Source organism: Myotis yumanensis, unplaced genomic scaffold, assembly GCF_028538775.1.
Source record: "Myotis yumanensis isolate MYYU_CA2020_CCGP unplaced genomic scaffold, mMyoYum1.0.hap1 SCAF_5, whole genome shotgun sequence".
Taxonomy (NCBI): Eukaryota; Metazoa; Chordata; class Mammalia; order Chiroptera; family Vespertilionidae; genus Myotis; species Myotis yumanensis.
This window is the reverse complement of record NW_027223756.1, coordinates 71303037-71447215: the sequence shown is the minus strand read 5'-3', so window position 1 is coordinate 71447215 and position 144179 is coordinate 71303037. Positions and strand designations below refer to the sequence as shown.

At 38.1% G+C, this 144179-nt stretch overlaps 2 protein-coding genes and 2 non-coding genes across 9 annotated transcripts; 3 read left to right on the top strand and 1 right to left on the bottom strand.

Moving 5' to 3' along the window:
- Positions 1-34846: 34846 nt before the first annotated feature.
- Positions 34847-61560, bottom strand: CEP44 (centrosomal protein 44). Of its 6 annotated transcripts, none has more exons than XM_070415477.1 (11): positions 61284-61560; positions 53541-53679; positions 48484-48631; positions 47220-47366; positions 46720-46842; positions 45491-45661; positions 42914-43120; positions 42094-42169; positions 38995-39116; positions 38698-38735; positions 34847-37972 (listed from the first exon to the last, which is right to left on the bottom strand). In XM_070415477.1, exons 2-11 carry the CDS (start codon positions 53627-53629, stop codon positions 37924-37926), a joined length of 1170 nt encoding a protein of 389 aa, XP_070271578.1. In that variant the 5' UTR covers positions 53630-53679; positions 61284-61560; the 3' UTR covers positions 34847-37923. The 6 variants fall into 6 exon arrangements, with proteins under 6 accessions (XP_070271578.1, XP_070271580.1, XP_070271581.1 ...); XM_070415479.1 differs by having other exon boundaries at positions 45491-45658; XM_070415480.1 differs by having other exon boundaries at positions 42914-43084; positions 61284-61559.
- Positions 61561-61850: 290 nt separating this feature from the next.
- On the top strand, positions 61851-109609 carry FBXO8 (F-box protein 8). Its single transcript, XM_070415476.1, has 6 exons — positions 61851-62095; positions 81349-81685; positions 84793-84919; positions 100188-100306; positions 103441-103637; positions 104941-109609. The coding sequence occupies exons 2-6, from the start codon at positions 81357-81359 to the stop codon at positions 105126-105128; spliced, it is 960 nt and encodes a 319-aa protein (XP_070271577.1). The 5' UTR covers positions 61851-62095; positions 81349-81356; the 3' UTR covers positions 105129-109609.
- A 7335-nt stretch (positions 109610-116944) lies between these two features.
- Positions 116945-117048, top strand: LOC139011850 (U6 spliceosomal RNA). The gene has a single exon (XR_011471677.1). It is a non-coding gene; the product is annotated as a U6 spliceosomal RNA (small nuclear RNA).
- Positions 117049-135812: 18764 nt separating this feature from the next.
- On the top strand, positions 135813-135938 carry LOC139011949 (U4atac minor spliceosomal RNA). Its single transcript, XR_011471751.1, has one exon. It is a non-coding gene; the product is annotated as a U4atac minor spliceosomal RNA (small nuclear RNA).
- Positions 135939-144179: the final 8241 nt, after the last annotated feature.

The following is a 144179-nucleotide window of genomic DNA, read 5'->3' as shown; positions in this document are numbered from 1 at the left end:
AAAATCTGTCTTTTTTAAAAAAAAATATATTCTATTGACCTTTTACAGAGAGGAAGGGAGAGAGATAGAGAGTCAGAAACATCGATGAGAGAGAAACATCGACCAGCTGCCTCCTGCACATCTCCTACTGGATATGTGCCCGCAACCCAGGTACATGCCCTTGACCGGAATCGAACCTGGGACCTCTCAGTCCGCAGGCCGACGCTCTATCCACTGAGCCAAACCGGTTTCGGCCCAAAATCTATCTTTTAAGGTAAAATACATTTATCCTAAATCTTGAGCAAGTTCCCTATTCTGTGTCATTCTTACTGTAAAGTAAGATTGCTGTGAGGGACAAATGAGCTAAAGTCTTAGGGACAGTGCTCAGTTACATAGTAAATATTCCTTTAATAAATAATACTTTTCTGAAATTTAAAATACTATTTATCATATTTTACCATTATCAACAATAGCAAATGTTTCAGGAGCCCTAAAGTATATATAAAGTATTGTGTTAGCTATCAGGGTTAAAACGCAATTAAGGCAGTCCTTAAGCCAGATTGGATCTTAGAGTCTACAAGCAAAATTAGGCCATTCAAAACAGAAAAGGAGGGAAGCTATTGCTCGCAGAGGCTTTCAACACCCACCATTCTGTTGACCCAGTTTTTAAAGACGGGGACAACATTGAGCAACGCATGAAAAGTAGGTTTTGTCTGATATTCTACGAGAAAAAAAAATCACAGATTAAGGAAATCTTTTGCTACAGAACAGCAGAGTTTGATCAACTTAATTATCATACAGAAGCACTGATTGTTGACAAAAAATCAGTCATGTGGTGCATGAAGGCACTGTGGCTACTTGTCTCTTATGAAGATAATGATCAAATCTATAACATCATTTGTTTAATACATCATTATTTTGAAAGAAAAGTAGAACAGATTGCTTGTCTACAAAGTTCCCGAAGTCTCTCTTAACAACCCAGGGTGAGCCAAGTCACTGGCCCCCACACCACTGCTCCTCTTGACAACTCGCCAATTTTCAGCGTACAAGTAATCACCTTGCTGATTCAGCCCTTTTCACCGACAGTAAATATCTCCCTTGTCCAGAGAAGCAAGATGACTCAGAGGAGCCAAGTGAACCCATTACAAGCAAAGCCAAAGGCCGCACAAGGAAGTCGTCACTGGAGCAAAACCATAAGTGGCTTAGAAGGCGTAAGATTTTTTTTTAAAGTGCTGTTCATATTTGTGCAATTAGTAAATAGATTCAACTTGAAAATCCAAGTCTCCTCTCAACTTCATGATATCACTCTCTCCATTCTATTCTATTAATCTTTTTAAAATAATAACAATAGTGTACTCATTTTTCTATGGATTACTTTGCTGTCTAGTTAATATTTTGATAACAATAAATCTTAGAATTATGAGATTTATTTATTTATTTATTTATTTATTTATTTATTTATTTATTTTTAGGAGCATGTCCCTGTTTTTTTCAAAAGAGAGAGTCCTAATAACATAGCCAAGACCTGAATGGCTCAGTGAAGCTGAAACATTCCTGGCATGGGAGCAGGTAAGGGAATTTCCTCACTGCACAGTGCAAACCCTGACCCCTTCTGAAACTTTCTGGGAATGACCTAAAATGCCTGTGCATCTGAGTGTTTCTCTTTTTTCCTTCACACCTAAATATAGTCAACCGTTAGCAAATGTGATCGTAACCAATTTGAAGGAAAGAAGGATGTAGGAACTGGGCCCAAGATTGCTGTTACCCTGTAGAAATGAAGGGGTATTGTTCATTCTTGGTATTTTGAAAAAAAAAAAGCTCACAAAAGCGTCCGTGCAAAGCTTTACAGTGAACAAAGTATTCGCATGTACAGTATTTACGTTAACTCTCACAACCTAAAAACGAAGGACAAAAACATATGCACCAGAAAATTAGATAGATATATATACTACAACTTTTGGTTTTGTTTTGTTTTCTAGAAAGCTCTGGGTAATCTTTGAATTGTCATTTTCTCAAGTAATACATGAAATGATTTTATGCATGCAAGAAACAAAAAAAAGGGGAGAATTATATCAAAGTTAATTGAACAGATCCACTCAAGCAAATAGCAACCTGCAGAACAAAGTAAAGTTTGTTCTACAATCTTATAACTCACAGTTAGCATTGAAATGTTAGGCAAACAATATAGAAATCTATATTCTTGATCTGCTAGAATGAATAGTTCTACCTTCCTGAAAGTGATTACAGTCCCTGAAGAACTTAGCTATAATTCATAACTCTTTCCTGTAGGCATAGAATAAAATCACCATATCTCTGTGATAAAATATAGTAATAAATGGTGTCAAGTCAAAGGGAAATAGAGTATTAGATATCTTAAGAAGAGAAAGAGCAAGGAGGTTTGGTAATGTCAGGAAGATTCAAGAGAATATAGTACTTGAACTCTGTATTGAGAATGGGTATAATTTGGATAGTTCAACAGAGAGGAATAAGCAAGATGGTTCAAGTAAAGGAGAAAGCTAGTATGGCACACTGCTAGTAACCCAGGCATGTGCCTGGACCAGGAATCAAACTGTGACCTCTTGGTTCATAGGTTGACACTCAACCCCAGCCATGCTGGCCAGGCAAGGACTTTACATTTTATTCATCCTTTTGAAAATGGGAAATCATTGGTGGCTTTTAATAAGAAAGTGATGTAATTAAAGGTATAGTTTGGGAAAATTAACCTAATTCTGGTATACAGGCTAACTTAGGAAGGGGCTAAACTGGAGACAGAAAGACTATTTAAGACGCTATAGCAAGGAATCTCCCTTTCAGCCATGGGAGTGAAGGACAAATGTACCACACTGATCATGACTATCACCTCTTGAGCACTTTCAACATCCCGGCCACTGTACAATTCCTTCTCCCAAAGTAGCTTGAAAGAAAGACCAAGGAGAAAAGACATTTACCATATTTGTCCTGGCCTTGAAGCAAATTCCAGAGGAAACTTGCATTTCCTGGGAAACTATGCTGCTCATACTCCCTCTGTTGAGGCTGGTCCCTTCTCTGAATAACTCAAAGAAATGCTTCTTAGAAATTTTAAAAATAAAAATCATGGTGAGCATCTCACTGTAAATACATTGAGAGAAGAATGTCCACAGAAATTTCTAGGTGACCTTACATTTCAGTACTCAGACCATGGCTCTCAGATTATTCACACTCGATGTATACAGGCTTTTATGATTTGTCTCTGTTCCTAAGGAGAAAGTAAAGCCTCCGGACTGCAAGCAGCCTATCCCAGGTCAAGCTAGCAGGTGATAGCAATTTGAACAAAATTGTCATCTTGTCAATGTATGCGAGAGAGAGAGAGAGAGAGAGAGCACTTGCCTTTATAGTTAAAGTTGCCAAGAACAACATAAATGTAGATTATAACTTCAAAAATATCTGTGTGAGAAGCATGGTACAAAAATAGTTCTATGAGGTATCTTATACAGAATATAGTGTAATCATGATCTCTCGTAGAGTAACTTTATTTTTCTATTCTGAAGACCATGTAGGTGAGAGTAATAGATTCACAGGGATGTATTTGGTTTAGGAAAAGTCAAGGCTGAGTTAGCACAGGGGAGCAAAGAAGAGCTGGGATATTATTAGTTTGAACTGAGGGATTTAAACTGAAGAATTTCATTAGATGTTAAAAATAACTGCTCACTAATGGAGCCTACTTTAAAATATTTTGAACTCTCCCCGCTGGTGTGGCTCAGTGGTTGAGTGTCAATCTATGAACCAGGAGGTTACGGTTTGATTCCCAGGTCAAGGCACATGCCCAGGTTGTAGGCTCAATCCGAAGTAGGGGAGCATGCAGGAGGCAACCAATCAATTTTTCTTTCTCATCATTAATGTTTCTCTCTCTCTCTCTCCCTCTCCCTTCTTCTCTGAAATCAATAAAAATGTTTTTTAAAAAACATTGTGAACGCTTTTTTGGTGTCTTTACAAATTGGTGTAACTCATGTGCCATATGAGAGTTCATCTGACCCTTGGTGATCTACATAGACCTGGATTGAACCCCATATTTCCATTTGCTGCAGAAGTCCAAAGGTATTCCATGACTGTTGGCTAGTTTCTGCACAGTTTACTATCTCATGACTTCTTCTGCTTCTTGGGTTCTTATTCCGCACATGCTATTAGGTGCTGCCTCATGTTGATCTGGATATAAAACAGCTCCTTTAGCATGTTCCTCAAAATTTGAACTAAGTATTTATAGCATATGTGATTTAGCTGATGATTGGAGAGGTGAGGAGGCAAAATCACATCACTTATTATAGTGCCCTGTTCCCCAGGTTCATTTTTTACCACTCACCTCCGGAAATTTCTCTCTTGGCTCTTTCTCTGCAGCACCTGCTTTTCTGTTTTGCTGGCTTGTCTCTCCCCTTCTGCTCCCCCTATTTTACTCCACTCTTCTCCACCCAGTCCTTCTCAGTAGCAAACAACACATTCTTCTTCTCACCTCATGCATAGCATCTTCCCCTTCCTCTACAGTCACTAGCTGATACACTCCCAGCACTTATTAACCTGTTTTCTGAACAGAAATCGCTCACAGAGGAGAACTCTGGACCAAATGTTGGGATAATATTTTCTAACTCTGTTACATTATGTCTGTAGTTGAATGAGATAAATCTTGTGTGGTCATGTTGGAAACCATTAGGATGGAACAAATAACTTCTCACAAGTTTGCATCATGTAATCTTTAGCAAGTGCAAGGGAAGAAAAACTTTGCCCTCTTAGCCTCAGTGACCAGAAGCCTGTTAATTAAACAAATAAAAGACAGATTAAGAAAAAAGGCATACAATTTTTATTGACGTTAGTACTTTTACGTGCATGGGGAGCTTCACAGAGAAGTGAAAACCCCAAAGAAGCAGTTAGACTCAGGGGCTTATATGCCTTTTTTTAAATATTATTTTCATTGATTTCAGAGAGGGAGAGGGAGAGGGAGGGGGAGAGAGAGATTGAATCATCAATGATGAGAGAGAATCATTGATCAGCCACCTCCTGCATGATCGGGGGATGAGCCCGCAACCTGGGCATATGCCCTGACCATGAATTGAACCGTGACTTCCTGGTTCATAGGTTGATGCTCAACCACTGAGCCACACTGGCTGGGCTTATATACCATTTAACAGGGGCCAATCAATTGTGGAGAAGTGACTAGACAAAGAAAAGGAGGTTTGGGCTTCTAATGTTAATAAATTATGTGAAAGTGACTAGAAAAAAACATGGAGGAAACTAATGACAGATGAGGGTTACCTCAGTAAGGTGTGTTTATGTAAACTCATCTTGGTGCAAGCCCTCCATCTCTGGTGACAAGGGTTGCCCTCTTCACCCTGGAAAAGGAGAGGAGAAAATTGATGCCCTGCTTTTAGGTGGAAAGGGTAGGGCAAAGGACTCTTCTTGCACTTGCTCTTTCTCAATTGTCTTCAGCTCAAAATTATCAATATGCCAAACTGGCATTTTTGGGGTAGCATATCCTAATCCCTGTCACAAGCAAATGTGGTATCTTTATCCCCACTTTATAGAAGAGGGCTCTAAGGTAGTGAAATGTTAGGAAACTTCTCCATGGTGACTTTGGAAGTAAGGGGTGAAACCTGTAAAAATGCTCAGTTCTACAGACCCCCTACTCACACTTTTCACAGGCTTTCTATGGCAACCAAGGGTCAACACAATTTTCTGAACATCTATAATACATACATTTGAAATTTGACCATATACTATTTTGTATTAGTTCTTGTGAGTCTTTTCTCCCTAACAGGACAATAAGTGTTTCCAAGACCAACACTAATTAGTGAATTTCTTTTCTATCCCCAAGATTAACAAAAGTCACCATATTTATGTTTAATATACACTTCTGGGTTTAATTAATAATAAGTTTTTTTATGCTAACTTTATTTTTTAATATATTTTGATTAATTTCAGAGAGGAAGGGAGAGGGAAAGAGAGAGAAGCATCAGTGATGAGAGAGAATCATTCATTGACTGCCTCCTGCACATTCCCTACCAGGGATGGAGCCCACAACCCAACTGGGGTATGTGCCCTGACTGAAAAATCCAACCGTGACATCCTGGTTCATAGGTCGATGCTCAACCACTGAGCCACTCCAGCTGGGCTATGCTAACTTTACACTTCCATATATATAAAAGGCTAATCTGCTAAGTGTCCAACCAGTCACTATGATGCATACTGATCACCAGGGGGCAGATGCTCAATGCAGGAACTGCTGAGCTGCAGTGACTTGGCAGGGGCAGTTCTTGGGTGATACCTCCGAAACCAGAGAGGAGGGAGCCCAATTCCTTGTGGGGCCATGAGATTCCACCTTTGGCTGTCGGTTATGTTGTTGCTGGGGCACTGTCTGCCTTGAATCTGGTTTACTGCACACTTGCATTTGCCTTCCATACTTTGTAGGACAGCAACTTTGCAGAGTGCCCTCTCGCACTCCGGGATCCCTCAGAGATGTCAGAGAGCCAGTTTCAGCCTGATCCCCACAGGCCAGGCCGAGGGACCCCACCTGCCAGAGGGATCCCACTCACTCTACAGACGCTGGGGAGGTATCGCGGGAGGCATGTCCGGCCCTTCTCATCAAGTCCCCGCTGGCCATCTTCTAATTAATTTCCTTTCAATGTGCACAAATCCATGCACTGAATCACTAGTAGGTGAATAAGAGAATAAAACAACCTCATATAGATCTTAGAATAAAGGTGGCTTTGTTGATATCTTTAAACTGTCAGGAACCAAGATTAAAACAAGATAAATAAACATTTCAGCAAAAAATTTAGAAACATCATCACTCAGGATTAACTAGTAGTAAAATGCGATGAAATGCGGTTTCATACACAGAAATCAGAAAATCCAATATTCCTCTTAGTGTGGTTTGGGGATTTCCCAGGAGTTATTTTTGCCAAGGTCCTACTTTGATCCTTCTGTCTGGAGCCTAGAGGATATAAAAAAAAAGCCATTTAATTAAACAGGATTTTAAAAAGCAGTAGGGAAGAAAGAAAAAGAAAGAAAGAAAGAAAGAAAGAAAGAAAGAAAGAAAGAAAGAAAGAAAGAAAGAAAGAAAGAAAGAAAGAAAGAAAGGTGAAGGGAGAAAAGAAGGAAGAGAGAAAGAGAGAAAGGAAGAAGAAAGAGAAGGGAAGAAAACCAAGTTTAAGATAACAACTATAAATAACCACTCTTGGTGGTATCTAATGCTGGGGGGCTTGGAGATTGTGGGGCATTTTTGTTTTGTTTTTGTTCTAATATTTCTCTCTCTCTCTCTCTCTCTCTCTCTCTCTCTCTTTGTCTGAGTAAAGGAAAAGGAGGGGGTTGTGTTTAAAAGAGTGGTAAAAATGTTATATCACCAGTTAACTAGAACATTCTTTGGCTTTTATCATGCTTTTTGTCCCTATATAATCTTAAAACTTTCTATTTCAGAGTTTATATATTACCATATACTTATTGGTTTAGACATCTTCCTCTACTAGACTATAATCTCCTAGCACAATTAATTGGTTTTTTTAATTGTGGAATAATGAATGAATAAGTCTCAACCCTATTTTAATTGAAATTACTGAAAGCAGTTCCTCAGTTTTCCTTTATAATTTATTCTAATATTCAACCAAAGTAGCTGGTTAAAAAATCTGAATGAGGTGATATTGAATCATGGTTACTAGCATCTACTAGTATCTCCAAATGAAGGATGTCTGTCTGACAATCTTACCTTCATTGTGGGTGAAAAAAAGGGAGTTCCATGGACAGTAAGGTTACAGGATGATCTGATCATGAATTCCTAACTAGGCAGGTCATGGTGGGTAGTCGTGCCCCTGGCATATAATTGTTTAGTAAAAGGTTTATATTTGCCTTAAGCCAGTGGTTCTCAACCTTCTAATGCCACGACCCTTTAATACAGTTCCTCATATTGTGGTGACCCCTGATTTCATTGTTACAAGTTGAACATAATTAAAGCATAGTGATTAATCACAAAAACAATATGTAATTATATATGTGTTTTCCCATGGTCTTAGGCAACCCCTGTGAAAGGGTCGTTCAACCCCCAAAGGAATTGCGACCCACAGTTTGAGAACCACTGGCTTAAGCAAACTTTGTTCATTGTTTCTGTGTATCTAGGTTAACTCACCTTTGGGGTAACCCACCCTCAAGAGAGACCATAATCTTGTTAACTATCCTGTAACCCAATTCCTTCCCCTCTCTTCCATGCAATCTTCCTTGGCTTCCCTGCTTAACTTCAAATGCATAAAAGCAGCAGCAAAACTTATTCTCCAGAGCAGTTGAGATCTAGCTCCCTGACTTATGTTGCCAGTTTGGCTCAGATAAAGTCATAAAAGTTCTCTACAAGTTCGGATGTTTCTTTATGTTGACACATTAAGTTTTATCAACTTATCCCCAAAGAATGTGACTCTCATTATTTAGTAATAGCTTCTCTCTAATATTCTGGTATATGCTTTCATAGCCACAAAAATTGTCTGTGTTGGTTGGATCATTATTTTAATAATAATTCCTTAATATGTAGCCCACAGAAATGAAGTGAGTTGTCTAGTTCATCACTATGTTTATGAAAATAATGCTCAGGTTTTCTAGAAAGAATATCCCTGGTGCCAGCCAGGGTACCCAGAACATAGCTGATTACTCATAAAGATGTGTTGAATGAAGAAATTAAGAAAAGGGGGGAAAAAAGAATAAATGAACAAGTTAAAGCCACAACTGGTGTGAGTGCTAAAAATACACATACTTTTCATTCATTTAAGCCATCAGCCTTATCAGCTCTGAAACAGTGATAAGAATTAGTCAGAAGTTAGTCAGAATCAACCCCAAATCTTTGACCAGTTATGCAGGAGAGAAACAGGTACTTCTTTCCTAAAACAAAGGTCAAAACATGAAGACCTAATAGCTGGACCTTATTTTTCCCCACTTTAACCAATGTATCAGTTTTAAGTGCAGCCAGGTTCTTTAATTTTAACTCCAAGCTTCTTATCAGTGAACACTTGCCAATAAGTCTCCCTCATGGGAGAACTGCAGGTGTCAAGTCCCTTCAAAGGAGGAATGTACTTTCTCCATCATTCCGCAGGCCACCTAACAACACCTGGGCCGTTCAGATGCACCCTGGCATGTCTTGCAAACCAGATCACAAGGAGCTCTCTTATTCTCCACTAGTTTTCTGGGCTCAGTTACAAAGGGTTGCAGGGCAAGTGATGAAAACAGAAAGGCTGTTGAGTAGGACATTCACACACACACCTTCTTACAGCACAGGAGGCAGACGCACCCTCCAAATATCACCGCCTTTCTGAAAGGCTCAGCCATCACTCCCAGGAGATGCACCCTTCTGAGAGGACAATTGGGTAGAAACAAATGAGAGCAAGATTCTGTTGTTGATTTTGTGTGTCATTGGGTTTGATTAACTCTCTTCTCCTTTCCAGGGTGTCTCCAGCAGGAGACAAACTGTTACACTCTTTCCTTCCCACACAGTCAATTTTATTGTGAGCCAAATTCCTACCTCTATTTATTTATGTATTTATGTATGCATGCATATATGTATTTAAGAGATAGAGGACGGGAGCGAGAGGGGGAGGAGAGAAGGAAGGGTGGGGAGAGAAACATCAATTTGTTCAACTTCTTTATGCATTTATTGGTTGACTAGAGGCCTGTTGCACGAAGAGATTCGTGCAATAGGCTTTCCCTTCCCCTGGCTGCCGGCACCGGTTTTCCTCTGGCACCTGGGACCCAGGCCTTCGCTCCAGCCGGAGCCGCCTTCAGTCTTCACTCCACCTATGTATTCAAATTAACCACCATCTTTGTTGGGTTAATTTGCATACTCTCCTGTTTGGCTGGTTAGCGTAGTGAAGGTATGGTCAATTTACATGTTTGTCTATTATTCTGTAAGATTCCTGCACATTCCCTACCAGGGATCAAACCCACAACCCTGGCACACTGGGAGGACACTCCAACCAAATGAGCTACCTGGCCAAAGCCCCCTCCTCTATTTTGAAATACAGAATGAGGCTGATAATTCTCCTGCTTTAGAATAACCATAGCTATAGCGATATAAAAGGCAAACATTTGGATAGCTCAGAGAAGACAAATTTATGATATCTGGTTAACAACTTCTGGCCATTGGGAGAGGCTAGGGAGTTCAAGTGTTGCAGGATGAGGTTCTGGCTGCCTTTGACACAGAAGGGAAGAGGATTCTTCAAAGCCTGCAGAGAGAAAAGTGTTGTATTATATGACCTCAGTGGCCCATTACAGCAAATTGAGACATATGGGCAACACATCAGCACCTCAAGCAACTGGTCTCCAAATGTATCCTCTTCATAGATGCTGTGGCTCAAAATGCTTTAGTTTTATGTACTTCTTTAAGAATAGATCCATTGTTATTATCTTGAAATGAAACATCAGAAACACATCAATTTTATGCCTTTCACTTATCTAAAGTTCAAAGTATTTTAACAGTTCTGGTTCTTTTCCATAAGAAACTGCTACAGGTAGACCCTGAGTTTTCCCCACATGAAGTAAGTTGAACAGTTATGGGTCTTGGAGATTTAGCTCATGAACTAAATGTCCACATTAACCATTGTGTCAAGTTGGAATTACACGCTATTGGAAAGTAAACGGCTATAATATAGTTCTGAGCGAACACTGAGTTTTCTCAAAAATCTGTCATTTTCAATGACAATGAAAATTACATTTAAGAAGTCACTCTGCTTCTGGTTTTGCAGATGTGATTTTTACGTATAAAATAGATCTGTGGAAGTAATCAAGGGATATCAAATACTTGGTGATGAAGTAAAAAGGCCATCTAAAAATGATTAGTTGATTTTTTGTTAGGTATAAAAAGGTTTCAACCTGCTATATTGGTAATTAAAATGATCTATTTTGCCTTTATTCTTTATTTCACTTCCTTGAGAGAGAAAAGGCACATGGTTCTCTCTGTGAAAATACAATTACCAGTTGAAACTGTATTAAGCTTTTGAATCAAATTTGGTGCTTTGGTGCAGTTATTTACTAAACAGTTTAACCCTAAGCTACAGGAATGAGAAGACACCTGTAGTGAGTCATTAGTAACAACAAGGCTACCCCCAACTCATCTACAAATAGCAAACAACAGCTCCCATTTGGGGTAAACTTATATATGTACTTTCACATGGAGTAAGCTAAATCCAGGCTTCTTATTAGTGAACACTTGCTAATAAGTCCCCCTCATGCAGAGATTGTGGTTATTAACATATTAAGATTCTTGAGAGAAGAACCCACACCTTCTCCATCACTTTGCAGGCCACCTAACAACACCTCGGCCATCAGGTGACCATGGCATTTCTTGCGAACAAGATCACGAGAAGCTCTCTGGAGTAAAGTTGCGTCTTCTCCTTTTTTTTTCCTTTTTAATGTTCATCTTAATAATTCAAATCCAAGAAAGGGGAGAAGGTTATAGTTTAGTAAAATAGGCCATTAAAACAGAGTCCAAACCCTGAGGTGGTGACAATGGAGTCTCCTTTGCTCAGTTCCTTCCCTTCACCCACACAGTCTTCCTTCATCTGAGAATAGAAATCAGACTTGAGAGAGAGAAAGAATTGAAATATCTGCTCCTATAAAGCAATGGAATTTTTGAACAGTAGATAGAAATCACCTGGGAAATATATCCTTATTGTCAGAATCTTGGGGTCACATAGGAAGTTGTATAAGGGGGACTAGTGGGACACATAGATAAAGTATGAGCAGAAAAACATATGGTAAGAACTTGAGAGGAATAGGCCTCCCTCGCAAATAATTACTGTTATTTTATGGACACATGTGGACGAAAGAGCAATAAGAAACTGATCTACTATGTGATAAAACCTTGACAAAGTTGTCATGGATGCCAAGCTTTTTTATTACCGTTATGGTGCTGAGTAGAAATATTTATTTCAAAAATATTTTTCAACTGTTTTAAATCCTGTGTGTAGAGAGAGCAAAAAAAGAAAAGAAAAAAAAAAACAGAAATAGCAAACTAGGCCACTAGGGGGACATAGATTAACAAAACATGATTTATATACTTAGGCAATTCATAATCTTCAGAGGAAAATATACAGAGAGATAAACTAAAATGCAATGGGCTTTACCTGGTTTGGCTCAGTGGATAGAGTGTCAGCCTATGGACCGAAGGGTCCTGGGTTTGATTCTGGTCAAGGGCACAGACCTCAGTTGCAGGCTCCTCCCAGTCTGGGCCCTGGTCAGGGCTCATGCAGGAGGCAACCAATCGATGTGTTTCTCTCACATCAATATTTCTCTCTTTCTTTCCCTCTCTCTCTTCCACTCTCTCTAAAAAAATCAATGGAAAAATAACCTCAGGTAAGGAGTAAAAAAATAATAATAAATAAGTAAATAAAATATAAGATGGTAAAAGCTACTACAGAGATATGAACATAGTGCTGATGGAGGACAAGGCAAGTGTTTCTTGAGGCAGGTCAGAGTTCTCACAGCACTTAAGATGGATATTGAAGAAATAACAGCAATTTGCCAAAAAAGAAAGAAAAATGCAAATGTGGTATCCCACACCATGGGAAAGAACAGTCCAAAAGTCTGGCATTTATTTGCAGGAGGAGAAGCTCACTGAAAAAGGAGCATCAGAGTCATGAGGAATGCAAATGCAGGAGACACTGCAAGGCCTGGAAGCAGCCAGAACAAAAAGGTTCTTCTAGCCAGTGAGGAAGTGGTTCTCCAGCTTTAATATGAATCATAATTTAAACTGAACAAGTGCATTCGGCTCCTTGCAGGGATGAAAGCCAAACTTGTCAGATAGGTTCTGGTACAAAAGGAAAGAGGTCTATTCAGGTGCCAACCTGGGTGAATGGTGGACTCCCATCCCAAAGACCATTTCACCTTCCAGCACAAGCCCATAGTTCTTACAGATTTAGGGAAAGGAGGGCTTTCTATTCAATCACCCTGCTAACTTTGGGCATGTTCATGCCCTGTCCATTCATCTTTCTAGTCTTTGGCATGCTCAGTGTGAGAATCTCCTGCTGCATCATCTTGGCCAATAGGGGTGACTCCCCAGTGTTCCGTGGCTGTCTACGGTAACAGACTCACCTGGAGGAGGGCTTGTTGAAATCAAGATCACTGGACCAAAGAGTTGCTTTCAGTAGGTCTAGGATGGGGTCTAAGACTTTGCTTTGCCCCAAGTTCCAAGGAGTGCTAACCCTGCTGATGCAGGGATCACCCTGTGAGATACCCTGGTATAAGATGTTCTGATTTCATCTTGAGGGTACTAAGAGATCATAATGAGAGACAATAGAGAACTTTATGGGAGAGATATGCATATCATTGGCTTTGGTTTACAGTGTGAGATGTCACTAGAGCATAGACACTTAGTAACCACAGGAAAATCAATTACGGTTTATTAAATATTCTCATTGTGATAGAACTGAGAGCTTCCTATCCTAGTAGAAAGTGAAAGGAAGAGGAATGGCTAAGAAATATTTCTTAGGTATAAGCAGAAGAATTTGGCATCCTCTTGGATTTGAGAGTTGAGGAAAAAAAAAAACAAGTGAGAAATAAGAGAGTCTTAGCCCAGGAGAGTAGGAGCACAGGGCATTTACTAAATAGAAGATAAAATATTAAAGCAGATCTCAAGAAGGAGTATAGTATGGCTTCTATTTCCAGAAATATTGTTTATAGATAGTTTTAAAAACATCCTTGTACAATGTTGAATTAAAAAATAAATCCTTTTTAGGGCACTGCAAATACTCTGTGTGAATTATAATGATAGATATATGTCACTATACATTTGTCCAAACCATAGTATGTACAACACCAGGAGTGAACCCTCCGGTAAACTATGAACTTTGGGTGAGTGTGATGACAATGTAGATTTATGCTTGGTTTAAAAAGTAATACTGTTCTGGTGAGGATGTTGATAGCAAGGGAGGCTATGCTTGTGTGAGGGCAGTGGGCAATGGGAGCTCTCTGTACTTCCCTCTTAATTTCACTGGAAACCTAAAACTACTCCAAAATAAAATAAAATAAAGGCTTAACACAAATCTTTTATTTCAGAGTTCAGCTTTTTACTGAATGTGTTACAAAAGAGGTTTTGCTCAAAAAGGCCAAAGCCCATGTCATCATCAGATTCCTCAGATGGAAGCCATGGTGTGGGTCTGCCAGGTACAGTGCTCGTCACGGGATGAAGTCTTAAAACAAATGTTTTTGACAAAGGAGTGGCATATAGTGTCAAATGGTACTCAGAGGTTATAGAGGATGCAGAACAAAAAGTTGTTTGGATTTGGCCTACTTTTACCACTTACTCGGTGAAGAGAAAAAAAGCCCAACTGTAATCAATTGGACAGTGCATGGGAGTTAAGAAAGTGGGCACACCAAGTGTGACTACTCTTAAGAAATGTGATAATGAAGGAAAGGAATGGTATAGGACAGGGGTCCTCAAACTTTTTAAACAGGGGGCCAGTTCACTGTCCCTCAGAACGTTGGAGGGCCGGACTATAGTTTTTTAAAAAAAACTATGAACAAATTCCTATGCACACTGCACATATCTTATTTTGAAGTAAAAAAACAAAACGGGAACAAATACAATATTTGTATTTGCATGTGGCCCGCGGGCCATAGTTTGAGGACCCCTGGTATAGGAATTGGGTGGATGGTTGGGTCAAGATAAATTGGTGATGGTTTGTTGAGACAAGAAAGATTTTTAGCATGTTTGGAGGGATGCCAGTAGAAAGGAAATATCCAAAATTCTTGAAATTAGATATAACTAACTGACAAAGGAAGGCCCATAAGATGGCAGAAAGCCAAAGAATGCTCCCTTTTCCACTCTCTTGCATATCAATGGTAGCTAAATCGTTGTCATTAGGACACTTTTTGAATGTGTGGGATGTGATTCTTGGTTTATAAGTTCAGTGAACTTCTCTGCTTTATTTTATTTTATTTTATTTTATTTTGTAATCAATCTAATTTCAGTTTTTAAGCTCTATCCCACTGGGCCACTGTGAAACTTGTGAGTGTTGTGAAAGTCTGCCCCTGACCAACAGTTATGCTTTGATTCTGGGTCACATGAAATGACATCCAGGGCTTGTGGCATCTGTAACCACCCTTGCAATTACCAGAGTTATCCCTTGACCCTATGCATGGCTCCTTCAGATTTGGTGGATCTTTGGGGTGCTCACACCTCCTTAGGAATCTACTGTGACACCTCCTACGGTGCCCCTGCCGAGGATCTGCAGTGACTATCCCCTTGGGAGTCCCAGCTTTTCAGGCACTGCCCTAAGCATGCAAATACCTCTGTGCACAGGATCCGCCAATTCCTCCTCTCCCTCAGCTTTGGGGACCCTCTGTGTGCTCTGGGGGAGCATTTGTTCCTTTATGTTTTTCCAAGACACTCTATCTCTGTCTTCAAATTACAACCCCCCCGCCCCCCGTTCCTGCTTCCTTCAAAACCTAAAGCCTCCAAAGGTTTGAGGCTTTGAAGAAATAAAAGAAGGATTTTCAAGCCAGTTCCAGTTTCTGTTCTGTGTGGAGGGGGAATACTCAGACACACACAGGCATACAAATACATCATGTGTCAGCATGGATACCATAGTTTTTATATGTATTGGCTCATTTATTCCTCATATAACCACACAAGAGAGACAGTATTATCTCCTTTTTATAATAAAACAGAGGCTTAGGGATTCAACTGAAAAAATAACCTTATCAGCAAATCCATCCATCTGTGCCTAATCATAAGATTTCTAAAGGTAAAATAATAGGGACCTCTACCTAGATCTATTGATCAAGGAGTTCACAAAGGTCTGCCATGTATGTATAGTTATATGGATTTCAAAGACATGGTTTAGCCTTGTTTGCAATGGAAATATATAAAAATGAACTTTAACATGAATATAACATAAAATATTTATTTTAAAATTACTATATTAACGTTAGACTTTTTGAGGACAAGGTTAGTACTTCTGTCTTCCCCCAAAATGCCAACTACCTTTTCTATAAAGCGTAAATAATGAATGGAAATGTATATCCGTCCCCTATAAATAGATCAGGGCAGTCACTCCGAGAAGGCAGACCAAGTGTCCTGGGAAAGCAGGGTCCTTAAATCCTCACAGCTTATCTTGAAACGCTAGGACTTTCTTATTTTAGGAGCACTCTCAACTGTTACTGATCCATAGTCTAGTAGGGTAGGCAGTCTAGTATCTACCCCAAATAAAATCAGGGATAAAGTGGGAAAGCATAGAAGATTTCGATGACCCTTTAGAAAAGGAATTTGAAAATATGTATGAGATTTAAAAAAAAAAAAAATTTTTTTCTTTGACTCAATAAATTCCACTTCTGAAAATGTAACCCTGATGGTTTTTTGATGTGTCAATCTGGCTAAGCTACAGTTTCCAGCTACTCACAAGCACTTATTTAGGTGTTCCTGGGAAGGTATGTTTAGATGTGATTAAAGTCCATTATCAAGTGACTGTAAGTAAAGGAGATTTTCTTCGATGCTCTGAGTGGGCTTTCTTCAACCAGGCCTGAAGTGCAGCTAAGCCTTCCCAGAAGAAGAAACGCTGCTGGTGGAAGAGCAGCTTCAGCCTGTTCCAGAACGTTCCGGGCTGCTCTTCCTGGCCGCCTTCCCAACAGATTCCACACGTGCCCAGCTGGCCTCCAGAATCAGGTGAGTCAGTTCCTTGCAGGGAATCTCTTACTGTATATCTCCTACTAGTTCTGCTTCTCTGGCTGAACCCTGACTGATATTCTAAGACAAAGAAACAATCTGAAATGTGTGAAAATTTCATGTAGTGAGGTGTCCATGAGAGGCATTTTTATCACAGCAAACTTAAATGTGCAATAGTACGGCATTAACTAAAGTTATCACGGCACAGTCACTAGGATTTTTTTTTAAATATATTTTATTGAATTTTTTACAGAGAGGAAGGGAGAGGGATAGAGAGTTAGAAACATCGATGAGAGAGAAACATTGATCAGCTGCCTCCTGCACACCCTCTACTGGGGATGTGCCCACAACCAAGGTACATGCCCTTGACCGGAATCGAACCTCGGACCCTTGAGTCCACAGTCCGATGCTCTTTCCACTGAGCCAAACCAGTTAGGGCCACTTGGATTTTTAATTACATGCATGAAATGTTGGTAATATTATAGGAAAAACATATGTTGATTTTAAGTTCAAAATGCAGTATATAAACTATATAGCGTATGGTTACAGTTATGTCAAAATGCATTTTTAAAAGCCTAGAAGAGAACTTGTAGTAAAAGAAGTCATCTTTGAGAGGTAGAAGTATTTATTTTATTTTTTTTAGTGTTTACTATTGAGAGTATTACAGATGTCCCCTCATCGCCCCCCCCCCCCCTATTGCCTCCCTCCTCCCGGTTCCAGCCCCACCCCATTTCTTCACCACCCTAGTGTCTGTGTCCATAAATAAGATCTTTAGTTAATCTCTTCCCACCCTTTTTCCCCCTTCCCTCTGAGATTCATCAGTCTGTTCAATGCCTCTGATTCTGTTTTATTTGCCTGTTTGTTTTGTTCATTAGATATTTTGTTCATTTATTTTTATTTTTAGATCCAACGTTGATAGATAGGTATTTGTTGCCATTTTATTATTCATATTTTTTATTTATTTCTTCTTCTTCTTCTTCTTCTTCTTCTTCTTCTTCTTCTTCTTCTTCTTCTTCTATACCCTTCAACATTTCATATAATACTGGTTTTCTGGTAATGAACTCCTTTAGCTTTTTCTTGTTTGTGAAGCTCTTTATCTGACCCTCAATTCTAAATGAGAGCTTTCCTGGGTAGAGTAATCTTGGTTGTAGGCCCTTACTATTCATCACTTTGAATATTTCTTGCCACTCCTTTCTGGTCTGCAAAATTTCTGTTGAGAAATCAGTTGACAGTCATATGGGTGCTCCCTTGTAGGTAACTAACTGCTTTTCTCTTGCTGCTTTTAAGACTCTCTCTTTGTCTTTAACCCTTGGCATTTTAATTATGATGTGTGTTAGTCTCTTTGGATTCCTCTTGTTTGGGATCCTCTGTGTTTCCTAGACTTGTAAGTCTATTTCTTTCACCAGGTAGGTGAAGTTTTCTGTCATTTTCCTTCAAATAGGTTTTCGATTTCTTGCTCTCTCTCATCTCCTTCTGGCACTCCCATAATGCAAATGTTGGTATGCTTGAAGTTGTCCCAGAGGCTCCTTACACTTCACACAATTTGACTTTTTTCTTTTTGCTCTTCTGATTAGATGTTTTTCTCCTTCCTCATATTCTAAATCATTGACTGGGTTCTTGGAATCCTCTACCCTACTGCTGAATCCCTGTAAATTGTACTTTATTTCAGTTAGTATATGATTAGTTTCTGACTGGTTCTTTTTCATGTCATTGAAATTCTCACTAAGATCCTTGAAAAGCTCATTAAGTGCCTTGAAGCTCTCATGAAAATCCTTGAGTAACTTTATAACCATGGTTTTGAACTCTGTATCCAGTAGTTTTCTTGCTTTCATTTCTTTCATTTGTGACATGTTTCTTTGTCTCCACATTTTGGCTGCTTCCCTGTGTTTATTCCTATATATTAGATAGAGCTACTATGTCTCCTGGAATTGGTAGAGTAGTCTTGTGTAGTAGATGTCCTGGAGGGCCCAGTGGCTCAACCTCCCTAGTCACCTGAGCTGGGCACTCTAGGTGCACCCCTTTGTGGGCTGTGTACACAGTCTTATAGCTGAGCCTTGATTGCTGTTGTCATCTCTAGGAGGAGTTGACCTCCAGGCCAATTGGCTGTAAGGACCAGGTGCAACTACAATGAGATAGCTGCTGCACAGAAGGGGAGGTCCCACTGTGAAGCAAGGCAGTGCCTGGTCTTGGGCCTTTTATTGATAGGTTTGGGCATGCTGTCACCAGCTGCAGCTTGTTTGAGAAATTTTAGCAATGTCTGAAGCCTGAGCCAGGACAGGCCATTCATATGGAAAAGCTGCTGCAAACATCTTGGGAGGGGCTGCCAATTGGATGGGACAGGGTCTCAGGGAATCCCCAGAGTGAAGCTAACAGTGTGCTCCAGGTTGATTGAGACTCAGCTATGGCTGGCAGTCAGTCCTGTGACAGGGGAGGTCCTGGCACAGGAACAATGACCCGTATAAGCACCCCTGTCTGGGAGAAAGTCACCCCTGGGTTTCTGCCCCAATGCCAGACAATCCAGTCCCTCCCTGTATGTGTCTGGTTCCCCAGAGTCACCTGAAACTCAGAGGTATTGAGTCCGAGTGTTTTTGTGTGCCGGCCCTTTAAAAGGAACAGCTGGATCTCCAGCAGCCTCCTTGTCTCTTAGCTACAATTCCCGCTGGTTTTTATAGCCTGTAGTTATGGGGACTTCTCTTCCAAGATCTGAAACCCAGGGCAGGGGTCTGGTGTGGGGCTTGGACCCCTTGTTCCTCACAGACGGCCTCCACAGAGACGATCTCCCTCCCGATTATAGAAGTGACACATGTGGATGCCAGTCCAGCTCGTTCAGCACCTCTGCCCCTCCTACCAATCTTAATGTAATTTCTTCTTTACTTTTCTAGTTGTAAGACTTCTATTCAGCTAGCTTTCAGGTGGTTCTGGATGATGGTTGTTCAGTATTTTAGCTGTAATTTTAATGTGGTTGTGGGAAGAAGTGTTTACCTACTCCACTTTCTTAGTTCCTCATATTATATTTTAAACTAAAACAAATAAGTACATTTTAATCTTTTTTAAAAATCTAGCTATTTATGTTAATGCTGCACATTCCTTCAGAATGAAGAACATTTTCAAAGAGACATCATTTAAAAACTACTACTTTCAAATTCATTGGTGATTTTTCAAAGAAATCTTGTGCTTTCATATTTTGTGCAATCATTCCTACATAATACAAACACTTGAATAACTATTTTGCAAAACTAGTGAGCTATTTGACTCTAGAACCAAAGGCACAAATGCCGTGGAGTCAGACATCATTGTAAAAGAACAAATGAGCACTCAGCATTTCCAAATTCTTTTGGTACTAAACCCTACCAACTTGCCTTTATTCCAGTCACATGTTTGATACTTACATAGAGCACTAGCAAATGTTTCCTGTAACTACCACAATCAATCAGAAAAATAAGGACATAAAAAGCACAGATAATTGTTGTGATTCAGTTTGGTGAACTGTTGCCTGAAATTAGATTTTGAGATTGACATTTTTCTATCAAAATGACCTGTAATTGTAGTAGTTGTGGTAATAAGCATATATTTTAACATATTATTTGCTTCTATGCAAATAATAATAAACTGATGGTTCTCACAGCCCCATGCCTCTTTCACTATCACCACTCACAATCCTGCATCTGTGTGTGTTCTGGAAGCGCTATGCATAGGTATCTGAACACATCTTCCCACTCTTAAGTTGTCTTTGAAAATCAATAGTTTTTATCAGAAAAGGAGTAGATGGAATCAGGGCTGTAAACCCATAAGATTATTTAAGTAGTTAAATCAATCTCATGTGTGTGTAGAAGCAAGGTATGAAATGAATTTTGTCTTCTGGGGTTTTCCCAATAAGTATAAAAAGTCAGTCCTCGCTGCCACATTTACCATCTAACCTGCTATCATTTTTAAAAATTTTTTTTAATTTTGGTAAAATACAAATAACACAAAACATACCATTTTAAGTATACAGTTCAATGGCATTAAGCTCATTCACATTGTTGTGCTACCATCACCATATTATCACTTCTTAAACATATTTTATACAGACATTTAAACAGACATTAAATTGAAAGCAAATACTCTGAGCAGAAAGCATTGCTTTATATTATTTTATGTTGTATGAGAATCCATATTTCCTCATATATCATGAATACCTTTATTGTGCAAGTATGTACATGCATCCATGGTAATATTGGTATTTCAATAGGTCAATTTAAAAAATATGTATCTTAAAGGCACAAGAATGCAGAGACCAAATACAGGGTCAGTGGGTATCCTTTTCTGCTTGCCTTGGATCATGGAGAGACTCCAGATTTTCAGACTTGAAAGGAGTCAAACTTTGGAAGATTCTGAACTCATACAGCAGGGGTTAGGCTAGTAATGTCCTCAAATGCATGTGTGCCTCCCTCCCCCAGCACTCCTGGGGGTACCAGCTCCTTTGAAAAAACATCCTGGGGAGGCGTGCTTTTTAGTCAGTAATCCTGAACTCTATGAGATCATAATCATAATTTCATACAGAAATTTTGGAAGAAGGCAATAAACTTTGGCAATGTGCTGTGGGCATATGAGCTTGTTAGAGAAAACATGTAGTGATCGTGAAGAGTTGATGACAATTCTGGATCCTCTTCTTTGAGGCATCTGTTTTCATTTATATTCAGTTGTTCATCTGCTATTCATTCTGGAAAGGTTTATTAGTAGCCTAGACATATTTAAGCAGTTGAATAGTTGAATCTACATTAAAAGTTAATATAGTCAATGGTAAGGAAAGATTAAGGCAGACTTCATTGTATATATATATATATATATATCAATAGCAATCTCCCCTTTAATTGTAGCCTTATAACTTTTATTTATATTGAAACTCATTGTGAATAACAATGTTAGTTTCTGAGGCAAGAGGCCATTCAGTTCTATGATTCTCAACCTAGAGTTCTTATGTCCTGTGCCACGGAATAAACGTGGGCTCTTACCTTGGAGCATCAGATAAACTTGCTCATGTGTAAAGCATTATTTTTTTATGTTAAGGCAAGTTTAAGCTTATTTTATCAAATGGAATGCAAAATTTGTTTTTAAATAAAATACTTGCACCACTTCAGGCTGCTAGGCTGCTGGAGCTACCCTTTGACTCTTCTCAACCATTCCGCTCATTCCGTCTTAAACAGAACACCAAAGGCACAAGACATGAAAGAAAATATTTGGTAAATTGGACTTCATTTAAATGAAAAACGTTTGTTCTTTAAAAAAAAAAACACCATCAAGAAAATGGAAATGCAAGCCAAGAACTGTGAGAAAATCTGCACAACACATATGTCAGACGAAAAACTTGTCTCCAGAATATACAAAGAACTCTTAAAATTTAATAATGAGAAGACAAACAACTCCAAAAATGCCAAACTGTTTCCCAAGGTGGCTGTACAATTCCTACCAGCCGCACATGAGCGTCTACTTGTTAACTGTGTGATATCTGGCAACTCAGAATATCGCTTTTTGATTCAGAAAAAAAAAGTAGAATGCAAAAATAGTCACAATGAAAGTCTTTCTAAGAAGCAATCTCCCTACCCTTTGAAAACCGACAGACCTTGTGACCTTCTAGACCAACAGAACGCACTGGAAACGAGGTGGTTGTGCTCGTTCCAAGCCTGGGCCTCAAGCAGTCTTGTGGGCTCCACTCAGGAGCTTTTGAAACTCGAGACGAACAAGCCTTGCTGGTGGGCTAGAGGACGAGACACTTTGTGCAGAGGCCCTGTTGTCCCAGCTATGGCCTTTACAGACCCAGTAAGGCTCCAGCTGACTCACCAGCTCATCGCAAGTTGGTAGAACTCAGCCATGTCACCTAAACCTGGTCAAGACTAACAACTAGGCAAATGAGGCCTCTCCTCCGGGTCACTATCCACAGAATCATGAGTTCAATTCAGGGTTGATATTTTAAGCTACTAATTTTAGAGGTAGTTTATTAATCATAATAGATCATTGATATAGAAATCTCATTAGTAACATGAGATAATACAATATCTATCTAATGGGATTGTTAGATTTAAATGAGATAATATATGTATTCCACTCTCTGCCCAGTTAGAGTTAGTACTCAAATATGTTAGCAATGATTATTATTGTTGTTATTATTGTTAAAGATTGCCTTGGGAGGGGGGGAGGAAGTGTTTCAAATGCCTGGCACTTCATGTGGCTAATGTATTATCTCATGGCCTATAAAACTTCCCACTTTGAAAAAATGTTGACATCACCAGCTACACGGCTACATCCCTACTACATGGGCCAAAAAAGCACTGCTCCTGACAAGAAAGGTGGAGGCGCTTCTCCAGATGCTGGGTGTTAAATGTAAATGTGTTACTGATAACGAGAGGAAGAAGCTTTATTGTTCTTCTCCCTAGTCATTGATCAGCTCATATTTTTTATCAAATTAAGTAAGTTTTTGTCTTGTGTGGTACCAAGTTGGACCAAATAGATGGGAGGGATGTCGGGGAGGAGGAGAGTGTGGAAATAATATTTAGGAGACAGAGGTTCTAATAGGACCACATAAAGCAAGCTTGAGCAAAATACCTTCTTGACTATTGTTTTTGACATTAGCTGGGTCTCAATTACCTTCAATTAAATGCTACTACAGGCAGTGATGCTCATTTTAATATGGTATTTCAAATTTTATTCCAATACATCTTCTCTTCATGTTCCTGCAACCCAAAATATAAAATATATATTTCTAAAAATATTGTAAAAATATATATTCCTAAACCTATAAAGGCTGATCAAATGCTAGTTTTTTTACTCTTCCCTTTAATTTTTTTTGCATAATTTTCAATTTTTTTTACCAAGTTTTTCTCAGCAGTGTATTCACTGTTACACTAATAAGTGTTAATGTAGTTCCTGTCTTTCCCCAAAAGAACTATAAAACTGCAAGGCTTTTAGGATTTAAGGCATGGATATAAATATTCAACCCAGGTGTTTCTAAATCACCTTCCGCAATTTCAAACAAAGCTACACTTGAATAGCTCTGGCAAAATGTCTTAGAGTGTCGACTGTATTTGTATCGAGTTATGTTACATCCAGAATAAATGCATAAAATAAAGCAAAGCCTGCTGACATATTTATTTTCAGGATAGTTCTGTCATATGAACTTTATAATCATATTTGAAAATCCAGCTGTGGAAAGGTATGCATACTAGATAAATGGCTATTGGGCATTTGCCAGACCACAAAATTGAACCGTATATAAAGAAAAATTCGAAGCCAATATTAGAGCGATTCATTATTTTAAGTTAAAATAATCAATTAAGCATCTAATCTCTGTCAATATCAATACAACAATCCTTTTTATGCCTAATAAAAATGAAAAAATACATATTTTCCTGAAATCACCCCAAAAGTGATTATTTTTCCTGGCTTTTAAAAGTCTCATCTTGCTAAAGAAGTGTTTCTGTAAATATAAATGTCCTCTGTGCCGATGTAATCAATTTTCAATTTTCCGTAAATTCCAAAGAACTCCACCCTCCCAAGAAGGATTCAACATCCTAGTGAATTGTTTCTATTAGTAAATGCATTTGTTAGTGGGGAATCTCTCCATGTGTGTTAGACTTCAATTTCAGGAAGGCAGCAGGTTCCATTCTAAGCATTGTTTTCCTCCAGTTAGGAACAAAATTGTGTTTATTACTCTAAAAATACATTGCTTGAGCCACAATGTGTGGATATGCTCAACTGGGCTTCTATATTTTCTTTAGGCCCCATATACTTGAGCAAACATCTGAACCAGAACAGTAAGTGGCCCTGATGAATGCATACATCGCCTGAGATCTCTGGCAGTTCACATGTGAAGCACATAAAATCTCTGCCACTTGGAGACCCAGACCATTTGGGGAGATAGTTTCCATTTTAAAGATGCTCATAAAAATTAAAGTGAATTTTATGAAAATGATGTGAAAAAAATTCTATGTTAGCAATTTGAGGAGTCAATAAATGCAGTGAATGAAGCCAACGCCTAGTACATATGGCCTATGGAAATGTGTTCATAAGATGTGGTTGATGCAATTAATAGAATGAATCTAGCGTGTTGCCAATGTCGCATGTTCAAAGACTAAGCAAATACTATCTCGTTATTTTCCATTTTTTTTCGTTGTCACTGCTTTCCCCTACTCCACTGAAATGAATGACATGGTTTGGCAGAGAATCTATAATCAACACAGGAATAGGGATCTTAGATACAAGAGACTTTATTTTCTCCTTATTGACCCAGCTTCTAAGAAAACTATCTTATTTGCCCTGCCTACCTCTTTCCCTGCTGATTTCATGGTTGAACTATGTCATAATTCCCACCTCTCGTTGCCAATGTTTGTCCCTTTCATTATGCTGGTTATGCAACACTTCCTCTGTGTTTGGACTTAATGGACAGTGAGAAAAAAAGGCAAGCATGGGCAACTTTGGTACTTCTGTAACACTTGAATTTTCCTCTAGTGATTTTGACTAACTGTATTCTTTTTTCTAAAGTCAATAAAAAGCTTTTATGCCCACTCCCCCTGCCTCCCAGAGCATCGTTTGGGCTGCCCTATGCTCACTCTGAGCTCCCAGCTCCTGCTAAGCCAGCTCGGGATCATCTCCTCCACCTGCTGTCATGATCATCTACCAAGACCTCCTCAGCCATGTCTGTGTCTGGAGTTAGAGGGGAAAAAGTAACATTCATGACTTGCTTATTGGTGGAAATGCCTATCCTAGAGGTGCTACTCATGGGATGAGGTCCTCATTCCCCCTGTTGCTAGTGGGAGTGAAATTCTGGCAACATCCCCCAAAAAATAATTTTCTGAGACTCACTTGGGAGAATGAGTGGTTTTTATTTGCATGGAATTAAATCCCTGACTTTCCAAGGTCCCATTTTCCCAAGGAAGAAGTAGCTGGGCTTTCATAGGGCTAAAGTCACAGTGTCCAGAGTTAGTGTTCCCTACTGGAGTAGTCTCCAATCCCACATCAGGCTAGTTTAGTTTGTGTTCCCAGCTGCAGTCCATCAGTCCATTAAGTGTGGGGTCCTCATGGCCATGGGCTATTCAGCTATGGAGCGAACTTGGGTGGGTGCAAAGCCAAGGAACTAAAGTGCCAAGAGGGAGTCAAAGCCAAAAGATAAAATTCCTTAGCTTACGGGATTATATATTCCCAAATGTTCATGGGCTTGCAGTGGCTACGCCCATTCTGGCCAATGAGCTCTGTTCCCAGGTATGACTGACAGGCACCCTCTCTGCATCACCTTGAATTTGCTGCTCATGCACCCATCTCCCTTTTGTTGGACCCCTTGCCCCAGCGATCTGCAGGAAATGGGCCGGTGCTTTCCTGGGGAGTATGAAATTGCAGGTTCCTGGTGAAGCTGCACAAATGGCATGCTTACAATGTCTGCCTTTCCTTCGCTCCTTTTTTGTTATCAATAACTAGCACTTGGAGTGCGGGAAACGAGTTAAGTCGGCTCGCGTGAATTGCGCATACTCCGCGGGAGCCGTCTTTAACTCGGTTCATATAGATTTTCGGTGGAGTGCGGGAAACGTGTAAACTCGGGCCGATTGTAACTGCGTATTACCAAATATTTGTTTGTAATCCACCCTTTTGGTGGACAGAACAAAACCAAAAGACAGAGCCATCTTATATTTTGGCGGGAAATTCACCCGCACTCCAAGTGCTAGCTAATTACAATGGTATCAAAGGCCCCGAGGAGGAAGGTACTAAAAGCACAGTAATCATTGCTATTGATATTGTCACGAATCATTTGTAGGAAACCAGCTTCACAAAAGGAGCCTACAGGAAGTATATCAAAGATCACATGGAATCGATGAGAGGGAAACTTGGAGAACAGCGGCCAGAAAAAGTAAAATATTTTAAGACAGGGGCTTCAGAACAAATCAAGCACATCCTTTCTCATTTCAAAAACTGCCAGTTCTTTATGGGTGGAAACATGAGTCCAGATGGCATGGTTGCTCTGTTGGCCTACGACAAGGATGATGTGACCCCATATGTGATTCTCTTTAAGGATGGTGTAGAAATGGGAAAATGTTAACAAATTTGGCATTTTGGTTTTATCACCTGACATCCTAAATGCCTGCTGCTTTTCATCCACACACCAAGACTAGGATAAATAGGACTGACGTTATCTCTTGAGCTCTCTTTATTTATTTTGACTTAATTTATTTGAAGCACATTGTTTTTAAGAAGAACATGCCATGTAGGTTGTCTAAAAATAAAACACATTTAAACTCATTTGAGAGAATGCCTCTTAGTTTAAAACTTATTTAAACTCATCCTGTATAGTGTCCCTGCAAAGCTAGAGCCTGCTTGTAGACCACTATGATACATATAAGACTGTTTTTAGATAACGTCTACAGTGAAAACTACTTCTGGGACTGGACTATAAAAAAAAAGAAAAAGAATCAAAAGTCTTAATTCTGAGTTGAAGTAAAGGGAAATACCATGCTCACAGCAGAGCCAACATTTGAACTGGATTCCTTAGATATTTCATCACCTACAAACGGAAGTAGTTAACTGGAAGAGATTACTAAAAGAACAAAAAGAGACTCATACAGTTGGGGTTGGGGGGGTCAATAAAAATATTTAAGTAATAAAGCAGGCTTTCAATTTCAAGAAAGCATGTATTTTCTCACCTTCATAGCTTCCATTTATCATGACAATAAAGGCATATGAAAGCTTTAAACCCACATGAAAAGTATGAATCAGGGGCTCTCATCGAGGTTTTAACAAATTTTTCAAATACAGAAATCAGATCAACAAGTGTTGCCTAAGCACCAGGAAGGAAAAAGCCACAGGTTAGGATATATCCATTGAAAGAGCTGGAGCAGAGGAGGCAACTAGCTTTCTGGACAGAATGCTAAAGAGCCTCTGGACTAAGTGAATAAGCGCCATTAAAACATCAGAGTAGAGCAAGAAAAGGAAGACAAGATATCCAAGGAATAAATATTAAACACAGGAGAGAAGCCCAGGAAAATTCCATGATAAATGATATGGAGTAGACCTAGAGAGCAGCCAGCTCAGGTTGGAACAAGAAGATGGAGTCCTCCATGTGGGAGATTCTAGAAAGAAAACACAAATGACAGACTCAAATGTGTATAAACATCTTGGTAGGGCCCAGCAGGCATGTCTCAGTGGTTGAGTGCTGGCCTATCACCCAAGAGGGGTAGGATAGTAGATAGGAATTAGCATGATATTTCTTCCTCTAATAGGTAGTCCAAAAATAATCCCCAAAATGGACAAACAAACAAAAACTATAACCACATTATTTAGGACGAGATAGACTAAGGAACAGTTAAAATAATCAGATTTTTTCCTCTGGGGAGTGAGGCTCAGGTAAAGAGCTATGGGGATCAGAAACCTCTGCTATGGTTTTACTTTAATTTAAAAAAATTAGGAATAAATATAATGATGAAATAATATAATTTATATACTAATAAACAGAGATTTTAAAAATAAAAATATCCACTTGCAGAGAGTATGTATTTAAACAAAGGCTCCTGTAGAAGAGTATAAGTTTTATGGACATAAAGTCATAAATAGATATCAACTACCTTAATCACTGCATACCCTAGACACATATCCTAAGGAAATAGTAATAACATTATCAAAGATTTACATGTAAAAACATTTATCATGGCACTTTTTATATTTTGGAACTTTATAAATACACACTAGAGAAATTATTTGAAAGAATAATAATTGTTATGTGTGCCTGACACACTGAAAGTTAAGTGTTTATTAAACTTCTAAACGAGAATATTTTGTAGCTACTGAAATCCAGATTTTGCATTTAAAAACTATTTAATGACATGGAAAATGCTCATGAATTCCATAAAAAAAGTAAAAAATTATACCTAAAATAGAATCTCTATTTTTATTTTTTAAATATATTTTTATTGATTTCAGAGAGGAAGGGAGAGGGAGAGAGAAATAGAAACATCAATAATGAGAGAGAATCATTGATTGTCTCCTGCACACCCCCTACTGGGAATTGAGCCCACAACCAGGGCATGTGCCCTTGATCGGAATCAAACCCAGGACCTTTCAGTCCACAGGCTGACACTCTACCCAAACCGGCTAGGGCTAGAATCTTCATTTTTAAATAACCCCCACAATCCATATGAATACACACATTTAAAAAGTAAAAAATTAGATACACCAAAATATTAACAAAAGTTATTTCTGGGTGCAATTTGCTCTTACTTCTAAAAAACTTCAAAATGAAAATAAAATGAACATGTGTTATGTTCAGAATAAAAACAAGATTATATATACTTACATAGCTATTTTAATAGGAAGTATAAAAGCTGAAACTATAATAAGTATTCTTATCTAAAATATGTGAGTTTACATATTCCTTTTGACCTAAGGGTAGAGGATGTTATTTGTAACTCATGTTTAAAGTTTTAACAAGACAGTTCAGTAGTCTATTTTTGCCATAAATCTATCTTGAGCAAGAATGTTGATAACCTGAGGTTAACTTATATTCATTAGCATTTTTTTTACTAAGTCAGAGAATAACATAATCCAAACAGTTTTATCCGTTTTCTAAATCCCACCACCTACCTCCCCCCCTCAAAAAGTCTTGAACTACCTTTTGAACTATTTCCCTTCAGTTTCACATAGCATAAAATGTTTAGTTCCCATGAGTAAAATACATTCTTAAAGCTATAAAGAGTGAGAACATTATCCTGGAAGCAAAATGTTATTGTTAAACTACCAAATATATTTTAACATTGACTGCTTTATAACATTTATGACTTCGAAGATATATCAAAACAATTCAAAAGCATTATCTCCTTTGGCTTTTACAACTTAAAATCAACTAAAACTGCACTAAGAGGGAGAAAGCTAACAACTTTTCAAAAATTCTTATGACTAACTCTTGTTAAAAATGTGTAAATTTTTTGTGTTTGAGCAAAGTTCTTGTCTGTGTATTTTCCTACTCATCCTGACTCCCCTTCCTAATAAAATGGGAAAGTATAATTGTCATTACTTTTTATTTCCTAGCCTTAGATGCAAATGGTTTGTACTAAATTTTTCTATGTAACTTTATGTAACAGATTTTAAAAGCCTTTTTAATTTATACTGTTAAGTGATAGTTTGGGCCTGGAAAGTTAAGATAGCTTCTATATAGAATTTAATTTGTTTGTGTTGTATAATAACCATATATTTTACATGTATCAAAGAATTATGGTTAAAAATCATTTTAAATGATTATTTGCCATGACAAAAGAATTTAAATGTTTGATTTTTCCCCCTAAAAAGTACCTACAATTTTCTGGATGCATCATTATGCCCATAAGACCTCTAATAATAACAGCAGTATATTGACTCATGCAGATGAAAAGTCCGTAGGTAATCCTGGTTTTGGAAGATGCTTCCACTGGCATTTCATACACTGTCTTACCTCTTGTGATATTGACTTCTTCTCTGAGTTCCATATGGCAGCTTTTCACTCAGGCACAAATAACTCTATCACCTCCAGATTCACATCCTCACACTACACTGTACAGAGTAAGAGGGAGTCTCTTCTGGTGAGCTAGTGTGGAAAAGGAAAGCAGTTTCTCTTTCTCAGAAGACCAAGCTCAGTACAGTTGCCTGGTCATCTCTCAATCAGTGTCTGGGAACAGGTACAATGAGTGGGTCCACACCTGAATTCACTTCATTTAAAACTACATGGCTCAGGACAGGAAGGCACTGTTGCCCATTAGGAAACTTGGGTAAATTTCACAAACAAAGGGAAGTGCAAGAGTGGACAGCAAATAAGTGTCTACTATATCAACCACAGCTATAAAGATTATTTCATATGAACAATTGTTATGCTTCCTCACTTTCCAGAGAAAACCAAGATGAAAAGGCAATTCTGTAGTCTCTAATTCAATGAGCAAAATGAACAATGTAACATGCTTCCGACTTGACTAATAAAGGTCCCAGGTTGATGAATCCACACTCCCTGCCTTTTAATTTCATTGGGGAGAACAGAGAAGGCAGGGATGGTCCCATGACATATCAGAGACCATCATATGTAGTATTAAGAACAAAGATTGTATTTGAGTCCTTTAGAACTTGGTGAAAATCCTGCTGGAAAATTATCATTTAAACTATGCAGAAACTAAATCATTGTTTGGGGTAGACATTGTACTAAATTCATATCAATCACATACAAATAGCCTATCCAACAAATCAATGTATTTATTTAATTATTTGTTGGAGATTATTTATTTTACTGGACCCATTGACTTTCCACAGGATCACTGTCAATATTCTTTGGTGACTATCATCCATTCAAGATAGAAATATCCTTACTTTTCCTTTCCTTAGTCAGTCAACAATTGATTCTGTCTGTAGATTTCTTTTCTGTCTTCTCTTTATCTCCAATGCTATTTATTTACCCTGAACCCCATTTCTCTTATGGACACTGTAATGGTTTCCTGACCAGTCCTCCTGCCCCTATCTTTAACCTCTTCTAATTTCCCTCCTAAAACACCATCAGAGTCAAATTTATAATATGATATTCTTGTCCCCATGACTTTCTATTGTTTCGCAAGGTGAAGCTCTTTAGGATGATATACAAGATTCTACCTTTCCAGGCTCATTTCTCACCAATGGTTACTGTCACTTTTTTGGCAATTTCATGCAATGCTATTGTGCATACCATGAATATTCTGATATATTCTTTAAGTACTCATGAATTTAAGGTATATGTCATACTGTGTATTGCTAGTTAGTAGAATATGCACATCTTCACCTTTATGAGATTCTTCCAAATTGTATACAAAGTGGTGGTACTGATTGTACTCCTGCCAGAAGAATTAGTTAAGACTTCCTGTTGACTACAACCTTAACAAAATTCATCGTTTGACTTTTTAAAATTTTATAAATCTAGTGGGTATCTCTATTTAGATGAAAGCAATTCGAAAGAATCCAAATTTGAAGGCTTAGACTATTGTTGATTGTGATAACAAAGCAAGAGGTGTGTACATTTAAACTAGGGCTTCTCTACTTTAAGATACCTACAAATTACTTTGGCTTCTTGGTGCAATGCAGAATCTGACTCACTAGGTCAGGAGAAGGGCTCAAGATCTTGTATTTCTAATACAATTCCAGATCGAGACCAATTATGCAAGGTATTCGACCAAAGATAGGGCAGTATATTTCCTAACTCAATACAGATACTATATCAACAATAATCTTTAATTTGATCTTATTTAAGAAGATAGTCTTAAATTGGAAGAAATAGTCTTTCAAAACCCATTTCCCTCCATCTCCACTGTCATCCTAATCTGAGTCACTCTTACTATCTCTTTTTTAGATTGTTGTAATAATAGCCTCCAAAATGTTTTTTGTTGTTGTTTTTTTGTGGGGTTTTTGTTGTGGTTGTTTTTTGCCTCTTGTCTTGCTACCTCTTATCCATCCTCCACACTTAAGCACTAAAATAAATCCTTCCAAAACTATAATCAGCTGCTTAAATTTTTCAGTAAATAAAATACAAATGGTCTCTGGGGCCTGTATAAACTAACCTAGCCTCTGTGACCTCCCCCCCACAATGAGGAGACCTAGTGGATTTCTTTCAAATGTCCTTCCTCTCAAGCCTTTGTTCATGCTAGTCCTTTTGCTTAAACCTTTTCCCCTGGCTTTCCCCATTCATCCTTTAGGATTTAGATTTAGATTACTTCCTCTTAGACTTCCCTCAACCCCGGAATAGTCAGATGCATCATATTCCCTTTTAGTATGTACTACTCGCTGTTACTTAACTGTCTTTCGTGCTCAGCTGTTAGCTCGGTGAGAACAAGAGCCATGTTTATCTTTTTCTTTGCCTGTGGCCAGTGCCTGGCACATTGGCTGGTACCTAGTAGACACTTCAATTTTTGTTCTAAATTCATCGATTAACATACAGAATATGATGTCTCTTTTCTAGAACACATGCTGATTATATCTTTCTTTTGTCAATAGATTCCTTCCATTAAAAGTACATAGCATGATTGACCAGACCATAGCTTTCAACTTGGTCATATTTTATCTGGAAACCTTGATAGGTTATAACTTAATTATAATTTGATATTCATTCATCCAACTAATAATTAAGTACCAGTTAGTTTGTAATGAATGAATAAGTAAATGCTAAGTTCAAGGGGAAATAAACATTGAAAGAAAAATTGAAGACTGAACAAATAATGGAGATGAAAGTCACACAAACAAATAATAGCCATGAAACTGGTATAAAAGCAGAAAAGAGACACATATAATTTAGCTTCTGTAGTTGAGTTGAGAAAAGCTTTTCCAAGGAAGCTAGTGTCATAGAGGATAAGTAAAAATTTGCCAGATGGAAAGTCACTTTCAGCGAAAGAAATAGTGAGCAAAAGCACACTTGAAAGAGAACTATGTATACAGATGTTACATAACTGTTGAAGCTGATGCTGGGAAGGTAGATGAGACTTCAGAGTAAGGGCCTGTTGTCCAGGGTATGCACAGCTCAGTAGAAATAAGAACATGTAAAAAGTACATAAAAGCAGCAGAAGGGCATAATCAGAGGAACATGCAAGACCATAAGCAGGGAGATCAGTGAATAGTGCAAGCAAAGAATGGGAAGAGGGAACACAGTGCAATGGGGAAGGAGGTAAATAATGAAATAGTGTCAAGGGCAGGATGTGGGGGGCAATATTAGTAGTCATTATCTCTGGCTGAGTGAGATTCTTGATTGCCAAGGTCACTAAGACAAAAAAACAAGCCATCTAAATTAGGACTGATAGAAAGTAATACTTATCAAAGTGGGGGATGAGAAAAATGGTCAAGCAATGGGTCTAAAAATGATCAGTCCTGGCCGCATTCTAATTCGAATGAATAATTTTGTATTTTACATAGTCCATAGCTTACTTTAAAACTTTTTTCCACAAATATCCTAACAGAGATACACTCTTAGAGAAACTCAGAAGTTTCAGTGACAGCAAAAAGAAAATTAGAAGCACTGTCTACTGAGGACCCAGAAAGAAAAAAAATCTACTCAGGGTGAATTTTATTGGTAAATTGTAAAAGTGAAAAGTAAGTGGTGGGAATAGATAAGGGAACATGGTTGGAGTCATAGGGACAATCAAAAGGCATTTAAGAAACAGATATAGAATAATTCTGGTAGGTATTCCACAAGTATCTTTCAGGTTTTCAACACCAATCACATTGAAGAGCTACACCCAATGATTTAATAAGTTGATTGTACTCCAAGTGCATATCAACTTAAGTGAACTGAAGAATTGGATCTACAAGTTAGGATTTATTCCAAAATATTGTTTTCCCATTGCTTTAATTCCCACTGTTCAACTTTCCTGGGTAATTAATATTGCGAGCTCTCCTTTTTCTTAACTCCCATCCATAATGTAACTTTCAAATAATTTAAATATTTGGGATACTTAATAATATAATAAGCAGTCTATTCTTTTTATTTTAATCTTTATTGATTTGAGAGAAAGAAAGAAATATGGATTTGTTGCCCCACTCACTCATGCATTTATCAGTTGACCCTTGACCCTTGTATGTGCCTGGACCGGGCATTGAACTGGCAACCTCGGGGCATCAGGACAACACTCCAACCCAGCTACCCAGCCAGGGAAAGTACTCTGCTCTTAATTTTAAAATGTTGAGTTGAACATTTTGCATTATAATTTTTTAATCAAGTTAAATTTCTCTATTAATGAGTTAGTGAACTTCAGAGATAAAAAATAAGATGTATACACTATATAGCCTCTCCATTCCTACAAATATTAGACGTAAATAAAAGTCATCCTAAAACGAACTTGGACTTACTAGTAAAGTTGCATACTCTTAATGTTGCAACTGCTGTCAGTACTGGCTTCCCAGCTCTCTTTACACTTTGAGTAGTATAAGAAACCTGCCATTTTCACTAGGAACAGTAAAGCTCCAGTAACACAACAATTAAAGTTTTGATTTTGTAGTTCAACTTTAAAGTTTCACACTACCCCCACCTCATCACTTCTCTACATCCTTCACCTTGAAAGAAAGAGCACAAACCTGGGGATTGTTAAAAAGTAAAAATTAAATCTATAATGTTATTTGAACTCAAAAAGTGTTGTAGTTTGTAAAGTTGACAAGGTTCTTTTACTTTTTAATGCTTCCCCAAGTGCTTGTCAATTATATAAAGTTGTGAGTAATGAATGGCATAAAACGCAGTTCCAAAGTCTTTTTTTATTTTTTAGGGACTATATTACATGTTAAAACATTACATACTAGAGTAAAACAAACAAAAAATATAGAACTACTTTTTCCCACTAACTAGTCCTTAGCGGGAACATATGAAATCTTGCTCCCTAGCATATGTCATCAGTTTGGCTCAAATTAACCCTTATAAAAATAAAAATAGTCCTTAGCTTTGCCTAGAATTTTCGTACAGCTGATGTTAGCTTTTTTTTAATGTTCTGACTAGTATCTTACCGTATGCATTCACTAGAGTGTTCCTGTATGATTTCTATCCAGATCTACTCAGAATATAGGATAGGGCAGCACAAGCCGCTGATGCCTTTGTGGTTAGTATAAATACCTTTCATCCTGCTTATGAGAGAATTAAGGGGATGAATTAGTGAAAATTCCAGTTAACTAAGGGTTTAAGTATGTACCTCCAAATAATGTACCCAGAATTCCCCTCCTCATTTCCTCGAGATCTTCAAGTTAATCAAAGAGGCTGATGTAGAGTTACAAGCTACTTCCCAAATTGCCTGGAAGAAAACAACTTTTTCTATAATTTCTAAAAGTTAGAATAAAAAATAGTTTGGCTCTCTCTTCAATAACTTCAACTAAGTCAAATTTGCTTTCTTTTTCCCCGAAGATTATGGTGTCAAAGCAGGAAAGTGAGATTCTTTGTAAGTGTAAATGTATGGTGCTAATATAAGCTGATTTTATTAGTTCCTGTTTAAGTTGTTAATAAAAATGTAACAAAATTTAGATTTCAAATTTCCACTTGATAATATAAAACATCTTTTACTACATTTTCAATTGATACTTATAATTTGCACACTATACATAAATTGGGAGATTAAAAATGTTTTAAGACCTGGATGGATGGCTTAGCTGGAGCATCATACTGGAAACCAAAAGGTTGCAGGTTCAATTCTGTCAGGGCACATGCCTAGGTTGTAGGTTTAATCCCAGGCCATGGTGGGTATGGGAGACAACCAATCACTGTTTCTTTCACATTGATGTCTCTCTTTCCCTTCCTCTCGCTCTCTCTAAAACCAATAAAAACATATGCTAGGGTGAGGATTACAGAAAAAAGTCTCAAATCATCTGTGTGTAAATGTACACTATATAAAGAAAAAAGAAAATATTGAATGTCAACTATAATTGAAAAAAATTTTTTAATGGTAAAAAAAGAAAAAAAGAAGAGGGAAGGAAGAAACAAAAACTTACTTTTTCTTCTGTCTTTGCACAAGAAAACTTCAAAATGTTTCTTTTTAAAAGATATTGAGCTGAGTTTTGAATTGGGATTTTCAAAAGGAAAAAATATGATCATATGTTTTATGAGAAATCACCCTGGCAGTGTAGCCCAGTTGGTTAGAGTATCCTCCCCACACCAAGGTGGAGTTCAATCTTTAGTCAGGGCACATACCAGAATCAACCAGTGAATGCATAAATAAGTGGAACAACAAATCAATGCTTCTCTCTCCCTCCCTTTCTCTCTCTCTCTCTCAAATCAATCAATAAAAAAATTATTTTATGTGAAATCACTTGTTTTAATGAAATGTATTTTATGTGGCATTTGAACCACAAGGTGGTGCTATAATTCCATGCTGGTACTAATGTTTTAGAAGTTAATTGGTAATTTTTATTTTAAACTCTTGATTTTTAAAAATATATATTTTTATTGCTTTCAGAGAGGAAAGGAGGAGAGAGAGATAGAAACATCAATGATGAGAGAGAATCATTGATCTACTGCCTCCTGCACACCCCACCCACACTAGGGATGGAGCCCCCAACACCCACATGTGTCCTAACTGAGAATTGAACCGTGCTCTTCTAGTTCACAGGTTGACGCTCAACCTCTGAGCAACACTGGCCAGGCTAAACTTGATTTTTAAAATTATTTTGTAATTGAAAATATAAAGCTAATTGGATTTGCCCTAGAAATATTTACTGAAACTCTTCTAATTGCAAGGTTTTATACTAACTTCAAAAGCTCATAATTTTAAAGTCTAATGACTAAGCATATATTAGAATACTAAAAATGCTTTCTTAAAAGTTATTTCTACTTAGAATTTTAACTTTATGTTAATGCTAAATATGTGACAAATTTCAAATTACATATAATATAAACAGATGGGTAAATAATATACAATCAGATGAACTAAATAATAATAATATTCTCTTTTTCCTCTCAAATAATAGAATCAATTTTCTTGAAGTATACCCAAGATGATTATTGCATTTTTATTTATAAAGTTAAACAATAATATTTTATTTAGTAACCTAAAATTTATTTTTTCTCTTAACTTTATCTAAAACTTTTCCTCTCTTCAGAAAAATGTATTACTTCCCATCACTTAAAAAAAACAAAAATACTTCACTGTGTATCTTGTAATACTGGACGGCCACCATCTGTGTCTGTGCTGCTGGTCTTAAAATGTGTTACAGAATAGAGCACTAAAATCCTCAACACATTTTTCACAGTTAACTTTCCGACCTGCTTCTAAATCTGAAAGAGGAATCATGCCCTTACTTTCTCAATGGTAACTGAAAATGTGTTGCTGCTTTTTCACTGAGCATGAAATTGTTGTAGTTTTGTTTTATTTCATTTTCAATGAGCATTTTTAACTTTTCATTACAACATATTCATCAGTACAGATGGCAAAATGGTCTGTATGACAGCCTCTTGGGTACAATATGCAAGTTCCAGTTGGAGTGTTTCCAACAGGATGTAAGCTATGGTCCTGAAACCTGTAGTTTTAAAAACATATTACTTAGCACACTGCCAACAAATGTCAACACAAAAATACAGTGCTGTAATGAGTTCACTCTGTAAAAGAAGTGCGCTGGCACCTAAGTTTTCCCAGGAAAAGTAAAACAGGGTAAAGGTATATAATCATACCACAAAAATATTGAAGTATTTATTCAATATTGCATGAAAAAGCTCATATACCAAATGGAATTAAAATTCTTAACAAAAATACTGCAGTATATTAAAATTTATAGGGAATTCTTAAAATATACAATATATACAGTAGCCAAAGTCCTGGAAAAGTTCATGTAGAAAAATTCTATAGTGAGTGATTTGAACCTTTCAGTAACTCTGCAGTTTCTTCAAACCTGAAAAATAAGTAATACATTAAGTAAATAAGTATCATAATGAGGCATACGTTTTAAGTTGCTAAAATTATGCATTTAAGCTAAAATAAATTTTAACATTTCTCTTTTTTACAAGTATAGTCACTGTTAATAAGTTAAGTATACTATGGTCAGAAGGGAGGAATAACAATTGGAGTCAATTATTTCTGGGAGCATAAGCTATTTCAGTACTTCTCAAATTTCAAGAAATATAGTTTTTTAAATAGTAGGCTACCTAATAAATTAAATATAATTTCATATTTCCTTTCAACTGCACTTTAGATACAAGTATCATTTTTACTATTACCTTACCAATAACTTTCTGAAAAACACTTGCAATACTTAATGCTTAAAATGTCTCCAAACCACCCATCTACACATATCATTTAACGTTTTGATAAATCAGTTATCAAAAATAGGTAATCCTCTTGATTAACTATCAACCAAAAATATTCCTGCACTCTTTAATCTACAATTAATTCCATTAACAATGTTTTATATCACTTGTTGGAAACCAAAACAGTGACTCATCTCACAAACACATAACTGTAGGAGGATTTATTATCCACTTGAGTCCTGAAGGAAATTCCACACCTGATTGAGAGACCTTTAAGGTTTGAAACACATATGCACATTCTACATATACTGTAATCCAATACAACTCCCTATAGAGAAATGAATTTCTGTTGCCCCTTTCTGTTACTTACATTTTTTTCATCCTTTCCATTTTCTGGATTGTTGTTTCCTTTAATTTAAAAAGCAACAAATTTAGGCAATTTCTCAAAATAAACCATCATCAAAGATGGACTGTGAACATATAAAACACAGACTAAAACATTGCATTAAGTACTGTTTACTTATCACAAAGAATTTTTATGAGAGATTAAGATTTGCATGGTTTCACTATTTTTCTTGCCAATGGCATCTACAACTAAACCTAATGCTTGCTTGTTCTCCTGACCCTCGAAAGTAAATCATCTAAGCAAGTTGCCAGTTTTTCTTACCTCTGAAATCTCTTTCAGACCACAGTAATTAACAGTTGAGGTTCTGGGAGTTGAGTCTCTAGATGTTGTTCTATAACAGGAAGTCAGAGGAATACCTACTTCCTTCTCTTTGTTTCTGTTATCTGTAGAGAAATCAATTTTTCAGGTTATCTTTTCCTTTCACAGTGGAATCAAATATCTAAAAATTTTATTTATATGTGAAAGAAAAATAAACATATATATATATATATATATATATATATATATATATTAAGGCTAATATGCAAAGTGTCCCCTCGGGAGTTCAACTGCTTGCTATAACGTGCACTGACCACCAGGAGGTAGCTCAGAACATGGTGGGCAACCAGTGGCAGCAGGGCACTGAGGAAGGGAGGGAAGGAGACAGGGAGGTGGGCGGAACTGCGTGGTGGCAGTGCGCAGGTGGCGAGGGAAGGAGGAGGCGGGAGGCGGGGAACCTGATTGGCCTTGATCACCGGCCAGGCCTAGAGACCCTACCCGTGCACAAATTTTGTGCACCGGACCTCTAGTTTTAATATAAAATGGTTACTGGTGTGCAGATGAGTTTTTAATATTCTTCTAAGATAATGACCTACATATAAAGACCTAGATGTTAAAAATTGGCCAATAATAATTACAAAAGGCAATATTACCTCTGTCATGATAACAATCAATTGAATAATAGGCAAGTTAATTTATTTTTAAATATAAGCTACTAAATCATGGCAAATCCTCCCTACAATGGAATAAATTACAGATCATCACAGATAAGACATGTTCCTGTCAAATCAATCAACAGGCTTGAGTACCATTTTGTTGCAAAAACAAGGCCAGAAAAAAAATTAAATAGTTTTATTATAAGCCTATACAGGCAACCTCAATTAGGGAATAAAGTATTACCACATGAGGACTGAAACAATTAAAAAGACTTTTACTTTCATCTCTCACAGAGCAGTGTCTTCTGACTATTTTTCTTGCCGATGCCCAACCCAGGATTAACATTATTTGATACTAGAGTCCCGGTGCATGAAATTCGTGCACTGGGGGGGGGGGGGGGGGGGGGGTGTCCCTCGGCCCCACCTGCACCTTCTCCAATCTGGGACCCCTCAAGGGATGTCCAACTGCCATTGATGTCCACCAATCCTGGTGGGCCTAAATGGGCAGTTGGACATCCCTCTCACAATCCGGACTGCTGGCTCCCAACTGCTTGCCTGCCTGCCTGCCTGCCTGATTGCCCCTAACCACTTCTGTTGCCAGCCTGATCACCCTCTAACCACTCCCCTGCCAGCCTGATCGATGCCTAACTGCTCCCCTGCTGGCCTGATTGCCCCTAACTGCCCTCCCCTGCCAGCCTGGTCACCCCTAACTGCCCTCGCTGCTGGCCTGGTCACCCCTAACTGTCCTTTCCTGCAGGCCTGGTCACCCCCAACTGCCCTCCCCTGCAGGCCTGGGTCCCCCCAACTGTCTTCCCCTGCAGGCCTGATTGTCCCCAACTGCCCTCACTTTCAGGTCTGGTCCCTCCCAACTGCCCTCCCCTGCTGGCCTGATCGTCCACAGCCGCCCTCCCATGCCGGTCATCTTGTGGCAGCCATCTTGTGTGTTGGAGTGATAGTCAATTTGCATATTACTTTTTTATTAGATAGGACTAGAGGCCCAGTGCGCAAAATCGCACGACACCCAGACCCGCCCTGCGTGAGCTGCAGGCCCTGTCTCTGCTGCACCAGGCCCGCGTGAGCCCTGCCTCGCCGCGCAAGCTCCATGCACCTCCTGGTGACCAGTGTCATGACCACAGGCCTTTATGATATAGACTAGAGGCCCAGTGCACAAAATTCGTGCATGGGGGGGGGGGGTGTCCCTCAGCCCGACCTGCAATAACACCAGCGTCCCTGGCCCTGGCCTCCAGCCCGAGGCCCCTCCCCTCCCTTCGTGAGGCGGGGCGGGGACGCTGGGCTCGTGTTGCTGGGGCAACGCCTCCAGTGTCCCACCTTGGCCACTATGGGTACCGCCATCTTTGTCGCAGAGTAACAGTTAATTTACATATTATTCTTTTATTAGATAGGATATTATCCCTGGTATCCTAATTCCAAATTTCCAAGGGAGACAAAATGATTTGGCTCAACACCTTTTGTTCTGGTATTCCTTAGATCAAGTATCTATTCTTGATCTAGTTATTTGAGCTCAGGTCAAGGTCACATGGCACAATGTTGAAGACTAGCTACATCCCACTTTTAGCAGGCTGTATGCTGTTTACAGATTACTGACAAATGCGTTTTATTCTCTTGCACATATTATCACATATGCAGAGCGGCTACTTAAGTATAAATTAGAAACTTGGAGATACATTTTTATTATTCTATTAGAGGCCCGGTGCACAAAATTCATGCACTCGAGGGGGGAGGGGCGGGGCGTGGCCCTTAGCCCAGTCTGTGCCCTCTCACAGTCCAGGAGCCCCGCAATCAATAGCCCCAAAAAGGTAGGCCCTGCCCACCTGCCGCAGCACTGCCATAGGGTAGTCTGGGCCTCCCTCTTTGTAGCAATCATGGAGCCCCCCTACTTATCGATCGCCCCACCAGCCAATGGCCTGGGCCTCCCTCTGTAAGGCAATCATGGGGAGATGGCCAGGCCCCTGACCAATCGCACCCGCCTTAGCTGGCCTGGCACCAGTGGGTGCCATAGCATGGTTGTCCAGAAGGTCGTCCGGACGGTCATTCTGCTGTTCGGTCGTTCGGTCGATTTGCATATTACACTTTTATTATTATAGATAGCACTTAGCAATTAAAGGGGTACAAAATCTCTAAAAGTTTGCAATTCTATACATTAAAATTTATTCAATCGCTATGTCACATAAGATATGTAAGCTGGCTTCTTTAGCAATCCTTGGCTTCAGTAATCTGTAAGTTTATATTTTCTTTGTTCCTAAGAGCTTTGCAGTTTCTAAAATATAAGGCTTGGGAATATTAAAATTACCAGACACATATTAAAATTATTTTTCTAAACTGTTGATCAAGAGACCTTTAAGGTTTGAAACACATATGCACATTTTATATATACTATAATCCAATACAATGCTATACTGGCAATACTACTACCATAAGAACTTACCAAGTTTCAGAATATTCCTGCTACTACCAGCAGCACAGTCTTCATTCATTTCATCATAGTAAAAATAGTTATCATTCTGGAATAATATAGTTTAGTATTTAGAATGAAATGAAAAGAAAAACATTCTTATTTTACATTATTACTGCTAAGCATATAAAGTTGACATGATAAATGTTTAAATATTTAAGTATTTTATTTATAAAGCAATATATAAATATTCCTAAGAATAAGAAATATTTTAAATGTTGGAATCAGATAGTAACCTTCTTGAATCTACTAACTTTACTTTTTAGGAAGGATAGACTAGGACCAGAAATTAAGATCTTGAGTAAACCAAGAAAAAATTTCTCAGATTAGATGAAACAATGGCAAATTTGGTGACTGTCTCTATAAAATTTAGAATTTGATTGAAGTAAATGAGTAAGAAAAGGAAGTTCTAATTTCAATTGTTCCTCTCCTGGCAACTTTTTCTTGTAAAAAATAGGCCATTTGTACTATGACAGGATATGAAATAATTTCAAGCTTTTTAAAAACAAAAGCAAACATTATTTTACCTTATTTCAAAATACTTTAAGTACTAATAGCTCTAAAAGCTCAAGTGGTAGGTTTATCAAATTATCTTATTTGATGTAGAGAAAAACAATAGCCATGACAATGGCAATAAAACAGGCCATGTCTAAATAGGACTTCATTCCCACCAAACATTTCCCATTATCCAAAGATCCTCTTATTTAGCATTTCCAAAGGAATAAACACAATAATAAATTTAAAAAATACACTGTATCTGAGATATCCTATAAATACTAAGGAAAGAAAATACCTTTTTGGACAAAAGCAATTCTGTTTCAAGAAGCGTGACACGACTTATTAGATTGGTCCAGGTTTTTTCATCTACCATCACTTTTCCTTTCATTTTTTCTTCTAAAGAATTTAATCTGCACTCTATCTGAGTCAGTTTCTTAAGCTTTTCTTGGCATTCAGCAAGCAGAGTCTGTAGTACAGTAAGCTCAGGATTAGCTTTTATATCCTAAAATATTAAAAATAATATTACACAACCTGAAATTCCTTTAAAAGTCAACACATTGCCATTTCCATTGTAATATATATATATATATATATATATATATATATATATATATACACACACACACACACACACATATATATATAAATATTGATTTCAGAAAGGAAGGGAGGAGAGGGAGAGAGAGAGGAACATCCTTCCTATCTAATAAAAGACAAAAAGGGTAATTAACCATACCTCCGCTATGCTTCCCATTGGCTAATCAGGGCAATATGCAAAATAACTGCCAACAAAGATGGCGGCCGGTAGCCATGCAGCTGAAATGAGCAGGAGGTTTGCTTGCTCCAGTGATGGAGGAAGCCAAGGTTCCCCGCCTGCCGCGGCCCGGCTCTGCGCCCGAAAGCAACGATTCAATTACAGAAGCTAACCAAACCCCAGATACCTGCTTTCAGCCAGCCACGGCCTCAGAGCTGGGAGCGCCAGTGATGGCAACAATGTTTCAATTATAGAAGGTAAATAAATCCCAGAAAAAAAAAAGAAAAGAAAAAAAGGAGAGGCTAAGAGCTTCAGTCCTGGCCAGCCTGAAAACGGCCCTCAGCCCCTCACCCAGACGGGCCAGGAACCCAGTGGGGACCCCCCACCCTAAAGGGCGTGTGCCCAGCCTGAAAACAGCCATCAGCCCCTCATCCAGGCTGGCCAGGCACCCCAGCGGGGACTCCTACCCTGAAGGGGCTGTGGCCTGAAAACAGCCATCAGCCCCTCACCCAGGCTGGCCAGGCACCCAAGCGGTACCCCCACCCTGATCTGGGACACCGTTCAGGGCAAACCAGCCGGCCCCCACCCGTGCACCAGGCCTCTATCCTATATAGTAAAAGGGTAATATGCAAACTGACCCTAACAGCAGAACGACTGGGAATGACTGGTCACTATGACACACACTGACCACCAGGGGACAGACGCTCAATGCAGGAGCTGCCCCCTGGTGGTCAGTCACTCCCACATGGGGGAGCTCTGCTCAACCACAAGCCAGGCTGATGGCTGCCAGTACAGCGGTGGTGGTGGGAGCCTCTCCTGCCTCCTCAGCAGCGCTAGGGATATCTGACTGCAGCTTAGGTCTGCTCCCCGCTGGAAAGTGGACATCCCCCAGAGGGCTGCCAGGCTGCTAGAGGGATGTCTGACTGCCATCTTAGGCCCAATCCCCCGGGGAGCAGGCCTAAGCCAGCAGGTGGTCATCCCCCAAGGGGTCCCAGACTGCGAGAGGGCACAGGCTGGGCTGAAGGAACCCCCCCCAGTGCACAAATTTTTGTGCACCGGGCCTCTAGTCAAGGATGAGAGAGAATCATTGATTGGCTGCCTCCTGTACACTCCCTACTGGAGATGGAGCCCACAACCCAGGCATGTGCCTTGACTGAGACTCAAACCTTGACCTCCTGATTCATAGGCTGATGCTCAACCACTGAGCCATGCTGGCGGGGCCCACTGTGTTATTTCAATAGTGATAATAGAGCTTGAGAGTTAAGGCAATAGAGCTTGAGATTTAAGACTGTTACCTCTGGAGGCAGACTACTTGGACAGTCTAACATGTATGACCTTGATGCTTCAATTTACTTATTTAAAAAAAAGTTCCCACTTCATATGGTTCTTGTGAGGATTAAATAAGTTACTTTTCATAAGGCTCTTTTGAACAACAGTGGGTAGTACAATATAACTGTCACTACCAAGCTTCTTGTAACAACACTTAGCACCCAGCACAAAGCTAGGAGGAAATGACCAAGAAATGGCAGTGCATTGAAACTGTTTAGCTTGCTATGGGAAATAAGCCTAATGGCCATCTGGCAGTTTTATTAATGCCAACTGTATACAGATGTAGAGACATCACAAGACACAGAAGACAGAAAAAAGAGTTTTAGCAGAAGCAGTAGAGATTAGTCACTATACTAGGATCTGTGGCAATACTATAATAGAAAAGGTACTCTTAGAGAAAAGAGAAAAAGACATGAAGGACCCAAAACGGAAAATGAAAAGGCAGTAGTGCACCAGTTTTTTCCATTCATCAATATAGGGAATAGGCGATAGAGAATCTTCATTGTACAAAGCAGTATATCTCTTTATCTCATTAAACTAAATTCCTTGAAGAGATGTACCATGTCTTCATCATCTCTGCATTACCCATAACACCTAAACATAAGCAGTAAATAATATGCCAAGTTAAATTCAGTAAGTCTTACTGGTTCTTAAGTAATGGTAACAAGGGTGATGTGCCATGATTAATAATTCAAAAGGCCAGAGATATTCCGAAGTTAGGCGCTGAAGTACTCCTGTACATTGGAATAAGAAATATTGGCATCTGCTAAAAACATCCCAAATTCTTACTTGTTGCTCACACTTGATTTCAGGGATCTTTTCTTCAGGAGTCTTTATTTCAGTATCCTTTAAGTCACTCACAGCACATGCTTCACTCACATCTGACATTGTACTTAATGTACTGTCAGAAATGCTCACACCATCTTCATTGTAGAGGTGACGGATCACCACAGCTTTCTTCTGCCCAGAGAAAGCTATGTCAGAGCTGCTTCAGTGTTTCCCTCACACACAGCCACTTTGCAAAAGAACATCTTATCTTCCCTTTCAGATTTATAAAAGCTTAAATTACCACATATAATGTGCACATAAAACATTAATTAAGCTATTATTTTATGAGTGGTGATGAAATTGTGGTTATGATATTTTAAAGCATTCTTATATATTAGAATATTGAAATATTTCTTCAACGATGTCAGTTTTTGTTTCAAACTGTTTCAGGTTTTGGAGAAAGATGTTGGGAAAACTGGTTATAATAAAGATGAAACAAGATGAGCAAAGAGTTAATAAATTGCTGAAACTGGGAATGAGTACTTTTGTAAGTATTTGAAAGTTACTTTAAAAACAATTTCATCATAAAATAGGTTACCACATAATTCACGTAAATAATCAAGAACTGACTCTGTAAATAAGACGTCACAATTTTTAAAAAATTAAACCACAAAATATCAGACGTTTAGCTAATGATTCAAACTAACTAACAACAAAGGGAAAGTCCTGAGAGTAAGGACTTATTCAGCCACAGGTGCTGAGCAGATAAGGGCAGGGAAGCTACCTATCAACAAAGAGAAGATATTCAAAACACTACCCCAAACCAGAGTATAGGTTTAGGAACTACCAAACATTGGATTCTTCACAATCCTGATAGAGAAATATGAACACAGATTAATGAAACCACATAACTTACAATGGCATGCTCTATTTATGTTCCCATGTTGTTATAGGAAGACTATATATATAATTAGGAGTAACTACTCATGAGCACATAATATAACCTTCCTAAATCATTGCTATTCTATCTAGGAAACAAGGCAGAAATAAGAATTAGAAATACAAAGAGAAAGTTTGTTCCATTCTACACTTCTACCCTCTTCCTTTTGGAATATTCCCCAGATAACATGATATGCATTGCTAACAAATCCTTACGGTATAATACCTAACTAGAATGTTTTAACCAGCTGCTAGCTAGAAAAGTGAGCTTGTACACTGGATTAGTTAGGTAGGTAGCTGTATTTTCTGACCTTTCCTGAAGTCATGAACCTGCCAGTGATATCAATGCCAACAGATTCTGCAGATGACTTCTCGCTGCTTGAACAAGGTTCTGACTTAACAAAATTGACTTTCTTTTTTTGTAGTGAGGGAGTCTAAAAAAAAAGTATTAAGATGTAAAAAGTTTTGTGTAAAAACATGATGTACTAGTATATTTAAATTCTATTATCATTTAAATTTTATATATAAAATATGACTGTCAAATAATGAGTCTAAATGCCATATATTTTGAAAACTAAGAAGTGATGAAAATGTACTGTTTTAACTGTTAGTTTAGGACCAGTAGCTCCAAGTTGCAAATGTGCAAACACAAGTGACTAGTATTTAAAGCAAACACCAGGTATTACAAGGTTACACAAATCTTTGAATAATGCAGTAATTATGCTATGTATTAATTTGCTGTCTAGGGTATTGATTTTATACATTAAAATACTGGCCACTCAGCCTAAGTTAAAATCTATAAGACAATTACCTTATCAAGACCACTCAACTCCTTGTGCTTTTTCATCACACAATTCAAAATATCACAAATAATTTGGATTTTCCATTCTGCAAATCCACATTGGAGAAACTGCTTTTTCGTCAAGATTGGTTTATAATTAAATTGATCACGAAGAAGCTATGAAGAGGGAATAGATCAACAAAATACTGGGAACAATCTCTTTCAAAAATCTAAAATAATAAATGGTCACCTGGTTAGGGTGGCCTTTTATTTAAAAGGTATAGAGATTTATGACCAGGTAGCAGAGGTATCTAGGTAAAAACAGGTAGCGAGGGATGTACCAAAAATAGATGGCTGTCCAGAGAGATGGAAAAATAAACCCAATGATTCTAATAGGCACTAGAAATACTCCTTAGCTCACTCCATACCAGATAAGTCAGGAAACCATAGTTTTATGTGTTTATACTTCTTCCACTATATGATTTTTTTAGACAAGTCAGTAGGCCTCTGAGTTGCAATTTCTCATTTGTAAAATGAGAGAAATAGACCAGACCAGTAATTTCCAAAACCTACTCTTGAACCCTAAGATTTCTTGGAAGTGCCTCTTAGGCTTCCTCTTAGGCTTCCACAGAAGTTTTCTGGGTGAAAGATAAAGAAAGGGAAGATTAAACAGAGACTCTACACATAAAAGCTCCTATTTTATCAAATGCAACTTATTACTTAAAAAAAGAAAAAATTTGATTTAATAAATGGGTTTTACCTTTTCTAAAAAAGCTTAAGAAAACTAGAGTACTTGAGCAAAAATTAATGATTATAAGTAGGGTTTTTAAAAAACTAAGTATGAGATTAAGTGCATAATAAATAATACAAGTGTAAATACTAGGGTAGATATAAAACATGGTCCTAGATGACAAGGCACATAAAATCTCAGTCAAAGCTCTACAAACAACTAAATTAACTCATACTTCTATACATCACAAACTTTACTCAATAAAACCACATTTCTCTCTAACTTCTGCCAGCATACCAAATTTTACTAAAATTTGTTGTAAAAATGGCAAATGATACCAATGACAAACGTTTACCAGTTGTCATATTTAATAGAGTATGAAACATAAAGCAAACTTCAATTACATCTTGATTGCAATAGGGATTACATTTAAATGTGGTAAATGCATATGAAAATACTGTCAACTATACATGCTGCATATATTTAAGAAATTATTATAAAGACATTAATCTGAAAAAACCACTGATGACTTCTAAAACAATTATTTCATAAACTCAAACATACCTTATAGACGGTATCTATAAAGCGCAAGTCATTCTTTGCTATGAGCTCTACATTGGATTCCATCAGAAGTTCTGCTACGTAAGGGGAATATGAGGTAAGACAATAGCTGATGATGGGCAAAGATGCTGCTAAATCTCCCTTAATCAAACTGTTGGAGGGCGGGGGAAAGAAAAAGATTTTTAATGAGCATAATTCCACAAAGTTGGAAAATCGGGGCAATATAAGAATTATTGTCAATAATTTATAACAATACTATAGCCATAATAAAGTGATGCACAAGACCCTTCATATTCTATCCCCAACACTAAATTAGTCTAGCCAAATTACTATGAAATTATATTACTTATTTGCTCAAACAATTATAATAGCTCTTTAATACCAATAGAAAATCTAGTAAATTTGGTCTTAATAAAACAAATGCACCATCTTACAGAGCTCAAGTACACTGTATGCTCTTGCAAGCACTTGTTACCTTACCTTACCTCATATGCTTTTTACCACAAACTGCAAAGGTAAAATATTATGAATATGTTAGGTCAGAAAATTAGTCTCAAACTTTGAGAAGCAATCTCATCAAGTACTTATCTGGCCACAATTATGAAGCTAGAAATCAGCTTTAGTTTCAAAAAAGCTGGAAAATTCACAAATATGTTCATATTAAACAACACACTCCTGAAAAATCAGTGGATGAAAGAAAAAATAAAGATCTCAAAAGAATATAGAGGTAAAGTGAATACAAACACAATCTACCAAAACTTAAGTATAAAATGCAGGAAATGCAATTCTAAGAGGAAAGTTTAAGTTATAGATGAGGAAAACAGGGTTGGGAAACTGTCACTAGTCTGATCAGTATCTTCCCCTTGTATTAGGCCCCTTTGAAATCTGTACCTTATTAGTTTATGCTAATTCCTCCAGTCTAGAAAGGTATCCCACTTTTCTCTGCCTATTATTCATCCTCCATAAATCATTTGTCAGATACAGAGCTTTCCATGAAGCCATCCTCAATGTTCTGATCCGAATTTCTCTCCCACAGAATGATTCCCTGGCTATTCAGTATCTGATGCCTCATGCCTGTCTTGTACTCTTGCCTAATTGTCTACACATATGAATCTCATTTTCTCCATGTGAAGTAATTTCACAGATTCTCCCACAACAAAGCACAGGAGAGGCCAGTTCAATTACTCAGTTATATTTGTTCAATTGAAGTAATAATGCACTTCTGTAAAACATTTGTTTTCCACAAGATTCAAGAGGTACATAAATCCCCCTATTCTCACCCCAATATTTTTAATAAGGCAGAGAGCAAGTATATGATGATAGCATTACAATTTTTCAGGACAAATATAAATTGTTTCTCTTTTATATTTATGGGTACAATAATATTTTACCCATGAGAAAACTGCTCTGGCAACCTTTTTTACCTGTACGACAGTTTAAAAAAGACATACACAAAAAATGCTTTTGAACAGCAAAATCTGTCCCATTTTATGCATGTTATGAATAGAAGACAGCCAGATCTGCATTTAACATCTCATATAAAACAACCTCAAAAATCTTGGTTATCTATTGTCTAAGAACTTTGATTAGAAACAGTAAGAAGAACAGGTATTATAAACTGGCACACCAAAACAAAAAACAGCAAATCACAAGAAAAAATTTTAAAATGGGAAAAAGTAGAAAGAATCAAAATACGTGTATCTGGGGCTGTGTGTGTATGTGAGGGTGGTAATCTGAAGCAGCAATGAGTAGCATTACCTATCTCAACAGACCTTGCCAATATTACTATATTATGAAACTAGAGGCCCGGTGCATGAAATTTGTGCACGGGAGGGAGGGGGTCCCCTCAGCCCAGCCTGCAACCTCTCCAATCTGGGACCCCTCGGGGGATGTCCGACTGCCAGTCAGGGATCGGGCCTAAACTGACAGTCGGACAGCACTCTCACAATCCGGGACCACTGGCTCCTAACTGCTCACCTGCCTGCCTGCCTGATCGCCCCTTACTGCCCCCCCCGTCCCCCTCGCTGGCCTGGTCGCCCCCAACTGCACCCCCCACCCCCGCCAGTCTGGTCACCCCACTGCCCCCCTCTGCCAGCCTGGTCAACCCTCACTGCCCCCCTGCCAGCCTGGTCACCCCACACAGCCTGCTGTTTGGTTGTTTGGTCGTCCCTAATTAACCCCCCTTCCAGCCTGGTTGCCCCCAACTGACCCCACAACCGGCCTGGTCTCCCCACACAGCCTGCTGTTTGGTCATTTGGTCACCCCTCACTAACCCCCCTGCCAGCCTGGTCGCCCCACACAGCCTGCTGCTCAGTCATTTGGTCGCCCCTCATTAACCCCCCTGCCAGCCTGGTCGCCCCCAACTGACCCCATAACCGGCTTGGTTGCCCCACGCAGCCTGCTGCTCAGTGGTTTGGTTGCACCATGCTGCCCTCCCCCACTGCTGGCCTGGTTGTCCCATGCAGCCTGCTGCTCAGTCGTTTGGTCGCCCCTCACTGCCCACCCCCGCCAGCCTGGTCACCCACAACTGCCCTCTCTGCGGGCCTGGTCGCCCCATGCAGCCTACTGTTCGGTTGTTTGGTTGCCCCTCACTAACCCCCCAGCCGGCCTAGTCGCCCCATGGAGCCTGTTTGGTCGTCCGTTCGGTTGCAATGGTTGCTTAGGCTTTTATTATTGTAGATAATCTAAAAAATGATTGTTTTTAATGACACTCTTGGGTCAATAAGAAAATCAAATGTTTAAGCAGTGTACTCAGAAGAAAGGAACATAATCAGTATCTTTTAAAATTATTCCTATATAAATGTCTTTAAAATGTTGATGGTAGTCCTAGCAGTTTGGCTCAGTGGATGGAGTGTTGGCCTGCGGACTGAAGGGTCCCAGGTTCAATTCCGGTCAAGGGCACATGCCTGGGTTGGGGGCTTGATCCCCAGTAGGGGGCATGCAGGAGCAGCCAATCAATGATTCTCTCTCATCATTGATGTTTCTCTCTCTCCCTTCTTCTCTGACATCAATAAAAATATATTAAAATAAATTTTTTAAAATGTTGATGATTAAGGTGGTAAGAAGAAAACTTGGCTATTCAAACTGGTTAAGTCCCGGCAAGACCAGACAGTAGAGATTTCCCTCTTTTGAATAACCAACCTATTGGTATATGCTATGGAAACATACTATAGAATATCTTCTGTTTCTCATATATAATACCTGTGACAATAGTCATTAGAGCTCAACTTTCTCCTTGCTCTCCTTACTCTCCTTTCAGTTGCAGCCATTTCTTAGTGTTAACTCTCCTTAGTATACATTCAGAACTTCTATTTTTATATATAAAGCCCATTACTCCAGAATTCTACTTAGTAGTTGGTTTTGCCAAGACTCACTCTACTACTTGACAATGTAGCTAATCTGCAGTTGTCCCTTGACACTCATTAAATAAATGTTTAATTAGCTTCTAATATGTGCCAGGCATCATTCTAGATAAGGGGATACTACAATGAATAAAACTAAGTACTAGGCCTGCCTGGTGTAGCTCAGTTGGTAGGGCATTGTCCCATGCACCCAAAGGCTGCCTGTTCAATTAATCGACAGGGCACATGCCCACATTGCAGGCTCGATACCCAGTAGGGAGTGTGCAAAAAGCACATTCTCAATGTTTTCTTCTCACATTGATGCTTCTCTCTCTCTCTCTCTCTCTCCCTCCCTAAACTCCAACAAAAAAATATTTTCTAAAAAAACAACAAAAACTAAGTACTAGATATCAATATACTTCCCAGAGGGGGAAATATCAACGAATATCCCAGGTAAGAATAGATGTATTAGGGCAGTGATGGCGAACCTATGACACGCATGTCAGAGGTAACACGCAAACCCATTTTTTTGGTTGAGTTTTCTTTGTTAAATGGCATTTAAATACATAAAATAAATATCAAAAATATACATCTTTGTTTTACTATGGTTGCAAATATCAAAAAATTTCTATATGTGACACGGCACCAGAGTTAAGTTAGGGTTTTTCAAAATGCTGACACGCCGAGCTCAAAAGGTTCACCATCACTGTATTAGGGGATAGAGGGTGACAGGAATACCATATTAGATTGGCATGAATATAGAAGAAATGTATGTTGCTTTGATACAACCTACAAAAGCAAGTCAGTCATATTGGGAAATTGGAAACTAGCGCAAAATGTCTAAATGTGGGGTCTGTTATATGAGTTAGCTTAATAATCTTCAGGCAAGGTATAAGTGGTCATAAGAAATCTATTAAGTAGAATCTTCCAAATAATAAAGAAATACTATCCAACTAGATGGGAGAGGGTGGTAAGTCATATAACTAATGAATTCATTACATTTCTACGAGTTTAAAAGTTGTACAGAGACCATACCATATATGAACGTATATTTTGCTGCTACTTCTTTTTTTTTCTTCAAAAAATATATATTTAAATATATTTTTATTGATTTCAGAAAGGAAGGAAGAGGGAGAGAGAGATAGAAAAATCAATGATAAAAGAGAACCATTGACTGGCTGACTCCCGCATGCCCCTGACTGGAGACTGACCAGAATCGAACCCGGAGCCCTTCAGTCTACAGGCTGAGGCTCTATCCACTGAACCAAACCAGCTAGGACTCAAAATATATTTTTTATTGATTTCAGAGAGGAAGGGAGACGGAGAGAGAAAAACATCAATGATGAGAGAAAATCATTGATCAGCTGCCTCCTGCACAACCCACACTGGGGATAGAGCCCGCAACCCAGGCATATGCCCTTGACTAGAATCAAACCCGCAACCCTTCAGTCTGCAGGCCAGCGCTCTATTCACTGAGCCAAGCCGGCAAAGGCTTTGCTGCTACTTCTAAAAGGTGATTTAAATCTCAAGTTAGACTTTAAAATTCATACTTAGAAACAAACTCCTGTAATTTCCCGCTTTCTAAAATATTTTAATCATTTCTAGGAAAATTATTAAAGTGCCCAGATAAAATCAGTATCTTTATTTAGATACTCCCCCATGTCAATTATATCAAATCATTGCCAAAAGACTACAATTACGCTTTATACCCTAGCTTACCCTGCACAATCCACTTCTTGAGGATAATTTAGCGAGCGAAGCATTTGTTCTAGGTTCCGTAAGCTTCTCTTCAAGTCGCCTGTTGCCATTATTTAACATTACATTCAGCTCCAGCTTCTGAAATAATCTAATATTTCACCTAAAAGTAAAAATTTATAAAACAATTAAGTTTGTGTATTTTTGAAGCTTCTCTATTCTATTTTGTTCACATATCCTATTTTGTTCACATCTCCATACTTACCTTGGCTTAGCTATTTCTCCCCTAACTTATCTTCCCTACTGGTCTAGTATTGCCTAGTATTTATCTCATATTCCTTAATATAAGGTGTGTTTTTCCCCCAATATTTTTTCCTTATAAAAAAAAGTTTGTTTTATATTCATGTTCTTGAAACGTGTCTCATATATGATACTCTCCCAGATACTTTATTTTGAACAACAAAGTACCATTTGAGAAGACACGTCAATCTGAAATAGTCTACATCAAAGACTATTTTGGATGCTTATGAAGGGAACATTAAAAAAAAATCAGTAAAAAATGGAGACAGAATAAGCACAGATTTAGTCATAATTCCCAGAGCTCTGACCTCACCCAGTTGCCAATAAGATGCTTTAGTTAAAAAAACAAGTGATTAAAAACCACATATCCTCACCAGGGCAAAAAGAACTATAGGGATTCCATGACAGAAGAGGTATCAACAAAATTTTGGAATATGGAAAGCAGATGGATGAGTAACAGCCAACCTAGCAGAGCACAGACCGGCCAATTCCATCTATTTAGAAGAAAACCAACAGCAGCAACATAGGTTCAGAAATGAGGGGACCCTTACAGTTCTGCAAGGGGTAAAGCCAAGGTGTAATGAAATAAGGTTGATTATATGAAAGTTTATATATAAGGAGCTGCTAAATACTGGTTTTTCACTTCCCTTCCTGTCTCTGACACATAACTTGCTCAACTGGGCAACTAGCTGTCTGTGCCCCTGGGTTTAACTGTCCTCCAGCTTGTTTCGTGTGTGTGTGTGTGTGTGTGTGTGTATATATATACACATATATACATACACATACATACTAGAGGCCTGTTTCACGAAGAGATTCATGCAATAGGCCTTCCCTTCCCTTGGCTGCTGGCACTGGTTTGCCTCTGGCACCCGGGACCCAGGCCTTCGCTCTGGCCGGGCTCCGGCCGGAGCCAGCCCCGTAGCCATCCGGCTTCGCTGCTCTGGCCCCGGGGCCGTCTGGCTTTGCTGCTCCAGCCCCGGGGCTGTGACGCTTCGCTCCGCCACTTGGAGGCTATGTATGCAAATTAACTGCTATCTTTGTTGGGTTAATTTGCATACTCTCCTGATTGGCTGGTTAGCGTAGTGAAGGTACGGTCAATGTACATGTTTGTCTATTATTAGGTAAGATACACACACACACATATATATACATACACACACACATATATACACGTTATATATATGTGTGTGTATGTATATATATGTGTGTATATATATGTGAATTAATTCTGATACTTGAATTGAACAATTAAGTAAGTGGATGATTGAATAGTAGCAGCTACGCTCTCTCAATGCTGGAGTGAGAATTTAGTGATAAGCAAGGGGAGGAGACAAGAATAAGCTATGCCTAATGGATTAGTTAGAGACATCAGTATGAATTTATGTTTAGCTTAATATAGATACAGATAGTCGCATATTGAAATATTTATAGATATGTAGATATAGACAGCTTAGTATATACACATCTATTTCCGCTCTCTGCCAGCTGAAAGTGACTAAAAGCAATGACACCCCAGTAGCAAAGAGCACACATGGCATCCAGATCTTGGTGTGTAATACTATTCTCCAATAAAAGAAACCAGGGCTCCCTGGAGAAAAGACCAATTGTAGGACTGGGGCAGGAAATATGCAAAATGAACCTGAAGCATTATGTAGTTCCAGAAAGTAAAAACTACACACAAAACAAACAAACCAATCCAACATTGATGGGGGTACATCAAAAAGGCACAGGAGCCAAATGAAATAGCTCCCAATGGTCAAAGTTAACACACTTTGAACAATAAAATTAATAAAGTAGTATGAAATTATTATCTACACTAATAAAAGACAAAGATGCTAATTGACTATACCTTCACTATGCCCACCAGCCAATCAGAAGAGTATGCAAATTAACCCAACAAAGATGGCGGTTAATTTGCATACACAGGCGCCCAGTGAAGACTGAAGACAGTATAGAAGGAAGCCAAGCACTGCAGAAGGCAGCCAAGCGGCGGAGAAGGGAATGGACCAGAGATAGCAGAGACAAGAGAGGAGCTGAGGCAGTGGACACAGGAGGGAGCCAAGGCAGTGGACACGGGAGGGAGCCGAGGCGGCAGAGAAGGGAGGGAGCCCACGCGGCGGAAAATGGAGGAAGCTGAGGGCGAAGTGGCGAAGGGAGGGAGTGAGGCAGCGGAGAAGGGAGTAAAGCCCGCCTTGGTGGGCTTTGCTCCCTTCTCTGCTTTGCTCCGGTCTCAGGAAGCCCTATTCTTGCAGGAATCTTCCTGCAATGGGCCTCTAGTCCAAGGTATAAAAAAACACACAAAATCTATCAGTATAATTCAATACATTAACAAATAAAGGAAAAATCTTATAATAATTTTAATACATGCAAAACAGGCATTTGCTAAAATTCAACACTTATTTATTTTATAATTCTTATGACATTAGAAATAGAACTGACTGCATTTGATAAAGATCATCTACAGAAATCTCTTGTAAACATCATACATCATAATAGTGAAATACTGAAAACTTGCTTCCTGAGATTTGGAATGAGGCAAGCTTACCTAGTCTCATCATTCCTATTCAACATTGTACTAAAGGTGGTAGACAGTACAAAAGTGCAAGAAAAAGAAGTAAAAGGAATGAAGACTAAAAAGGAAGAAATAAAAATGTCACTATTCACAGACAACATAACTGTATATGAAAAACAATAAAAAGAAATAAGTGAATTTAACAAGGTTGCTGGATAGAAGGCCAATTGTATTCCCTGTATTCCCCAAATAATTAAGAGACGTTTCAAAATTATGTATGTATAAATAGCTCACTATAGCCTCAATAAATAATCATAAACGTGAATAAATCTGGAAAATATATGTAAGACCTCAAAACAAATAACTCATAAAACTCTAGTGAGATATATTAAAGTAGCCCTAAATAGAAGAGATATACACATTGATCAAGGATTGGAAGACTCAGCCTTAATCAGATTGGCTCAGTGGATAGAGCATCGGCTTGCAAACAGAAGAGTCCCAGGTTCGATTCCGGTCAAGGGCATGTACCTTGGTTGAGGGCACATCTCCAGTGGGGAGTGTGCAGGAGGCAGCTGAATCGATGTTTCTCTCTCATCGATATTTCTAACTCTCTATCCCTCTCCCTTCCTCTCTGTAAAAATCAATAAAATATATTTTTTAAAAAAAGGATTGGAAGACTCAATATATATTGATCCATAGATTTAATGCATTCCCTCGCCCTCCCCCCAAAAAATACCTGCAGTTTTTCATAGGTGGACATTATTCATAGGTCTAAAATATATATAGAAATGCAAAAAAAAGAATAACTATCAAAATAAAATTTGGAAGACTTAACGACTAGATATCAAGATTCAGTATAAAGCCGAAACCGGTTTGGCTCAGTGGATAGAGCATCGGCCTGCGGACTGAACGGTCCCAGGTTCGATTCCGGTCAAGGGCATATACCTGGGTTGCGGGCACATCCCCAGTAGGAGATGTGCAGGAGGCAGCTGATCGATGTTTCTCTCTCATCGATGTTTCTAATTCTCTATCTCTCTCCTTTCCTCTCTGTAAAAAATCAATAAAATATATTTTAAAAAAAAAAAGATTCAGTATAAAGTGAAATTTGGAATAAGTGAAAAGATGTACAAATAGAACAATGGAACAGAATACAGTCCAGAAACGGACCACTGACACTAAATTTATGACAAACTTGATGCTGAGTAGTCCTGGAGAAAGGATGGTCTTTACCCATAAATGATACTTTGTCAATTGAATATCCAGATGGAATAAATAAAACTTGAACCCCTGATGTAAAGGGTACCTCACATCCTTCAAAAATTAATTTCAGGTTTGTTGAAGATCTAAATATAAAATATAAGACAACCAGATTTTCTGGAGATCACAGAAGAGAATAATCTTTATGAACTTCAGGTGCAGAAGAATTTCTTATCTTATGATTGATAAAATGAAACACATTAAAATTAGTAACTTCTGTTCATCAAAAGACACCTTTAAGAGAGTAGAAAGATAAGCCATTGAGTGGGAGATGATGCTATCATATATGTAACCAACAAAAAGAATCATGTCTAGAGTATGTAAAGAAATTCCTACAAAATCATAAGAAAAGAATGGTAACTCAATAAAAAAATGGGAAAGAGACCTGATCAGGAATTTGACAGAAGGGTAAACATATGAAAGGACACTCAATCAAATTAATTATTAAGAAATTACAAAGTAAATAAAGAAATCTGAAATCTACAGAATTCTGTGAAAGAGTATATTAGTGTTACTTGGCAATATCTGCTAAAGATGGTATACATAAGGCCTATGAGACAGAAATACTAATTCAAAAAATTTACATAACAGAATATGCATTTATATATGTCTGTGCAGCAAAACACATGAAAAGTATTTTTTTAAAAATATATTTTTATTGATTTTCTACAGAGAGGAAGGGAGAAAGATAGAGAGTTAGAAACATCAATGAGAGAGAAACATTGATCAGCTGCCTCCTGCACACTCCCCACTGGGGATGTGCCTGCAACCAAGGTACATGCCCTTGACTGGAACCGAATCTGGGACCCTTGAGTCCGCAAGCCGACGCTCTATCCTCAGAGCCAAACCGGTTAGGGCCACATGAAAAATATTTGACATTTTAAATAAAATGGTTCACTTTTTTAAAATCCCAAAGAAAATAATACCATAGGATTATATTTTTAAATGACTAATGTAATAGGCTTTTGTTAGAATCTCCAAAGAAAAGGTTATTCCCTAAGGAGGTCATAAAATAAATAAATACATTTTTATAAATAGTTAAGAACCTTTGCTAGAAAGAAATGAAAGAGATATAGTTTACCTAAACTATAAGTCTAGTCAACCAGTAAGGCAAAGCACAATAACACTTAAAAATATCTACTTGTAACTGTACATGGACACTTCATAGAAAGAAAATCTATATATATAAAAGTCTAAGTGACCGAATGACCAAACCACCGGTCAACTGGCCGCTATGACGTGCACTGACCAGCAGGGGGCAGATGCTCAATGCAGGAGCTGCTCCCTGGTGGTCATTGTGCTCCCACAGCCAACCTCCCGTGGTCCCTCCCCCTGGCCAGCTGACCCTAATGGCCCAGATCGGGAGGCAGGACAATCTTCTCCAGCCCCTCCCCCCAGCCAGCCAAACCTTCTGCAGCCCCAATCATCCTGACTGCTGGCCAAGCCAACGGACCCCACCTGTGCATGAATTCGTGCACTGGGCCTCTAGTAACATATAACAATACCTTGAGTAATAAATCTTCTGGGAATGAAGCTTCTTTAAAGTGAAGCCATTGACATTAAAAATAAAACAGAACAATTCATAAATCAGGGGAAGTAGAGTTAGCATGATCTTTCCCCCAGTCAACCTCCCAGCAGTTACCCAGGATACCAATCATCTCTCTACACGCCTTCTAACTAGAGGCAATAAGGCTAACAATGTGCAAAATCCTAAATTCAGTAAGCTTTCTAGTTTAAGCTCCTAGGCATTCCATTCTGAACCTTTTCTCTGTTTTAGGAACACAGTATCTTCCTGATCCAAGTCTCCTCTCCTTTATCAATATGGTAAAGAACAGGTTATTGACTATATTTTTTACACTCATGCATGTGTTTTAGTCACTATTTTTCAGCCAATCAATTACTTCCACTAAGCATTTACATTTTTAGGCAGGAGGAATTTCAGGTACTGTCAAATGGGAGATAACTAGAAAAGAAAGGAAGTACTCCTCAAATCACATTGTACAAAATACTGGCCGAAAAGGCACATCATTTTTAACATCGTTCAGAATGATTGGGGATCAACAGATATATGGAAGAAGAGAGATGACTTCTCATGAACACGACCAGCCTTTACTTTCCAGGAAAAGATGAGGTGGGAACTAAGCTGGCTGTAATTGTCAATGGCCATTAGAGAAGGTCTGAGGTTAAGTTCCAGACACATCTATTTTAACACAATTCTTCTTGGAGCACCTTTTCCTCTCCGACATCCTATAACTTTAATATACATTGTATTTCTTCCCACGGACTTCCTTTAATCCTGCATATTCCATCTTTCTAGTACACGTCATTTCATTTCATTTAACCCTTTACGGTATCTATTCTATCTTTCCTTTCTCTGTAGTTCTGGAACATATATCAATGTCTCATTATTTCTATCTCTGGTAATGGAATTTCTGACCACAAAGTATGTCCCTGGAACACATCATCTTCAGTACCAGCGGAATCAATATTTTGAAGAAGAGTAAGATACAAGTACAGCTTGGATCTGTAGGTGAAGGAGATAAGTGATAAGAACAGAATAAAAAAAAATAAAGGGATACAAAACGTGAAATCATAGAAAAAATTATAGTTGCTGCTCTGTAGTTTCATGAAAGGCTTTACTGAGTCTACTACAAGATTAAAAATTAAGATATTAAAAAAGTCAATCTCGAACTTATGCACACTTTAACATAATACTTTCAGAGATGAAAAATAACTAAAAAAATATAACATTTACACTTTATAACCCGTATCAAAGGAAAGTAAAAGAAGAAGATATTACTCAGCTTGTAGCATGGATCCAACCATTAAGATGGTCTCAATATTGCTTCCTAGCTTCCTCCAGGGAGCTCTCTCCGCAAGTCAGATCTGCCCAATCCAACCCCATTTTCAATCGAGCGAGAGAGCATGGCTGTTGGGGGTCAGGCAAGGATGCCTCCCAATGGAATGCCATTAAACTCAGAGGGATTTTTGATTAAAATGAAGCAACTACACTGACGACAACGCTTGCGGCTGATGACTTAAGTTTGTGACATTGCTCATCACGCTAGATATTATCTAAAAACCGTGTATCAAAAATAGAGGAGGAGAAAGAGGAAAAGTTTAAGTTTATAAAACTTTTCACAAAAAATATTAGGGAAATACTGTTCTAAGAGAGACGGAGAAAGGGCTGGGAGAGAAAACATTGAGGAAATGGGGGGGAGGGGGTGGAACAAGGGAAGTAAGGGACAAGTATAGACAGAATTCAGTAGGACTGTCGTGTTCACATATAAAACTGTTGAAAGGTTTGGACAACTTTAGAAAAACAGGTTAACACAGACCTAATTCCGGAATCAAAACGTCAGTATTGATTTTATTTTTCGTAGTGAGGGGAAAATCAATAGTCTCCTAGGAACAGGGAAACATATTGAAACCCCAGGGACATGCAAGCAAGGAACACATGCACTACTTTTCATCTCTTCCTTCCAGTCAATATTTCCGAGGAGCTCAGCTCAGGATGCAACAGGAGGGAGCAGCCTATCACTTCGCTACCGTAAATCACAACCGAATCCCAGAGGATGCGCTGCCACGGTTCTTCGCTGTCACGAAGGGACGTGCGCAGTTGGGTATACTATAGGCAAGGCACGTCTAGGGGCTCTCCTCCCTCCACGAGATTTAAAAGGACGAAAAGAAAGACAGACCTGGTCATTCGCTCCCACTCGGGGCCTCGGTCACGGCATCAGAGAGAGGAGACCTCAGCCCAGTCTAAGGGGCAGCCTCGCCAGCTCCTCGGTGCTCCCGCCGCAGCCGCAGAGCCAAGAAGCGGACTCCGAAAGGGAGGGGTGTGGAGGGGTTCCTATGCAACCAGCCCAGCCGCCAGCAACAAATCCGGGCGGCCGCACCCCCGCGCCCGGGCGCGTTTCTCGCGCCGACCGTTTGTATCTGCAACAGCGGGTCAGAGCCCGCCACGCAGCGCGGCCCGACCTTCGGAGCGGCAGGCTTCCCCCGCTCCACGATTCCTCGCCGCAGATTCCACACCACGTTCGTCCAGACCCCCGAGGACGCTGACTCTGCTGAGGGCTTTGTCCACAGGCAGTCCGATCCCAAGCTGCCAGAGGAGAAACTGTCCCCAGTTTCTGATGCTCGGAGTGGCTCGGGAGGCGAAGTGAGAAACGGGGAATCTGTAACGAATCGTCCACAACGGAGATAAAAATGCTTTTGCTTTAAGCCTCAGACCTCAACGTCACTTCCGGCAACAATAGGAAACGTCAAACCTCGGGCTGTCGGCAGCCCTCGCTGCTGCAGCTGGAGGTGCGCTCCGTTTGGAGGAAGCCGGGGCTGTCTCTGGGGTTCTCGCCGCCCTCACACTCACCGGCGTGAACCGGGGACGTCTGAACCGGCTTCTCCAATGGCCTGGGCACCAGTTCCCGGCTGAGCTCTTTTCTGTTTGGCTAAAAGCCCCCGTCAAGAGGCCGAGTCGTCGCGGCGGCGGTGGGGATCGCAGGTCGCTCAGGTACCAGCGTCAGCCTAGATATTTCAAGGCTCTTGCTTCTTTTCCCCTCCACTCCCCCACTTTTCTCCTCGGAAATGAAGATAACTGGTGCTCGCTAGTTAGTAGAAACTTGCCAACCAGCAAGACTTTGGGACCAATGACAGTGCAAAGATTCTTGAGTGACAGCGGTGACGGCTTATTAAAGTGGGGAATAAGGCGGTGTCAGCAGGCGGGAATAGGTGTGTTCCTGGGGTTTTCTAGGCCATTAAGGTCAGCCTGGGACCCTACGTAGTGACCCAGCTTCATCCTGAAATAAAGCCGAGAAGAGGCGATGATTGTCCTCTTCTAACCCAAGTGTTGCTTTTCGAGCAAAGTAGGTTTTTTTTCCGTTGTGTGTGTGTTTTTGTTGTTGTTGTGGCTTTTTTTTCCTTCTTTTTTTTGATGCATAAGCACAGTTTTCGGTTCTTTACATACTTTGCAGTAATATGAATGCAAACACAGTTAAAGTCACGATAGATTGCCAGTTGCTTCAGTTATCAAACTTTGGTTATAAATTTGAAAGCTTCTTCGTTTGTCCTCTTTTGTTTGATTCTCTGTGACTGGGCTTTAGTTTCTTATATGGTGGATGCTCAATGACATATTATTAATTGGATGGAGTAGCATAAATGATTCCTAATCCTCAGCCATTGAAGGTTTTTGTTGTTTTATTTTTAGGTTCTGTTTATGTTTTGTTTAGGTTTAGTAATTTAGTAACTGAGCGTGCTTGTTTTAACCAGTGGAATTTAGATTTTAAAGGATCCCAGGTGTTTCTGTCTAAATCAGTATATCATGATGTTTATGTACTGCAAGATGGAGCTAATTTATGTTTTCCATTTCAATTTTTCTTCTCCCCCTTTTAATGTTTGGCGTTTGGTAACCTTATTTCTGAGGTAGAAACACCCCCAACCCCCCACCTAAGAAAATGGTTTGCAAAATTGAGCAGAATGAAGAAATACATTTTTTTTCTATTTTTTCAGGTTGAGTAGGAAACTTCCCATCTTTATCCAGTTAACTTGACAGTTTGTCGGAGTAGATCCTTCATTAGTTACCCCTTGCTGAGTAACAAATTGCCCCCGAATTTAGCTGCTTGAATTAACAAGGATTTATTATATCAAAGTTTCTGTGGGTCATGAAACGCTCAGCAGAGCACCTCTGACTCATGGTCTTTCATGCAGTTGTGGTCAAGCTGTACATGGGGGCTGAGATGTCACCTGAAGATTCCACTGAGGGGGAGAAGGATCGACTTCCCAGTGCACTCGCCTTGTATTGGCAGGCCTGGCTTTCCACCACAGGGGCTTCCCCACAGGGCTGCCTCGCAGCTTAGCAGCTGGCTTCAATCTAACAGCGTCCCAAAGGCTCTCTATATAGTCTTTTATAACCTGATCTCAGAAGTTTACCCCATCACTACTGCCATGGTGTTTGTTGGAAGTGAGTAAATAATCCAACCCAAAATCTATCTGGAGAGGATTACACAAGGGCTTAAGTCCCAGGATGCAAGGATCTTTGGGGGCCGTCTTAGAGGCTGCCTAACAGATACCCTGCCTGATAAATTTTAGGAGGTAAAAGATAGGAATAACTGAGTAGAAATGCAGTCAGACAAGGAGGAATGTCAGACTGTAAAGAAATAAACAAACTTATACAAGCCTTATCTCTCTTGGAAAAGTGTTTTGGTGTGTGTGTTTTTGTTTTTTTGTTGTTGTTTTTTTTTTTGTCTCCTTCTTCCCCCCTACTAATTATTTGAAGAGAGGCTCATTATTTTGCTTGGGAAACTGCCTGAGGGATGATGTGTGTCTGAGGAATGCTTGTGTTTTTTAAGGTCTCTGTGAGCAGAGCACATCACAGCTGGAGATTGTGTATTCCTTACTCATTGCCATTTTATATGGTTGAAATTGTATCAAAACAAACATGAGCAACGCTAGCTTTTAAGGAGGAAAGAAAAGGTAGAGGGAAGCCTTCTGGTGTAGAAAGCAGGCAGATCAGTGGCAGTCTTTATGGTGGTATGAGATCAAAAAGGGATGGGGGGAGAGGTATGTCCTAGAGTGGAACTGTATCTTGTATGTCTGTTTTTAAGCACTATTAGGTGGCAGGTACCACCTTTCCCAGCATTACCTGGATGTACCCTTACCAGCATAGCTTTTGTCAGGGAACCATATAAGTTGATCAGAAATTAAAGGTATAGACTTCAGGTTTTCTTGTGACACGATTTTGGCTGTGACCCACTGTAAAAAGGTCTATGCTTCTTCCAAGTTTGAAAGATGTTGTAAATCCTTATCTGTAAGTAAAGTTTTACTCAAGTTTATCTCTTATCCCTCAGGGGCTTAATACCAGCCTGATTGTGTCAATTCTCAGATTGTAAATTTGGCTTTTAAATTGGGGCTCCCTATCAGGTTAACATACTTCATTTATAGTAGTTTGGGGCCCTTAGATGGCTGCAAAATTTTAAACAGATGCTTACAAAAGTAACACAGTTGATGTACTTTCACCCATAAAATATCTTAAGGTAATAACTTCTAGATAAGCTAAAACATGAATTGTAATTTATTATGTATGATCAGTTTAATAGGGAATGTTTTGTGTGTGTGTGTTGTGCTTTGTGTAAACTAAAACATTGAATTGCCAAGAGATGACCGTTTTTATCATAGTACATTGAAATTAGTCATTCAGATTTATGATTTTATAGTTCATTGATGAGCCAACTGCTGTGTACACTATGTTTTTCTATATCTTCATTCAAATTTGGAAACAGACTAATGCCTTGGTTGGTCTGTGATAATGCATCAAAATAATTAATATTGACAAGACACTGGGGAGTAAGGGAGGCCGGGGGAAAGTCAAGGGGGGCAGGGGGGGAGAGACATATGTAATACTCTTTGTAATACTTTAAGCAATAAAAAAAAAAATTTTAAATTAATATTGAAAGTCTGTGAAATATACATCTAACCCATGATACTTTTTCATTGAAGTAGTTTACTTAAAACTTTAAAACAACTTTAATATCATACATCTACTTCTAAAAAATTTTTTTTTTTTTTTTTTTGTACATCAGGTTATTTATTCACTTGATTCTTAGATTCATTTGTTGATAGATGCATGTTTGTTGTTCATAATTTGTATCTTTACCTTTTTCTTCTTCTTCCTCTTCTTAAAGGATACCTTTCAGCATTTCATATAATACTGGTTTGGCGGTGATGAACTCCTTTAGCTTTTCCTTATCTGTGAAGCTCTTTATCTGACCTTCAATTCTGAATGATAGCTTTGCTGGATAAAGTAATCTTGGTTGTAGGTTCTTGGTATTCAGCACTTTGAATATTTCTTGCCATTCCCTTCTGGCCTGCAAAGTTTCTGTTGAGAAATCAGCTGACAGTCGTATGGGTATTCCCTTGTAGGTAATTGAGCCTCTTTCTCTTGCTGCTTTTAAGATTCTCTCTTTGTCTTTTGCTCTTGGCATTTTAATGATGATGTGTCTTGGTGTGGTCCTCTTTGGATTCCTTTTGTTTGGGGTTCTCTGCGCTTCTTGGACCTGTAAGTCCATTTCTTTCTCCAGATGGGGGAAGTTTTCTGCCATTATTTCTTGAAATAGGTTTTCAATATCTTGCTGTCTCTCATCTTCTGGCACTCCAATAATTCTGATATTAGTCTGCTTAAAGCTGTCCCAGAGGCTCCTTACACTATCTTCACACTTTCGGATTCTTTTTTCATTTTGCTTTTCCGGTTGGGTGTTTTTTGTCAAATCTTTGGTTTGATTCTTGTGCTCCTCTGGTCTGCTATTAGGTATAATATTCTTTATTTCAGTCCATGTATGCTTACTTTCTAATTTCTTTATCGTAGCATCGAGGGTCTCATTAGTTTTCGTGAGGCTCTGCACAAATTTATGGCAAGCCCTCAAAATTGCGATTCTTAGCTCCATATCCTCCATTTCTGTCATGTTTTTTTGTCTCCGCATCTTTTATGCTTTCTTGGTGCACCCCCTTGTGGTCTCTGTGCGCAGTCTTGTTCTAGCCAAGCCTTAATTGTTGTAGTTAACACTAGAGGGATTTGACCACCAGGCCGACTGGCTGTAGGAATCAGCTGTATGGAAAACGTCTGCCTTCTGGGGAGGCGCTAATCCAGCCTTTGCCTGAGGCGATCGGCAAATGGCTGTGCGCAGGGTTTGGGCGGGGCGGGATCAACAGGGCGGGAGGAGGGAGCAGTTATGGCCGCTCTCAGTCCCGTTCCCAGAGGCTCTGCTTCTCAGAACCCCGGCAGCCGCTGCAAACCTCGGAAAGAAAGCTGCCCTCAGGTTCCAACTGATGCCGGATAATCCCGCTTCTCCCGTTTGAGTCTGAGTCCCTAGAGACTCGCCCGGATCTGGAGCCCAGAGTCTGAGACTCACTCCCGACAGAAAAGGACAACCACGCCCTCAGCCACCAGCCCGCTTTGCGCGCGCACCTCCGTACCTTTGTATTTTCCACACTGCGCCGCCTCTGAGCCTCGATTTGCTGTTCTCTTTCCTTCTAGTTGTAGAGTCTCTCTTCAGCCAGCCTTCCTGTGGTTCTGGGTGATGTCCGTTCCGTCTTTTAGTTGTATTTTTGAAATGGTTGTTTGCGGCAGCGGTCTCCGGTGTTTACCTACGCCGCCATCTTGGTCTCCTCCATCTACTTCTAAAAATTTATGTTCCCCATTTCTTTATTTTTTCTCATTATTTTGTTATTCTGACAAATTTATTGACATAGATTCCACACTAAAACTAAAATGTCCTAACTTGAGTAGGATTACATCATATTTGGGGCAAATACTTTTATGATATAACGATGAGAAAAGATATTTGTGGTTTCAAATTTAAGCAGCAGATTTAGGGAGTTTAGCTCTGTAATCAGCAGTTTGCATATTCTTCAAGAATAGGTCGCACAGGATTTCATAAACTGATTGAAAGAAGGAGCAAGATTTTAGCAAGTGAGTCATGCTTGGAGAACAAGCCCCTGGGCTCTTGCTGAATAGTGATTTGTAGAAGTCATGAACATGGAAAAGAGAGATGGAAAAGGCAGATGCTAAATACACTCAAACACACATACATGCATCTGTCTCCATCACCTCTGCATTTTACCTTCTAAAAGATGTTTTCTCATTTTATTTTTATAGAATCATAGAATTTTATAGCTAAAAGAGACCTTAGGGATCATCAAGCTCAAAATCCTTGTATTACAGGTGAGGAAACTGAGACTTTGAAATTTAAGTGACTTGCTCAGTACTCACAACTAGTTAAAGAAGGACCCTGAATCAAAACCATGTTTTGTGTTGGAATCTTTATTATTAGATGTTTCTCATCTCATTTCTGATTTTCCTCCTGTTTGGGGCTTCCTTTGATATTTATTTTATTTAATATATTGTTTGGTTTGTATAAAAGCAATTCAGTAGGAGTTATAGCCTTGGTTTTGTATTTAATTCCACAACTCTCATAGGAATGGCCATTGTGGTTGGTGGGCATAGAGTGCGGTATGTCCTGAGGAGGTGAGTTGGGATATGCAGCTGCTGATTATAATTGGGTTGAGTAAATAGTGTAGTCAAGGAAGAACCAGTGTAATTAAAAATAATGCTGGTGAGAAGTATGATAAATTTATTTAAAAGTTAAAACAGACAGTGGAACATTTTTTGGGGAAAAAACCTGAAGAAATTAAATAGGCACGCAGTTCTCAGCTTTTTGGTTACATTTCAATAACACATCTTAATTTTTACATTTGTTTAGATGCCATTTGGTAACACTCATTATAGAATCAAATTAAAGAACAGGAAAAAACCTCCAGAAAACAAAGTAATATTGTAAATCTTTGTGAATTAAAACTAGTACAACTGGTATGCCTTTTAGGAACAAAAACTGCTCTTGCAGGACCAGATCTTTAAATTTAATGAGTGGGGTTTTTTTTATGTGTTTAATGTACCCTGTGACCTCTTAGTACTTAGCTATTTCCCTTTTCTCCTTAGAAAGACCTCCTTGTGGACGGACCCTTCCTTCATTTCTCTACAGTTGTTGCCTTTCAATTTTAGAGGTGTGATTGGTTATCAGGTTTTTTCTTTCCTTTCCTTTTTTTTTTTTTTTTAATTCTCTACTCAGACTTTTCTAAACTACTTTGGTGGTCTGTTCTTTTGGAAGTAGAGAAGTAAATGCTGGGCTGCCAAATTGATTCTAAATGTCACATAGAAAATACTTTCTCACAGAATCTCCTGAGTTCCTATGCCATTGAGTAATATCATAATATCACTTAAAGATTTTTTAAAACAAAAATATAGTTGTTACTTCTTTCTACTAGGAAAAAAATGAAAATTGTCAAAAAGATACAAATAAGTGAACATCCTTGATCTTTCAATGTTAATATAAATTGCATTTGAGAGATAACCTTTTGGTACATATTTTAAATCTCTATCTCTGAGGTAGGAAATTTCTTATTTATAAATTCCACTATGTAGACACTTAAGAAATATCGAGGAAAACTAACCATTTATAATGAGTATTTAAATGAGATTTTTCATGTCAATCATTGCAAACCAGTAATTTAACATTGTTTGCTCAGGAAGAGACTTACGGAGTCGTTTTGCTTCAAACAAGAGTATTTAAAGCAGAATGCTTTTTTAAGACCTTCAGCCTCCTTTATACTCTTCCCATCTGCCATTGTGTATTCTCTACCTGCATAGGGTATAAACCATTCTTTATTACTTATAGTTGTCTCCACCGCATGTGCCATTTGAATGCTTAGTGTCATGGAATTACTAAAAGCCTTAGTACAGTTAGCCTTTTCTTATAGAAGAGTGCTTTATCTGATGTCTAACTGTCACAAGGACATGTTTTGACTAAAGCTGCTTAATATTTTAAATATAGGCTTTATATTAGATATTCCAATTGCTATTAATAAATAATTTCTATCTTATTCTTTTGTAGATGCTCTGCCCTTTTGAAAAAAGGCAAGGCATTACAAATGCAGTCAGTTCAAAACACCATCCCTTTTAGAAATACAGCCATCTACTGGAAGTCAATAGAAAAGTATTATTGTTCTTAAAAACTAACGGATATAGTTGTTGGTAATTAATCTAATGTATACTGCCTTCTAGGTGGAAGTTCCTTTATGCTGTTTGCAACAAATTTGTTTAAACTAAAACTTTTTTTAAAAAGAGAAAACTACATCCAAAATCGTGTCCAAAAAATAGGTATAGCTTTTTCTCAGATGTTTGCATTAGGAAAAAAGAAAGTGAGGTAGGACCTACATCAGCTTTACTAATTAAAAGAGGCTTTTATATATGGTATGTTAGTTAAGGCTCATTAGCAACCCTATAAAATAGATAGGAGTGAATTCCCCTCTTTTATGGGAAATAGAAGCTCAGAAATCTTGTTTGAAATATTTACAGTCACACACTATATGGCATAATTGGAGCTCCAATTTTAAATTCGCCCTCCAGAGTAACAGTATCAAGAACACTTCTAACCATTTCTCTGTCAGACATTAACATATCAATAGCGATTAAATATGTTAGTACTTACCACCAAAACGCTATCTTTGTTATCATTGACCTTATTTGCTAAACTTTGTGTTTATATACAATCTAAGCAAAGTTACCTTCTACTTTATATATTCACTAGTTGTTATTTTCTTCTCCTACCAAAGGTAAATGGAATCTCTCCAAATTTCACAAATCCTAAATTAATGAAATTTAGAACCAGGATATGACTACTCAGGTAATTAAGTCCAAAATAATCAAGTGTACTCTGAAATGGGAAAAAACAAAATAAGTGTTATCATTAAAAGGGCGTGAGGGGTGGCTACAAAACTACCTCTTATTGTAAACTATCTACTGTGGGTAGGTTCTCTAAGTATCCATTGGGTCAGAATTAGCCATTATTTTACTGATGTGGCAAATGAGGACCACAAACTACAGGCTCATCGGATTCTATGTTGGAGTTTGAACCAGACTTGTTTTCACATCAAAGCCTCTGTGCTTTCCACAAGAACAGTAGCCTGAAAGAGAAGCACAGCTGGGAAAGAGAATGGAGCTAATAAGCAGTGACAGAGGTAAAAGATGCGAGCCAGTGATGAAGAAACAGATGGTAGGTTGCCTTTGCCATCTGTGGGCTCTAACAACTCAGGGCATGTGGTTTGGTGGTTAAGAATAAAAGCTTTGGACATTCATATTCTGTATTTAAGAAGGAGTTTCTTGGTAGCCCTTAGCAGCGGTTCTCAACCTGTGGGTCGCGACCCCTTTGGCGGTCAAACGGCCCTTTCACAGGGGTCGTCTAAGACCATCCTGCATATCAGATATTTACATTACCATTCATAACAGTAGCAACATTACAGTTATGAAGTAGCAACGAAAATAATTGTATGGTTGGATCACAACATGAGGAACTGTATTTAAAAGGACCAGAAGCTTGAGAACCACTGCCTTAGGGGATGAAGGGGTGGGAGATCCCAAGTGGATTGGAAAGGGGAAAGCTGGGAGAAAGATGTACCTTTCTACCATATTCCTATATAGCAGAGTTTCAGTGGATTCCTACTCTACTCAAACTCTCAAAATATGTCATATGTAAAGTATATGATTTTATAACTGTGTCTATTAGATTAAGATTAAATTTAACTTTGATTAAAGAGTCACTGGGTGAAATCAGGAAAAATAAACCAGGCGATTGTTATGTGAGTATCTCAGCTGCACTTTAAGGATTGAACATTGGATCTTTAAGACAATAAAAAGTTGATCTATAGATGTATGCATCTGCATAGGGTTGCCCTTGCTCTGGTCTGATAGCCATTATGTTGGGCCACTTGTAAATGCGAGTAGGAGAGGAGGGGAGTCTTTTCTCTATGGTCATTCAATTTCTTTAGTGAAACTGTCTGCCTCTTCATTTTACTTAGGTAAGAAAAGGGGTTGAAATAGATGTGTAAGCATTCTAGACACATGGTGTATGTGTGTTGGTGGCTAAATTGTGGTCTATTGTTCCATGTGCGCACATTTAATTCTCACAAAAAATTGTAAAGGGGGATTTTTTTTTCATTATTGTGTAAGTAAGGTAACAGTGACCCAGAGATGTTAATCCTGTTTTTTTGTTCCTCATTTTGCCCTGAACTTCTACCATCTTTATACTGTGTTTGGACCCCTAAAAGCCTCTTGAGGGTTCTGTAATGTACTTTTCTCTCTGCTCGTCCAGACTTTTCTCCGCCTTCCTCTTCGTGGGTTCATTAGTAAGCACTCCCCTTCCACTCTCACATTACAGAAATCTGTGGAAATTTCATGTCCACTTAACATCCTGTTTTCCTTTCTCTCACAGGTTTAGTTTTTACAATTTTTATTCCTTTTCTCTCATTTTAATAGAAGGGAAAAGTGATAATTATATGTGCTCAATCTTACATCTTTTTTAAAAATACATGTATTTTCATTGATTTCAGAGAGGAAGGGAGAGGGAGAGAGAGAGATAGAAACATCAGTGATGAGAGAGAATCATTGATCAGCTGCCTCCTGCACATCCCCTACTGGGGATTGAGACCACAACTCGGGCATGTGTCCTTGACCGGAATCAAACCCAGGACCCTTTAGTCCGCAGACTGATGCTGTATCCACTGAGCCAAACCAGCTAGGGCTCAGTCTTCTATTTCTAACAAGACAAAAGTTGACCATAAGATTTTTTCAAAAGTGAGTTAGAACATTCTTTCTTCTATCTGCTGTCCAATCGATACCTTATGTCTGCCATTTTCAGCTGTTTTCATCTCATGGCACACATAAACTACTAAAATTCTGCAGCACACCAAAAAATATATTTTTGCGGATCTGTTAAAAAAAGAAAAAGGTATGATTTTCATTCATTCACACCGGACAACTATTGTTGTATTGGCTGTTATTTTTAAAATTTTACAATCTAAGGGAACAGAGGTCAGCACCCCTGACTGAATAGTCACGTATTGCATGTTTTAAAAATTCTTGTGGCACACCAGTTGAAAATCGCTGCCTTATGTCATAAATCATGTTCATGAGGTGGTACCCTACCATTTATATTTATCTTAATTCTGGTTTAAAACCTTTTTGTAAAACTATGAATGAATTGAAATAATTTTAGAGCTCAGAATATTAAAATTAAGTTATGTAATACCAAAAGAGCTGTTTTAGAAGGAAAATTATCAATGATGCATAATAGCACTACATGTACCGTGCCTAAAATGTTGACGGTACAACAGATCCTTTAGAGGTGTTAGTCGCTGTTCGCTCCATAAATGGATCTTGAAGTAAGAAACTGTATGCACTCTTCTTGGGAAATATTTTCCAAAGACTTTATTTTTGAAAAATGCTGAAATCAGTCCTAAAATCATGTTAGTATCCATTTATGTCATCCTAGCTACTAGGCCACGGAACATAGGACTTTGGAATAGAAAGTTAAATTTGAAGTATAAGATACGATAGTACCAAAATATAAAATTTAAATAAATGAAAATACCCCTCTGTCATTTAGCTGACATGACATTTATCCATAGCACCACTGAGTACTCTAGGTCACTTAATTTGGTTACCAATCCCTGTTCAATAGCCTTTAGTGCCAGGTTTTTGAATCTCCTGTCCACTCCTGGAGTGCATTTGTGAGTAGTACAGAATTGAGCACGAATATTTGACCTTAAAACCAAGCAATATAAAACCAAGTTCTGAGACAGAGGGAGCATTGTTTGACCACTGTATTAAAACAATCAAGATTAGTTAAATTGATAGCTATGTTTGCATAATTCCAGGAAAATACAAATTCCTGAATAATATTTATTTGGCCATTGCTTCATTTGATACTTCATCCAATTTAAAAGGAAATTCCAAGTTTTATTATATTTGGGTTAACCATGCTCTATGAAGAATTTAAACTTACTAGAGTATCTAAATCTTTGTTTATAAGTATCGATTTTATTACCAGTCTGAAAAATAAGAAAATATAAGTGTCCTAATTGCCTTGATTTTTTTCCCCGCCACATAGCTTCTTTTGTCCTCTGAAAAGAAAAATTTCAAATTTGATATCTTCTAAACTCTAGAGGATTTTTGTTAACATAATTTCTCCTCTGTAACGTAAGTAATTATGAAATTTTTGCTTATTTCTATCAGATAATAAATAATGAAGTACTATTTTCACATTTAGAAATATCTTTGGTTTTACAATTTTAAGATCTTCTGAAGATGATAAACATTAATAAAATATATTCACATTTGGAAGAGAAATGCATGGGCCATCTAGAATAGTATTAATTTACAGTTCTCATTATTTGCAGATTTTGTATTAGTGAATTTGTGTACTCATTAAATATTTTTAATCCCCAAATCAATTTTCTTGACACTTTTCCAGTCATTCTTGGACATTTGCAGAGCTGCAAAAATTTGCATCTGTGGAGGCACACATTTCCAGCTAAGTTTGAATAAGGCAATGAACACTCTGCCTGCTTTAGTTCTCACGTTGTAAACAAATCTTTTTCATGGTTAATATAGTGCCACATTTTTTTCCATTTGTGCCATTTGTTGATGATTTTGTGATAAAATGGCTCCCAAGTGTAAAGCTGAGGAGCTGTCTAGTGTTCCTAAGTTTAAGAAGGCTGTGGTAGTGCTTTACAGAGAAAATACCCATTAGATAAGCTTCTTTCAGAATTGATGTGTTCTGTGGTAGTGAATCAATAGAAAGACACAAAACAAAATTATGTATGATCAGCTGGTAAAAATGTGTCCAAAGGCTCGCAGGAACCTAACCCCGTATTTCTTCTAGGAGCAGTGGTTCAGTATTTGCTAATTCCATGTTTGCAGTGATTTTACAGAACTATAAGAATTGACTGTTATTTTTATCTTAACATGAAATAGACTAATTATCCTATATAATAAAACCCTAATATGTAAATCAACCAAACAGCAGAACCGCACACTGACCCCAGGGGACAGATGTTCAATGTAGGAGCTACCCTCTGGAGCGCCGCTCAGCCAGAAGCTCGGCTCACAGCTGGTGAGTGCAGTGGCGGTGGCGAGAGCCTCTCCTGCCTCTGCTGCAGGCAGGTGGTAAGGAGCGAAGGGGTCCAGGGAGTGGGCCTAAGCTGGTAGTCAGACGTTCCCTGAGGGGTCCCAGACTGCAAGAGGGCAAAGGCCAGGCTGACGGACCCCCCCCCCCCCCCCCCCCCCGTGCATGAAATTTCATGCACCGGGCCGCTAGTGTTCTTATAAGAGTAACTATTGTTTTCAAGAAAGAACTATCTCTGTTTTGAGTGAACAAATAATAAGGGGTGATTTAATCACAAAAATCTATAAATCACCAAAAGTATTTATTTCAAATACAAAGACTTATTTTTGTGTTTAATTTTTATTTAGTTTGAAACTCTGCCTAGTCAGTGATTCCACTATGCAGCTTAATTTTTTGACCAAGTAATTGACACAAATGACAAATTTTAAGAGTTTGAAATCATGTAAGAACTCAGCATTGAAACTATCATATTTCCTCTCTCTTTTAGAGCCAAATGTTGAAGCTTACTAATGATAACATAAGGCCCTGTTTCATGCCATTTCTATTGACACCACCATAAGGCATGCTGAAGTTCAAAAACATTTTGTGAAACATAAGGCAGGATTTTGTTCTTTAGGTTTTGGTGGTTTTTTAAAAAGTAGTCATTGATAGAAAAGAATTGCTTTTATGAAGGGAACAAATAACCATGTCTAAAATATCAGATAGAGGATGAAGAATTATGTAAATAAACCTTACCATGCTAAGCAAGTGTCAACAAGAACAAATGAGATTATTTGGTGTACAGAACATGAGGACAATTAAGCATCATTAAATATATTTTACCAAAGTACTCATCATTTTTACTTTGTGAAAATATTATTTTGTCAAAACAAAGTAATAGATAACATCTTAGTGGCTATTAGCTGTGGAATGAAACTTTACATGCATTATCTCATCTAATACAACAGCCTTTTAGGCTCTAAGTATTATTTTTTACACTAGTGGCCCAGTGCACAAAAATTTGTGCACTTGGGTGGCATCCCTCAGCCCAGCCTGCCCCCTCTAACAGTCTGGGAGCCCTCACAGGATGTCCTACTGATGTCCCTGTGAGGAGCTGGCCTAAGCCGAAGTCTGGCCTCCCTCTGTGGAAGGCAACTGGCCGATCAGGTATATAGATACTTTCTGAAGGCAGCACAGACTCCTTCCTTATTTCTTTCCTCTGCGGTTAGAGAATAGGGGACTAAAAGGTGGACACAGAACTGTGGCCGGGCCTGGGGCTCTTGTAGGCAGCAGAAAGAAGGAGAGGGCTGGGGAAATTCTAGACATGGTTTTCTTCAATTGTCCTCCCTTCATCTGGGCCCCTTGCTCTATTCTCCCCTTGTTGTGGTGGACGCTTGGGCCTTGGACTGACAGGAGCCCAGCGACGGTGAAGTTCAGCCCCCTCACTTCTCAGCTGAACATACAACCACCTCACATTCCAAGTGGAGCTGTTTTCAAGTGGCTACAGTGCTGGCAATTCATGCCTCCTGGCCTTTCCCCTCTCGGGTTTCCTCGGGTCAATTGCAAACTTCACCGAGACACCGAAGCAACTGTGCCCTGGTACTTCCGCACCGGCCCCTGCCCGGGCCCACACCAGGAGGATCACAGCTGAGGTCCCCTCCCTGCACCCAGCGCTCTCCTCCCTGTTCTACTACTGAGGGAAGGGAACAGCTCACCTTCTCTGGACCCTGCCAACCTGGCAGGCTGAGGCACAGGCCAGGCGGTGCAGCCTAGGGTGCTGGTGGCTGCGAGCCTTCTCCCCCTCCCTGAAGCGTGGGGTGGGGTTGCAGCAGCTCACAGCCGCCCCTGGGCACCATGCATGGAGATACCGCTCTCCACTGAGCCACCCTCTGCCCAGGACCTGTGGGGGTTGGGGTGGCCTTGGGCTCCCACTGGCCCCACTGTAGCCAGACTTGGCTTGGCCGGCCACCCCCACTGCCAGAGGGCTGTGCATGCCCCATGGGCCTCATTGCCCTCATGAATCCCCGTGGTCTGGCGATCCCATCCCAGGAAGTGGCCATCCTGATTGCCATAGCTCACTCTCCGGTGCAGTTGGGCCTGCCCAGCAAGCATGTAGGCAGGAGCTGGGCCTCTGAGGGGAAGGAGGAGGGATGTGGGCCAGGGCAGAAGTGGGGAACTTGGTGGTGTAAACACAGCCCCTCCCCCACCTCGTGCCGGCCCCTCGCTGCACTGCATTCCCCAACCACTGGGTGCCTCTGCCCAGCACTGTGCTCTCCGGCCTGGGGTGGGGATGAGGGACCTGGAGCTGCGGCCTGAAGGCAGCCCTCGCTGGCCTGAATCACAGTGGTTGATCAGGGAGGGATGCGGGGTGCCAAATTCGCCTCTCTCTCTCTCTCTCTCTCTCTCTCTCTCTCTCTCTCTCTCTCTCTCTCTCTCTCTCTCAGAGGGCCCCGTGTCTGGGCGGGCAGGCGGGGCTCAGGCCCCGCTCACCATTGTATTGCTGCCTGCTCTGTTGCTGCTGAGGCGGTGGCGGGGACTGCTGACCTGGCCCAGGCCCCTGGCCAGCCTCCTGCGCCTGGACCCCAAGCAGCAGCGGAGCTTCCAGCAGCCAAAGCAGCAGCAGCAGCCAGCTGGGGGGCGGCGGCGGCGGTGGTGGCCAGAGTCCCAGCTCCCCTCTGCCATGGCCCCGCCGGGAGCGCCCTGGCACAAAGTTCCCAGCTCCCAGCGCCGGCGGCTGGGGACTTCTTAGGTGCCTCCTCCTCCCCACCGCCCTCGCTTCATGAATCGCAAGTTTCCCCAGAGGCAGCGGCTGCAGGACGCAGAGCAAGAGTCAGAGGAGCAGGCTGAGTGCGGCTCGGGCTGGACAGAGAGCACAGGCGCAGAGGAGATCTCCCCGGCGGCAGGGGGAGTCGCTGCCCCCTGGGAGATCTCCTCCGCGTGCGGTGCCCTCCATCAAGCCCGAGCCAGAGCCGCGCTTGGCCCACTCCCCTGTCTCCCGCTCTGGGTCCTGCAGCCGTTGCCTCTGCGGAAAATTGGGATTCATGAAGCTCGGACAGCTGGGAGAGCTGGGTGGCTCCAGTGCTCCAGGGTTGCCTCCTGCCTTCCTGGCCCTGGGCTGGATGGCTCCTGGCCGGCCGGCGGGGCTCATGCTAAGGCAAGCAATGCGGCCGATTCCCCGCCCACCCCCGGGTCGCACACAGGAGTGGGACCCTGTCTCTGGTAGGCGGTGGAAGTGATCAGCACCGCTTGCCTTGGCCCCAGCCCCCGCCCACCTCCGGTCGCACACAGGAGTGGGCCCCCTGTCTCTGGTAGGCGGGCGAAGTGATCGCCACCGCTTGCCTTGGCCCCAGCCCCCGCCCACCCCCCGGATCACACATGGGAGTGAGCCCCCTGTCTCTGGTAGGCGGGGGAAGCAATCGGCACCTTGCCTTGGCCCCAGCCCCCGCCCGCCTGTGGATCGCACAGGGGAGTGGGCCCCGAGTCTCTGGTGGGCGGGAGAGGGCTCCAGTGTAGTGATCAGCACACTTGCCTTACCCCCAGCCCCGCTAGCCCCGATGGTTCACGGAGGCTGGATGGCGGCTTGCAGGCTTGCGCTGCCCCTGCCGGCAATATGCAAATTAGCCGCCATCTTGGTTGGCGGTTAACCGCCATCTTTGCTGACAGCTAATTTGCATATTGCCCATGATTAGCCAATGGGAAGGGTAGCGGTCGTATGCCAATTACCATGTTTCTCTTTTATTAGATAGGATTATATATGAAGAAACTAAAGTTTAGAATAATCAAGTAAGTCCCCCAAGGTCCTGTAAGTAATAACCAGTGGAGTGAGGATTTAACCATATTACCTCCTCTGTTGGACTTCAGAGTCCAAAACACCACTCCATCCATGACTTGCTTCACAATGTCTGCAATGGATATCATGTCTTTTTGAGAGTTTTATCACTTTTCTGAGAGTTCCATTCACATTCCACACCCTTGTCACCCTAAGGAAGATCGGGAGTGGGGTGGAACACTATAAACACCCTTTCCTTTCTCTATCCGATAAACTTATGATATTAATCTTCCTCAAGTGGTTTATTGTACTGTGTTCTTGCCCAGTATCAACAACTGCTTTAAAAGAAAAATGGAGTCCCAAAAGGGCAATTTGCAGTATTATTTAACAGTAGGAGAATAGAAAATGCCGTTTTCTTTGTCTGAATTATGTGTACATCAGCTTAAAACTTCCCCTCTCCCCATCAAGTTTTTTTTTTTTTTTTTTACTTTTTATTTAAGAACCAGCTGCTGGCTTTACCTCTTTCTACCTGCCGGATGCTTTCTGAGTCACATTCAGCGCTCAACTTTAGTGATCCCCATTAAAGTCCAGAGCCTAGGGAAATCACCCTGAGTCTGTGTTTCCTAGCAACATCCCTGAGAGGAACAACAGCTGCTTAACCATATGCCACTGGAAAGATGCTGTAGGGGAAATACACAGAAATTGATACTAAATGCCTTAAACCTTGAGACTTCAAATACCATAGTTACCATGTTTGATTTTTTTACGTTTAGTTGTGCTAAGCTAAAGAGACGAATAAGTTTAAGTATCTAAAATGACAGGCTACATGAGCTTTAGCCATCAATGTGATTTCTAGATATTTTCTTGCTAAGATTAATGCAGAAATAGCCATGATGAAAATAATACCTTTCTTTATCATCTCAAAATGTTAAATATGTATCAAAATTAAATTATCCATTGGGTGAACTTAAAATTCCTTACAAATTTATGTTGATATTCTGTATTTTTCTGTGTTATTTTATTTTTGTTTTGTCTTTTCCAGGATGTCATAATTAAAGTCATGTTACATATGACTTTTTAGATTGGTTTCTTTCACTTAGTTATATGCATTTAAGTTTCATGCATGTCGTTTTATGGCTCGATAGCTCATTTCTTTTTTGTAGTAAATATTCCATTGTTTGGATGTACCATAGTTTATCCATTCACCTATTGAAGGACATCTTGGTTCCTTACAAGTTTTGGTAATTATGACTAGAGCTGCTATAAACATATATGGTAAAAGCATGTTTAGTTTTCTAAGAAACAACCATATTACCTTCTAAAGCAGTGGTTCTCAACCTTGGCTGCACATTAGAATCACCTGGGAATCTTTTTAAAATCCTGATTTCTGGGCCTCATCCTCCGGAAATTCTGTTTCTTTGTTACTAATGTTGTGGCCCCACCCCATAACAAAGAAACAGAATTTCGGAAGGATGAGGCCCAGAAATCAGGATTTTAAAAAGATTCCCAGGTGATTCTAATGTGCAGCCAAGGTTGAGAACCACTGTTGTAAAGTGACTGTGCCATTTTGCATTCCCACATACTTGCTAGCATTTGGTGTTGTCAGTATTTTGGATTTCAATCATTCTAGTAGATGTGTAGTAGTAGTTACCTCTTTGTTGTTTTGATTTGTGATTGCCTAATAACATGATGTTGAGTCTCTTTTCATATGCGTATTTGCTATCTGTATATCTTTTTTTTTGTAAGGTGGCTTGAGATCTTTTGCTCATTTTTAAGTGGGTTATTTGTTTATTTTATTGTTGACTTTTAAGAGTTCTTTGTATATTTTGGATACCAGTCCTTTATCAAATAAGTGTTTTGCAAAGATTTTCTCCCAATCTGTGGGTTGTCTTTTTTATCTTAAGATTCTAAAATAAAAATAAGAATGTAATCACTGTAGCTTGATCACGAATAGAGGAACTGCTACAATTCTTGTGCTTTGTGTTGTAGGGAGGAAAGATTATCTTTTGTGGTTTCTTTGCAAAAACAAATTTCCTCACATTTTAAAATCATTAATATGTTTCTTCTCTTTGTATCCCTATCCCTTAATAATTTAAGCTCCTGTAAGTGTAAGCAGTTCACTGTAAGAAGGAAGAGTGAAAAGTTATGCTGGATTCTTTTTTTGTTTTCATCAATAAGTGATCTGTTATAATGGCTATTATCCAAATAATAGCCAGTAATTCTGTAAATGTGCATGTGAGTCATGTGTTTATAGATATTGAAAAAAATATCTTCGACATCTTTTGAAATCCTACTCAATTTTCAAATTGTTCCTGATAATTTTCATAAGTTCTGGCCACACGTGGATTTTGTTTCTTGATTTTGTTTTTGCTTTTGTTATCTTTTGTTAGTCCTTATTGTAAACAGCTAATTAAAGCAAACCCTTATTTTAAGGTCTGGTTATTTAGTTTGATGATTTTATACAAAAATCCATTTTCCCCCAAACTTTGAAATATGCACACATTCTAGTAATCAGCTTGGGTTTATAAAACAAGAATATTTTGTTAGGAAAAGAGATCATGAAAATAACTTATATTAGTTAAGAGCTCTTTCTGATTTCATTTTTCGTAATGATTTATTTGCCTAGGAAAAGTTACTTATTTTAAAGCTAAGATCAAATGTAAAGTCTGGGCCATTAATTTTCTATATGTTTATATACGATGAAGTCCAATATTTGCAACAGATAAATGTGGAACTGCTCTGGTTGGAGGTCAGTGGGTGGAGTGGAGGAGACGAGCACACTCTTGTCTGCCTTTCCCAGTTATCTCTGAGGAATCCATACGCCTATATGGAAAAGAACTGGAAAATTAGTCTACATTATTATTTTTACTTAAAGCAACAACAAAACCAAATAGTCATTATTGAGCTATTTATCATGGAGTTCTAGGTGTCTAATTTATAAGGTTTCTGAATTAGACTTCAGGGCCTATGTTACATTTTATTACAGTCTACAACATAAATGTAGACTGGCAAGAATTAAACTAAAAGCCTGTTTCACAGCTGTTATGCATCTGGGAGTTTGGTTAAAAGGGGCTAGCTTAGCTTAGCCTGAGTTGTGATAAAAAGCAGGGTCTAGAGGCCTTTTAACTCAAGTCCTGTGCTCTGATCAGAGCTCTATTTAATACTGGCCCATAAGTCCACATAATTATAATTTGTAAGAGTCTTTAGGACACCAGTAACTTTTAAATCTCACCATGTGAAAAATTATTATGTCACCTGTGGACTTTAAAAGTAGTTAGCAAACTGGGATAAAGGTGATAATCAAACCAAATATTTCTGAAACTTTCTCTGTCCAAGTTTTCTACGTATGATGTACTAGCTATTCTTTGTAATATATTACTCCTTAATATGCTTTCATGAGGAATGTTAATTCTGATAAATGAATGCTTCATGTCAGAGTAGTTGTACCACTGGGAAACGCAGGTTCCCTTTTCAATTTAACCTTTTTACATTTTGGCTTTCTCCCAGGCTTGCAGATGGGTCAGGGTCTGTGGAGAGTGGCCAGAAACCAGCAGCTACAGCAGGAAGGCTATAGTGAACAAGGCTACCTCAGCAGAGAGCAGACCAGGAGGATGGCTGCCAGCAGCATTTCTAACAGCAGTCATCGTAAACAAGTCCAAGGAGGCATTGATATATATCATCTCTTGAAGGCAAGGAAATCTAAAGAACAGGAAGGATTCATTAATTTGGAAATGTTGCCTCCTGAGCTAAGCTTTACCATCTTGTCCTACCTGAATGCAACTGACCTCTGCTTAGCTTCATGTGTTTGGCAGGACCTCGCTAATGATGAACTTCTGTGGCAAGGGTAAGTTCAACTCAGATATCTCTAAACATAATCACCTTAATTGTTCATTTTATGCTAGTTATATTTGTATTATGAAATGTTTCTTTCAACCAGAGTTGTTCTTTATTAAAACCTGGAAAATCAAGATACAGTTATCATCACAGTCAAATTTGATATTAGGAAAAGAAGGGCTGTATAAAATAAAATAATGAGTTATAGTTAGAAGAGAGGTTATCAGTCAAGATGCATCAGTTTATTTTAAGTCAAAAATTGTCAGTTTATTCTAAAAATACAGGTTGTTAAGTGAGAATTTATAATCCAAAATTTAGTGTTCACAACCCTGGTATAGTTTGTGCTTCCCTTATAAAGAATAAGTATACTTAAAAATCAGTAAATATTCTTCAAATCTTATTGTTTCCATTGGTTACAGATGGAGTATGGCTGTGGTTTTTTCTCATATATTTTTTTTTGTCAGAGGTGCTTATTAGCATAAATTTTAATGGTGAATATTTCACCTACTTTTAATTTTTTTCTAACCACTATGTAATCAATGAAGTAGGCAAATATTAGAAAGCAAAGAGATCATCTACTTGCTGAACTGAATGTAGATTATAGAAATTTTAACAGCTATTATGCCAGTTTAAATTTAAGCTATAAATCTGAGAATGTTTGGTGAAATAGAATCTGTTCTATGGAATCTACATTAATCCTTAAAAAGTACATATATTAGAGTTGTGAAAATATTGTCAAACATAGGAGAATCATTGGTTTTTCTAGCATTCTTTACCAAGATTTGTTTCATTATTTTTAAAAGAGACTTCATAATGATATAAAACATATCTAAAAACAAGTCTTTATGAGACTTGAATTTCTAAATGAAAATCCAATTGAGAGAATTAATAAATTATCTAAATAGCCCATCTTTAGTCAAAATATATTACCAACAATGACATTCCTCACTCAGGCTTCCAGATGCAACAGAATTACAGTATTAATTAAATAGCTCAACCTCTTAACCTCTAAATAGATATAAATCATCAGTATCATCTTGTCGTTCTCTCATTGTCTTGTCATAGTGAAGGTACTATGGAAGTGAGTAAAAATTATATTCATTAGTAATGTTTAAAATAAATTATATTTATTAATTTTTAATGATTTAGTATAAGAGGAAATGAAAATACTTTAAAACTTGCTCATTTTATTTATAATCTCTTTTCTACATTTTAGTTAGTCCCAGCAAACTTATGTTCTTATCTTTGGAAAAAAGTTTATAACTAAGCTCATCTGAAAGAACTCAACTAGAAGGTAGTTTTCATTTGTGATTTAAATCTGGATTGATCATTTTTGAAAGAAATGCTTCCTTTTTGTTTACCACATAATTATGCCTATTTTTATGATGTTGAATTTTTTTTCTTAGTGATAAATTGCTTCTGTTTTAAATTAAAGACTGGCTTAGTTTTTATTTTAACTTTGGATGTGCTGAATACTTACTAATGTTAGGAGGTTCTGTAGTTTAGTAATAAAAGTCAAAATCTATGGGAATAGATTAAAGAGGCTACTAAAACATTGATAATTTTCTAAATAAGTTACTAAACTTATTTAATCTGTTTCAAAAATCATTTATTTTATAAAAATAATGCAAGGATATAAATTATTAAGAAGATATTCTCATATTAAATTAGGTATTTTACCCACTATCTTCACAATTTTTGGTGTTTTAGGCTGAGACAGTGGCTTTTTCTTGTTTTTCTATACATTGTGTATGTGTGTGAAAAGAAGGAAGTTTGAGCCCAAAATCAATAATGAATATTAGGAAGTAAAACTACTTTAATGTTTATCTCTACAAGTAGATTTTTTTTGTTGTTGATGATGATTTTAAATTGAATTTATTGGGGCAACATTGGTTAATAAAATTATATAGGTTACAGTTATATAATTCTATAGTGCATCATCTGTATGTCGTGTACAAGTAGGTGTTTTTGAACACACAAAAATCAGATCATTTGAGATAGAGTTATTAAAAAATATATCAAAATGTAATTTCAATATTCTCCATGTCTCTGGAATAATGTGTTTACATTTTATGATCTGTGGTATATAGTCAGAATTTCTGGCAATGTAATAAGATAAAAGTTTAGCTTTCAAATAATAACCAGTAGTTAATGGCTCTGTACAGAGTTGGAAACAACTATCCCAATCTGCAGAAATAGTGTGTCTTGAAATATGAGCTGTTAGCATTTTGGGTTTTAATGAATTTTTAATCATTTATCACTGTGATAGTAAAGAGCCAGTGTTTTAAAGCAGTATCTTAAAAATAGTGATGCTTAATGTCACAGCTTTTGATGTATGTATTGAAATTACAAACAATTCCAGTGTATAGTTTGCCTGTGAATATATATATAATTTTAAAAAAGTCCTTCTGCCCAGCAATCTTCCCCCCACCCCATTCAGTTTTATGTCCCAATACAGCACATATTTTACTTAATCCTGTTTAGCTCTTGGTTGAGATTGCAAGCTCTGGAATAAGACTCTGTGGGTTCAAATCTTGCCTCTACACAAATTTGCTGTGCAACCTTGAACAACTTTTTTATTGTGTCCGTTTCTTACCTGTAGCACCAACATCATAGGAATGCTGTAAAGATTAATAAGCAAGTTAATACTGTTAAAATGCTTCAATTACTGCTTGGTATTTAGTAAGCACTTGAATGTTAGCTATCATTATTACCTATAATAATAAAAACATAATATGCTAATTAGACCGGACAGCCAGACGATCTTCCGGACGAAGCCGGGGCTCCAAGGGCCGAGGCAAGACACCGGCCAAGCCCCTTGCATGAATTTTGTTCATAAGGCCTCTAGTTTATATTTAGCTTCAAATAGTGCTTACTAATATTATTGATCTTTGTAACCCACACTTATTATGTGCTGTCAGAATTGCTAAATTGAAGGAATTTGTCTATTATACTCTAGTAAACAAATTTTAAAAGCATAAAACTAAACATTTTAAACTTTAGAGCTATAAAATCTATTTTTATATCATTTCATGTTACTATTTTATCATGTTTATACACATTTAACTTGGGAAGTTAAATATGGTAATGTTTTCTTTTTTATTTTATCTTTTATAGGTTGTGTAAATCCACTTGGGGTCACTGTTCCATATACAATAAGAACCCACCTATAGGATTTTCTTTTAGAAAATTATATATGCAGCTGGATGAAGGCAGCCTCACCTTTAATGCCAATCCAGACGAGGTAAGTGAAGAACTTGAGCATTTGTAACAGTTGAACTTTATTACTTTCTTGCTGCAATTTTCCAATAAACTTGCAAGTAAAATCACAAGTCACTGCACGTGCCTTTTCAATCACTGCGAAGCCCAGTATTTGAGTTATTGCTATTTTTACCTTCCCATGTTACGTTCTAATCTCTCTGCCTGCTCACTTTATATGGCAACTTCCATGACACATGCAGTCCTCTACTGGGACCTGATTGAGATATTGGAGTGCATAAAATATGTTCATGGAAGTTTATTTGCAGAATTTTCTCCTTGATTTGTTTATATTTAATAACAATGCTACTACTTTTATCAAAAATGATCACAAAATACATTGTTCTAGTTTCCAACACATCAGAATGTTTTCTTTAAATAATGCCTTTAACAATCTAATTTCATTTGACATAGAAACTGCTTTTAGATTCTGTTATAAAATTAAATAATTTTGTATTCATAATTTAATTTTTTAAAAGACAATAAACAAACACAAACAGGAAAAAGGGAGAGTGGGAGAAGCAAGAGTAACTGCTTAATAATTAATTAATTTTTTCTTAACATAATACCTAGGAATGATCAAAAGACAATTCTTTCACTGACTTTTTCCCCTCCTGTTCTCATTTTAATATATCCTGGAAAGGTTCAAATTTTTAGATAGATATTTAAATATATACTAGATTTATTTTAGAAATCTAATATCAATTATAGAGCACTCAGAACTACTAGTTCTAGGTGTATTATTTTTTTGTGGAAAACCTTTACTGGCAGTTGTTTTAATTTATCTAATTTTTAAAACCCAACTTTTTGTTTTATTTGTTGTGAAAGTATTAAAGGCTATTTAAATCACGCAAATATTTTTTAAATATCCTAACTTTTGCTTATTTATAATTAGAGAAATGCTTCTCCCATGCAAAATATTTAAATATTAAACAGAAATCCGAATTTTATAAATATGCATATAATACAAATGACACCATGTTTTCAAATTTAAATTGATTTTTGCTTGCTACATATGATTTCTTTCTTTGTTAATTTTTTTGTACATGAATGAAAAATAAAACATAACACCACTACAAAGGTTTGCCGATACGTACACATTGTAAGTTGTCTTAGCCCCACAAATATAACAAAGCCTGGTACAAATATTTAAATTACGATATTTATTCTCTCTCTTCACCACTGTGTAAAGAGTTTTTATTTTTAATGAATGGCAAACTGATACTTTGTATGACAGTAGGATGATTTATAAGTTAAAGTTCAAATTACATATTTGAAGTCAGTACTGGTTTTTATAAATTAATCATTTTAGAAGTCAAATGAGTAGATAAACTATTATAAATTTAGGTTTTGTAACTTGTCACTTTATTGCAATTATTTTCTGGTGCCATTATCATAAAATACACTTATTTTACTTGTTTTTTTTATCAAGTTCAAATTCTATCTAAGTATATAGCAACAGATAGCATGTCACCTTTTTTATCTTGCATTATGAATACCTGCTCTGTACAAGAGATTTAACTAACCACATTATGTTTTTGAAGATTGGCATGGTTTCAGGACTTCATTATTTTTGTTTATTAGAATTAGGCATTACTCGATGCTAACTAAAACAATTCATATGATGAACTTTATAGTAAGATATATTTCACATCAGTCTCTTGAGTTAATTGAATGATGATTACTGGAGAAGAACTGAAGCAGAATAATACAGTGTTTTACTCTAGATACTTAAGAATCAGGAAACGAGGCTATTACAAGCCCCAGTCTTATTATGCCCAGTTTCTCAAGGCGTACTGGCTCCTGTCATGATTTATGCTGATGTTGAGTAAAACTGTCATCTTCAATTAATATTACTTGCAAATGTTACATTCTAAGGAAAATGTAACTTGGTAAGTATTGAGTTGTAGATTTACAAAAGTCAGAAAAGTTGGATGTAGCTATTGATATTGATTGTGGTAAGTAGTTATTTCTTGCTAAAGGAGTACCAATTTTTTAAACAAATTATAAAGCCATTCTTTTTATGCAAAGATGAAAATATATATAGGCCCTTATATACTAGAATGTGATGGATATTTTTAAATATCTAACTTTGAAAAGCTAGATGTTAAAATATAATCCTATCTTTGCAATACGTATGTTAGATTATAGAGTTCTTGTTATACCTCCCCTAGAGTGTTTGGAAGTGGGAGGGGGCAGAGAAAAGAGGCAAAATTAAAGTTCTATTTTTTTTTTTTATCTGACAAAAATTTTTAGTTTTAAGTCAAAAGTTTGCTAAGAGAGGGATTGAAGTTATTAATTAAAGTAAGATTCTTAGATCCTCAGAGTTACTTATCCATCCTACCTCCCATTATTATTGAGAGTTGGCTGTATTTTCTTTTTCTTTACTCCCTGGCCTGATTTAAAGATATCCTGGAGCATTCCAGAAGTATTGAACTCCCTGTTCCGAAAGGGGCACATCGTGCTGCCAAGAGGCATAGAGCTGAACCATTCATAGTGACCTGTGGTTCCAGAATTCTGATTCTGTGCTTTTATGAACATCAGTAACTTAGCAGGTGTTGCCTAATAGCAAAATAGAATTCTGCCTTTACCTGAATGTGCTTAGCATATAAATAGGCAAAGAAGGATATTGAAATGCACTTATAGGTGCAGAGAAATGAGGGGAAGTATTTTAATCACTTATATTCCATATTTTCTTTCATTGATCAATATAAATAATCAATGTCAATTTGCTTGTTTTTCCAAGTCAGGCCTTCAGAATTTAAATCACGTAACTGAAAGGGATATCCAAATAGATGTTTTCATGTAGAATTTCTCTGTATGAGTCATACGTTAGTCATACTTAGAAGACTTTTGCCACGTTTTTTGAGAACGAAAAATTAGCATTTTTTGGAGGGTGATTTTCTTTTTCCCCCTCCTCACTGGAGCACTGTCATCAGATGTGTTATTTTGGCTTAGTTTAAGCCTAAGAAGTAAATTCGTTTTGATGATATGTTTAAATGTAAGCGGTGTTTATTGTAAGTACTTGAGATAAGATGTATATAATTGTTCAGTATTGTAAAAAAAAAATAGTCTACCTTTCCATAATTTCTAGTTCTCTACTTAAGATTTGATAGCAAGCATCATTAAAATATTATCAAAATAAGAATACTTACAGCCACAGGGAACAAGATTCTCCAAAGGACATCGTTCATGTCACGGATATGGGTAACCAAACTCCACAGCAACTGGGGTGGGGGAGAAGATCTGCACAGTCTGTGGTACGATTTATCTAGCACGCTCTTGTTGTATGCATGCCATTGTGATCTCAGCTGTATGTAAAGTCTTGATCTTGTGCATGAGCTTGTGTACTTTGTGGCAGGTGACCACATTCTAGTAAAGGAATGTGCTAAAAACCATCTGTTTACATTAGGCTGTATTTCCCCTGCATGTATGAGTTCCGTGTGTTGATTTTATCCCACTAGCAGTATTGTAATAAAGTAATTTTACTTATCATCCAGTCAGCTATATTCCTTGTGCTCCATTTAATATTGAACATTTTCTTGATCTAGTTATTTTTAAATTTAGTCTGAAAAATTGATAGTGAACATGTTTCTTTAAACTCTATTATAGGTTTATTTTTGTCTAAGTATGTTCTTTAAAAGTTTTTAAACATGATAATCCTCATTGTGGTCAGCTATGAGAAGTCTTTATTTTTAACTATATCAGCACTTTTTTTTTTTCTGTGTTCATTCAAAAAGACCCACATGCATACAGTTTTATGCATTTTGTTAAATTGATCTGGGGTAGAACCTGTTATGAGAAATATTTTAAATTTGACCTGTGCATGTGTTTTAGATGGAAATGCATAAGATAATTATTTTTAAGATAACATATTCTTTTTGTTGTTGGGCCAGCTAAAATATAATTAGGAAATTTGTAGGAGTTCTCCATTAAAGGAAGGAAAACAAGCGTTTATACTCAATTCTTATGAATAATATCTCAGAAATTAAATCTTACTGATTTTTTTCATTACCGTTACTTCATAGAAGAGCAACAGTGTTGAAAAAGAACTTTTATTTTTATTGCTAGAGATAGAAAATCTTGATTTGGTGTCAGAATTTACAGATAAGCATGAATTCTTTGGTAGTTAGATGAAGGTATACTTTGCATAATGTCTGATAGCATAAAGAAAGAAAGGTAAACTAAACTTCCTAAATTCTTAGCTTATGTTATAAATGGAAATATATTTAGGAATAATTTATCCTCAGTGCTCTTCACTTTGCTGCTCTACTCAGCCTATGTCACATTTTATGATCTGCTACCTGCAGTACCCATTTCTGTGCCAGCTAGGATTTTGGGGGCTTGAGAACCTAACTAATAATGGCTTAAGCCATATACATGTATTTACTTCAAATGACACCCAAAGATGGGTATTCCATTCTTGATAACAAGATGGCTACCGCTGCTCAAAATATCTCATTCTCATATGAAAATACCCTCAACACAAAGAAGGCAGTCAAAGAATTCAAATTCCTTCTGCTTATTGGGGGAGGGGGGTCTTTTTCAGGAACCTCCAGTGTACTTGTGCTCATTTCTTATGAACAGAACTGAATCAAATGTACACCCCTAGAACAACAGAGAACAGACTAGAAAGGATTACATGACTGACTAAACTTAACATGATTTAGTAACTGTGACTGAGATGCTAGAAGCAATGAAAAGAGCGAAATGGCCTTTGGGCAGGCATCCAGGCATCTGCAGCACTATTTTTTACTAGTGAGCCACTTGGAAAATTTGTAATTCTGCTTCGCTTATTTCTGGACTCTGCTGGTTTAGAGGCCTTAATACCCAAAGGGGGAAATATTGTAACAGAGGTACAAGTCCAATTGGTTGCTGAAACTACCTTCTGGCCATATTAGGTCCTTCTGCCACTGAGCAAACAAGCCAAAACAAGACCAAACAAACAAAAAGGCTGTGGTTGAGGTGATTAGGCCTAATTATCAAAAGGAATAGTTACTGGCACACTGGGAGTGGGGGGACAAAAGGCGGAAGTCAGGAGATGTCTAAGAGTTCCTTCTAATACCACTATATCCTGTGGTAAAAGTAATTTCTAAAGCCAAAACCGGTTTGGCTCAGTAGATAGAGCGTCGCCCTGCGGACTCAGGGGTCCCAGGTTCGATTCCGGTCAAGGGCATGTACCTGGGTTGCCGGCGCGTCCCCAGTGGGAGATGTGCAGGAGGCAGTTGATGGATGTTTCTCTCTCATCAATGTTTCTAACTCTCTATCTCTCTCCCTTCCTCTCTGTAAAAATTCAATAAAATATATTAAAAAAAAAAAGTAATTTCTAAAAAAAAATCACAGTATCCTTATATAGGCAGCAGTGAAATCCCATCACTTAGACTCTCACTATAAACCAGCCCCAGCCTCAAAAGTCAAATATAGATTATTCCAAGCTAATCATGTTAATTCTAGTCCCCTTAGCTTCCATGACATCCATTTAATCCAGTGGTTCTCAACCTTCCTAATGCCGCGACCCTTTAATACAGTTCCTCATGTTGTGGTGACCCCCAACCATAAAATTATTTTCGTTGCTACTTCATAACTGTAATTTTGCTACTGTTATGAATCGTAATGTAACTATCTGATATGCAGGCTGTATTTAGGCTACCCCTGTGAAAGGGTAATTCGACCCCCAAAGGGGTCGCGACCCACAGGTTGAGAACCGCTGATTTAATCCATTCTGACCTGTGAGATTGAAGAAGATGGTGTGGAGAAAGATTTTTTTAGGTTTTAAAAAGAGACAAAGAGCCGAGACCGGTTTGGCTCAGTGGATAGAGCGTCAGCCTGCAGACTGAGGGGTCCCGGGTTCGATTCCAGCCAGGGGCGTGTACCTGGGTTGCGGGCACATCCCCAGCAGGAGATGTGCAGGAGGCAGCTGATCGATGTTTCTCTCTCATCGATGTTTCTAACTCTCTATCCCTCTCCCTTCCTCTCTGTAAAAAGTCAATAAAATATATTTAAAAAAAAAAAAAAGAGACAAAGAGAAGTGTGTGTGTGTGTGTGTGTGTGTACACATGTGTACATTGCACACTCTGGACATTGGTGTATGAGGATATAATGATAGGAACACCAGCAGCCATGAAGGTGTTAACAGCATACTGAAAATGGCACATTAGAAAGAAAGAATGGGGTCCATGATGCTATGTGTGAGCCTAACAACCCTGGAACCATATTAGTTTGCAACTTCTTGTTATGCAAGGCAATAAATTCCTTTACTTTTTTTGAATTGAGATTCCTGTTGTTTGTAGTCAAACACATCCGAGTACTGCCTAATCATCGTCCTCATCACTATTACTGCTATTACCTAAACTTACAGGAGTCTGATATGTAATCCCAAACACATTTTTATAAAAATAAACATTGCTCTTTCTCATTAGTAAATTAATTTTATCCCCAGATTTGCTGATGAGAATTTAACCAGAGCAAAAGGAGCTAGTTGACAATGAAAGAAGTCCCTCACCAAATATAACTTCTGCTTTCTAAGAATTGTTTACCCAGAAGAGCCAAAATGCTCAAGTTTATTGGCAATGTCCCTTCCTTTGGATCAGCATGAGAGTCAAAGTGAAAAACTGCCTCTCAGGCACTAAATATTATCCTCTATCTAGATAAGTTAATACTTTCAATCTGGTTGGTTACAACTAGTCAAGTCATACTAAACTGCAGGCCATTCACTCTTTCAAGGGCAACATGATGTGTGTATGGGTATATATGTGTATATATATCTACTTCTTTTTAATCTAACTTATATGTGTTGATTTTATGGTTAAGAAGGCAACTTTATCCTGTGTCTATTTAGGATAAAGATTTATTTTATTATTTATTTAACTTTATTCTACACTCTGACCTGACCACAATATATCATGGCCACCCTCTCTTGCCCTCTCTTGTCTCTAAGAGTCATTCTAGCATGTGGTTTAGGATCAGTCCACTGAAAGATGATTGTGAACTCATCTTTTTAGAAGCTTCAATGAGAATCAGATTTCCCAGGCTGTTTTATAGCCATATTCTAATTGAAAAGAGATTTAAGCCTATAGTTCTCCATCGTTTATTCTTCAGTTGAACCACTTGATGAATTTTTCTTTTGTTTTCTTCAGTATGCTTTGGAAGATACTAACTTGTTATCTCACTTAGTGTGGACTGTGTGGGGTAAAAGTAAACTGACATTAGGAGACAATGTATTAATCCAGGACTTGGAACTAAAGGAGAGAATCAAATTAGAATATTTTAATTAGAATATTTTAACACCACAAGACCTATATTACAAATTTTAAAGTGCGAAATGCTAAAATGAGCAATATTTTTTACTTTGTTGAATTTTGTTACCAATTTAGATAAATGTACCTAAACATTTGCAATATTGTATTAATATTTTAAGTACATTTCAAATAAAAATTTGGTTTTTTATTTCCTTTCCTACCCTATCTGACCACCTTGAGACCTCTGAAATGTTCTTTATTATCTCATGTGACCACTGTTTTAATGAAACTTGACATCAAAATATCTCATTCTCATTGACATCACTTTCTAGATTTACTTTCTCAGCTTTAGTGTCCAAGGTAGTTGTCTCTCCTATGACTTTTTCTGAATCTAGCAATTGCTGCTACCAATATCACAGTAGATGTCACTCCAAAATATAAGTGTTTTAACAAAACTCTAAAAGAAAATTATTTTCTCAAGTCTTGGATGTCACCAATTATACAGCATCCATCAGTTTAATTATAGCTTTTGAAATATGGGGGTTTGAAGGAAACACTACATTAAATGCGACTTTTTAGTTAACTAATTGTAGTATACACCTGTACATAAGATTATATGATTTTCCTATATGTTATTATAATGTTTAGAGATTCCTTCCAAATAATCAAAGTCTTAGAGCCTCATGAGCCAATTTTGGCCATTAGCAGTTAACTGTATCATCAAAATGACATGTTGGTTTTTATTATTTGGACTGGTGACTCAGAACTTTGAGAGTTTATAATTTGAGGCATTTCATAGCATACTGGAGTTTTGGTATAATTTATAGGTTTTTGTTGTTATTATTAGTTGTTTTTCTTTTTTTCTCCCTTAGTTGAAATAGATAATCCTTACATTTACAGCTTTTCTTAAAAGTCAGCTGGAATCTTTTACATATATACTTATGTTCATTCAACAAATTTTAAGTATCTCTCCATTTACTAGTTATATGACTTTCACCTGGGACAAATTATTTAAACTCTTTGTGCTTCAGTTTCACCATCTGTAAAATGGGGAAATAATAGTTCCTATATCATTGTGGTGTTCTGAAGATTAGATGAAATAATGTATGTTTAGTGCTACTAAGAGCTTAGTACTTCTGAGTGCTCACCAGAATGTAGCTTTAAATTTATACTACAGGTACAACTACAACTTTACTACCAAGAAGCAGGCACAGCTCTCGGCTCTGGGGTTTTTCCTCTTTTGGAACTTCTTTATCTGATAGATAAATATTGACACCTGATGATGGTCCTTCATGAAATATGCATTGGTCAAACCAACATCTAGCTTTTGACAGTGATACTCTTTGCCTTTCTTTTCATTTCCTGATATCTGATAAGCAGTTTTTGCAAATATTACATAGCAATTTTTTGTTTCAGGGGTGCTACTTAGTTTAGTCTCTTTGAGGACATTGTAAGCATTACAATTAGGGGTCCAAAATTATGTTCAAAGTAAACATGTTTCTTGGATAGACAGATACTTTAATTACATGAATAAGTACATACATGTGCTGGCAGCAAACTACCACTTAAATCCCAACTTGCTTCCATTCTTTTCTACTATTAAGATTTGTTGTTGTTTTTTTAAGGTTATTTTGAAATTGTTTAAGAGCTGTTAAAATATTTCTATGAATGTATAACTTAGAATGTGGATAATATGATAAAATTGTAGAGTTAGTCATTTAAATCAATACACATGCACATTGCAAATGCAATTTTAAAATTAGCTAACATTGGTGTTCAATTGTGTCATTTTCTCACTAGTTTGAATTGTTATTAACCATGCCTTCACCTAATAAAGTTTTATCTTGAGTTTTATAAAAATGTTTTCTTTTTCTAACTTCCAGATATATTAGAGGTAAAAAGGACATTTTCAAGAAGCTTATCTTAACTACCAACAACTTTGTCAATAATGATTGCTATATTTATTATTAGTAGTAATTTATCAATTAGGGAGTAATTTTATATTTATCATCTTATTGCTCTATCCCGTCATGGGTTTGACTCTCTTGCGGATTATTAGAACTCACAGATGTGGCTCTTTTTCTGTTTGAGGCTATTAGGACTAATTAATATGGACTTTTTGTTATCTAAAACCTTAGATACTGAGGTTCATGTTATTATGTCTAATGTCATTGCTTTCTCTCCTGTGAAGAAGAATTAGAAAGATTGATCCACCTCTCTTCCATTTTCCCTGGACTCCCTTAGAGGGAATTTCCCATTTTTCTTTTAATTTTCTTTGAACTATTCCTCCTTAATATGAGATTTCCTATTAACCTCTTCTGGCTACAAATAATTTAGGGTGTATGTGTGACTGTTCTTGGCAATTCCTGAGCATTGTGCATTTTAATGTACTGAAGTCATTCATAAATTGTTCTTGGAAGATGAAATCCTTGTCAATTCAAACAAGTACATAAATAAACTGATTTCATTCCATATTTTGTATTGAAAACTGAACAGTATGACCTTCATTACCCTCCAGATAAAATGTGATGTTCTGACCAATTTCAGGAATTGGCTGCAGGATATTGGCACTCTCTTCTCTCCACACTGTCACTTCTCTATTAAGATTGGGGGAGTATGGACAGTTGTGTGCTCTCTCTTCCTAGGGAAGAAACAAAACTTAATCTGTGCTCAGATTTCAAACAAACATCAAAATTATCTTTATTTTCCAATTTCCAGTGTCTCCTTTTCTTTGAGTTATAAGTCACACAGAGCCTTGCAGAGAGTAGCCTAATTATGGGTACCTCAGTAAGAGGAAAACATTTCTCTTATAAAGCAATCTTTCTACATAAGACAACTTTAAAAACTGAGGCATAGTTTTTACCCTTATCTTTGAATCTAGTGACTGGATTGAGAATAGCAATCATTATATGTATGAGTAGGTTGGATTACCATGATTAAAAGCATTTTGTGACATTTCTGAAGTATGTGCTAAGGTCAGTGTTACACATATGAGATGGCATGGAAACTTACAGAAGGCAAAAGTTATTGGGTAGAATGAACTAGAATGACAGGACAAAAAACAGATACCTAGTCTTAAACCTTCCCATATTGTAATCTTCTGCATTTATTTTACTTCAACTCTAAAGCAAGATGTTGATATTTATTTGCAGAATAACATACGTATCCCTAGGTGAATTTTACCTATGCAAATTCTATGTGGGTTTTCCCCCCTTAATGATAGGACACGTTATATGACTAAATAGAGAAAATGAGAACTGCTGGACAGAATAAAAATTAATAGATTTAACATTTTTCTTAGTAATTCTGAAAGCACTCTGAAAAAGAAGAAATGGTAGTCATCTTAATCATTGATGCTGTTATTTTCAACCAAGACAATGGGAATACTATTTGACCTATAGAGGGCTGTCCTCTGATATGCTAATTATTTTTAGAAGTAATTAAGAAAATAAAATTTTCATAACATATATTGTATCTCCTAACTTTTATATCATTGCTTTTGATGTGAAAATATTGCATTTCAATTTTTTTATTTCACTGTGGATAAAATGTATACTTGAATATTAATATATTAGTGTCATATTAAAAGAAAATTAGAAATCTAGATTGAACTGTTTTGTTTTATAAATATTTATTGTTAAAATATTTGGATTGTTATTTTAAAAGCCTTCAATTTTTTTAAAATAAAATTAAATACACTGTCCAGTTTGCTTTTCCTATTATGTAATGCTCTAGCAACAGGTTTATTGCCTAAAAAGTAGTAGCCAAGGTACTGGATTTTCACATTGTATACAATGGCAGATTTGAACAAAACTAGCTAAATCTAATTGTATATCCTAACCTGTCTTTTAGGAAAATAAATTAAGGGTAATCTCTGGTATGCCACAGTGTTGTTTTATTAATGGTTTCCTTTATTGACCAACTGTTACACAGTGTTTCTGCAAAGTGCTTGTGCCGATAGCCAGTATTTTGAATTCCAACAGTGCTTTTTATAAATTAAGACTTTTATTTTTAAGAGTAGTATTAAGTTTACAACAAAAGCCAGTACTTTCCTATTTGGCTTTGCATGCCTAGTTTTTTTAGAATTCACTTTGTACCCAAATATGTATATTTTTAGTTCTGAACATATGTATGGTAGATTTTGCTTGTGAAGCACAACTGTGGATATAGTAATTTGATTTTATTTAATTGGCTTTTTTAAAAGGTGAGAGAAAATAAGGAGTACTTATGTAATAGAAGAAAAAAAGTAGCTATATCTTAAAACATGAATTATTATGTGGGAAGCCATTCTCACAGTTAAGAAGTAAATGGAGAGATGCATTATATAGGTGACTAGCTCCAACACATCTTTCCTTCATTCTAAATTACTTCTTAATATTGGTTTTAGTGACTTGTTTATGTTTTCTTGAATTATTTGGTTTTTGCCACCTAACAAATGACTTCAAAACAGCTCACCACCCTAATTTTATCGTGTAAGTCTTGGTGCTACATTTGCATAAAAAATTTTAGTGGAATACTATACTCTATGGAGACTGCTTTACAAAATTTCATGGTGTTTTTTTTTTTTCTTGAATTGCTGAAAACATCTCTTCTATTAAAGAAAAGCTTAACCTGAGATGGGATGAATTAATTTTACCTGAGTTCTCATTTTTTTATGTTTTTATTTCAGAGAGGAAGGAAGAGGGAGAGAGAGAGAGATAGAAACATCAATGATGAGAATCATTGATTGGCTGCCTCCTGCACACCCCCAACTGGGGATCGAGCCACAACCCAGGCTTGTGCCCTGACTGGGAATCTAACCATGACTCTGACTTCCTGGTTAATAGCCTGATGCTCAACCACTGAGCCACACCTGCCAGGCCTTCAAGGATTTTTTATACCCTCCACCCTTGTTGATAGAAATCTTTACCATTTTGCTTCAGAATCCCAATCAACTCTCTTTTCCAACTCCTTCCAAATCATTTGTCCTCCCTAAGAAGAAAACAGCATGCACTCTGCTTTCTGCTTTTATCACTTTTGGTACCCTTGTCTCTGGACCAACAGTGCTGTCCTGTCTGTCAGGCTTAGAAAGCACAGTGAACTCACCTGTCTTTTCAATCCTTTCCCTTGTTCCCCTTTTCTCTACCTTGCTGCTCCCATTATCTCATCTTTTTCCTGCACGTCAGTCTTTTCCTCTCTCCATTGATGTTCCTTCTTTTGTTTCTTGGAAAAAAATTCATTGTACCTTTTTGCCCTTTCATTTTGCCATGTTTTTCCTCCTTGGTACTAATGCATTTTTCAAGTGAATGGTCTTGCCTTGTGTTCCTTCCTTAGCTTCTACTTGGATTTGAGAGTCCCCATTACTTTTGGAAAGAGACCTTAAAAGTCACTACTTTCTTTTCTCTCAATCACCAAATCCATGCCCCCGTTCCCATTTTTGTCTCCTTGGGCTATCTAAAAGACAAAGAAAACTAGCCATGTTCTATGCTAGGCACTTTCATATCCACACAAAAGCCTTTTAATTTTTATTGATTAGGAAACCGAGGCTCCTGGGTAAATTGTTTATGTTAACATAATCATTAAGTGGAAGAGCCAAAATTTGGTCCCTCTTCTGAACACTATGCTCCTTTAATTATACTATGTCATTGCATTGTAAACTTTTCATTTCCGAGACCTTACCCTCCGGGGCATTACTCTATCCCTGCTCTCTTCATTACCTGTTCTCTTACTGAGTCTTCTTATTGAAGATCCTTAGTCTGTACCTTCAACCCTCATTTTTTTCCTTTATGTCTTATTAAATTGCCAACTGCCTACTGTACGTTTCTAGTTGTATCTGTCAACATTTCTAAGACCATACACATCACTGTTTCCATCAACTCAATGCCCTCTAAAACCTGTGGGATTTTTGCTATCAATTATTTTTTTTCTGTCAGTCATTTCTCTCTGCATCTAAGCCAGAAACATCAGTTATCTTTGTCTTTTACTTATTCTCTGGATTGGTAGCATATGAGTTTCTTTTTCATGTTTTTTAAAAGATTTCCTTTGCATTTCTATTGCTTTTGCACATGTGCAAGCCTGGACAAGTTAGGTTAGATATTAAATTCTAAAAACATGTAACCCATAAAAAAGGAAATGACCAACAGTGTACATACTTGATGTAGATATCAATGTTAATTTATAACTAAGAAGCATCAAATTATATTAAAATGGTATTTATCATGTAATTAGAGATTTATGTACTATTTAATGAATCATATTAGTGGTTTTTTATATTTTATGTAATTTTTTTAAAAATAGGTTAGAAATAGTTTTATATGTCTTAAATATTGATTTATAAGTAGGTATGAATAAATAACCTATTAAATAATCTTTAATTGACACTTCATCTTTGAATCACTTGGATTAGAATTAAGCACTTCTGATATGTTATTCTTTTAAATGCAGGGATTTTATTTTAAAAACTGACCATTTTTGCTGGGTGGGTCAATTAAATATACAGTCAACTCTCGATTATTCAAACTAATGGAGGAAAGGATGGAACAAGCATTACTGTTTCTCTAGTCCTGCCCCCTCAGACAATTTCTGAAAGCCTCATTCCAAACAAATTATTCGGCTTTCCATCTTGATCATGTGACATTCTCTAGCTTTGAATCCAGGATGCAGTCTAAAATACAGCTTGCAATCGAGTTGACAAGAAAGTTTCATGATATCACATTCTGTTCTTTATATACATTTTTTAAGTCAGTGCTTTAGGATTGTTTTTATACTATTAAAATACTCATTAAGGTGTTATCTGATGCCTCATACAATTAGTTTTATATGAAAACCTTATCTTTGAATTATAATTTATAGATAATTATAACCTTTCAAAAGCATTACCTCATGGTACCAAGTTATTATAAAAATTTTAATGTAAAAATTTTATGAGAGGGTTTTAAGAGTCTTTTATAAAAATCTTACAACTTTTGATTTCTTAATGTGTCTAATATTTCTGAGTAGTATGTGTTTATAAAGGAAAGAAATGCTGAAGGAATTTATGTGTGAAAACAATATGTTGGGTGTATATACTACGTCATTTTCTCTGCCAATTAACAGTACATAATGTGCTATTATCCAGACATAAGCATTCGTGGTAATGCAAGTATCTGAATAACTGTGAGTTGAAATAAACACACCTGCCTTTTATTTCAATAATTGCACATTCAAATCCACATAGAGCAGTTATTTGAATGTGATTTCCATATACATAAGAGAACATTGATTGGTTTTAGCGTTTGATTTTATGTTGATGTTTTGTCATTGTTTTAAACCTAAAGTAGGTACAAAATTATGGGTAATGCTTCTCTGGAAAACTTTGCATGCAGAGAAAAGGAAATTCAAAGATAAATCCTATGAAAACATAAATTGTTTTGTTTTATGTTTTGCATCAGTGTGTATTGGAGCTAAATTCTTGATGAATATAGCAATGCTTAAAGCCAAAGTGAACAACCCATAAACTGCCTGGGAATTGTGCCCACTTTGCTTTAAGTTAAATAATTTAATTATTTTTCTTTTCAGAATCAAGTTGTTGGTCTTTCATTTGGAGAATCTTCTCAAGAACCTATTTCCTTGAAAAGTGTATTAGAACATGTATCTGAGTTTTAAGAAATCATGTTGTTTTTTTTATTAGACCACGAAGGTGTTTGTGATAAGGCTTATTTTGAAGTCTATATAGTAGTTTTTCCCTCCCCTCTTCAACACCCTCCTCTAATTTAGGCTGTATTTCTGTATAGTTAGTTTTAACTAACATGAGCCAGAAAATTTAATTAGGATTTTTTTAGGAGTCTTAACTTTGAATTTCCTACTTTTCATTGCATGTAAACTGTCAGCCACAAGTAATAGTTTCAGTTCAAGTTCTAGCTTGTATTTTGCATGTTAAAGCTATACAAAGTATATTTAATGCTAGAAAGAATTATAGCTATTGTTCTGCTATTGCCTAATTGCTAAATTTATAAATAAAGACTGATTTTATTTATGAGATTTGTATTTCTGCCTTAGGGAGTGAACTACTTTATGTCCAAGGGTATCCTAGACGACTCACCAAAGGAAATAGCAAAGTTTATCTTCTGTACAAGAACACTAAATTGGAAAAAACTGAGAATCTATCTTGATGAAAGGTAAAAAAAATAATAAAGTTTTCATCAGAAATGAGTTCAGTAATATTTTTTATGAATTGTTTTACTTTAAAACCTATACTACAAGCCTGGCCAACATGCCTCAGTGATTAAGCATTGACCTATGAACCAGGAGGTCACGATTCAATTCCCAGTTCAAGGTATATGCCCAGGTTGCAGGCTTGATCCCCAGTGTGGTGTGTGCAGGAGGCAGCTGATCAGTGATTCTCTTTCATCATTGACGTTTCTATCTTTCTCCCTCTCCCTTCCTCTCTGAAATCAATAAAAATATTTAAAAATAATTTAGTAAAGATAGGGAAAAGATTTTTTTAATTTACAATTTTGTAAATTTGTCATTTCTTTGTGAGCTTTAACTTGCCTATAAAGAAAGCAAAAATAAAAAATAATCCCACTCATACATGCAAAATGGTAGCCCATCATCTTTGTAAATAAATCAAAACCAAGTATTTTTGAATTGCTGCAGTCCTTTTGTATTTTTTTAATAACTAGCCATAAAACCTAAGTGATTGGGTAACTAAAAGTTCTGAATTCTAAAATTGCCGATATAAAAAATCAGATAGACATTGTAATCATAAACTCACAAATCCTAGGGGTAAGAAATATATATTTTCAGATCAATACTGCACAGAAGTGTCACGGACAACTTTGAAAATCCTGAAAATGTGTCATTTAAAAGTATGTTATACACAGAAATGATGCTGAGTAGTCATTAATCTATGCTCTAAATCAGTGGTCACCAACCAGTGGTCCGCGGACCACTGGTGGTCCGTGCGGTCTGAAAAGTTGGCGACCGCTACTCTAAATTATGGTTATCAGTGGACATAAAAAATACTAGGTTGACATTTAATATGACATCACTGCACTACCATTTTTTTAATTAAAGGTCTCATACTAATCTCATGAATGATTCAAAATGTATTTACCTTTTTATTATAATTTTCAGGGTTTTTTTTTATTTCTCAGGTGTTTTTAACAGCAATCTGCATTCATCATATTCTAGAAACTTTGCTATAAAGTAGGGTTATGCATTTGATTAAAATATAATCTCTGTCTTTGGGGAGTTTATAGTCCAGCATACTGGTCATTGAAAGAAATCTCTTACATAAAGAAAGTGTCATTAATTCTTTTTAACTTTAAATGCTAGGTATCTACGGATCAGCAGCTTTTCTCTAAAGAACCCGATCCATCTTTTTGTAAATATATTAGGTTTGACAGACCATATGATCTCTGTCACAGCTACTTATAACTCTACCATTGTGTCATGAAAGTAGATTTACACAGTACACAAACAAGTGAGTGAGCTGTGTTCTAATAAAACTTAATTTATAAAACCAGGCAGTGGCCATATTTGGTCCACTAAATGTTGTTTGCCTATCCCTGCCATAAGCAACTGGTAGATATTAAAGATTATAATCATAGTTTAGTTGAGTAAGGATTGAAGCATTTTTAGCTAAGATTGTCTATTTATTAGAATACTATGATAAAAAAAATCTATATATATAAAAGCCTAAGCGACCATTATGACTGAACAATCGGAACGACTGGTCAACAAGTCGCTATGACATGCACTGACCACCAGGGGGCAGACATTCAACACCGGAGCTGATGCCCCCCTGGTGGTCAGTGGGTTACCACAGCCAACCTCCCGCCAACCTCCCGTGGCCCCTCCACCCTGGCCAGCCAACCTCCCGTGGCTCCTCCCCCCCGCCGCCAACCTGCGATGGCCCCTCCCCCTGGCCAGCCAGCCCCCAATAGTCCTCGATCACCGGCCAGGCCAAGGGACCCCACCTGTGAACGAATTTGTGCACCAGGCCTCTAGTAATTATATAAACACACATATATATATTCACAAATATTTATATAATTGTAAATGGCCTAAATGTATATCATTAGAATTGTTACATTCATAAGATGGGATACTGTGAAGCCATTAAAAAGGAGAGTTAGACCTATGTATAGAGACAGAGCCCTGGCTAGGTAGGTCAGTTGATTAGAACATTGTCCTGATACACCAAGGTTGTGAGTTTGATCCTGGTCAGGGTATGTACAAGAATCAACCAGTGAATGCATATATAAGTGGAGCAACAACTCAATGTCTCTCTCTTGCTTTCTGTCTTTCTTTCCTTTCTCTCTAAAATCAACAAATAAAAAAAAAAAATTTAAGACAGAAAACTGTTGACAATATACTATGTAAAATAAGCAAAAATAATTTCTAGAACAGCCCTAACTGGTTTGGCTCAGTGGATAGAGCATCAGCCTGTGGACTGAAATGTCCCAAGTTCTATTCTGGTCAAGGGCATATATCTTGGTTGTGGGCACATCCCCAGTAGGAGGTGTGCAGGAGGCGGCTGATCGATGTTTCTCTTTCATCGATGTTTCTGACTCTCTGTCCCTCTCGCTTCCTCTCTATAAAGAATCAATAAAATATATTTTAAAAAATCTAGAACAATAGACAGTACATGTAGACATGTAAAAAAGTGTGTATAAACAGTTGTTACCTCCGGTGATGTAGATTGATATGGAAGGTGAAGACTCCTTATTTTCATAATTAAAAATTAAAGAATTATGTTGCTCATTTGGACTTACCCAAGAAGACACTTGAAAAATAACTGCCCTTTACAATATTGAAAATCTTAGTTTTTCATTTTATAATTAGAAATACAAGTTTTACCTTGTTTTGTTCTATTTATGAAATATTTTTAAATTATTTAATTCCTTAAATAATTCACAGTCAGTTTTTTTTTGTTTTTTTTTTTTTATATATTTTATTGATTTTTCACAGAGAGGAAGGGAGAGAGATAGATAGTCAGAAACATCGATGGGAGAGAAACATCGATCAGCTGCCTCCTGCACACCCCCCACTGGGGATGTGCCCGCAAGCCAGGTACATGCCCTTGACCGGAATCGAACCCGGGACCCTTCAGTCCGCAGGCCGACGCTCTATCCACTGAGCCAAACCGGTTTTGGCAAATAATTCACAGTCAGTTTTTTTTTATTTAAGAATGATATATACTTTATAGGATTAGCTGATCTGGTGCTCAATAATAAAGTATTTTTATTCAAAAACTGATGATTAATAGAGAAAAGTTAACTAAAGCTGTGTCTTTTTCTTTTAGGAGAGATGTCTTGGATGACCTTGTAACACTGCATAATTTTAGAAATCAGTTCTTGCCCAATGCACTGAGAGAATTTTTTCGTCACATCCATGCCCCTGAGGAGCGTGGGGAATATCTTGAAACTCTTATAACAAAGTTCTCACATAGATTCTGTGCTTGTAACCCTGATTTAATGAGAGAACTTGGCCTTAGTCCTGGTAAGAATATATATAGTGAATTCCTTCTCCCACTCCCTCCTTCAGGTAAAAACAGTAGTTTATGAGACATTTTTCTCACTATAGGGAAAAATTAACAAATACTTATTTTACTGCTTGTAGCAGTGACTACTTTAGTTTGCCATAACTATCATTTATATATAGTTAACATGCTGTCTTAGGAGGAAAGTTACACTTAGCTATATAAATTTTTAAAAATTGAGTATTGGTATTTTTACTAGTCTAATTAAAAAGTTGAGAAATTATTTGTAACGCTTTTAATAATTTACATATTACATAGGTAAAACCTAGGATTTTTCTAATAAAATGTTTTTCATACAACTACCGTTCATTGTTTTTGTGTGCGTAATATAGCCTGAGTCACTTACATATTTTTTCACGTGATATAGCTTTACTTATCGCTTCATATCAAAATTTTATTGTGCTTCCCGTACTAAGAAGAGATTACAAAATACCTATCATATGAAATTTGTTGAACATTCTCTTATAAGACATAATGTTTAATTAGCTTTGTTAAGACTACAGGATTCTGAAATATAAACACCACAGTGGTAGCAAGTAGTAGTAGCAAGTATCATGAACTTTGTTACTATTTTAATAGTAAACAACAAGTATTGCCCTAAGGATATATATAAAGAAGTAAAGTTTTTTGTTGCATGGTGTTCAGCTTTAGCAATCTTTTCCCGAAAGATTTACTTTTGAGATTAATATGTAAATTCTATAGACCCTTAAAATGCCTATCTCAAATAATATTATTTTACTAACCTTATGAATTGTTTAAATCTTATTGTACTAAGTTAATACAATTTTTGTCATTAAAGATGCTTTCAAATTAAATTAGGGTTTTATAAAAGCATATGTAAATAAATATGTGACTTCTTTTTAATGGGAAGATAAATATACTGACAGTACAAATATTTTATGGTGAGTTGAATGGAAATACCACATTTGAAAGCAGGATGAAAATAAAGCCAATTATGAACTTGTAAAATTTAGAGTGAGTTTTCATGATAAACTCTTGACCTATTCTGAAGTTCTTTTGAGTTGAAGGAAGTGCTGAATTGGTATTCAGTTAGGATAAGCAAGCATCCTTGTTTGCCCAGGACTGGGGAGTTTCCCAGGACACAGAATTTTCAGTGCTAAAATTGGGAAAGACCCAGGCAAACGGGGATGACTTGGTAATCCTATAGTTAGAATCTAATCTTGATCTCTTGAAATTATGAACATTTTTGCATGATATGATGCCTTTGGAACCACATTTTGAAATGCTTCTTTTTCCTTCCAGATGCTGTCTATGTACTGTGCTACTCTTTGATTCTACTTTCCATTGACCTCACTAGCCCTCACGTGAAGAATAAAATGTCAAAACGAGAATTTATTCGAAATACTCGTCGGGCTGCTCAAAATATTAGTGAAGATTTTGTAGGGCACCTTTATGACAACATCTACCTTATTGGCCATGTGGCTGCATAAAAGCACAGTTGCTAGGACTTTAACTTTTAACTTCAAACTAAAGCTACCCAAGGACTATTTAGCAGATATGGGGGTTACATTAGTGCCAGTCTTTCTAGCCTCTGTATACAATCAAGCTTGAGTGTACAATCTTGTTTTCTTTTCTATTTTCTTTTTTAGTCATTTTCTTGAGGAACTAAAGAGTTTTGCAGAATTTTTCTTAATTTTGCTTATCATGTTTGCACAAAGCAGAGCCATTGTCTGACACAGCTGTTTAAGAATGTTAAACTGACATTATACTCTAAAAGATGGTATATTTGTGTATTAGATTTGCCTGAAAAACTTTATTCACTTCCATTCTTTTTTAAAATACCATGTAATGTGTACATATTTAACTAGAGATTTATAATCATAATTATTTTATTGTAAAGATTTTAACTAAAACCTTTCCTTTTTCTCTCAAACTGAGTTCTGAAATTTTTTTGATTCTGATATGAAATTATTAGTCTTTATAAAAATTGAATCTTACTTTGATACAATCAGTACCAGCTTCTCTTCCCTTTGAACTTTGAAAAGAGTATTGATTTGTTAGTATGCAAAATAGGCACTTATTTTTATAATATAAATTTATCACTTTTAATTTTTAAAACTTCTGGGTTAGTCAAGTCACAATAACCTTTAAAACATTTAAAATAGCAAAATATGTTAAAAAAAAGATTTACATATATAAGAACAAAATATTATAACTTATATTTGAAGTAATTAGTCAAACTGTACTATTGTCCTAATGTTGATGATTTCTATTCAGTATCAGTTGAGAAAGGGATATTGTGAATGATAGTAAGTATTCTTTATTCTTTCATTCAGTAAATATGTACCAAGGGTCTTCCACATGCCAAGCACTGTGGTAGGTACGTGTGAAACCTAGACATGGGCTCTGCCTTCACAAATGTTACATGGTTAGGTAATGAGAGGAAAAATACTGCTTAATGGAGAGGAAATGTATGAAATATATCTTAATTAACAATTATTTAGTCATTAAAACACTTAACATTGGAATGATAACAGTATATTTATATAGTAAGTCAAAAGTTCCCTGGAAATACCTCTAAGTGAAAAGCATCAGCTTTGGAATGATACACTATGTGGTGGATAGAGCTGCTAGTTTATGGGAAGAGAACTGGAGGAGCAGGAACTTTTAACTAGAGGTGTGGAATCAGTTTTCTTCCAGATTTGGCCCTAAGTCAATATTACAACTGAATTATGTACTAAGAATTTTCAAGGACAAATCATAAGGTAATCAACTTTTGAAAGTCAAAGGGAGTTTTCGACTGGTATAATAAGTAAGCACTTTCTAAGATTGTGAAGCAAATACTCAAATTTCACAGGTACATCATTTTGAATTCCATGACAAAATAATTCTAATCTTTTTCAGAACTAATTAACTTCAAAACTATCATGTGAAATTTTCAAACAATGAGTAGTGCTAACATTATCGTTTCTATTTTCCAGTGCATGGCACTTTGCCCTCTCTATCTCCTTCTGTCTTTTCTATGTACTCCTACCTAGATTCTGCAGTTCAGACTTTACTGCATTCACTTTACCACATAGTTATCCATCTCTGTCCATCAACCAGCCTGTCTTACTGTTTTGGATACAGGCCATAATAAGTTTCAGACATCAGCACACTTCATTCCTGAAGATTTCAACTTGAATATCATTTGCTAGAGATCAATTTTTAAGGCTTTTTTTTTCTTTTTAGGTAAAATTGACATTTAATAAAATGCATAAATCTTAAATATACTAATTAACGAGTCTTCACAAATGCACACACCTATGTAAAACAAACTCATGGTAAGATGTACTTCCACAAAGCCTGTTTACAGTTACTGTTGTACCACTACACATAAAAACTTAGTAACCACATAGGCGTGTTTACCTCATTACCCTGTTATTTTATAGTTGTCATGTCTTACAAATAGCATGTTATATCATTTTATTGTGGAGTTTATAGTTTGCTTTGTACAGTCATATATATTTTAAATAAATTAAGGAAAAATACTCTTACTTTTACCCACACCATCATTTCTAATGCTCTTATTCCTTTCTCTTCAGTAGTATCAGTCATTTCAGCCTGAAAAACTTTAATGTCTATTATAGTGCAGGTATTCTGGCAGTTAAGTGTCATCATTTTCTTTTATATATAAAAATGTCATTTTGTTTTTCTTTTTGAAGAATATTTTTGCTGAATATATTTCTGTGTCAACACTTCCCCTCCCCCACACTCTTTGGCACTTGAAAGACATCATTTCATTGTTCTGCCCACCCCCTTTGTTTCTAATGAAAAGTCAGTAGTACTTAAATTGTTTTCCCCCTGTGCATAATAATGTCATTTTCCTCTAATTGTTTTATTTTGTAAAATAGTTTTTCAGCCTAATTTTCTCTTTCCTTTCCTTCTTTATACATATGCTAGGCCTTTTGATGTCTCACATATTTGTGGTGTTCTTTTGCCCCCCCCCCAATTGGATTGCTTCTCTTGATCTATATTCCAGTTCACTTACTCTCTGGTAATCATTATTTTAAGCCCATTCAATGAGCTTTTATTCTTTCAATTACTATATTTTTTAGTTCTAGAAATTTCATTTAGTTTTTATAATTTATACTTCTGTGCTATTTTCTACCTTTTCATTCATTACAAGCACATTTTCTCTTACAATTTTAAACATAGTTATTATAGCTGCTTTAACATCTTTTTCTGTTTATCTCAATATCGAGATAAACATCTTAGTGATGGTCTTCCTTGATTGTCTTTTATGAGTAGATTATATTTTCCTGTTTCTTCATAGGTTAGTAATTTAGATTTTTGTCCTGGACATGGTGAATAAAATGTAGAAACCCTGGATTCTGATATGTTTCTCCAAAGACTTCTTTTTAAATATGTTGGCAGTTAATTTGGCTGAATTTCTGTTGTAAGTTCTTGCTCCCTTGCAATTGGTGGCAGCTCAAATCTCAGTTTAGCTCTTTAACCTAGCTGCTGTACTTGGAATCTCTCCTGTGCATGCATGCTTCAGAGATCAGCCAAGAGTTTGGGGCAGAGTTTATACATGGACTTTAGGCTTTTTCTCTGGTTCTTTCCTTGCCATTATTTCTTCCTTCACTTTTTAGCAGCTATCATTGCCCCAACTCTGTCCTATGGTTCTTCAAGTCAGAAAAGCTATAGGCTCCTGTGGTACAGAATGGGGACTGCCCTCAGGCTAAGAGCTGTAAGCATTGGGAAAGTCACTCACTGCTATTTTCTTCCAAGTGTTCTCTGTTGCATCAGCCTATTTTAACTTTAATTTATTTTTGTTGTTAATCCTCACCTGAATATTCCATTGCCTTTTTTTTTTTTTTTTTTTTTTTTTTTAGAGAGTGGATGGGAGGAGGAGAAACAGAGAGCAGAGAGAGAAACATTGTGGTAATCTATGTGAGAGAGACACATTGATTGGCTGCCTCCCACAGGCAGGGAATCAAGCCTGCCCAAGGTATGTGCCCTTGACCAGAATTGAACCCAGGACCCTTCAGTCCATTGGCCTAAGCTCTGTCCACTAAGCCAACCTGGTTAGAGCCATCAGCCTGTTTTTAGCTTGCTTTCCATTACTTTGACGTAGTCGACATTTTTTGTCCTGAGTTTGTGATTTTTATCTGTTAGAGGGTTGGTCTGAAAGACCAACTTTATCTGGCCATTATTTGAAATGGAACCCTCTCCAATTGGACAGTATTCTTTTTACTACTTCCTATACTTAATAAGGATTTGTTCTTGGTTATTTTTAAATTTAGGTGAGTAGAAAATATTTTAAATGTTCTGTCTATGAAAAACCTTAAGTTTTTACTAAACATTTGCTAAATTAGCAATTCATTGTTTCACAGTGGAGGTCCCACTGCACTGGCTTTTGGGGAAGGCTGTTCATTATAGGAGACTGCTTCATGCAGTGTAGGACATGACATACTTGGATTTTCCCTACTAGATGCCAGTGGCTTCCCTGTCATTGTGATATACAAATAATGTCCCAGTGTTTCCAGATGCCTGCTGGAGAGGCATATCCCCTAAAGTTGGGGACTACTGGAACTTCCTTCAGATACAACAAGCTTGTCTCTCTAGAGTACAAACTTCTGATACCATTATTTAAAGGCTTTTAATGCCTCTCTTCTCTACAAAATTAAGTACAGCCTCCTTAGCATGGCATATAAAACCCTTCATAATCTAGCCTCAGCTTTTCTTTAAAGCCTCATCTCCTTCAATGTAGTGCCTGGTCTATCTTTGCCTTTTATAAGCTATTCTTTATGTGATATCCTTCTCTCCCTTCTGTATCTAAAGTTCTAAGATGCACTCCAAGTATATTTTCTTCCTCAAAGCTATCAAAGACTGTCTTTATCATACTACCACTGGTGTTAATTGCTTCTTTCTTTGTGAACCATAGCACTTTGTAAATATCCTATCTAATAAAGATGAAATATGCAAATTGACCGTAACTTTGCAGCAAAGATGGCGGTGCCCACAGCCAATAAGGAGGGAATATGCAAATTGGCATGACAAGGCGAGAGGCAGAAAGGCGGCTCTGGGCCAGAGTGAAGGCGGAAAGACAGCTCCAGCCGGAGCAAAGGCGGTGCTGGCAGCCAGGGGAAGGAAGGCCTATTCTTGTACAAATCTTCGTGCATCGGGCCTCTAGTAGTAGTATAATTATACTCAAACCTACATCTTCTACTCCATTATCAGAATATGGTCTTCTTAAGAGGTCAAGGATTGCTCCCAATGTGTCAGATTTCATTATAAGAACTAAACTAGGCAAATGCAGAGGAATTGGAGAGGAGAAAAAAAATAACACTGGAAATCTATAAGATTTGGTGATTTTAGACAAAGTTTTCTAAGATGAGGAACTGATTGTCTTATCAAAGACTGGAGGCTGGTGCACGAAATTCCCACATGGGTGAGGTGCGTAGGCCTGGCCAGCAATCGAAACACCAGTGTCTGGAGTGGAAGGGTAGGTCCCAGCTGACCTCTGGGCCCTGGGCAGCATCTGGGACCCCAGGCCCCTGCACACCCGCCTCCACCTGAGTCATCGGGCCTCCACCCTGCTCCCTCAGTGCCTGGGAGCCAGCTGGTCACCATCTTCGGGGTGATCAGCGGGGCATTTGGGCCCCTACTCGACTCCCTCAGTGCCTGGGAGCCAGGCAGCAGCCCCGCCCCCTACCGCTGCTGCTGGTTGCTGTCTTCAGGGCGATTGATGAGGCAATCCGGTCTGCTCACACCTGCCTTGGCCTGGCACCACCCACTCACCTACTCCACCATCTCTTCGTGGTCCCACTCTCATCGGAGCCCATCAGGGCCAGCAGCACCTCCACTGCCACCCACTGCCAGCACCGCATCACTGATGCCCACTATGTTCCGCACCATGCCCTGGTGGTCAGCGCACATCATAGCGAGCAAACTCCTGGTCAAACGCCCAGTCAAGGGGACAATTTGCATATTAGGCTTTTATTATATAGGATAATCTGTCTTATTATTAAAGGTAAGTACTAGGAAGCAACCAGTGGAGAAATGGAAAAGATAATCCCAATTTTTAAATTTGAAAGTATTAATAGAACATTGCTTGACTGCAGTTAGAGAATAAGACTAGAGTTCAAAAACAACTGGGGCTGAACATGTAAGATTGGGTTATCCTATAAAGTTATATGAAGTGAAGCATGGGAAAAGACAACTCATCTAGGGCAGGGTCACCAACTGGTGGTCCATGAAGTCCGAAAGGTTGGCGACCACTGTTCTAGGGAACATGTTGAGTTAAAAGAGATACTTGGGAAACACGGCATTTTAAGTTTTGGTAGAGAAAAAGAAGTCAGAAAAGGAGGATTTGTTAAAACTGGAGATAGACAATGGAGTCAAGACAGTCTCTTCAATAAATGGTGTTGGGAAAATTGGACAGATACATGCCCAAAAATGAAACTAGACCACCAAATTACACCATACACAAAAATAAACTCAAAATGGATAAAGGACTTAAACATAAGACGGGAAACCATAAAAATATTAGAGGAATTCACAGGCAGCAAAATCTCAGTCATATGCCAAAGCAATATCTTCACCGATACAGCTCCTAGGACTATGGAAACTAAAGAGAAAATAAACAAATAGAACTACATCAAAATAAAAAGCTTCTGCACAGCAAAAGAAACCATCAACAAAACAACAAGAAAGCCCACTGCATGGGAAAACATATTTGCCAATGTTATCACCGATAAGGGTTTAATCTCCAACATTTACAGGGAACTCATACAACTTAACAAAAGGAAGATAACCCAATAAAAATTGGGCAATGGACCTAAATAGATACTTTTCGAAAGAGGACATAAGGCCAAGAGACATACGAAAACATGCTCAAAGTCACTAATCATCAGAAAGATGCAAATCAAAACGACAAAGTGGTACCATCTCTCACCTGTCAGAATGGCTATCATCAACAAATCAACAAATGACAAGTGCTGGCGAGAATGCAGAGAAAGGGGAACCCTCATGCACTGCTGGTGGGAATGCAGACTGGTGCAGCCACTGTGGAGAACAGTGTGGAGTTTCCTCAAAAAAACTAAAAATGGAACTCCCATTTGACCCAGTGATCCACTTTTAGGAAGAAATTCCAAGACACTAGAAACACCAATCAGAAAGAATATATGCACCCCTATGTTCATAGCAGCACAATTGACCATAGCTAAGATTTGGAAACAGCCTAAGTGCCCATCGGCAGATGAGTGGATTAAAAAACTTTGGTACATCTACACAATGGAATACTACGCTGTGGTAAAAAAGGAATTCTTACCATTTACAACAGCATGGATGGAACTGGAGAGCATTATGCTAAGCGAAATAAGCCAGTCAAAGAAAGATAAATACCACATGATCTCACTCATTTGTGGAATATAATGAACAACATAAACTGATGAACAAAAACAGATCCAGAGACAGAGAAGCATCGATTAGACCAGCGGTTCTCAACCTGTGGGTCGCGACCCCTTTGCAGGTCGAACGACCCTTTCACAGGGGTCGCCTAAGACCATCAGAAAACACGTATGTAATTACATACTGTTTTTGTGATTAATCACTATGCTTTAATTATGTTCAATTTGTAACAATGAAAATATATCCTGCATATCAGATATTTACATGACGATTCATAACAGTAGCAAAATTACAGTTATGAAGTAACAACAAAAATAATTTTATGGTTGGGGGTCACCACAACATGAGGAACTGTATTAAAGGGTCTCGGCATTAGGAAGGTTGAGAACTACTGGATTAGACCGTCAGACCTCAGAGGGAAGATAGGGGTGGGTGGGGGTAAGGGGAGGAGATCAACCAAAGGACTTGTGTGCATGCATATAAGCCTAACCAATGGACACAGACACCAGGGCGGTGAGGACATGAATGGGGGGATAAGGACACAAATGTAATACCTTAATCAATACATAAAAATGAATAAAACTGGAGACAGACCAGAGAAGAATAGTATCCCAAGAACTAGGTAAGGAGGGTTTCAGGAAGGATGTTGAACTTTGCATATGATGCAGCCCAAGAAACTAGTTTTTTTCCTATCTACACTCAGGCTTTTTTGAAATCTACCTTTTCCACTTGGGTCTGAGTTCTTTGAGGCTAGAAAGTCACAGTAGTGCTAGAGGCTTTTATATTGTCTCTGACCAATTATTCCCTTATTCAGCGTGAAATCTGAGCTCTGCTGAAACCCACAGGAGTATTTATGGTGCATTGCAATTCAGTCCTGTCTACACCTTCCCCTACCAAGGGCTGTGCTGTTCCAAGCTCAGAACACACCATACAGCTGGGCACTGCTAGTACATTCATCCTATATACAACCAACACCTATATTTTCTAAGATACAGATTTTTTTTTTTTTAAGAAAAGGAAAGGTAAATGGAAAAATGCCTTAAAAGTTTGAGTCCTCCAAATTTATCTACAGGATTTTTCCTGTTACATTCTGTTAAAACTAACACTCTCTAATTTCATTTGTTCTGCTTTCCCATCTGGGAAACTTGTATCCCCTTCCCCAGATTTACCTATTTGTCCTTCCAAGTCTTCTCAGATGCTTTTCCCTCCAGCGCAACTTTCCTAATTCTTGCAGGTGAAAATCTTGTCATTCTATCTCCCTCAGTAACTAACACAGACTTTGGCCACGAGCAGTTTCTCAATAAATGCAATTGGGTTATTTTAGCCTTGGTTCAGTTTCTACATAAGCATATAGGAAAGTGCTTTACTTTTGCATTTTTTTAAAATATACCCAGATCTTTCAGGTTTACAAAAGTTACAAATCAGAATACATTTATTATTTTTTTTAAATATTAATACAGATTTAATCTATGTATTATTCTAGATGTAAACTCGTCTCTAGGATTCTAACTTTAAATATTTGGATAAATTACTGCTTTAATATAGTTTTATTTTTTAAATATGTTTTTATTGGTTTTAGGGAGAGAGGAAGGGAGAGGGAGAGAGAAACATTGATCAGTTGCACCTCAACCAGAGATCGAATCTGCAGCCTGGACATTGCCCTGACTGGGAATTGAGCCAGCGACCTTTTGTGCATGGAACAACACTCAACCAACTGGGCCACACCAGCCAGGGCTGTGGTTTTTGTTTTGTTTTGTTTTTAAGAATTTAAATCATTGATCTTGTTACTTCTCTAAATTAATATTTTACATTTTTTCATTATCAATATGGTGTTCAATAAGAGTAAACTTGTTCAGAAGCCTTCATATTTAAAATAATAACCTGTTTATTCTAACTGGAGTCTGTTTTCTGTGTTTAAAGTGAACTTTGTCTTAAAGATCACTATTAATAACATACTGCCTGCAGCCTCTTTTCATGCATTTATAAGTGAACATGTCCTCTTTGGAAAGCCATCCTATGGAAATAGTCCAAAATAGAGGAAAGGTAGGATATACATCTTAATTACATCATTGTTTTTAATTAAAGAAAAAAGGTGGAAACACCTGGAAAGCCCAGAACTTGGGTCTTTTGTAACAACCAACACATATTTGAGAACATACTATATACCAGACACTATGCCAAGCACTGGTGAAGTACAGCAAAATACATCCTCATGATGTATTATTATGAAGCCTTGATGTTTATAAATAGTATGGAAAAACCGTTATAAAAACTGGTAAATATTTAAAGGGATATTAAATTATACACATAGACACATATTACAATTACTATGTATAACAGCAAAAACCTATTACTGGAAAGAAGAGATTGGAATAAAATGTGCCAAAATATTATGGATAATGAGTTATTTTTATTTCTTCTTTCAGCTATTATTAAGGATCATATATTTTAGGTAGAATAAAATAAATTCATTGAAAGGTAAATGGTGTCCTTAATTTAACTAGTATAGTTTCCCCTTAGAACGTTTCCATGTATTTTTATTCAAAATTTGTTTTCTTTTTCAAAGACACTTGGTTGATCTGTTAAATCATATCTGGACAAATGTTTTGTTTGCAGGCTCAGAAGAGTGGATTGCTTTATTTTATTTTTGTCTAATCGAATTAAAGGCCCACAGGAGAAAGATACCAAATCTTTGTTGAGGAAATTTTCATTTGTTAAAAAGAAAAAAAAAATGGCTTTCTTCTTGGCATGGTTGGACAGGAAGGTTGGATTTAATTTAGAATGATTAATGAGATTTTGTCAGGCTCCTTGACTGGACTACCACTGCAGTTTGTCAGTGCAGCAACCTGGGGAACCCGGACGCCATTCTGTCGCCCCAAACCGCTCTCCAGGGAAAAAATTAACTGGCAGGACTAGTGCCAGGTACATGTCAATGGCATTGTCTCTGAGATATTGACAGCTTAAGAGTCTGAATCAGAAATATGTAGGTTTGGAGAACACACATACCTCGCATATTGTGTTCAGTCTCTTTACAAGCGGTTAACCACTTTTGAAATATTTAAGTTGTTGATGTTTTTCCAAAGGGAACTAAAGACAAAATCTTTACCAAGTCCCTCCTCCCTAATTTATTTTAAAAATTAAACAAAGTAACTTTAGGATCTCAAATTACTTTCTGTTGTTGGTTTTTTTCTTACTTAAAGAATTAAGATGAAGCTTTTCTTAAAAAATGAAATCATTTTTCACTTTTGAAAACGCTTTTTGAACCCTTAGCATGACCTAATTTTATAATCAATGTTCAGATTCAGCTATAAGTTTCTGAACTGATTTAATATACCCCTTTTTTACTTACTCATGTACTTATGTTTAAAAATAATCAATGATATAAATAGCAGCCAGAGAGAGTGCAGAGAAGGAAGGGGCCTAGAAAAGTTGACCGAAGCTGCTGCTCTTATTGAGAGAAGAATAAAAGGAGGAAAATAAAGCTGCTGTGTATATACCAGCACGACTGTCCCCATGATATAGCCTGGTTGGGAGTTTCTTCTAAAGCGAATGTCATTTTCAATCCTGAAGCCATCAACTAGTATATTGTATTCCTAAAATTCTGAGAAATTATATAGACTATTTTCAATGTGTATGAATTTAACATTGTTACAACTTAGGTGCCGCAGTACATATCCCCCCCCACCCCCCCCAAAAAAGAAATATAATGAAGGAAATTGTGTTCATGAAGGAATTCACAGTTAATTTTATTTCACTTTGGAGATTTCTGTCCCTTAACCTGGGAACAAAGAAAATAATACATAGTCTTTTCCAAAATGCCATCTAAGAAAGATTATAGCCATTGTCATTAATAAGCCAGAGAAAAAATTCTTGAACGAGGCCCAGCTCCTGTTGGAATAGGTGAACTCGGAGGCCCTGTAACAGCTCTCCTAGGGGAGCATTTATTGGCGTGTTGAAGTGGTGTTGGTTCTGGGTCTTATTGGCCTCAGAAACCTGGTTTTGTCAACACACCTCAAGCAAATGTATTTTTCATAGCATTGATTTTTTAAAATCCGGGACTAAAGGAAATGTTACAGCAATAATTTACGAATGTGATTGTTCTCTCCCTTCAGCAGCCTACAGAAAGTTGACTAATGATTTTGTAATCAAAGCAAGGGAAGTTGCCTGAATCAAATGCTATGTTTCGTATCAGACTGAAAGAACCAAATGCATCTCTGTCTCAATAGAGATAATTTTGCATATTTAAAATCTCATAGCTAAAGTCACTTTTTAATAAGTTTTGCCAGTATTTGCTTCCATGTTTCTCTTTATTTTATACTGTTAAATTAAACAATGTTTGCTCTGCCCCTCACCAGTTGCCTCCCATTTTCATTGACTCAGAATGTTTCTAATATTTTCAATTATTATTACATTGATTATTTAAAACCTTTATGTAGCCTATCACATTACAAGCATGGCCTGCTCTCCTAAAGTCATTCTGATGAATTTTGTGCTTTTCTCACCGTTTAAGGAAAATCTCACGTCTTACATAATCAAGTTCACGATAGCCCTCAAATACCTATAACATGACCTAAATTTAGAGCATTATTTTAAATTATGGTGAAGTTTTAATTTAAATATTCAGCCTGGCAGGTTTGACTCAGTGTTTGAGCATCAACCTATGCACCAAGAGGTCACAGATTTAGTTCCCGGTCAGGACACATGCCCAGGTTGGGGGCTTGATCCCCAGTAGGAAGCATGCAGGAGGCAGCCAATCAATGTTTCTCTCTCACAGGTGTTTCTCTTTCTCTCTCTCTCTCTCTCTCTCTCTCTCTCTCTCTCTCTCTCTCTCTAAAAGATAAAACTTTAAAAAATCAATAAAAACATATTTTTTAAATATGCAAACAAACATTTAAAGATGGCTCATTTTGTACTTGCTTGGGCAGCACAGATACTAAAATTGGAGTGATGCAGATATTAGCATGGCCCCTGCACAAGGATGACTCCCAAATTTGTGAAGTGTTCCATTAAAAAAAAAAAAAGATGGCTCGTTTTATGCAAGGAGGGAATCAACTAGGTGCTGTGAAAGAGACAAAAACAAAGAAAACTGTTCCCTGTCGTCAAGGGCTTCAGTGGGAGGAAGGCAACCATAATCACATACAGTTCTATAATGCTCTCTATATATCACCACCACGTAGCGACGAAGGTCTGGAGAAGGGACGTGTCTTGGTCACATGACCACTTATAGAGATTAAGAGAGGCAGAGCCCCAAGTACATTTTGTATATCACTAACCTTATTGAACAGCAGAAGAAAATGTGTTAAAAGATCTTTTTAAAAAGTGTTTCAGAAATAAGAGAATGAGCAATTAATACTGGCTAGCTGACTGTGAAAGGATGAATGTTATTTTAATAGAGGTATTACTTGGTGGGAGGATAGCCTGATCAAAGACATGGAAACAGAAAAGTGTATGAGGGTCAGAGAATAGTGACTAATCTGGAATTCCAGGGTAAGGTCTGAGCAATCATTAGTGGAAGAAAAGACTAAAAAATACAGGTTGGAGCAAGAATATGCTAAAATAGGGAGTTGGTACTTTATTTTTGTAGGCCATTGGAGATTGTCATGGAGAAAGGTATTGTTTCTAATCTGTGATTTAGGAAGATCTTTCTAAAGCCAATCTGAAATATGAGGTAGAAATGCAACAGAAAGTAGTATAAGGAAATCACTGAAGAGGCTACTGTGATTATGCAAGTGAAAAACAATCGAAATCTTGAACTTTAGCATTGTTATTGGGGTGCAAATGATAGAAGGAAGATGTGAGAGACATTTTGGAGGTAAACCATCTTGGCAAAGTACTGGCTGTTGGACATAAAGATTAAAGAGTTAAAAATTACTCTTAATAGTCTGAAGAAGGTGCCATTACCGATAGAGGGAACACAAGTGAAGGACAAGTTTACTTGGGTTGGGAATAAAGTGACAAGAGAGGATTTGAGTGGGAGAGAATGAATTCCCCTCTGGTCAGTTAAAGTACAAATAGGACAATCGCGTGAAGATATTCAGGAGTTAGTCAGGAAATGTAGTATAGAGCAGAGATTGGCCAGAAAAGCTAACATTTTGGTAGAGTCCTTGGTATAAAAACTGATAGAATAAACCACAGGAATAGCTATGTATATTGACAATGTCATGATCACTTCAAATAGCACAGTGCACTTCAAGTAGTGAAATCTAAGTAAGTATTTGTTGAATTAACAGATTGATTGACAAGGGTTCGCAAACCAAATATTCAAAAATAGTCTTAAATTTTTTTAATAATATGCCTTAGATATAAAAATATACCGTGTTTCAATTTAAAGAACCTTTCATAATAACTCTCTGTTTACAAAAGAATCTTCTTGCCACGACATGGGGCATCCTACTCATCCAATGTTCTTTTTTAATGGGTAGACTGTAATTGACTCTATAATCGAAGTACCCAAAGCTAAAATTATACCAGACCAAATTAAACCTTGCACTGATTAAGACACATGTGAATCAGCCCCCACTGAATATCTCTGAGTCCTTAGGCACTCTGGTTTAATTGTCTTCAAGCCTCCCTGAGGTTTAGGGTTGCAAAGCATCTTCTGGGTTATATCCCATTGCCTTGACCGGGATGCTGTCCCCTAATAAACTTATTACATCTATAAGCTCTACATGAGCCAAAGTGGTGCTGTTCTCTGTAAGTCTCCCTGTCCAGGCATATGTTTTCTCAGCAGAAGTGGGAAGAGGAACCCTCTCTTTCGGGGCCTAGCCATCGTCTTTGAGGCCCTCTTGGCTTTCCTCCACTGATTCTGCCTTTAGCCCTCAAAGCCCTTCTCTGCATGCAAATCAGCCAGACAGCTCTGAGTAACCAGACTCACCAATTCCTCACAAAGGCCCACACCAGACTTAGGACCACCCCAGTGCTCCTCAGCCTCTCCAGCCAGGCACCTGCCCCATAACCTGGGGGACTACAGAGTTTATTGTCTACACCAGGACACTTCTGAAAGTGCTAAAATGCTAAACCAGATGGTACTTCAAGACAACAGGCATACACTAGGAAGTATGGTCGCCCTACCCATGACTATAATACAATGTGATAAATGCAATAATAAAAGTTTAAACACTTTGCAGTGGGAATGTAAATGCAGCAAAGGGTCAAAATTTGGTTCCAATGGAAAGCATCTCTAAATTATTTTCCAGTTGGCATCCATGATAAAAACCATACTGTTAAACCAGGGATGTTTGTATTCACGCTGCACAGCAGAGCTCTGGCCCTGGCAGGAAATACTCTTTCAGCATCTTGGAAATAGATTCTACATTTTGTAGTTTGGTCAATATGACAAGGAGCTGAGAAAGATCTCTGGAAAGATCGTGGAGATATTTCATTTGGCAATAAATAATAACATCAAAATAATAGATAACATGTATCTTACTCGGCTATTAAAGCTTACTCTGCTAAAGGCTTTGTATTCCTTAACTCATTTAGTCTTCGCAAGTACCCTCTGAGGAGATAAACTTGACTTTGTTTAAGGGTCACAGGCTAGTGAGTCCTGGATATGCATCTCTCTAAATATACCTGTGGCTGGGAAGATACGGGTAAGAGTGTTTCAAAGCAAGGGAAGCAGCCAATGCAAAGGCCATGAGGCGAAAACAAAGTTGGTCCCTGTACAATAGAATGTAAGCTTCATGAAGGAATGCACTGCCTTATTCACTTCTCTACTCCAAGTACCTTAAAAGAGCCACTGAGACAAGAAAAAGCCAGTCAATATGTGAGGAATGCATGATGGGGAAACCCATGGCAGGTGAGTTATAGAGAAGAAGGCAGAGGTCATATCTTCTAGGGCCTGGTGGTGATAGTAAGAAGTTAGGAAAAATCTCAAACTACATTTAAACCACTCTAAAAGTATTTCTACATGCTATATAAACCATTTTCTAAGAATGGAAGATTTTTTATTTTTTTACCTCTTTGGGAGTCTGAAGGTGAAGAAAGGTCTAATTTTATTTTAGAATATATTCTATTCCAAAGAGATCTGAATACATAATTTTGTTCCTTCAATGTAAGTGAGAGGTTGCACTTAAGGGGAGTCTGGAAATGAAATATAGATATGATTTCATGTATGTATACATTGTCATATATGTTTGACTACTTTTCAGCATGGGTGTTATTCTAAGATGTTAATGTTTGGGACAATACAAGCAAATCGCAGTGTGATACCTAAGTGTCTCTACATGAATTTGAATACAATAGACTCAAGACTTCCTGGAGGCCCATGCAAAGCCAGATGTTCAGTCCTTCAGGCAGATTTCTATAATCCACACACCTTGGGGACAGAGAAAAATGGGAGGGTAAAAGCAAAATTTCTTAAGATAAGCTTAGAATCTTCCAGAGAGGCCTCTGGGGAACGCAGTTGACTCTTCTCTCCTTGAAGGGACGAGTCCTTCGCAAGGAATGCTTTAGAAAACTGAACACAAGATGCTTTATAATCATTAGCTATTAATTGTCGTGTTACAAAAGAGACATCTGTAAGCAAAATATGGTGGAAATTTTCATAGAAATACTCTATTCTTTGCACCAAATTTTGATCCATATTAAGCTATCAGTTTTGCACATTTCGCCACCTGGTGGATAACCTGAAAACTACAGGATTTTATTTTATTTCCCCCCACCCCCACCCCTGTAGGGATTAATTTCCATACTCTCAGAAAGAATTGCTCTAACCCAGGGCAAGGACATTGTTTCTTTTCTTCACCGGTGCTCCTAGAATAGTGCCTGACACTTAGTAGGTAAAAATAGTTGTTAAATGAATGATGGGTTCATACTCCCTTTAAAGACTGTCCTTATGGAGAATTGGAAATGTGGTGTTGGGGAAATGTGTTTCCTAACTGACATGAACGTTACAAATTATTTCAAAAGTGAGTGGTGAAAAAAAGAGTAAGTGGTGGTGGGGTCTATATTATGGGGTTAGAAATATGTCTACATAGTTCATTAGGAACAGGAGATGTTATCATTGCTCAGTGTAAACAGATAATGCAGATAGTTTAGTGAGAACCTAACTCTCCTCACTCCAACTGCTCCAAATGAAATTAAAGGTACCCTGGGAAATGTCCTTTCTCCTTTGCCTGAAAACCATGACTAGCTTTCTTCTTACTTCAGGCTTTGATGCCTGCTATTCCCTTTTTCTGCTGCCAAAAATTATGAAGCCTTTTTTTTTTTTTTTATAAAAGAGTGTGTATGCATATGTATAAATGTATGAATATGTATTATTCTTTTTCAAAATAACATTCTATGCTTCTACTCAGAGAACCGACAGTGTTAGTGACTTCTAAAGATATTTCTCCTGGTATAAAGATTGGTGATTTCATAAACAAAATAATCATCATAATTTTTAGATAAAGCATTCCTCTAATGTCTTTTTGATTTCTGAGATTTTCTTTCGGAAATATTTTAAAAAGCAAAACATATGCTTATGTTTTAGCACCTAAAAATTTGGGCTGGAAAAAAGTAATTAGATAATCCACCTCAAATTTCTCGGGAGGATTATTTTCCGTTCTAAAATCAGCAAAATATGTATACATGCAACATATAACAGTATACCTATGGTTAATTGAAAGAACTTAATTGTTATGTTTGCAAATCAAGCTGATATTAGATTGGCAATATCCTTATAGGTTTTGATAATACGTTGTTAATATACAATCTTGGTTCTTTTAAGCTGAAACTATATATATATATATATATATATATATATATATATATATATATATATGTGTGTGTGTGTATATATTTGTTAATAAAACTCATTTGTGTTGCATAGAATTAAAACTCTCTTTGGAGTTCATAGTTTTAAACAAATATACATACACATCTAAATAAATATAAAACCCCAAACAGTGACTTTATTTTGACAAAAGCTATAGGAAATCCAACCTCATATACATAACTTACAAAACAACAGAAATTTTTAAAATGCCAGTTTTTAAGAAGTGTAAAATTTTTTAGGATGAGAAAGTTGCATTATGAATTAAAATATACATTTCAAAAACTTCAAAAGTAGAAGTTGCTTCTCAGGTGATTTTTGCTGCTCTAAAAAAAAAAAAAATAGAGGTTTAAATAACATTTTAAAAATCATTTCTTATAGATCTATTGATTGAACATAGCATTTATAGGTACATACAAAATAACAAATTACAGAATAACCTTTCAATTATTTTTAGCGCCTGTGAAATCATTTGTTTTTCTCCACGATATCCCTGGGTGAAGGTCTAGAGCACTTATTTGAACCAGCTATCTATTTCGTTTTCCTAAGGGTCCCAGGAGGCGAGAGTCATATATTGTTACCTCAGCCTTCACCCAGGCAAAACAGCACAGAGCCCTGTACTGTAATGGACAACACAGAACAGTCCCAATTTCAGTTCCTGCTACATTGACAAGACTCCTTCAGGTAAGAGATTAAAACATTCTTTTATCTTTATAAGGTGAGTGACCATTTTAATGGAATAAAAGGATTATTTCTGCTGCACTGAGGATAGGAAGTTTAGAGTGTGAATATGTGGGGAAACTGTCTTTTCACTTTTATGCTTGTGTTTCTCAAAAGTTCTCCTTAGATGGATAGTTCTATAATCTGAATATTAATATTTATAATAAAAGCTACTGAAGACACTGGTTTTATAGAGTCTGACCAAATAGTTCAACATGCTTTTTTAAAAATATAAATCACAGGCTAAAAGGTTTTGCCTTTTAATATCAACAATATAATACTAATATTTGTTCTATCGTTGTGACAAAACAAATCTAAATTTAGTTTACTCACCTCAAGCTATGTGTAACATTTTTAAAATAAATGAGTTTCAAAATTAATTTCTCCTGCCTAATATGCATGACTTATGTGGTGACACAAATATATATTCAAATATGTAAATTAGAAAGAGAAAAAACAACAACAAATATAATCCCTAAAATTGTCAAAAGATTTTCCAATAGCTAATTTCTTCAGATTTTATATTTTTATATAATTTGCTGTTTAAACAAAAAGATCTTTCATTTGGGAGAGGGGCTTTTAAAAGATAAAAAATAAATCAAAGTAAGTGACATTACAATATGTGCTTAAACACTAAGACTTCCATTTTGCTACAAAATATATATGACAAGTGAATTATGTTTCAAAGAAGTGTAAAATTTATAAATGAGTTTCACATGTTATGAAGTGTAAGCTATGTTTTACTAGGAAAATTATACAGCATTTTAATCTTGACATTGAATGATTTCTTGCAAATATTCATTTTATTACTTTCCAATCCACATCTAGGAATTAAGAAAAAATATTTAACCCAAAGAGTTGTTCTTTCTTGGTTTAAGTGGGGGTAAATCCCTAATTCTTAGAAGGGGATGTATTGTGATAATTTCTAAAATACAACCATCTTTAGTGTTTTGTACGTGTTCCAGCTAGTTAAAAACATTTTGTTTAAAAATAACCGCGTGTGTTTCTAAAGCCAAATATCCTATCTGTTGCCCTGGCGTTATAATTCGGTTAGGGGAGCAATCTTTTTTTCTGGAAAGTTAAGTTTTACAATCAAACGTCATCCGCTCAGAAAAGCTGTGCAAACGACTAAAAGAACCAAATTTCATTAAGTTGGAAAAAGCAGTTTCTTCGTTGTAACTGTTCTCGTAAAACTCTGTGCGCGTTTTGTTGTGTTCTTTTAAAAACTCCTAGCTCCTTTTTTCCTTTCACTTTAACAGCGTTCTGGCACGTGACCCGCGCAAACCACACCGCTCTCCCTGGGCGTCGTAGGTGGACCACGGCAGGTTCCCGAAGGAAGAAGAGTCACTTAACGTCCGTCACAATTTGGAGTCATATTTATGAATCAGGGAGGGTTATGTCCTTCTGGGCTTTGAGGCGCAATACCGACGATTGTCTCATTAGCATCTTCCACCGAAACTTAGCAAATCGAGTGGTTTTTAGGGAACCCCAACGCCCGGGAGCTGGAGGGGATGGAGCGTCTTCCCCAGCTGTCTCCCGCGGGCACTTGCTCGGCCTCCAGGTGTGTGTTGGGGGGCGGGGGGGTGTGGGGGCGGGACGGTGTGATGTAAACAGAGGCAGAGCAGGGCGGCGGGCTCAATGCCTGCTGGATTCCCCGACCTTATCTCCGCGGAGCACTTCGGGCCCCACTGTCGCATCCTTCGTCTCTGTCTGTCTGTCTACGGCAGGGCCTGGTGCCCCGAGGTCCCGGGCTCGGTTTCAGCCGCGGGGCTGCTGGTGGGCATGGGCTTGGGGGATTTAACTCCGGAGAGCCGGAGAGGAGCAGCACGAACCGCCCCATTCCGTCTCCAGACCGCGTCCGCCTCGCTCTCTGGGACCAAGCGGACCACGAAGTTGGGAGAAATAGAGCGCAGTGCAAAGGGGGACAGCCCCTTCCCTCTCTCGGTCTCAGGGGACAATTTTCCCAAAACATTGCTGCCTGACTTCAGTTCCATGCTCTGCGATCGTTCGTCGTCGTCTGTTTTTGTCCGGAAGTGCTTATAAGATGTATTGATCCGCTGCGTGGGGAAAGGACCTGGGCAAGGACCTGGGAGGTCCCACCCGAGACCTGCCGGGAGGAGGCGTGTGTTTCGCGACGTCTGGAGGGTGCGGCGAGCTTCGGTGCTGAGAATGGTGAATGGCGAGAGGAGCGCTTCCTCTGCTGGCTCGGAAAAATAATAACTAATAATAATAGTTATTATTATTATTATATTTGTAACCGGATGGAACCAGTCTCGATCTTTCATGGAGAGCACGGTTTGGCCGCTTGCCTGGAGTTGGGGCTACGGCCACAGCAGCTGCTGCTGGGTTCTGAAGGAGTTCACGTCTTAAAACAAATGATCGAGGATAATTCATTCCCGAGGCAAACGGCCTGTCCCTCCTCCCTCCGCCACCGAGGCGCTTCGCGCTGAACTCGAGGGCGGCTCGTTCCCACCGGGCGCTCGCCGGGCCTCGGCGCCCTGCGGCCTCGCGGCAGCCTGCACCCGGAGCAGCCCGCGGCCGCAGGACCCACACCAGACTCGGCCAGACGGATCCAAGAGTGGGCATGGGTGCAGTTTATCAAGGGGTTTGGAATAGAATCCACCGAAGCGGGAGAAGCTGGAAACCCAGCGCCGGGTGGGGAGGCGGGGGCTCGGCGCGCAGGACGCGAGAGCGGTCCTCCCGGCTGAGCGGTCCTGCGTTAACTCCGCCGCAGCTCCCCACGACTGGCGAACCGTCCAGGTCGACCGCCGACGTGTGTCACCAGCGCATAAATCACTGTCGGCCGAGACGGCAGGGCAGAGCGCTCTGGCCGCAGCGGCCCCAGGCAGGATCACCGCCCCGGCGCGGCGCGACGTTTCCCGACCCGGACGGAGGATCTGCTCGGGGTCTTTGCAGGAGAGTCTCCTCTGGCTCCAAAGACGCATTTGCACTTGAACAGACACGCGAAGGGAGGGGCTGGGGGGAGAAGGTTCGGCTCGCGGTGGCCAGATGATGGTCCATCAGTCAGAGAATGTCAGAGCGCATCATGGGGTTTCACTCTGTGGCAGGGACCCCGGAGCCCCTCCCAATGAAAGCGGCATTCTCGGGGTCACAGAGAGCCCCGGGAAAGCTGCCGCTGGGTCCCGTGCCTCTGGATCCCCGCTCTCCCTGCCCGCCCCGCCACCACCCTGCCTCTCATTCCTTCTGTTTTACAGGGGTCGCATCTAAGGGTGCCGGTAAAGAAGGGTTAACTCTTTGCTGTCACAGCAATTTATCGGTGCAGGTTGCAAGGTGATATTTCCAGCGACTGGCCCCAGGAATGCGCTTCAGGGCTTCTCTCTCCTGCTACACCACACGCTCAGATAAGAGGCACCGCGGACCGATGTCAGGGTCCTGCAGACACCCAGCCCGCCTCCCGGGCAGGCGCTGCGGCCGCCGGGCGCTGGGTTCCAGGCGCCCATGCGAGGGCGGGGAAAGGAATTCCGCGCGAGGAGCCGGAGGCTGGGGGACCCGGGGGCGGAGGGGGCGGGGTGCGCGCGGGCTTCGCGGAATGCCGCGGGGAGGCGAGTGGTCAGGCAATCAACTTTCACCTTCTCAGGGGCTGCTATTAGAAAAGGGACTGGTTTTCGTCCAGCGGACTCTCCCCTCGGGCGTTCCGGGCTTGACGTTATCGCGATGATTCCTCACTGTTCGCCTTCGTTGCTTTAGGGAAAGACACGCATGCACCTCCACGCTCGGGCGAACTCCGGCCACATCAGAGTCTCTCTGTCCCTGTAGCTTCCTTTGTTTTTTGTTTGTTTGTTTGTTTTGTTTTGTTTTGCTTTTTGAAATCTGGGTTAGAGAGTTAATAGTGCTCCCCCCTCCACCCCAAGCATTTATTTCAGAAGAGGCCACAAAGTATTGATCTCTACCTTTTTATTCTCATTCAAATGATCTCTCTCTCTCTCTCTCTCTCTCTCTCCCCCTCCCTCTCACCCTCCCTCCCTCCCTTCCTCCCTCTCAGTCCCTCCAAGAATAGAAAAGAAACCCCAACCTTCAACTGTCAACTGTTTTCCAAACACCAGATTAATGTTCCCCAGGACTCGGTAGTAACGTGACCTTTCTGTTTTCAGATGTGTTTTTCAACATGTAATCGTTTGTTTGTTATGTCTCTCCAAAGGGAGCAAGGAAAGCTGGGGGGAGGGTGCATGTTACCAGAGGGAGGGGAAAAAAAGACCGCCGGCCTGTTCTTGTCCCCCCCCCCTCAACACCGGAGAGCTCAAAGCATTGCGTTTTTATTTTCTTGAAGATAATCCTCAGGGGGAAAAAGTCCTTCATGCTGGCATTGAAAAGAGATCTGAGCACTTGATGAGCAACTTATTTTTTAAGAAAACAAAATACTCCCAAACAAATTATATATATATATAATGAGGGGCCAGTCTGGGGTGTTGTAATGCTCTTTTCTTGATCTAGGTAGTTACATGAGAAGTATTATTTTAAATTATTTGTCAAGTGTTCACTTATGATTTCTGTCTCTCTTTGGATTGTTATACTTAAATAAAAAAGTTTTTAAAATCTAAGAAACAGAACATCTCTGATGTGTGTGTATGTAACGAGATTCTAAAATTTATTCATGATACATTTCCAAACCAATACATTTATTAAACTGTCTTTAAGCAATTTACCCATAACTTGATTTCTAAATATTAGGTTCTGAATCAAATTGGCAATATTCTTGAATTAGTTATTAGGAAACCATCATAAATATTTGACCACTGTTTCTAGTATATTAAAATATCAAATAAGCCATGAGAGTTTAAAGCTTGTCTTAAGTAATACCTAAAGAAGCAAAATAGCTATTTTAGTGGAAAAAAAACAACAACCATCAGACTTTATACTTTTAAACAGCATTTGTTTGATACTAGCTCCTATTAGGAAACATTGTATCTCAAATGAGAATTTTAAAAAGAATTTCAGCCATACTCAAAAGTGAATTTCTAACCCTAGGAAGAGGTCATTTTTAAACTTGTTTTCCCTCCATAAAATATTATTAGGCTGCATTCAGGGTTTAGTGACTAGGTATTTCATCAAGAACCAAAGACTAAATGGCTCTTCCGTTTAATCAATAGCTTTTATTGCTGGTACCAACCTCACTAATGACCCAACTCCTTATTTCTTCCTTTCTCGCTTCATCCTTTGCCAACTCACCTCAATTTTTTTCCCCTCCCCGTTCAACTTAGAGAAATCGAAGTTATTTTCCGACAAATCGCTTTCCCGTGGACTCCCACCCCTTTCCTTTTCTCGCTCTGATGGACCCTTTATCACGGAGAACAATTGCTAAGCCCGCCCTGCCCACACGGAGGCTTCACCGCTGCTTTATTTTATAGGCCCTTCCGCGGTTTTATGATTGGTCGCTGTGGCCGGAATGTTTATAGATAATAAACAACTAATCCATTTCTTGCCTAATGAATTGCCCCACCCGCGTACCAGTTTAACACTCGTAACGAGCTCCAGGATCAACCTGAGCCACTGAATAGGGGGGACCGAAACCACCCCATTTCGCTGCCTTTGAAAATCAAAGCCAAATCACCCCAGGTCGGCAGACGGCGCATTTCCCATTTTCCAGGTCCCCTCCCCCGCAGCCCCCACCACCCCCCACCCTGGACTCAGGCTCTCCCCACACGCTCCTCTGCCCACCGGTGGAAGGATGAATTCCAAAGGTGCTTTTTTTCTTGGCGTCTTTCTAAAAAAGCCTGGAGGGCGATCCCGGCGCCTGGGCGCCCTGCGCTCAGGGATGGGTACACCCGCAGGGACCCTGCCTGCATCCGGGTGGCAGGCCGCAGCGGGTGTCTGCAGCAGCTCCTAACCTGGCGGGTCCGGCCCCTTCAGCCCTCAGGGGCAAGACAGAACCCAGGGGGAGTTGGAGTGGTCCTGGTTCTGAAAGAGGTCCTGCCTGCGCACGATCCCAAAGCTGCCCTTTTGCAAGGCCGCACGCTGGGAAACCGAGGTCGGGGAGAGGTTCTTTGCTACTCGCCAAGGCAGCAGAGGCGAACGGCCTCTGGCAGGGAGTGAGATGACGGCGACTGGGGACCAGCCTGGGGCCCCAGGACCGAAGGCGGCGGCGATCTCCTAGGTGTTGCTTTGAGGGCGTCCACCGTCCAGGCTAGTCTTTGGAGCGACCCCGAGAACGGCACTGTTCGCCGTGGATCAGTCTCTTCCCACAGGAGCCAGAGCAGGGAAGCCTCCTGAGTCTCAACCTTAAGGACCCAGATCAACAATTGTCTTGCTAGGTAGAGCCTTATCCCCGCCCCGCCGCCCCCCCCCAAATCCATTTCATAGTTTGTATTTTGCATGAATACACTTCCTTTACTTAGACAATAGTTCGAAGGTTCTGCGGTTTGCGGTTATAATGCTAATGTTGATGTTGCTTCTATCTGTGCCCACAGTTCCCGGATCTCTTCTGTCCAAGAAACCAAGGAAGAGTCGGTAGGAGCACTCACTCCCCTCCCCCCACCCACGCCCCCTTCCATCCACGTGTGATTTGCTTCCCTTTATTGTAAAGAGGAGATAAAGGTGTTGTTGAGTCAGAATTAATTTCCCTGGGTGGCCAGGTGGCCAGATCTTACCAGAACTGTGAGTAGAGAGCCTCTCTCTGTCTTCTGTCACTGGTCTTGGTTTGTAAATCCCATTGTTTCATGGTAGTGAGTGTGTGTGGGGGGGAGGGGGGGTGACTTTTAATGCTCTACCATTCAATTAAATACTTATTTAATGCCTACTGGTTTAGGGGTTGGGGACACAGCATTAAAAAAAAAAAAAAAAAACCTACACCAAATCTTTCCTAGAGTTTCCACTCCAGAGGAGAGGGTCAGGTTGATATTGTTCAGACTCACCTTGGGCTGGGCACTGAGCGGATGTGGTTTTACTAGAGGCACCTGGTTGAAACCTCTCTGTTGTCACCCAAGTGTTTTCTTTATTATGTGTAGTTTAAATCACCTGCCTTCCCTTCCCGAGGCTTCCCACAGTGTCCCGGATGCACCACATAGCAGGTAACAACACCCTCCTCCCCTCCCCCCTAGAAGCCCATTGTCATCTCGATGGCCCAGGGGAGAAGGGCACTTCATGCCACTCCAACTCGCACTGGTCATTATTCAACTCCTGGAGTTATCAATTCAGCACGTTTAGTACCCTCTAAGGAATCTTGGCTCCATAGATCTTCAGTGACACCAGGCCAACTTCAAAAAGCAGGTCAAGGTCACGTTCCTCCGTGAGAGAGGGTGTTCTGTCTCCACCAGGGCTGTGCTTGGACCTTCTCCCCCCCTGGGATGCACTCTGCTCCGGCTCCCGGGGCACACAGGTGCTGCTTGGGGAAGAATTAGCAGCTCTTCAATGGCCATCAGGACTGGCCTGGTTTCTCCAGGCATTGACTTATTTTGCTGGAAGCTGTCTCAGTCTCTCTCTCTCTCTCTCTCTCTCTCTCTCTCTCTCTCACAAAAGCCTCCCCTCCTCAGTGGGAAGGGACGTTGCCCATTTCACAGGCGGGCAGGGAAGTCTCAGGGCCTGAGAGACTTGCCCAGCCTCCGTGCCACCGCCTGCACCCGCTGCTCACAAGGATTCCATTGGCCCTTGATAAAGAAGAGAATGAGAAAGGTCCGCAAAGGAAAACTGGAATGAAACAAAAGCCAAGAGCCCACTGCCAGCTGTTTGATTATTTTCTCTGCCTTTGCTATTTGATTTGAACCTCCCTCCGTCAGAAATAAAAATAAACAAGAACACAAAACGTTGACTGGTTCTACAGCAGTGGATGTGTGCATGGTTGATACAGAGAGCAAAGAAAATAAATCCTGGTTCCTTAATGAAAGGAAGGAGTAATTTGTGTAAATGGAGCCTTAACAAAAGAAACGGGGAACGCGCAGGAAAAGGCTGCAGCGACCGTAGGTACCTTGAGGGACGCGCGGGACTAGGACGCAGGCAGTAAGTCATCGGGATGCCTCAGGCCGGCAGCCCTAAGAACCTGGACGCAGCCGCACATCAAAGAGCGGGGAGCGGGCTTGATTTTATTTGATCATCAAAGGAATGGCTAAATCAGCAAGGCATTCGTGTCTGCACCCTGGGTAGTGCGCAGAACTCTGGGAAAGGTGTTTGCGCTTCGGGCTGGCTTCTTCAGAACAAGGCGGACAAAAGGTTATGCAGAAGAGAAAGCTCTTACCTGCGGGAAGGTACAGCTCTTGTGTCCTGACCATGCTACGTGAACTAGACACAAAGTGCGCGCCAACACAGGCACAATTGTGAGACCCACACAGGGTCTCTTCCCGGAGGAGCCTAAAGAGTGTTGGGGTCCAGCCGGCTTTTCCTCAGCCTGAAGTAGCATCCTGGCTGGCTCCCAGAGTGTTCAGGGATCACAGCCCGCAGAAGAGGGAAAATGCATGTGAACTCTACTATGTATAGAATGATAGCAAGTCTCCTATGTGTATTTGAAAATTTCATAGACAACTGTGGGGACGACTGGTAAGAAAACTCCTGGGAGAGTTCTGGTTGCATTTTATTAAACCTCTCTGCCACCTCCCCTTTAGCTGTCACTCTCATCTGAAGTTGACCTTTATTGGAACTTGACACAGTATTTCTAAAATCCAGCCTTTGCTGCCTTCTTCCTTTGCAAAGTTAAGCTGCCTGCAGACTTGGCTTTAGAATTAGCCAGGGATCACGCTCGGTTAGGTCAGAGGCACCAAATCACTGTGTGTACAGAGGTATGCTTAAAGGAAACTTCCTCCAGGGCAGGCTTGGAGATGTGGAATAATAATTTACACGTACTGACTCAGAGCTATAACTCAATTTTACTCATCACCTTAATGTAATGTAAAAACTAGACCCAGAAGGCCATTTGCCTGTTCGTTTTACAAATTGTGGGAGTTAAATACTCTGTGCATACCTTGGGGAGTTTATGGTATTACATTTTACCTTTGTATCCTAGATGAATAACTTCCTACGTAAAATATAGGGGCCCTACACATCAATGTGTATAACAAATTTTGTGTGTAGATTTGAGAATGTTCTTGCCTGAATTGGGGGAAGAATAGACCTGTTTTATGAAAAAGACAGAACTCAGGATGGATCTATGTTAGGCACTGTTATTGGTATTGATGACAACAGAATCCTTTTAAAGTAAAATTTAATTAAAACAAAAATATTTATAGTTGACACAATCAGAAGAATAAAGTAGCTCTGTCAGAAAAGAAAATCTCTGGATTTGGAGGTAGGAGCTCTACTGCCCAAGGGGAGGGTCAGATGAGAACTGCTCCACCCTTCACTAGGCCTCAGCCCTTCGCTCTCAGGCCTCAGCTTTTAGAGCCTAGGTTTTTTATCACTGCCCTCTACTGCTCAGGGTTCCATATTTTTTCTTTTCATTCCCCCCCCCCCCCCCCCCCACTTCCCAATGACAGAGTAACTTATAGTTCCCTGAAGTGGTGACCTAGAAAACATTTCTCTATCCCCAACCCCACCCCCCAAAAAACTTAACCAGTTTTTTTCCTCCAGGCCCAAGAGTTAGTACATAAACGTATTCATACAGAAGTGCTGATGGATGGCTTAATGTGTTCTCCTGTCCAACCTATTATAGTTTCCCTGAAATTAATGTTTTCAATGCTTACAAAGAGGTGGGACTGGAAATGGAAATTCTAGGTGGCTTTGCCACAAGGGCAGATATTTCAGAGGAAGTTGCTAATAAAGGCCTTTTCAACTACAATAATATCTATTTATTGTCTGAAATAACCCGCCCCCTGCCACAATAGTGAGTGAATTCAGTTATCCTCAAAATTTATAGTGAACACAATCAGAAGAATAGCTGGTTTGGTTCAGTGGATAGAGCATCAGCCTGCGGACTGAAGGGTCCCGGGTTTGATTCTGGTCAAGGGCACATGCCTGCGTTTTGGGCTTGACTCCTAGTGGAGGGTGTGCAGGAGGCAGCAGATCAATAATTCTCTCTCATTATTGATGGTTCTCTCTCTCTCTCTCTCTCTCTCCCCATTCCTCTCTGAAAACAATAAAAATATTTTTAAAAAGTTTTATAGTGAAACTTGTATTTCAAATGGAATTTTACCTGGAAGCCCAATCATGAAATAAACTAAGAAAGAATTGCCCTGGTTGAAAAGAGGGTGATGGGTCTATTACAGAGAACTGGCCGGTAGCAGCTCACCACCCTCAACATCTTTACTTCTCCCCCGTGGGCTCTTGGGAGTACAATTTGAAAATTATGATTTTGGATGAGGTCAGTATGGAAGATATAGACATCATTGTGGACATAGGAAACAACTGGTTGGAACAAGAGAGAAATTGTATCGTTAGAAGCATTATCATGACCATGAATGAAAACAATCATATATATATGTAATGTGAATAGAATTATTAGATATCATATTCATAGATTAATGAATATGTTTATAAATAATGATTACTGGAAAGGTTCACTTTTATATCTTCCTTGAACCAAGGGTGTAGTAATGTCAGCATCTGTGTTGAGGAATGTACACTAGATAATCACAATCGGGGCCTGGGAAGAGAGCCACAGGAATGAAATGTTGTGTAAGTTGTGGAGATATTTTTTTTTTTCTGTTTTCTCCATTTGCAACAGGGCAGACTGCACTGATAACAGCTGCAGAAACAATTGGGGACCTTATTCACAAAATCAAAGGCACAAAGCCAGATGGCAGCAAACCAAAGGAACTGAAGATGGAGAGGATTACAAAATGCTGGTGAAACAGGGAACGAGTCTCTCGGGGAAAAACATCCCCGTGTTTTCATTAAAATGTAGAAATCAAACATTTTTGTGTGCAAAACCACAATCAATACCGTATAAAAGAAAAGCAAAAAGTGTTTGTTAACTGGAAAGTTTATCCATGGAGGAAAACAATTTTCTTAGTAGAAAGTTTGATGGGCTGTTCAGGCTGCTCTGTCATTTTTCTTGTCTCTCTTCATAATCTCTATGGAATCCAGAAACAACCAGTAAAAGAAGAGAATCTCTGCTCCTTTAATTACTTCCTGTAAATTTGACAACTACTACCTCAATCTCATTGGCTATTCTACTTATAAATAGGCCACTCTTTCAAAGACAGTGTAATTATTTGGGTACACTCACTTCCCTAGCTATATATCATGCCTTTCAAAACTAAGTGCTTCCAACCTGCCTTAACAGTGTCTTAACATCTCACTTGAGCAATTTGTTTAACTGTTAAATGTTACTTAATTTCTTAGCTGGTAAATATTCAAATATAGTAGCTGATAATATGGAGCCAAAGTTTGAAATAAAACCCCAAACAAAGTTTATCAAAGTTGAGGATAAAAAAGAAACTCAATCTTTGTGATGGATCAGAATTAGTGAAACCTACTTGATCTCACTCACACCTGCATATTTTGTAATTTACCATGAATTTTGTATTTATGAGACTATTCTAGGTGAAGTGCCGTTAGGGATAAAAGTAAACTTTTGAAAATATTGTTTGTGTGTGTGTGTGTTTAGTTGGAAAAGAAATATGCCATTAAGGAAAATAGCATACACCAGCATTATAATTCTGGTGATTTAATGAGTTACTATAATTCTTAAGCCTACAATGTCAGTACTTTCTACTGTGTTCTAAGAAAAAAAATTCTAATTTTTAAAAATTATTAGTGCTGGTATAGATAAAAATAATCTAGACTAACTTTTTGAAAATGGAATTTTATTTAGTGGCTCAAGATACTTTTTTCCTAACAAAAATTAGGAGTTTAAATTAATATTTAAACCCTGGGTATTGACTTAAATATAAGATTAATCAGAAAGAATTCCAGGGTCATGCATGGGGTATACATTAAGTTGCTGTTTTGTATAGTATGAAGTTAAGAGAATATCTGGCACCTATATAATAATTTTGATCCATTAAAAATAGCCAATCTGATAGTTGAAGACACTTTAATGAATTTTGAGGAGTTCTAGCTTATCTGCTTTGGCTCTCTATTGACCAAATAAACCATTTGATTACAAACATATACTTCATTATGTATTGGGTAATACCTTAAGTTAGTACTGGTGGGTCAAATGTTTGACTATGAATGAAACTTTAAGGTCCAATGCTTGACCTTTAAGTATTATTTTATAACTTTAAATAAAAAAAAACGTTTTGGAGCTTTATCATTTCAGAGTTTGGTATATATGTTTAATATAATTATAGGAAACTATAGGGCTTCTAGGAAGTAGTAACAAGGTGGGTGGGCTCTCCTGTCATTTCTAATATGTGCCAGGTGAAATGGAAAGGGACATAATTATGAAACAAAAATTTCAGTGCAAACATACCTTCAGCGAACTTTGGAAAGCAGAAATGAGAGATTCTAGAATGAAACAGAATCATCCATTACAAATCAGTGATTCTGTTAATCTTCGTATCAGCATATGTATCAGAAGCAAAGGAAATAGGGTAATCTGTGCCTTATCTGGAACACATTAAACTATGGCAGTAAAACAATGCACATCTGCATAAGTGATTAGTTGTGCTTTAAAATTCCTTTAAAGGCTGCGTATGGGGAGGAAGTGCTTGAATAAAACCTAGTGCTTACTTTTTTATCCTTCTTAATTACGGAGGAAAGTAGTGGAGATTCAGTCTTACCATTGACTAGTCTGTTTCAAACTTGAAAGAAAAAATTGCACATCAATCGAGGAATATTTGTGACAGACATTTCTATACAAAAGCCAAGGCTCTGCCTGGGTAGCTCAATTGGTCAGAGTGTCATCCTGATATGCCAAGGTTGCAGGTTTGACACATACCAGAATCAACCAATGAATGCATAAATAATTGGAGCAAAATTGATATTTCTCTCCCTCTCTCTAAAAATAATCTATAAATAATTTTTAAAAATCTATAAAGAAACCAAGGCACACAATGTCCATAAATGGGAAAAACATGTTAGTACATAAAGCATTAAATATCTATGGAGATAAATATTTTGCTTGATACTAAATACTAAACATATTAAAAAACAATGCATTTTATTTACTTTTAATAAAATACACAAAAAGCTGATAACATTGGTTGCTTTAAGAGGGAACCTAGCTGGTTGAAGGATGGGGTTAGGAGAAAGTCTTTTTTTTGGTATGTACTTTTATACCCTTTGAATTTTGAACACCTATAATGTATTACAAAGCTATTCCCAACCTAACAAAAGAAAACAGAAGAAATAGTTAAATCCATGGTTGGTTTCCAAAAGAAATGGTTCAAATGGACACCATTATTCTTCTGATTTTTTTCGTTGGGCCTTAATAAAGAAACACTAATCTGGACTCAATATTAAAAGATGAATAATAGCCATTCTTTTCTTAGGGTTGCACTACTATCCAATAAGCGTGTAGTGAGAGCCGACCTGCTAACAGCTAAGCAACACACTCCCATCAACCAGAGCTCTGCTTCACTTTGGTGCGATTTTTGGAAAAAAAGAAAAAATAATATTTGGATATACTAAAAGGAGGGGGACGCATCCTAGGCAGGGCAACTGACATTAAGCAAAGTCCTAGGGAAGAAAACATAAGATATTCATGGTCATAGTAAGTAGATTGGGCTGACAATAAGTAATTTGGGAGGTATGGTTGGAGAGAGATTAAGGTATAGATTATGAAGGGCCTTGAATGCCAGGATAAGGAGTTAAGATTTAGCAATACAAACAGTGGAAGCTTTGGAAATTTTTGAACTGGGGCAATTGGCCTCCTTATAATGTTCAGTGTGGATTGAGATGGGAGAGATTGGAGTTTGCACAACATTCCAGGCAAGGAGGTTGGGGTGGATTTATAAAAGTCGTAGGAATGAGACTGGGAAAAAGTCTCAGGAACTGGACTGTGAGGAGAACCCGTTCGCTGGAGGGTTCCCAGAGAAAGTGGCCTCAAGTGCATCAGGTTCTTAAAGGTCAAAAAAGTGAAGGCTGAGAAAAATGTTATTTTATGTATCGATTTGTAAGTAATTGTTGAGATAGTAATTTATTAGATTTCTTCATGTGTTTTGAAATTTTAGTTTTCTGGCTAAATATTGGTGGTTTTATGTCTCTTTCTGTCTCTCTCTCTCTCTCTCTCTCTCTCCCCCTTCTCCTTTACTCCTCTATCCAATGGTTTTATCATTTATTCCTCCTTGCTTCTGGCACCCCCCAAACCATAACACTTTTGCTAGTGTACAATTTCATGAGAATAGAAGTGGAAACCAGATTTTCAGGAATTATGGTGAAAGAGGTAAAAAAAAAAAAAAAAAGAAGCACTTATTAAAATGAAAGAATTCAATATCATCAATATTTTTGAATGCTTACTATGTGCCAGACTGTATTAGGCATTGAGCTTATAGCCTGGAACAAGACAACCTAATCTCTGCCTTTATGGAGTTTATAGCTCTCTTGAGAAGATAGACATGAAATGAGTAATTAATGATGCGTGGCTTATGTGTGCTAGAAGGAGAAGACTGAGTGCTTGGGAAGTTAATAGCAAAGAAAAGAAGCTGAAACCGGTTTGGCTCAGTGGATAGAGCGTCGGCCTGCGGACTCAAGGGTCCCAGGTTCTATTCCGGTCAAGGGCATGTACCCGGGTTGCCGGCACATCCCCAGTGGGAGATGTGCAGGAGGCAGTTGATTGATGTTTCTCTCTCATCGATGTTTCTAACTCTCTATCTCTCTCCCTTCCTCTCTGTAAAAATTCAATAAAATATATTAAAAAAAAAAAAAAAAAAGAAAAGAAAAGAAGGACAGAAGAGGAAGAATAGCTGAAGAATGTGGTGGGACACATGAAGTAGTTTTTTCCCCAACTGGGTGCATGCATCTCTGAAGGCATTGTTAGGAGCCCCTGGCGGGGATGAGAGCTGGTAATTTATGATGCAAAGTGCCTGGGGGGAAAAGAGGAGATGGGAGTGAGCGCAGCACAGGCGGGAGGTTTACTTCTGAAAGGCAAGAAGGAAGAAGAGAACCCTATCGTGTAGAAAGAATGCTGTTTAGAGTTTGGGAGAGGGAAAGCTGGCAGTATTCAGGACTCAGGGTAAAGTTGGGGCTTCAGGGTTATGGGTTGGGAAAGCTGCTGGGAGAGAATGTTGAGACTAATTGGCTTCATTCTGTGTCAAGGTTATAGATTGCACTATTAACCCCATGTCCACTCAAGGGTGTGGCAAAGGCATGGGATGGTGAAACAGTCTGATATGAACAAATCTATCACCAGAATTAGAAAAGCCTCACAAAGCATGCCCTAAGTGGAAACCTTTAAAATCAATAGGTTTGCATAAAAGGCATCTTACTTCTTTTTCATACTATATGAAAATAGGGTATGTCATTTACTTACATGTATGTAAAGCTCTCAGATAGTAAAGAGTCCTTATGTGGTTAAAAAAAAAAGGGCGCAATGATTTTAATAGGATGGATTGAGTCAATAAAGAGATTTCATCTGGTTTGGGAATCTCCCTTAATGTGTGATGGAATGAATCAGCAGATTACAGAGACCTGGTGAAAGGGTATAATTAAGAGTTTATTAAGTGACTTCTGAGATATTTTGGAAAATGAAGAACAAAGCTCAAAAGATAGAGTCAGTTGGGGGCGTGAGTCAGGGGGCTGAGTCCACAGGTTTCTCTTCAGATTCCCAGTTTCAGATAAAAGCGACTGGAGAATGGGAAGAAGTCTTTGCCACTAATGTTCCCCATGATAGACAAGACTGGTGTATCCGGAAGGGCCGCATAGTGTCTGCTCTGGGGCAGGTGGGGTGGGGAAAGGTTAGCCCGCTGTCCGCTGCCCGCTGGTGCATCCCTCCCAGCTGCTCTTTCCCAACTGGGGAACCTCCTTCCTCTTTATTCCGCCAAGGAAGAGAGCCCCCCCTTCTCAATAAGCCAGGGAAGATGAAGGATATGAGTCCAAAGCTGTGCTAATCAGGATTTATCCTAGTACATTTAACACAGTTAGTAATTTCGGGAGTGTAATCCAGACTTGAGTATCCAGAAAAAGGCTAACTTCTGGCTAGAGTCTGGCCGGCATAAATCAAGCAGTCCACTACCAATACTGTGTTGATGGAGCCACTGTGATTCATGAATAGATATTTTAATGAGGAAAAAAGACACATTATGTTGTCATATACTCCCTACAAAAATATCTCTTTGCCATTTAGCTGTGAATGCATTTCCACTTTATGAAACCGTACTGCCTATCATTTTATAGCATTTGATAAATTGCAGCTAAGTATAAAGAGTTATTGCAATTAAAAATTGGTCTAATTCCGTGATTGCCATATTTTACAGGGCATCAGAAGTCAGACTGTCCTCGTTATTTTTTTTTTTAAATTAAATCTGTCTATCAGATAACCTAAGCCTTTAAAGCCATATATCCTATTTTAATTAAAAAAAAATTCTGGTTGTGATCATTGTATAGAATTAAAATCCCATGTAAAATATGGGGAGAGGGAAGGTAAGGGGAGGTCATATAGTGTTACCTGATAAAAGGAGACAGTAATATTTAAAATGAGGTAAGTGTTGCACCGATTTATGACGTATTTTATCTTCAGGAGAAACCATAGTTTATCGTCGTGTCATTCAGCTTGAATCATCAGCTGTATATCTTGGACTTTTTGAATGTAACTGTTGAGGGGAAAAGACTTTCAGAGATGGGAGCTAGGAGACAGATCAAAAGCTTCAAGCAATTTTGCTTCGCTAGTTCAAATATATTTCTATTGAAACGTATTTTGTTGTCATGCATGCATGCATACATATATATAGTGATAGTTAAAGAGGGTGAGTGTCCCAGAGTTGCTGGGTGTTGTTAATAGAAAGTCAAGTAAAAATTAAAATATTTTTATGGCTTCTATAATCTCAAATTCTTTGCTCTTTCTACTTTTCTTTTTTTGACATCTAATCTTGCAGTAGCCATTCTTATTTGTAGGTAATACCTATTGTAGAAAATAGAAATAGATTCATGATGTGAGATTCACAGACTAAATTTAACAGTAAATTTAAAGAACATAAATCTTCATGAAATAATAGTAAATACTAATTAGAATGTCTTAGGAAGTTGATTAGAGTTCCACATCCTACACAAGCCAGCATACTTAATCTGTAGTGTTAGTTTTTATTTTATTTATTTTTTGTCATATTTATATTTCTTTGTTGCTTTTAATTAGTAACACTGTAAATAGTCATGAAACAAAACTTGTTATCAATACTTTGATAATAATTTGTTAATTTTACTTTAGTCAATTCCTTTTAACAGTTTCAGATTTTCTCTTGATTTAACATTTCTTGCACTTTAAGTACTTTTAGAAATGAAGAATATTGTTTTCTTGAACTAGTGGAAATCATTTTTATATTTTTTTAACATGTCCTTTTTCAGGAGTTGATATTTGATTAGAATTAAATGATAAAAAATAGCTCTTAAAAAGAGTCATTAGTGTTAGGAGAAATAGATTTGAACTAGCAATAGTATAGTCTGAGAACAGGAAAGAATATAAGTTCTTTAAACAGTGTTTGTGGAAATTGATCCCAAACGAATGAAATTATTTGACTCAAAAATATTTACTAGGAAAGATGGGGGAGAAAAAGAGAAGATAGTCTACTGTGAGTTCTATACTTATATATTTTTTAAATTTCTTTATTAAGTTATTACATATGTGTCCTTATCCCCACATTACTCCCCATCTCCCCCACTATACTTTTAAAATCTATTGTCTTCTCATTTTTGTTGTTAAAGACTACAGTTAATAAAGTAATCAGAGGCTAATCGGCCTTTCTATGTACCTTTTACCAACCTTCCTCGTAAGAGTAAATGCCGAGAACAGGCTCAAGCTTAAGTCATCTTTGGTTCCCTCCATAGAACTAAGGAATAGAGGCTTTAGAAGGGGGCAAAGGGGGGATTAGGATTCAGAAATTAAATATACTGATCTCTTTCTCTAAAAAGCATGGGAATCTTATAAAATGTAGATTTTTCACGGCACTGTTCTCACCTTTGCAAAGTAGAAGAATAAAGAAGGTTTTCTTAAAAGAATTTTTAAAATGAAGCAAAAAAAAAAAAAAAGAATAAAAGAAAAAGCAGCAGTCTAATGTTTTGAGTTGGTGTAACAATTTATACGTGGACGTTGGAGACTTCCATATAATTCTTAGTGTTATTTAGAGAACAGCAGCTTGAAGGGTTCTGATGCCTTGTGTGTCTTATCCAGACTTTATTAGAATGTTTACAAAAGGACTCACTTCATAACTCACATCCTTTCTTAAAGCAGTAACTATAAAGCCGCAAACATATGACAGATGTGTGTCTGTGTGTCTTTTCTGCCTTGTTTAGGCTTTATAGGAAGTTTTTTTCTCCTTTTTAAAAGAAAATCATTAGTGGAGGATCATTTCACATTAACATGCTTTCTTTTGTTTGGTTTTTTTAAAAGCTTGCTTAAAAACTGTATTTTCATTAGACCCATCAGAGAAAATAGTGTATAAGTTTCTGTATTTAATTTAGGTCACTCGAAGCTAAATTCACATTTACTACAGCTTATGGTAATAAAATACCTTTCAATGTTTTCACCATATTTTATACTTTGCTCTTTCAAAGACTTTTTTTTTCAAAGTCTCTTTGCCCCTCCCCCCCCCCCCTTTTTTGGTACTTCAGCAAGGTGAACATCTGATTGAATAGAGTTTTTATTTTTAAAAACAAAAATATATATATATATTAAAAATATGGGTTCCAGAATTTCTTACATTTAAACATAGGATTATTTAGCATGTATATATCCAACATATATAACTAGTAAAAACAAAGCATGAGGGTAGAATAAATGGGAAAATAAATACTGAATACTAGACTTTGTGCACACAAAAGTTCAAATGTATTTATTCATGATATTTTGTAAATATCTTTTATGTTGCAGATGTTGCATTAAATATTTAAATTTTACAACCTAAATTACACTATCAGCTATTTTGATTACCTGCTTTTCAGAAAGGGATTGCTGTACCACATGTAATAAAATTGCACTAATTCATATTCCACTCATTTATCCAAAGACTGGTTTAAGTGAAATTAATTAATTTTACTAATTAACATTATTCTTGAAATTAGTAAAATTCAGAGCAAAATAACTTTGTTCAAATAGTTAAAATAGTAAAGAAAAAACAACAACACTCCTTTATTTTGTGAAAATATTTGTTTGTATCCTTAGTGCAAAGAAAGGAATGGAAATTTTAAAAATGAGTGTTTCTATAGTTGGAACATAACATATGTTCTTTCCCTGTACAAGCTTTTCTATTAATTATGTAAGTTATGTGTTAAATTCTAATGGGATAAAATGTTTCATTATCATATAATTATAATATAGTATCATTATAATACTTCATCATATATTTTAATCTAGTTAGATTTATTAACAATTCTTCTCCTTGTAAATGTTAATCTATACTGTATTTTGGAACCATAAACAACCATTTCTTAAAACATAATACAGTTTTGACTTAAGACAATTCAACTGGTTTTTAGCTCTGCCTCCTTCTTCACCAACCCCATTTTTTCCTTTCTATTTCTGCATTTTCCATTTTCTAGGAAAGAATTTTTCATCATTTTTATTATTGTGGTTTCATTTATAAGGCTTTTACTTTTCAGATCTATTTCAAGCTTTTCTCTTAGTAAATTCTTCTTGGATATTAATAAAGTGTCAGTTTATATCTTGCTTTTGGAGCTGCTTGATGGTTTAGAGGGGAGTTTTTCTAAATTTTCCTAACAAGATTATTAAGAACCTTCCAATTAACTAAGCCCTCCAGACTTTTGATAATTCTTCAGTACAAGGGGATAACAGTTCCTGGATGAACTCATTTACAACAAACAAATAAACATTTTAAATAGGGAACTTTAATACAAATATTAAGATGGTTATAATGATTTTAATGATCACATTAATGTATTTCATCACTACTTTATAATCATGAAGTATTTCTCTTAGAAATTTCAGTTGCGGTTACTTGAGACATATAATTTACTTATAGCATATGCATTGTTACTATAATTACTCTGATGGATTTATTTCTGAGGGATTTTGTAATTAAAGGGCAAAGAAAAGTCCATCAACAAAAGTGATTTCTCATTTTCCCCAATGGATGTTTTGTGAAGAAAATCACAACAATATTATGAAACTGAATCAAAATGATGAATCTTCAATGTATATTTTTTCTGTTTGTTTTTTCCCCAATGCATGTTTTTAAGCCCATCTAATTCTGGAGCATATCCTCCAATACTTCTTCTATTTAATAGTTTTAAAGTTTCTAGTCATTATATTCTAAAAATAAACAAAACCAATGAAACACTCCCTATAGGTAATCTATAGTTATCATCTAAGTCGATCCCTCCATTCATTCATCCATTATTACCTACCTTGCTATCTATCAAAATCAATCATTTGCTAATATGAAAAAAGTATTCAAGTCTTCAAAATGTCCTGAAACATGACTTTCTTTGCATTTCACTTCAGTAGAACTACATTTGAGAGAGATGCCACTATGGCCCTATAATTCAAAAACTTCACAAGAAGTAAAAGTACTTTTATTTTAAATCGTATTACATATAAAAATATTTGCAATGAGTAGGTTTTATTCCAACTCAATTATTGTTAGGTTTATAGTTAGTCCCTGATGTCAAAGTCAAACTTCAAATTTAAGTGGTACAAAAGGAAAAGTTACCTGAAACTAACCAATTGATTATTATGAGACCTGCTTATTGTCTTTCCCCAGAAGCCAAAAGCCATCATGTTAACTGCATTATTTTATCATTGTGTATATTTTTCTTATCCTTAAACATAGATGCTTTGTAAGAATGGCATCTTGGTAAAAGATAAAAGACATTGTCAGCTTTGTCTAACAGTTGAAAACAATTGTAGAAATGTATTCTCATTTTGAATTTTGATCATGTGCCTTTGTATCGCTATAAAAAGGCTAAGCCTTGCTGCCTGTTACATGGCTACGATTCTTCCGTCCGAAGACAGGACTGTGAAAATCTGCAATAGCCTTCAATGTGATTTGATGAATAGCAAGAGAGCTTGGTGGAAATGTTGAACTCCTTCATGATTAAAAAGCAAACCTTTAATGTAGTTTTTGTTTACCATGTCATAAGTGCAGCGTTGGAAGTTACTGCCAAAGAGTCATTGGAACAGGCATCAGTAAGGCAATGTCAGCCAGCCAATGCTTTGAAAATGATTCAGTTCCTCTAGCCTTATGACTAAAATAATATCCAGTGGCTCCAGCCCCAAGCCTGGTTAATGCATCTGTCCAGAACACATAATTACTCGGTCATAACATTCCCCCGGCCACCAGCCAACAAACCAATCAGCATTTCTTCCTAACTCACTAGAATTTTTGCTGTGTCAAACTGTTTGATCTTTAGGTAGTAAAAATGCAAAAAATGGAAGGACACTGCACTGGAAGGTTTTAATTTGGAATAGCTTCTCATGGAAATTAAATTTGAAGAGAAACATGTTTTTGTTGTCATGACTAAAGTTTGAGATTTTAATTTGGTATCCCTTTGCGTATTGTGTAGTTTATTTATTTTTAAATTATAAGCTAGCATTTTTAGTCATTTCAGTGAGGAAATATTTTAGGAACAAAATAATGGCAAATATATCTCCAGTTACTATTAAAAATGATTTTGTTTCCCAAACATAAACAAATATAGCGGCGCAAATTTCTGTTAACATAAATATTGTATGTGC

Excerpts from the sequence above, each read along its gene's own strand:
- CEP44 (XM_070415477.1), bottom strand. The coding sequence starts at position 53,629 with ATGGCAACAGGCGACTTGAAGAGAAGCTTACGGAACCTAGAACAAATG. Across the intron at positions 43,121-45,490 it reads AAATCAAGTGTGAGCAACAA|GATATAAAAGCTAATCCTGA; the intron begins GTAAGAATTTGG and ends TTAATATTTTAG. Across the intron at positions 39,117-42,093 it reads CAGGAATATTCTGAAACTTG|ATAACAGAAACAAAGAGAAG; the intron begins GTAAGTTCTTAT and ends ATTTCTCTACAG.
- FBXO8 (XM_070415476.1), top strand. The coding sequence starts at position 81,357 with ATGGGTCAGGGTCTGTGGAGAGTGGCCAGAAACCAGCAGCTACAGCAG. Across the intron at positions 84,920-100,187 it reads TTAATGCCAATCCAGACGAG|GGAGTGAACTACTTTATGTC; the intron begins GTAAGTGAAGAA and ends TTTCTGCCTTAG. Across the intron at positions 103,638-104,940 it reads AGAACTTGGCCTTAGTCCTG|ATGCTGTCTATGTACTGTGC; the intron begins GTAAGAATATAT and ends TTTTCCTTCCAG.